We start from the raw sequence: 102,137 nt of genomic DNA, 5'->3' as shown, positions 1-102,137 counted from the left end.
CCGACTGTATTTGTAGGCCATAATTCACATTGTGAAACCCAGCGGTCGATGGATCGAAACCAACCTCTGCTAAATAGTTGTGATTTATAAACTTCATCATTGCATATCAACTGAACTTTTCTGTCAACAGCAAACGTGTCTCGGATCAAAAACACTAGTCAAAATCCTAAATCCCAGTACAACTCGTGCCAAAGGACCAGAAGGAGATTCTCGACCTCTCAGCATTTTCTATATTCAAACCAAACCATAAAAGATCAATCTTTTCGCTTGGGATTGTGCTGCATTACAACTTTTTTCTACAAACTAGGTAAGTTTTTTTTACTCCCCCAGTCTGGTTCTCTACATACATAGAAATGGTTTGCTAGAAAATTGCCCGACTGTATTTGTAGGCCATAATTCACATTGTGAAACCCAGCGGTCGATGGATCGAAACCAACCTCTGCTAAATAGTTGTGATTTATAAACTTCATCATTGCATATCAACTGAACTTTTCTGTCAACAGCAAACGTGTCTCGGATCAAAAACACTAGTCAAAATCCTAAATCCCAGTACAACTCGTGCCAAAGGACCAGAAGGAGATTCGCGACCTCTCAGCATTTTCTATATTCAAACCAAACCATAAAAGGTCAATCTTTTTGCTTGGGATTGTGCTGCATTACAACTTTTTTCTACAAACTAGGTAAGTTTTTTTTACTCCCCCAGTCTGGTTCTCTACATACATAGAAATGGTTTGCTAGAAAATTGCCCGACTGTATTTGTAGGCCATAATTCACATTGTGAACTCCGTAGATGTTCTTCAAATATGGGAGAAAGGAATCTGTACTTAAAAAAAAAAAAAAAAAAAAAAAAAAAAGCACTCAATGGCACATTTGACTATAAGTAAACTGTGACATGGTGTGGTGTGAAACTGATAATGGCGTTCGTCGGGCATGGGGGATTAGCTCAAGTGGTAGAGCGCTCGCTTAGCATGCGAGAGGTAGCGGGATCGATGCCCGCATTCTCCAATACAATCTTTGGATTCCTTTTTCAGTTGGCCGAGTGAATTGTTTTTGCCACCTGCTCGTGGCACACACGTCCAAACCTTGAAGACTTTCAACAATGGCTAAATCAAGCCTTCGATAGCTCAGCTGGTAGAGCGGAGGACTGTAGATCTAAATTAGCAATCCTTAGGTCGCTGGTTCAATTCCGGCTCGAAGGAAGTTTTGTGTATTCTATCAGATGTTTTCAACCTTCTGGCAAATACCAGACAGCTATGCTCTTTCTGGACATGTAGACAGAAACACAACCGGAAAGTTTTTTCTCCAGTTTGCCTTGTGAATTCAAATCTTAGGCAGCAACAGTGCTTTTACTTTATGGAGATGCTGAGCACCAATGTGAAAACGTCTTCAACTGTAGCATGCTACCCAAGCAAAAGGAACCAACGTCCCTGGGTGGACTCGAACCAACAACCTTTCGGTTAACAGCCGAACGCGCTAACCGATTGCGCCACAGAGACACAAACGCCTGCCGAACTTTCGTCTAACAGCCGGACGCACCCACCAGTTTTAACCGGAACCTTAAACAATGGTCAGACACCATTTCCTCTAATGATTTTCAACAATAATATGACACAAGAAAGCAAAAAAAAACAAAGAAACAATTGCAGAACCCCAGGAGTACTCTAGTCGCCAACAAATATGTAATGGCTGAAAATTTACATGTCATCGACCTGAACACAAACAGTCATTAGAATTTTACTCTGTACATCTGTTAACACAAGCAGAGTGGCGCAGCGGAAGCGTGCTGGGCCCATAACCCAGAGGTCGATGGATCGAAACCATCCTCTGCTAAATTGTGCTGCATTGCATCTTTTTCTACAAACTAGCTAAGTTTTTTTTCACTTCCCCATTTTGGTTCTCTATATACAGAGAAATGGTTTGCTAGAAAATTGCTCGACTGTATTTGTAGACCATAATTCACATTGTGAAACCCAGCGGTCAATGGATTGAAACCAACCTCTGCTAAATAGTTGTGTTTTATAAACTTCATCATTGCATATCAACTGAACTTTTCTGTCAACAGCAAACGTGTCTCGGATCAAAAACACTAGTCAAAATCCTAAATCCCAGTACAACTCGTGCCAAAGGACCAGAAGGAGATTCGCGACCTCTCAGCATTTTCTATATTCAAACCAAACCATAAAAGATCAATCTTTTCGCTTGGGATTGTGCTGCATTACAACTTTTTTCTACAAACTAGGTAAGTTTTTTTTCATTCCCCCAGTTTGGTTCTCTATATACAGAGAAATGGTTTACTAGAAAATTGCTCGACTGTATTTGTAGGCCATAATTCACATTGTGAAACCCAGCGGTCGATGGATCGAAACCAACCTCTGCTAAATAGTTGTGTTTTATAAACTTCATCATTGCATATCAACTGAACTTTTCTGTCAACAGCAAACGTGTCTCGGATCAAAAACACTAGTCAAAATCCTAAATCCCAGTACAACTCGTGCCAAAGGACCAGAAGGAGATTCGCGACCTCTCAGCATTTTCTATATTCAAACCAAACCATAAAAGGTCAATCTTTTTGCTTGGGATTGTGCTGCATTACAACTTTTTTCTACAAACTAGGTAAGTTTTTTTTACTCCCCCAGTCTGGTTCTCTACATACATAGAAATGGTTTGCTAGAAAATTGCCCGACTGTATTTGTAGGCCATAATTCACATTGTGAAACCCAGCGGTCGATGGATCGAAACCAACCTCTGCTAAATAGTTGTGATTTATAAACTTCATCATTGCATATCAACTGAACTTTTCTGTCAACAGCAAACGTGTCTCGGATCAAAAACACTAGTCAAAATCCTAAATCCCAGTACAACTCGTGCCAAAGGACCAGAAGGAGATTCGCGACCTCTCAGCATTTTCTATATTCAAACCAAACCATAAAAGGTCAATCTTTTTGCTTGGGATTGTGCTGCATTACAACTTTTTTCTACAAACTAGGTAAGTTTTTTTTACTCCCCCAGTCTGGTTCTCTACATACATAGAAATGGTTTGCTAGAAAATTGCCCGACTGTATTTGTAGGCCATAATTCACATTGTGAACTCCGTAGATGTTCTTCAAATATGGGAGAAAGGAATCTGTACTTAAAAAAAAAAAAAAAAAAAAAAAAAAAAGCACTCAATGGCACATTTGACTATAAGTAAACTGTGACATGGTGTGGTGTGAAACTGATAATGGCGTTCGTCGGGCATGGGGGATTAGCTCAAGTGGTTGAGCGCTCGCTTAGCATGCGAGAGGTAGCGGGATCGATCCCCGCATTCTCCAATACAATCTTTGGATTCCTTTTTCAGTTGGCCGAGTGAATTGTTTTTGCCACCTGCTCGTGGCACACACGTCCAAACCTTGAAGACTTTCAACAATGGCTAAATCAAGCCTTCGATAGCTCAGCTGGTAGAGCGGAGGACTGTAGATCTAAATTAGCAATCCTTAGGTCGCTGGTTCAATTCCGGCTCGAAGGAAGTTTTGTGTATTCTATCAGATGTTTTCAACCTTCTGGCAAATACCAGACAGCTATGCTCTTTCTGGACATGTAGACAGAAACACAACCGGAAAGTTTTTTCTCCAGTTTGCCTTGTGAATTCAAATCTTAGGCAGCAACAGTGCTTTTACTTTATGGAGATGCTGAGCACCAATGTGAAAACGTCTTCAACTGTAGCATGCTACCCAAGCAAAAGGAACCAACGTCCCTGGGTGGACTCGAACCACCAACCTTTCGGTTAACAGCCGAACGCGCTAACCGATTGCGCCACAGAGACACAAACGCCTGCCGAACTTTCGTCTAACAGCCGGACGCACCCACCAGTTTTAACCGGAACCTTAAACAATGGTCAGACACCATTTCCTCTAATGATTTTCAACAATAATATGACACAAGAAAGCAAAAAAAAACAAAGAAACAATTGCAGAACCCCAGGAGTACTCTAGTCGCCAACAAATATGTAATGGCTGAAAATTTACATGTCATCGACATGAACACAAACAGTCATTAGAATTTTACTCTGTACATCTGTTAACACAAGCAGAGTGGCGCAGCGGAAGCGTGCTGGGCCCATAACCCAGAGGTCGATGGATCGAAACCATCCTCTGCTAAATTGTGCTGCATTACAACTTTTTTCTACAAACTAGGTAAGTTTTTTTTCATTCCCCCAGTTTGGTTCTCTATATACAGAGAAATGGTTTACTATAAAATTGCACGACTGTATTTGTAGGCCATAATTCACATTGTGAAACCCAGCGGTCAATGGATTGAAACCAACCTCTTCTAAATAGTTGTGTTTTATAAACTTCATCATTGCATATCAACTGAACTTTTCTGTCAACAGCAAACGTGTCTCGGATCAAAAACACTAGTCAAAATCCTAAATCCCAGTACAACTCGTGCCAAAGGACCAGAAGGAGATTCGCGACCTCTCAGCATTTTCTATATTCAAACCAAACCATAAAAGATCAATCTTTTCGCTTGGGATTGTGCTGCATTACAACTTTTTTCTACAAACTAGGTAAGTTTTTTTTACTCCCCCAGTCTGGTTCTCTACATACATAGAAATGGTTTGCTAGAAAATTGCCCGACTGTATTTGTAGGCCATAATTCACATTGTGAAACCCAGCGGTCGATGGATCGAAACCAACCTCTGCTAAATAGTTGTGATTTATAAACTTCATCATTGCATATCAACTGAACTTTTCTGTCAACAGCAAACGTGTCTCGGATCAAAAACACTAGTCAAAATCCTAAATCCCAGTACAACTCGTGCCAAAGGACCAGAAGGAGATTCTCGACCTCTCAGCATTTTCTATATTCAAACCAAACCATAAAAGATCAATCTTTTCGCTTGGGATTGTGCTGCATTACAACTTTTTTCTACAAACTAGGTAAGTTTTTTTTACTCCCCCAGTCTGGTTCTCTACATACATAGAAATGGTTTGCTAGAAAATTGCCCGACTGTATTTGTAGGCCATAATTCACATTGTGAAACCCAGCGGTCGATGGATCGAAACCAACCTCTGCTAAATAGTTGTGATTTATAAACTTCATCATTGCATATCAACTGAACTTTTCTGTCAACAGCAAACGTGTCTCGGATCAAAAACACTAGTCAAAATCCTAAATCCCAGTACAACTCGTGCCAAAGGACCAGAAGGAGATTCGCGACCTCTCAGCATTTTCTATATTCAAACCAAACCATAAAAGGTCAATCTTTTTGCTTGGGATTGTGCTGCATTACAACTTTTTTCTACAAACTAGGTAAGTTTTTTTTACTCCCCCAGTCTGGTTCTCTACATACATAGAAATGGTTTGCTAGAAAATTGCCCGACTGTATTTGTAGGCCATAATTCACATTGTGAACTCCGTAGATGTTCTTCAAATATGGGAGAAAGGAATCTGTACTTAAAAAAAAAAAAAAAAAAAAAAAAAAAAGCACTCAATGGCACATTTGACTATAAGTAAACTGTGACATGGTGTGGTGTGAAACTGATAATGGCGTTCGTCGGGCATGGGGGATTAGCTCAAGTGGTAGAGCGCTCGCTTAGCATGCGAGAGGTAGCGGGATCGATGCCCGCATTCTCCAATACAATCTTTGGATTCCTTTTTCAGTTGGCCGAGTGAATTGTTTTTGCCACCTGCTCGTGGCACACACGTCCAAACCTTGAAGACTTTCAACAATGGCTAAATCAAGCCTTCGATAGCTCAGCTGGTAGAGCGGAGGACTGTAGATCTAAATTAGCAATCCTTAGGTCGCTGGTTCAATTCCGGCTCGAAGGAAGTTTTGTGTATTCTATCAGATGTTTTCAACCTTCTGGCAAATACCAGACAGCTATGCTCTTTCTGGACATGTAGACAGAAACACAACCGGAAAGTTTTTTCTCCAGTTTGCCTTGTGAATTCAAATCTTAGGCAGCAACAGTGCTTTTACTTTATGGAGATGCTGAGCACCAATGTGAAAACGTCTTCAACTGTAGCATGCTACCCAAGCAAAAGGAACCAACGTCCCTGGGTGGACTCGAACCACCAACCTTTCGGTTAACAGCCGAACGCGCTAACCGATTGCGCCACAGAGACACAAACGCCTGCCGAACTTTCGTCTAACAGCCGGACGCACCCACCAGTTTTAACCGGAACCTTAAACAATGGTCAGACACCATTTCCTCTAATGATTTTCAACAATAATATGACACAAGAAAGCAAAAAAAAACAAAGAAACAATTGCAGAACCCCAGGAGTACTCTAGTCGCCAACAAATATGTAATGGCTGAAAATTTACATGTCATCGACCTGAACACAAACAGTCATTAGAATTTTACTCTGTACATCTGTTAACACAAGCAGAGTGGCGCAGCGGAAGCGTGCTGGGCCCATAACCCAGAGGTCGATGGATCGAAACCATCCTCTGCTAAATTGTGCTGCATTGCATCTTTTTCTACAAACTAGCTAAGTTTTTTTTCACTTCCCCATTTTGGTTCTCTATATACAGAGAAATGGTTTGCTAGAAAATTGCTCGACTGTATTTGTAGACCATAATTCACATTGTGAAACCCAGCGGTCAATGGATTGAAACCAACCTCTGCTAAATAGTTGTGTTTTATAAACTTCATCATTGCATATCAACTGAACTTTTCTGTCAACAGCAAACGTGTCTCGGATCAAAAACACTAGTCAAAATCCTAAATCCCAGTACAACTCGTGCCAAAGGACCAGAAGGAGATTCGCGACCTCTCAGCATTTTCTATATTCAAACCAAACCATAAAAGATCAATCTTTTCGCTTGGGATTGTGCTGCATTACAACTTTTTTCTACAAACTAGGTAAGTTTTTTTTCATTCCCCCAGTTTGGTTCTCTATATACAGAGAAATGGTTTACTAGAAAATTGCTCGACTGTATTTGTAGGCCATAATTCACATTGTGAAACCCAGCGGTCGATGGATCGAAACCAACCTCTGCTAAATAGTTGTGTTTTATAAACTTCATCATTGCATATCAACTGAACTTTTCTGTCAACAGCAAACGTGTCTCGGATCAAAAACACTAGTCAAAATCCTAAATCCCAGTACAACTCGTGCCAAAGGACCAGAAGGAGATTCGCGACCTCTCAGCATTTTCTATATTCAAACCAAACCATAAAAGGTCAATCTTTTTGCTTGGGATTGTGCTGCATTACAACTTTTTTCTACAAACTAGGTAAGTTTTTTTTACTCCCCCAGTCTGGTTCTCTACATACATAGAAATGGTTTGCTAGAAAATTGCCCGACTGTATTTGTAGGCCATAATTCACATTGTGAAACCCAGCGGTCGATGGATCGAAACCAACCTCTGCTAAATAGTTGTGATTTATAAACTTCATCATTGCATATCAACTGAACTTTTCTGTCAACAGCAAACGTGTCTCGGATCAAAAACACTAGTCAAAATCCTAAATCCCAGTACAACTCGTGCCAAAGGACCAGAAGGAGATTCGCGACCTCTCAGCATTTTCTATATTCAAACCAAACCATAAAAGGTCAATCTTTTTGCTTGGGATTGTGCTGCATTACAACTTTTTTCTACAAACTAGGTAAGTTTTTTTTACTCCCCCAGTCTGGTTCTCTACATACATAGAAATGGTTTGCTAGAAAATTGCCCGACTGTATTTGTAGGCCATAATTCACATTGTGAACTCCGTAGATGTTCTTCAAATATGGGAGAAAGGAATCTGTACTTAAAAAAAAAAAAAAAAAAAAAAAAAAAAGCACTCAATGGCACATTTGACTATAAGTAAACTGTGACATGGTGTGGTGTGAAACTGATAATGGCGTTCGTCGGGCATGGGGGATTAGCTCAAGTGGTTGAGCGCTCGCTTAGCATGCGAGAGGTAGCGGGATCGATCCCCGCATTCTCCAATACAATCTTTGGATTCCTTTTTCAGTTGGCCGAGTGAATTGTTTTTGCCACCTGCTCGTGGCACACACGTCCAAACCTTGAAGACTTTCAACAATGGCTAAATCAAGCCTTCGATAGCTCAGCTGGTAGAGCGGAGGACTGTAGATCTAAATTAGCAATCCTTAGGTCGCTGGTTCAATTCCGGCTCGAAGGAAGTTTTGTGTATTCTATCAGATGTTTTCAACCTTCTGGCAAATACCAGACAGCTATGCTCTTTCTGGACATGTAGACAGAAACACAACCGGAAAGTTTTTTCTCCAGTTTGCCTTGTGAATTCAAATCTTAGGCAGCAACAGTGCTTTTACTTTATGGAGATGCTGAGCACCAATGTGAAAACGTCTTCAACTGTAGCATGCTACCCAAGCAAAAGGAACCAACGTCCCTGGGTGGACTCGAACCACCAACCTTTCGGTTAACAGCCGAACGCGCTAACCGATTGCGCCACAGAGACACAAACGCCTGCCGAACTTTCGTCTAACAGCCGGACGCACCCACCAGTTTTAACCGGAACCTTAAACAATGGTCAGACACCATTTCCTCTAATGATTTTCAACAATAATATGACACAAGAAAGCAAAAAAAAACAAAGAAACAATTGCAGAACCCCAGGAGTACTCTAGTCGCCAACAAATATGTAATGGCTGAAAATTTACATGTCATCGACATGAACACAAACAGTCATTAGAATTTTACTCTGTACATCTGTTAACACAAGCAGAGTGGCGCAGCGGAAGCGTGCTGGGCCCATAACCCAGAGGTCGATGGATCGAAACCATCCTCTGCTAAATTGTGCTGCATTACAACTTTTTTCTACAAACTAGGTAAGTTTTTTTTCATTCCCCCAGTTTGGTTCTCTATATACAGAGAAATGGTTTACTATAAAATTGCACGACTGTATTTGTAGGCCATAATTCACATTGTGAAACCCAGCGGTCAATGGATTGAAACCAACCTCTTCTAAATAGTTGTGTTTTATAAACTTCATCATTGCATATCAACTGAACTTTTCTGTCAACAGCAAACGTGTCTCGGATCAAAAACACTAGTCAAAATCCTAAATCCCAGTACAACTCGTGCCAAAGGACCAGAAGGAGATTCGCGACCTCTCAGCATTTTCTATATTCAAACCAAACCATAAAAGATCAATCTTTTCGCTTGGGATTGTGCTGCATTACAACTTTTTTCTACAAACTAGGTAAGTTTTTTTTACTCCCCCAGTCTGGTTCTCTACATACATAGAAATGGTTTGCTAGAAAATTGCCCGACTGTATTTGTAGGCCATAATTCACATTGTGAAACCCAGCGGTCGATGGATCGAAACCAACCTCTGCTAAATAGTTGTGATTTATAAACTTCATCATTGCATATCAACTGAACTTTTCTGTCAACAGCAAACGTGTCTCGGATCAAAAACACTAGTCAAAATCCTAAATCCCAGTACAACTCGTGCCAAAGGACCAGAAGGAGATTCGCGACCTCTCAGCATTTTCTATATTCAAACCAAACCATAAAAGATCAATCTTTTCGCTTGGGATTGTGCTGCATTACAACTTTTTTCTACAAACTAGGTAAGTTTTTTTTACTCCCCCAGTCTGGTTCTCTACATACATAGAAATGGTTTGCTAGAAAATTGCCCGACTGTATTTGTAGGCCATAATTCACATTGTGAAACCCAGCGGTCGATGGATCGAAACCAACCTCTGCTAAATAGTTGTGATTTATAAACTTCATCATTGCATATCAACTGAACTTTTCTGTCAACAGCAAACGTGTCTCGGATCAAAAACACTAGTCAAAATCCTAAATCCCAGTACAACTCGTGCCAAAGGACCAGAAGGAGATTCGCGACCTCTCAGCATTTTCTATATTCAAACCAAACCATAAAAGGTCAATCTTTTTGCTTGGGATTGTGCTGCATTACAACTTTTTTCTACAAACTAGGTAAGTTTTTTTTACTCCCCCAGTCTGGTTCTCTACATACATAGAAATGGTTTTCTAGAAAATTGCCCGACTGTATTTGTAGGCCATAATTCACATTGTGAACTCCGTAGATGTTCTTCAAATATGGGAGAAAGGAATCTGTACTTAAAAAAAAAAAAAAAAAAAAAAAAAAAAAGCACTCAATGGCACATTTGACTATAAGTAAACTGTGACATGGTGTGGTGTGAAACTGATAATGGCGTTCGTCGGGTATGGGGGATTAGCTCAAGTGGTAGAGCGCTCGCTTAGCATGCGAGAGGTAGCGGGATCGATCCCCGCATTCTCCAATACAATCTTTGGATTCCTTTTTCAGTTGGCCGAGTGAATTGTTTTTGCCACCTGCTCGTGGCACACACGTCCAAACCTTGAAGACTTTCAACAATGGCTAAATCAAGCCTTCGATAGCTCAGCTGGTAGAGCGGAGGACTGTAGATCTAAATTAGCAATCCTTAGGTCGCTGGTTCAATTCCGGCTCGAAGGAAGTTTTGTGTATTCTATCAGATGTTTTCAACCTTCTGGCAAATACCAGACAGCTATGCTCTTTCTGGACATGTAGACAGAAACACAACCGGAAAGTTTTTTCTCCAGTTTGCCTTGTGAATTCAAATCTTAGGCAGCAACAGTGCTTTTACTTTATGGAGATGCTGAGCACCAATGTGAAAACGTCTTCAACTGTAGCATGCTACCCAAGCAAAAGGAACCAACGTCCCTGGGTGGACTCGAACCACCAACCTTTCGGTTAACAGCCGAACGCGCTAACCGATTGCGCCACAGAGACACAAACGCCTGCCGAACTTTCGTCTAACAGCCGGACGCACCCACCAGTTTTAACCGGAACCTTAAACAATGGTCAGACACCATTTCCTCTAATGATTTTCAACAATAATATGACACAAGAAAGCAAAAAAAACAAAGAAACAATTGCAGAACCCCAGGAGTACTCTAGTCGCCAACAAATATGTAATGGCTGAAAATTTACATGTCATCGACCTGAACACAAACAGTCATTAGAATTTTACTCTGTACATCTGTTAACACAAGCAGAGTGGCGCAGCGGAAGTGTGCTGGGCCCATAACCCAGAGGTCGATGGATTGAAACCATCCTCTGCTAAATTGTGCTGCATTGCATCTTTTTCTACAAACTAGCTAAGTTTTTTTTCACTTCCCCATTTTGGTTCTCTATATACAGAGAAATGGTTTGCTAGAAAATTGCTCGACTGTATTTGTAGACCATAATTCACATTGTGAAACCCAGCGGTCAATGGATTGAAACCAACCTCTGCTAAATAGTTGTGTTTTATAAACTTCGTCATTGCATATCAACTGAACTTTTCTGTCAACAGCAAACGTGTCTCGGATCAAAAACACTAGTCAAAATCCTAAATCCCAGTACAACTCGTGCCAAAGGACCAGAAGGAGATTCGCGACCTCTCAGCATTTTCTATATTCAAACCAAACCATAAAAGATCAATCTTTTCGCTTGGGATTGTGCTGCATTACAACTTTTTTCTACAAACTAGGTAAGTTTTTTTTCATTCCCCCAGTTTGGTTCTCTATATACAGAGAAATGGTTTACTAGAAAATTGCACGACTGTATTTGTAGGCCATAATTCACATTGTGAAACCCAGCGGTCGATGGATTGAAACCAACCTCTTCTAAATAGTTGTGTTTTATAAACTTCATCATTGCATATCAACTGAACTTTTCTGTCAACAGCAAACGTGTCTCGGATCAAAAACACTAGTCAAAATCCTAAATCCCAGTACAACTCGTGCCAAAGGACCAGAAGGAGATTCGCGACCTCTCAGCATTTTCTATATTCAAACCAAACCATAAAAGATCAATCTTTTCGCTTGGGATTGTGCTGCATTACAACTTTTTTCTACAAACTAGGTAAGTTTTTTTTCATTCCCCCAGTTTGGTTCTCTATATACAGAGAAATGGTTTACTAGAAAATTGCTCGACTGTATTTGTAGGCCATAATTCACATTGTGAAACCCAGCGGTCGATGGATCGAAACCAACCTCTGCTAAATAGTTGTGTTTTATAAACTTCATCATTGCATATCAACTGAACTTTTCTGTCAACAGCAAACGTGTCTCGGATCAAAAACACTAGTCAAAATCCTAAATCCCAGTACAACTCGTGCCAAAGGACCAGAAGGAGATTCGCGACCTCTCAGCATTTTCTATATTCAAACCAAACCATAAAAGGTCAATCTTTTTGCTTGGGATTGTGCTGCATTACAACTTTTTTCTACAAACTAGGTAAGTTTTTTTTACTCCCCCAGTCTGGTTCTCTACATACATAGAAATGGTTTGCTAGAAAATTGCCCGACTGTATTTGTAGGCCATAATTCACATTGTGAAACCCAGCGGTCGATGGATCGAAACCAACCTCTGCTAAATAGTTGTGATTTATAAACTTCATCATTGCATATCAACTGAACTTTTCTGTCAACAGCAAACGTGTCTCGGATCAAAAACACTAGTCAAAATCCTAAATCCCAGTACAACTCGTGCCAAAGGACCAGAAGGAGATTCGCGACCTCTCAGCATTTTCTATATTCAAACCAAACCATAAAAGGTCAATCTTTTTGCTTGGGATTGTGCTGCATTACAACTTTTTTCTACAAACTAGGTAAGTTTTTTTTACTCCCCCAGTCTGGTTCTCTACATACATAGAAATGGTTTGCTAGAAAATTGCCCGACTGTATTTGTAGGCCATAATTCACATTGTGAACTCCGTAGATGTTCTTCAAATATGGGAGAAAGGAATCTGTACTTAAAAAAAAAAAAAAAAAAAAAAAAAAAAGCACTCAATGGCACATTTGACTATAAGTAAACTGTGACATGGTGTGGCGTGAAACTGATAATGGCGTTCGTCGGGCATGGGGGATTATCTCAAGTGGTAGAGCGCTCGCTTAGCATGCGAGAGGTAGCGGGATCGATGCCCGCATTCTCCAATACAATCTTTGGATTCCTTTTTCAGTTGGCCGAGTGAATTGTTTTTGCCACCTGCTCGTGGCACACACGTCCAAACCTTGAAGACTTTCAACAATGGCTAAATCAAGCCTTCGATAGCTCAGCTGGTAGAGCGGAGGACTGTAGATCTAAATTAGCAATCCTTAGGTCGCTGGTTCAATTCCGGCTCGAAGGAAGTTTTGTGTATTCTATCAGATGTTTTCAACCTTCTGGCAAATACCAGACAGCTATGCTCTTTCTGGACATGTAGACAGAAACACAACCGGAAAGTTTTTTCTCCAGTTTGCCTTGTGAATTCAAATCTTAGGCAGCAACAGTGCTTTTACTTTATGGAGATGCTGAGCACCAATGTGAAAACGTCTTCAACTGTAGCATGCTACCCAAGCAAAAGGAACCAACGTCCCTGGGTGGACTCGAACCACCAACCTTTCGGTTAACAGCCGAACGCGCTAACCGATTGCGCCACAGAGACACAAACGCCTGCCGAACTTTCGTCTAACAGCCGGACGCACCCACCAGTTTTAACCGGAACCTTAAACAATGGTCAGACACCATTTCCTCTAATGATTTTCAACAATAATATGACACAAGAAAGCAAAAAAAAACAAAGAAACAATTGCAGAACCCCAGGAGTACTCTAGTCGCCAACAAATATGTAATGGCTGAAAATTTACATGTCATCGACATGAACACAAACAGTCATTAGAATTTTACTCTTTACATCTGTTAACACAAGCAGAGTGGCGCAGCGGAAGCGTGCTGGGCCCATAACCCAGAGGTCGATGGATCAAAACCATCCTCTGCTAAATTGTGCTGCATTACAACTTTTTTCTACAAACTAGGTAAGTTTTTTTTCATTCCCCCAGTTTGGTTCTCTATATACAGAGAAATGGTTTACTAGAAAATTGCACGACTGTATTTGTAGGCCATAATTCACATTGTGAAACCCAGCGGTCAATGGATTGAAACCAACCTCTTCTAAATAGTTGTGTTTTATAAACTTCATCATTGCATATCAACTGAACTTTTCTGTCAACAGCAAACGTGTCTCGGATCAAAAACACTAGTCAAAATCCTAAATCCCAGTACAACTCGTGCCAAAGGACCAGAAGGAGATTCGCGACCTCTCAGCATTTTCTATATTCAAACCAAACCATAAAAGATCAATCTTTTCGCTTGGGATTGTGCTGCATTACAACTTTTTTCTACAAACTAGGTAAGTTTTTTTTACTCCCCCAGTCTGGTTCTCTACATACATAGAAATGGTTTGCTAGAAAATTGCCCGACTGTATTTGTAGGCCATAATTCACATTGTGAAACCCAGCGGTCGATGGATCGAAACCAACCTCTGCTAAATAGTTGTGATTTATAAACTTCATCATTGCATATCAACTGAACTTTTCTGTCAACAGCAAACGTGTCTCGGATCAAAAACACTAGTCAAAATCCTAAATCCCAGTACAACTCGTGCCAAAGGACCAGAAGGAGATTCTCGACCTCTCAGCATTTTCTATATTCAAACCAAACCATAAAAGATCAATCTTTTCGCTTGGGATTGTGCTGCATTACAACTTTTTTCTACAAACTAGGTAAGTTTTTTTTACTCCCCCAGTCTGGTTCTCTACATACATAGAAATGGTTTGCTAGAAAATTGCCCGACTGTATTTGTAGGCCATAATTCACATTGTGAAACCCAGCGGTCGATGGATCGAAACCAACCTCTGCTAAATAGTTGTGATTTATAAACTTCATCATTGCATATCAACTGAACTTTTCTGTCAACAGCAAACGTGTCTCGGATCAAAAACACTAGTCAAAATCCTAAATCCCAGTACAACTCGTGCCAAAGGACCAGAAGGAGATTCGCGACCTCTCAGCATTTTCTATATTCAAACCAAACCATAAAAGGTCAATCTTTTTGCTTGGGATTGTGCTGCATTACAACTTTTTTCTACAAACTAGGTAAGTTTTTTTTACTCCCCCAGTCTGGTTCTCTACATACATAGAAATGGTTTGCTAGAAAATTGCCCGACTGTATTTGTAGGCCATAATTCACATTGTGAACTCCGTAGATGTTCTTCAAATATGGGAGAAAGGAATCTGTACTTAAAAAAAAAAAAAAAAAAAAAAAAAAAAGCACTCAATGGCACATTTGACTATAAGTAAACTGTGACATGGTGTGGTGTGAAACTGATAATGGCGTTCGTCGGGCATGGGGGATTAGCTCAAGTGGTAGAGCGCTCGCTTAGCATGCGAGAGGTAGCGGGATCGATCCCCGCATTCTCCAATACAATCTTTGGATTCCTTTTTCAGTTGGCCGAGTGAATTGTTTTTGCCACCTGCTCGTGGCACACACGTCCAAACCTTGAAGACTTTCAACAATGGCTAAATCAAGCCTTCGATAGCTCAGCTGGTAGAGCGGAGGACTGTAGATCTAAATTAGCAATCCTTAGGTCGCTGGTTCAATTCCGGCTCGAAGGAAGTTTTGTGTATTCTATCAGATGTTTTCAACCTTCTGGCAAATACCAGACAGCTATGCTCTTTCTGGACATGTAGACAGAAACACAACCGGAAAGTTTTTTCTCCAGTTTGCCTTGTGAATTCAAATCTTAGGCAGCAACAGTGCTTTTACTTTATGGAGATGCTGAGCACCAATGTGAAAACGTCTTCAACTGTAGCATGCTACCCAAGCAAAAGGAACCAACGTCCCTGGGTGGACTCGAACCACCAACCTTTCGGTTAACAGCCGAACGCGCTAACCGATTGCGCCACAGAGACACAAACGCCTGCCGAACTTTCGTCTAACAGCCGGACGCACCCACCAGTTTTAACCGGAACCTTAAACAATGGTCAGACACCATTTCCTCTAATGATTTTCAACAATAATATGACACAAGAAAGCAAAAAAAAACAAAGAAACAATTGCAGAACCCCAGGAGTACTCTAGTCGCCAACAAATATGTAATGGCTGAAAATTTACATGTCATCGACATGAACACAAACAGTCATTAGAATTTTACTCTGTACATCTGTTAACACAAGCAGAGTGGCGCAGCGGAAGCGTGCTGGGCCCATAACCCAGAGGTCGATGGATCGAAACCATCCTCTGCTAAATTGTGCTGCATTACAACTTTTTTCTACAAACTAGGTAAGTTTTTTTTCATTCCCCCAGTTTGGTTCTCTATATACAGAGAAATGGTTTACTAGAAAATTGCACGACTGTATTTGTAGGCCATAATTCACATTGTGAAACCCAGCGGTCGATGGATTGAAACCAACCTCTTCTAAATAGTTGTGTTTTATAAACTTCATCATTGCATATCAACTGAACTTTTCTGTCAACAGCAAACGTGTCTCGGATCAAAAACACTAGTCAAAATCCTAAATCCCAGTACAACTCGTGCCAAAGGACCAGAAGGAGATTCGCGACCTCTCAGCATTTTCTATATTCAAACCAAACCATAAAAGATCAATCTTTTCGCTTGGGATTGTGCTGCATTACAACTTTTTTCTACAAACTAGGTAAGTTTTTTTTCATTCCCCCAGTTTGGTTCTCTATATACAGAGAAATGGTTTACTAGAAAATTGCTCGACTGTATTTGTAGGCCATAATTCACATTGTGAAACCCAGCTGTTGATGGATCGAAACCAACCTCTGCTAAATAGTTGTGTTTTATAAACTTCATCATTGCATATCAACTGAACTTTTCTGTCAACAGCAAACGTGTCTCGGATCAAAAACACTAGTCAAAATCCTAAATCCCAGTACAACTCGTGCCAAAGGACCAGAAGGAGATTCGCGACCTCTCAGCATTTTCTATATTCAAACCAAACCATAAAAGGTCAATCTTTTTGCTTGGGATTGTGCTGCATTACAACTTTTTTCTACAAACTAGGTAAGTTTTTTTTACTCCCCCAGTCTGGTTCTCTACATACATAGAAATGGTTTGCTAGAAAATTGCCCGACTGTATTTGTAGGCCATAATTCACATTGTGAAACCCAGCGGTCGATGGATCGAAACCAACCTCTGCTAAATAGTTGTGATTTATAAACTTCATCATTGCATATCAACTGAACTTTTCTGTCAACAGCAAACGTGTCTCGGATCAAAAACACTAGTCAAAATCCTAAATCCCAGTACAACTCGTGCCAAAGGACCAGAAGGAGATTCGCGACCTCTCAGCATTTTCTATATTCAAACCAAACCATAAAAGGTCAATCTTTTTGCTTGGGATTGTGCTGCATTACAACTTTTTTCTACAAACTAGGTAAGTTTTTTTTACTCCCCCAGTCTGGTTCTCTACATACATAGAAATGGTTTGCTAGAAAATTGCCCGACTGTATTTGTAGGCCATAATTCACATTGTGAACTCCGTAGATGTTCTTCAAATATGGGAGAAAGGAATCTGTACTTAAAAAAAAAAAAAAAAAAAAAAAAAAGCACTCAATGGCACATTTGACTATAAGTAAACTGTGACATGGTGTGGCGTGAAACTGATAATGGCGTTCGTCGGGCATGGGGGATTAGCTCAAGTGGTAGAGCGCTCGCTTAGCATGCGAGAGGTAGCGGGATCGATGCCCGCATTCTCCAATACAATCTTTGGATTCCTTTTTCAGTTGGCCGAGTGAATTGTTTTTGCCACCTGCTCGTGGCACACACGTCCAAACCTTGAAGACTTTCAACAATGGCTAAATCAAGCCTTCGATAGCTCAGCTGGTAGAGCGGAGGACTGTAGATCTAAATTAGCAATCCTTAGGTCGCTGGTTCAATTCCGGCTCGAAGGAAGTTTTGTGTATTCTATCAGATGTTTTCAACCTTCTGGCAAATACCAGACAGCTATGCTCTTTCTGGACATGTAGACAGAAACACAACCGGAAAGTTTTTTCTCCAGTTTGCCTTGTGAATTCAAATCTTAGGCAGCAACAGTGCTTTTACTTTATGGAGATGCTGAGCACCAATGTGAAAACGTCTTAAACTGTAGCATGCTACCCAAGCAAAAGGAACCAACGTCCCTGGGTGGACTCGAACCACCAACCTTTCGGTTAACAGCCGAACGCGCTAACCGATTGCGCCACAGAGACACAAACGCCTGCCGAACTTTCGTCTAACAGCCGGACGCACCCACCAGTTTTAACCGGAACCTTAAACAATGGTCAGACACCATTTCCTCTAATGATTTTCAACAATAATATGACACAAGAAAGCAAAAAAAACAAAGAAACAATTGCAGAACCCCAGGAGTACTCTAGTCGCCAACAAATATGTAATGGCTGAAAATTTACATGTCATCGACCTGAACACAAACAGTCATTAGAATTTTACTCTGTACATCTGTTAACACAAGCAGAGTGGCGCAGCGGAAGCGTGCTGGGCCCATAACCCAGAGGTCGATGGATTGAAACCATCCTCTGCTAAATTGTGCTGCATTGCATCTTTTTCTACAAACTAGCTAAGTTTTTTTTCACTTCCCCATTTTGGTTCTCTATATACAGAGAAATGGTTTGCTAGAAAATTGCTCGACTGTATTTGTAGACCATAATTCACATTGTGAAACCCAGCGGTCAATGGATTGAAACCAACCTCTGCTAAATAGTTGTGTTTTATAAACTTCATCATTGCATATCAACTGAACTTTTCTGTCAACAGCAAACGTGTCTCGGATCAAAAACACTAGTCAAAATCCTAAATCCCAGTACAACTCGTGCCAAAGGACCAGAAGGAGATTCGCGACCTCTCAGCATTTTCTATATTCAAACCAAACCATAAAAGATCAATCTTTTCGCTTGGGATTGTGCTGCATTACAACTTTTTTCTACAAACTAGGTAAGTTTTTTTTCATTCCCCCAGTTTGGTTCTCTATATACAGAGAAATGGTTTACTAGAAAATTGCTCGACTGTATTTGTAGGCCATAATTCACATTGTGAAACCCAGCGGTCGATGGATCGAAACCAACCTCTGCTAAATAGTTGTGTTTTATAAACTTCATCATTGCATATCAACTGAACTTTTCTGTCAACAGCAAACGTGTCTCGGATCAAAAACACTAGTCAAAATCCTAAATCCCAGTACAACTCGTGCCAAAGGACCAGAAGGAGATTCGCGACCCCTCAGCATTTTCTATATTCAAACCAAACCATAAAAGGTCAATCTTTTTGCTTGGGATTGTGCTGCATTACAACTTTTTTCTACAAACTAGGTAAGTTTTTTTTACTCCCCCAGTCTGGTTCTCTACATACATAGAAATGGTTTGCTAGAAAATTGCCCGACTGTATTTGTAGGCCATAATTCACATTGTGAAACCCAGCGGTCGATGGATCGAAACCAACCTCTGCTAAATAGTTGTGATTTATAAACTTCATCATTGCATATCAACTGAACTTTTCTGTCAACAGCAAACGTGTCTCGGATCAAAAACACTAGTCAAAATCCTAAATCCCAGTACAACTCGTGCCAAAGGACCAGAAGGAGATTCGCGACCTCTCAGCATTTTCTATATTCAAACCAAACCATAAAAGGTCAATCTTTTTGCTTGGGATTGTGCTGCATTACAACTTTTTTCTACAAACTAGGTAAGTTTTTTTTACTCCCCCAGTCTGGTTCTCTACATACATAGAAATGGTTTGCTAGAAAATTGCCCGACTGTATTTGTAGGCCATAATTCACATTGTGAAACCCAGCGGTCGATGGATCGAAACCAACCTCTGCTAAATAGTTGTGATTTATAAACTTCATCATTGCATATCAACTGAACTTTTCTGTCAACAGCAAACGTGTCTCGGATCAAAAACACTAGTCAAAATCCTAAATCCCAGTACAACTCGTGCCAAAGGACCAGAAGGAGATTCGCGACCTCTCAGCATTTTCTATATTCAAACCAAACCATAAAAGGTCAATCTTTTTGCTTGGGATTGTGCTGCATTACAACTTTTTTCTACAAACTAGGTAAGTTTTTTTTACTCCCCCAGTCTGGTTCTCTACATACATAGAAATGGTTTACTAGAAAATTGCTCGACTGTATTTGTAGGCCATAATTCACATTGTGAAACCCAGCGGTCGATGGATCGAAACCAACCTCTGCTAAATAGTTGTGTTTTATAAACTTCATCATTGCATATCAACTGAACTTTTCTGTCAACAGCAAACGTGTCTCGGATCAAAAACACTAGTCAAAATCCTAAATCCCAGTACAACTCGTGCCAAAGGACCAGAAGGAGATTCGCGACCTCTCAGCATTTTCTATATTCAAACCAAACCATAAAAGGTCAATCTTTTTGCTTGGGATTGTGCTGCATTACAACTTTTTTCTACAAACTAGGTAAGTTTTTTTTACTCCCCCAGTCTGGTTCTCTACATACATAGAAATGGTTTGCTAGAAAATTGCCCGACTGTATTTGTAGGCCATAATTCACATTGTGAAACCCAGCGGTCGATGGATCGAAACCAACCTCTGCTAAATAGTTGTGATTTATAAACTTCATCATTGCATATCAACTGAACTTTTCTGTCAACAGCAAACGTGTCTCGGATCAAAAACACTAGTCAAAATCCTAAATCCCAGTACAACTCGTGCCAAAGGACCAGAAGGAGATTCGCGACCTCTCAGCATTTTCTATATTCAAACCAAACCATAAAAGGTCAATCTTTTTGCTTGGGATTGTGCTGCATTACAACTTTTTTCTACAAACTAGGTAAGTTTTTTTTACTCCCCCAGTCTGGTTCTCTACATACATAGAAATGGTTTGCTAGAAAATTGCCCGACTGTATTTGTAGGCCATAATTCACATTGTGAACTCCGTAGATGTTCTTCAAATATGGGAGAAAGGAATCTGTACTTAAAAAAAAAAAAAAAAAAAAAAAAAAAGCACTCAATGGCACATTTGACTATAAGTAAACTGTGACATGGTGTGGCGTGAAACTGATAATGGCGTTCGTCGGGCATGGGGGATTAGCTCAAGTGGTAGAGCGCTCGCTTAGCATGCGAGAGGTAGCGGGATCGATGCCCGCATTCTCCAATACAATCTTTGGATTCCTTTTTCAGTTGGCCGAGTGAATTGTTTTTGCCACCTGCTCGTGGCACACACGTCCAAACCTTGAAGACTTTCAACAATGGCTAAATCAAGCCTTCGATAGCTCAGCTGGTAGAGCGGAGGACTGTAGATCTAAATTAGCAATCCTTAGGTCGCTGGTTCAATTCCGGCTCGAAGGAAGTTTTGTGTATTCTATCAGATGTTTTCAACCTTCTGGCAAATACCAGACAGCTATGCTCTTTCTGGACATGTAGACAGAAACACAACCGGAAAGTTTTTTCTCCAGTTTGCCTTGTGAATTCAAATCTTAGGCAGCAACAGTGCTTTTACTTTATGGAGATGCTGAGCACCAATGTGAAAACGTCTTCAACTGTAGCATGCTACCCAAGCAAAAGGAACCAACGTCCCTGGGTGGACTCGAACCACCAACCTTTCGGTTAACAGCCGAACGCGCTAACCGATTGCGCCACAGAGACACAAACGCCTGCCGAACTTTCGTCTAACAGCCGGACGCACCCACCAGTTTTAACCGGAACCTTAAACAATGGTCAGACACCATTTCCTCTAATGATTTTCAACAATAATATGACACAAGAAAGCAAAAAAAAACAAAGAAACAATTGCAGAACCCCAGGAGTACTCTAGTCGCTAACAAATATGTAATGGCTGAAAATTTACATGTCATCGACATGAACACAAACAGTCATTAGAATTTTACTCTGTACATCTGTTAACACAAGCAGAGTGGCGCAGCGGAAGCGTGCTGGGCCCATAACCCAGAGGTCGATGGATCAAAACCATCCTCTGCTAAATTGTGCTGCATTACAACTTTTTTCTACAAACTAGGTAAGTTTTTTTTCATTCCCCCAGTTTGGTTCTCTATATACAGAGAAATGGTTTACTAGAAAATTGCACGACTGTATTTGTAGGCCATAATTCACATTGTGAAACCCAGCGGTCAATGGATTGAAACCAACCTCTTCTAAATAGTTGTGTTTTATAAACTTCATCATTGCATATCAACTGAACTTTTCTGTCAACAGCAAACGTGTCTCGGATCAAAAACACTAGTCAAAATCCTAAATCCCAGTACAACTCGTGCCAAAGGACCAGAAGGAGATTCGCGACCTCTCAGCATTTTCTATATTCAAACCAAACCATAAAAGATCAATCTTTTCGCTTGGGATTGTGCTGCATTACAACTTTTTTCTACAAACTAGGTAAGTTTTTTTTCATTCCCCCAGTTTGGTTCTCTATATACAGAGAAATGGTTTACTAGAAAATTGCTCGACTGTATTTGTAGGCCATAATTCACATTGTGAAACCCAGCGGTCGATGGATCGAAACCAACCTCTGCTAAATAGTTGTGTTTTATAAACTTCATCATTGCATATCAACTGAACTTTTCTGTCAACAGCAAAAGTGTCTCGGATCAAAAACACTAGTCAAAATCCTAAATCCCAGTACAACTCGTGCCAAAGGACCAGAAGGAGATTCGCGACCTCTCAGCATTTTCTATATTCAAACCAAACCATAAAAGGTCAATCTTTTTGCTTGGGATTGTGCTGCATTACAACTTTTTTCTACAAACTAGGTAAGTTTTTTTTACTCCCCCAGTCTGGTTCTCTACATACATAGAAATGGTTTGCTAGAAAATTGCCCGACTGTATTTGTAGGCCATAATTCACATTGTGAAACCCAGCGGTCGATGGATCGAAACCAACCTCTGCTAAATAGTTGTGATTTATAAACTTCATCATTGCATATCAACTGAACTTTTCTGTCAACAGCAAACGTGTCTCGGATCAAAAACACTAGTCAAAATCCTAAATCCCAGTACAACTCGTGCCAAAGGACCAGAAGGAGATTCGCGACCTCTCAGCATTTTCTATATTCAAACCAAACCATAAAAGATCAATCTTTTTGCTTGGGATTGTGCTGCATTACAACTTTTTTCTACAAACTAGGTAAGTTTTTTTTCATTCCCCCAGTTTGGTTCTCTATATACAGAGAAATGGTTTACTAGAAAATTGCTCGACTGTATTTGTAGGCCATAATTCACATTGTGAAACCCAGCGGTCGATGGATCGAAACCAACCTCTGCTAAATAGTTGTGTTTTATAAACTTCATCATTGCATATCAACTGAACTTTTCTGTCAACAGCAAACGTGTCTCGGATCAAAAACACTAGTCAAAATCCTAAATCCCAGTACAACTCGTGCCAAAGGACCAGAAGGAGATTCGCGACCTCTCAGCATTTTCTATATTCAAACCAAACCATAAAAGGTCAATCTTTTTGCTTGGGATTGTGCTGCATTACAACTTTTTTCTACAAACTAGGTAAGTTTTTTTTACTCCCCCAGTCTGGTTCTCTACATACATAGAAATGGTTTGCTAGAAAATTGCCCGACTGTATTTGTAGGCCATAATTCACATTGTGAAACCCAGCGGTCGATGGATCGAAACCAACCTCTGCTAAATAGTTGTGATTTATAAACTTCATCATTGCATATCAACTGAACTTTTCTGTCAACAGCAAACGTGTCTCGGATCAAAAACACTAGTCAAAATCCTAAATCCCAGTACAACTCGTGCCAAAGGACCAGAAGGAGATTCGCGACCTCTCAGCATTTTCTATATTCAAACCAAACCATAAAAGGTCAATCTTTTTGCTTGGGATTGTGCTGCATTACAACTTTTTTCTACAAACTAGGTAAGTTTTTTTTACTCCCCCAGTCTGGTTCTCTACATACATAGAAATGGTTTGCTAGAAAATTGCCCGACTGTATTTGTAGGCCATAATTCACATTGTGAACTCCGTAGATGTTCTTCAAATATGGGAGAAAGGAATCTGTACTTAAAAAAAAAAAAAAAAAAAAAAAAAAAAGCACTCAATGGCACATTTGACTATAAGTAAACTGTGACATGGTGTGGCGTGAAACTGATAATGGCGTTCGTCGGGCATGGGGGATTAGCTCAAGTGGTAGAGCGCTCGCTTAGCATGCGAGAGGTAGCGGGATCGATGCCCGCATTCTCCAATACAATCTTTGGATTCCTTTTTCAGTTGGCCGAGTGAATTGTTTTTGCCACCTGCTCGTGGCACACACGTCCAAACCTTGAAGACTTTCAACAATGGCTAAATCAAGCCTTCGATAGCTCAGCTGGTAGAGCGGAGGACTGTAGATCTAAATTAGCAATCCTTAGGTCGCTGGTTCAATTCCGGCTCGAAGGAAGTTTTGTGTATTCTATCAGATGTTTTCAACCTTCTGGCAAATACCAGACAGCTATGCTCTTTCTGGACATGTAGACAGAAACAACCGGAAAGTTTTTTCTCCAGTTTGCCTTGTGAATTCAAATCTTAGGCAGCAACAGTGCTTTTACTTTATGGAGATGCTGAGCACCAATGTGAAAACGTCTTCAACTGTAGCATGCTACCCAAGCAAAAGGAACCAACGTCCCTGGGTGGACTCGAACCACCAACCTTTCGGTTAACAGCCGAACGCGCTAACCGATTGCGCCACAGAGACACAAACGCCTGCCGAACTTTCGTCTAACAGCCGGACGCACCCACCAGTTTTAACCGGAACCTTAAACAATGGTCAGACACCATTTCCTCTAATGATTTTCAACAATAATATGACACAAGAAAGCAAAAAAAAACAAAGAAACAATTGCAGAACCCCAGGAGTACTCTAGTCGCCAACAAATATGTAATGGCTGAAAATTTACATGTCATCGACATGAACACAAACAGTCATTAGAATTTTACTCTGTACATCTGTTAACACAAGCAGAGTGGCGCAGCGGAAGCGTGCTGGGCCCATAACCCAGAGGTCGATGGATCAAAACCATCCTCTGCTAAATTGTGCTGCATTGCATCTTTTTCTACAAACTAGCTAAGTTTTTTTTCACTTCCCCATTTTGGTTCTCTATATACAGAGAAATGGTTTGCTAGAAAATTGCTCGACTGTATTTGTAGACCATAATTCACATTGTGAAACCCAGCGGTCAATGGATTGAAACCAACCTCTGCTAAATAGTTGTGTTTTATAAACTTCATCATTGCATATCAACTGAACTTTTCTGTCAACAGCAAACGTGTCTCGGATCAAAAACACTAGTCAAAATCCTAAATCCCAGTACAACTCGTGCCAAAGGACCAGAAGGAGATTCGCGACCTCTCAGCATTTTCTATATTCAAACCAAACCATAAAAGATCAATCTTTTCGCTTGGGATTGTGCTGCATTACAACTTTTTTCTACAAACTAGGTAAGTTTTTTTTCATTCCCCCAGTTTGGTTCTCTATATACAGAGAAATGGTTTACTAGAAAATTGCTCGACTGTATTTGTAGGCCATAATTCACATTGTGAAACCCAGCGGTCGATGGATCGAAACCAACCTCTGCTAAATAGTTGTGTTTTATAAACTTCATCATTGCATATCAACTGAACTTTTCTGTCAACAGCAAACGTGTCTCGGATCAAAAACACTAGTCAAAATCCTAAATCCCAGTACAACTCGTGCCAAAGGACCAGAAGGAGATTCGCGACCTCTCAGCATTTTCTATATTCAAACCAAACCATAAAAGGTCAATCTTTTTGCTTGGGATTGTGCTGCATTACAACTTTTTTCTACAAACTAGGTAAGTTTTTTTTACTCCCCCAGTCTGGTTCTCTACATACATAGAAATGGTTTGCTAGAAAATTGCCCGACTGTAGTTGTAGGCCATATTTCACATTGTGAAACCCAGCGGTCGATGGATCGAAACCAACCTCTGCTAAATAGTTGTGATTTATAAACTTCATCATTGCATATCAACTGAACTTTTCTGTCAACAGCAAACGTGTCTCGGATCAAAAACACTAGTCAAAATCCTAAATCCCAGTACAACTCGTGCCAAAGGACCAGAAGGAGATTCGCGACCTCTCAGCATTTTCTATATTCAAACCAAACCATAAAAGGTCAATCTTTTTGCTTGGGATTGTGCTGCATTACAACTTTTTTCTACAAACTAGGTAAGTTTTTTTTACTCCCCCAGTCTGGTTCTCTACATACATAGAAATGGTTTGCTATAAAATTGCCCGACTGTATTTGTAGGCCATAATTCACATTGTGAACTCCGTAGATGTTCTTCAAATATGGGAGAAAGGAATCTGTACTTAAAAAAAAAAAAAAAAGCACTCAATGGCACATTTGACTATAAGTAAACTGTGACATGGTGTGGCGTGAAACTGATAATGGCGTTCGTCGGGCATGGGGGATTAGCTCAAGTGGTAGAGCGCTCGCTTAGCATGCGAGAGGTAGCGGGATCGATGCCCGCATTCTCCAATACAATCTTTGGATTCCTTTTTCAGTTGGCCGAGTGAATTGTTTTTGCCACCTGCTCGTGGCACACACGTCCAAACCTTGTAGACTTTCAACAATGGCTAAATCAAGCCTTCGATAGCTCAGCTGGTAGAGCGGAGGACTGTAGATCTAAATTAGCAATCCTTAGGTCGCTGGTTCAATTCCGGCTCGAAGGAAGTTTTGTGTATTCTATCAGATGTTTTCAACCTTCTGGCAAATACCAGACAGCTATGCTCTTTCTGGACATGTAGACAGAAACACAACCGGAAAGTTTTTTCTCCAGTTTGCCTTGTGAATTCAAATCTTAGGCAGCAACAGTGCTTTTACTTTATGGAGATGCTGAGCACCAATGTGAAAACGTCTTCAACTGTAGCATGCTACCCAAGCAAAAGGAACCAACGTCCCTGGGTGGACTCGAACCACCAACCTTTCGGTTAACAGCCGAACGCGCTAACCGATTGCGCCACAGAGACACAAACGCCTGCCGAACTTTCGTCTAACAGCCGGACGCACCCACCAGTTTTAACCGGAACCTTAAACAATGGTCAGACACCATTTCCTCTAATGATTTTCAACAATAATATGACACAAGAAAGCAAAAAAAAACAAAGAAACAATTGCAGAACCCCAGGAGTACTCTAGTCGCTAACAAATATGTAATGGCTGAAAATTTACATGTCATCGACATGAACACAAACAGTCATTAGAATTTTACTCTGTACATCTGTTAACACAAGCAGAGTGGCGCAGCGGAAGCGTGCTGGGCCCATAACCCAGAGGTCGATGGATCAAAACCATCCTCTGCTAAATTGTGCTGCATTACAACTTTTTTCTACAAACTAGGTAAGTTTTTTTTCATTCCCCCAGTTTGGTTCTCTATATACAGAGAAATGGTTTACTAGAAAATTGCACGACTGTATTTGTAGGCCATAATTCACATTGTGAAACCCAGCGGTCAATGGATTGAAACCAACCTCTTCTAAATAGTTGTGTTTTATAAACTTCATCATTGCATATCAACTGAACTTTTCTGTCAACAGCAAACGTGTCTCGGATCAAAAACACTAGTCAAAATCCTAAATCCCAGTACAACTCGTGCCAAAGGACCAGAAGGAGATTCGCGACCTCTCAGCATTTTCTATATTCAAACCAAACCATAAAAGATCAATCTTTTCGCTTGGGATTGTGCTGCATTACAACTTTTTTCTACAAACTAGGTAAGTTTTTTTTCATTCCCCCAGTTTGGTTCTCTATATACAGAGAAATGGTTTACTAGAAAATTGCTCGACTGTATTTGTAGGCCATAATTCACATTGTGAAACCCAGCGGTCGATGGATCGAAACCAACCTCTGCTAAATAGTTGTGTTTTATAAACTTCATCATTGCATATCAACTGAACTTTTCTGTCAACAGCAAACGTGTCTCGGATCAAAAACACTAGTCAAAATCCTAAATCCCAGTACAACTCGTGCCAAAGGACCAGAAGGAGATTCGCGACCTCTCAGCATTTTCTATATTCAAACCAAACCATAAAAGGTCAATCTTTTTGCTTGGGATTGTGCTGCATTACAACTTTTTTCTACAAACTAGGTAAGTTTTTTTTACTCCCCCAGTCTGGTTCTCTACATACATAGAAATGGTTTGCTAGAAAATTGCCCGACTGTATTTGTAGGCCATAATTCACATTGTGAAACCCAGCGGTCGATGGATCGAAACCAACCTCTGCTAAATAGTTGTGATTTATAAACTTCATCATTGCATATCAACTGAACTTTTCTGTCAACAGCAAACGTGTCTCGGATCAAAAACACTAGTCAAAATCCTAAATCCCAGTACAACTCGTGCCAAAGGACCAGAAGGAGATTCGCGACCTCTCAGCATTTTCTATATTCAAACCAAACCATAAAAGATCAATCTTTTTGCTTGGGATTGTGCTGCATTACAACTTTTTTCTACAAACTAGGTAAGTTTTTTTTCATTCCCCCAGTTTGGTTCTCTATATACAGAGAAATGGTTTACTAGAAAATTGCTCGACTGTATTTGTAGGCCATAATTCACATTGTGAAACCCAGCGGTCGATGGATCGAAACCAACCTCTGCTAAATAGTTGTGTTTTATAAACTTCATCATTGCATATCAACTGAACTTTTCTGTCAACAGCAAACGTGTCTCGGATCAAAAACACTAGTCAAAATCCTAAATCCCAGTACAACTCGTGCCAAAGGACCAGAAGGAGATTCGCGACCTCTCAGCATTTTCTATATTCAAACCAAACCATAAAAGGTCAATCTTTTTGCTTGGGATTGTGCTGCATTACAACTTTTTTCTACAAACTAGGTAAGTTTTTTTTACTCCCCCAGTCTGGTTCTCTACATACATAGAAATGGTTTGCTAGAAAATTGCCCGACTGTATTTGTAGGCCATAATTCACATTGTGAAACCCAGCGGTAGATGGATCGAAACCAACCTCTGCTAAATAGTTGTGATTTATAAACTTCATCATTGCATATCAACTGAACTTTTCTGTCAACAGCAAACGTGTCTCGGATCAAAAACACTAGTCAAAATCCTAAATCCCAGTACAACTCGTGCCAAAGGACCAGAAGGAGATTCGCGACCTCTCAGCATTTTCTATATTCAAACCAAACCATAAAAGGTCAATCTTTTTGCTTGGGATTGTGCTGCATTACAACTTTTTTCTACAAACTAGGTAAGTTTTTTTTACTCCCCCAGTCTGGTTCTCTACATACATAGAAATGGTTTGCTAGAAAATTGCCCGACTGTATTTGTAGGCCATAATTCACATTGTGAACTCCGTAGATGTTCTTCAAATATGGGAGAAAGGAATCTGTACTTAAAAAAAAAAAAAAAAAAAGCACTCAATGGCACATTTGACTATAAGTAAACTGTGACATGGTGTGGCGTGAAACTGATAATGGCGTTCGTCGGGCATGGGGGATTAGCTCAAGTGGTAGAGCGCTCGCTTAGCATGCGAGAGGTAGCGCGATCGATGCCCGCATTCTCCAATACAATCTTTGGATTCCTTTTTCAGTTGGCCGAGTGAATTGTTTTTGCCACCTGCTCGTGGCACACACGTCCAAACCTTGAAGACTTTCAACAATGGCTAAATCAAGCCTTCGATAGCTCAGCTGGTAGAGCGGAGGACTGTAGATCTAAATTAGCAATCCTTAGGTCGCTGGTTCAATTCCGGCTCGAAGGAAGTTTTGTGTATTCTATCAGATGTTTTCAACCTTCTGGCAAATACCAGACAGCTATGCTCTTTCTGGACATGTAGACAGAAACACAACCGGAAAGTTTTTTCTCCAGTTTGCCTTGTGAATTCAAATCTTAGGCAGCAACAGTGCTTTTACTTTATGGAGATGCTGAGCACCAATGTGAAAACGTCTTCAACTGTAGCATGCTACCCAAGCAAAAGGAACCAACGTCCCTGGGTGGACTCGAACCAACAACCTTTCGGTTAACAGCCGAACGCGCTAACCGATTGCGCCACAGAGACACAAACGCCTGCCGAACTTTCGTCTAACAGCCGGACGCACCCACCAGTTTTAACCGGAACCTTAAACAATGGTCAGACACCATTTCCTCTAATGATTTTCAACAATAATATGACACAAGAAAGCAAAAAAAAACAAAGAAACAATTGCAGAACCCCAGGAGTACTCTAGTCGCCAACAAATATGTAATGGCTGAAAATTTACATGTCATCGACCTGAACACAAACAGTCATTAGAATTTTACTCTGTACATCTGTTAACACAAGCAGAGTGGCGCAGCGGAAGCGTGCTGGGCCCATAACCCAGAGGTCGATGGATCGAAACCATCCTCTGCTAAATTGTGCTGCATTGCATCTTTTTCTACAAACTAGCTAAGTTTTTTTTCACTTCCCCATTTTGGTTCTCTATATACAGAGAAATGGTTTGCTAGAAAATTGCTCGACTGTATTTGTAGACCATAATTCACATTGTGAAACCCAGCGGTCAATGGATTGAAACCAACCTCTGCTAAATAGTTGTGTTTTATAAACTTCATCATTGCATATCAACTGAACTTTTCTGTCAACAGCAAACGTGTCTCGGATCAAAAACACTAGTCAAAATCCTAAATCCCAGTACAACTCGTGCCAAAGGACCAGAAGGAGATTCGCGACCTCTCAGCATTTTCTATATTCAAACCAAACCATAAAAGATCAATCTTTTCGCTTGGGATTGTGCTGCATTACAACTTTTTTCTACAAACTAGGTAAGTTTTTTTTCATTCCCCCAGTTTGGTTCTCTATATACAGAGAAATGGTTTACTAGAAAATTGCTCGACTGTATTTGTAGGCCATAATTCACATTGTGAAACCCAGCGGTCGATGGATCGAAACCAACCTCTGCTAAATAGTTGTGTTTTATAAACTTCATCATTGCATATCAACTGAACTTTTCTGTCAACAGCAAACGTGTCTCGGATCAAAAACACTAGTCAAAATCCTAAATCCCAGTACAACTCGTGCCAAAGGACCAGAAGGAGATTCGCGACCTCTCAGCATTTTCTATATTCAAACCAAACCATAAAAGGTCAATCTTTTTGCTTGGGATTGTGCTGCATTACAACTTTTTTCTACAAACTAGGTAAGTTTTTTTTACTCCCCCAGTCTGGTTCTCTACATACATAGAAATGGTTTGCTAGAAAATTGCCCGACTGTATTTGTAGGCCATAATTCACATTGTGAAACCCAGCGGTCGATGGATCGAAACCAACCTCTGCTAAATAGTTGTGATTTATAAACTTCATCATTGCATATCAACTGAACTTTTCTGTCAACAGCAAACGTGTCTCGGATCAAAAACACTAGTCAAAATCCTAAATCCCAGTACAACTCGTGCCAAAGGACCAGAAGGAGATTCGCGACCTCTCAGCATTTTCTATATTCAAACCAAACCATAAAAGGTCAATCTTTTTGCTTGGGATTGTGCTGCATTACAACTTTTTTCTACAAACTAGGTAAGTTTTTTTTACTCCCCCAGTCTGGTTCTCTACATACATAGAAATGGTTTGCTAGAAAATTGCCCGACTGTATTTGTAGGCCATAATTCACATTGTGAACTCCGTAGATGTTCTTCAAATATGGGAGAAAGGAATCTGTACTTAAAAAAAAAAAAAAAAGCACTCAATGGCACATTTGACTATAAGTAAACTGTGACATGGTGTGGCGTGAAACTGATAATGGCGTTCGTCGGGCATGGGGGATTAGCTCAAGTGGTAGAGCGCTCGCTTAGCATGCGAGAGGTAGCGGGATCGATGCCCGCATTCTCCAATACAATCTTTGGATTCCTTTTTCAGTTGGCCGAGTGAATTGTTTTTGCCACCTGCTCGTGGCACACACGTCCAAACCTTGAAGACTTTCAACAATGGCTAAATCAAGCCTTCGATAGCTCAGCTGGTAGAGCGGAGGACTGTAGATCTAAATTAGCAATCCTTAGGTCGCTGGTTCAATTCCGGCTCGAAGGAAGTTTTGTGTATTCTATCAGATGTTTTCAACCTTCTGGCAAATACCAGACAGCTATGCTCTTTCTGGACATGTAGACAGAAACAACCGGAAAGTTTTTTCTCCAGTTTGCCTTGTGAATTCAAATCTTAGGCAGCAACAGTGCTTTTACTTTATGGAGATGCTGAGCACCAATGTGAAAACGTCTTCAACTGTAGCATGCTACCCAAGCAAAAGGAACCAACGTCCCTGGGTGGACTCGAACCACCAACCTTTCGGTTAACAGCCGAACGCGCTAACCGATTGCGCCACAGAGACACAAACGCCTGCCGAACTTTCGTCTAACAGCCGGACGCACCCACCAGTTTTAACCGGAACCTTAAACAATGGTCAGACACCATTTCCTCTAATGATTTTCAACAATAATATGACACAAGAAAGCAAAAAAAAACAAAGAAACAATTGCAGAACCCCAGGAGTACTCTAGTCGCCAACAAATATGTAATGGCTGAAAATTTACATGTCATCGACATGAACACAAACAGTCATTAGAATTTTACTCTGTACATCTGTTAACACAAGCAGAGTGGCGCAGCGGAAGCGTGCTGGGCCCATAACCCAGAGGTCGATGGATCAAAACCATCCTCTGCTAAATTGTGCTGCATTGCATCTTTTTCTACAAACTAGCTAAGTTTTTTTTCACTTCCCCATTTTGGTTCTCTATATACAGAGAAATGGTTTGCTAGAAAATTGCTCGACTGTATTTGTAGACCATAATTCACATTGTGAAACCCAGCGGTCAATGGATTGAAACCAACCTCTGCTAAATAGTTGTGTTTTATAAACTTCATCATTGCATATCAACTGAACTTTTCTGTCAACAGCAAACGTGTCTCGGATCAAAAACACTAGTCAAAATCCTAAATCCCAGTACAACTCGTGCCAAAGGACCAGAAGGAGATTCGCGACCTCTCAGCATTTTCTATATTCAAACCAAACCATAAAAGATCAATCTTTTCGCTTGGGATTGTGCTGCATTACAACTTTTTTCTACAAACTAGGTAAGTTTTTTTTCATTCCCCCAGTTTGGTTCTCTATATACAGAGAAATGGTTTACTAGAAAATTGCTCGACTGTATTTGTAGGCCATAATTCACATTGTGAAACCCAGCGGTCGATGGATCGAAACCAACCTCTGCTAAATAGTTGTGTTTTATAAACTTCATCATTGCATATCAACTGAACTTTTCTGTCAACAGCAAACGTGTCTCGGATCAAAAACACTAGTCAAAATCCTAAATCCCAGTACAACTCGTGCCAAAGGACCAGAAGGAGATTCGCGACCTCTCAGCATTTTCTATATTCAAACCAAACCATAAAAGGTCAATCTTTTTGCTTGGGATTGTGCTGCATTACAACTTTTTTCTACAAACTAGGTAAGTTTTTTTTACTCCCCCAGTCTGGTTCTCTACATACATAGAAATGGTTTGCTAGAAAATTGCCCGACTGTAGTTGTAGGCCATATTTCACATTGTGAAACCCAGCGGTCGATGGATCGAAACCAACCTCTGCTAAATAGTTGTGATTTATAAACTTCATCATTGCATATCAACTGAACTTTTCTGTCAACAGCAAACGTGTCTCGGATCAAAAACACTAGTCAAAATCCTAAATCCCAGTACAACTCGTGCCAAAGGACCAGAAGGAGATTCGCGACCTCTCAGCATTTTCTATATTCAAACCAAACCATAAAAGGTCAATCTTTTTGCTTGGGATTGTGCTGCATTACAACTTTTTTCTACAAACTAGGTAAGTTTTTTTTACTCCCCCAGTCTGGTTCTCTACATACATAGAAATGGTTTGCTATAAAATTGCCCGACTGTATTTGTAGGCCATATTTCACATTGTGAAACCCAGCGGTCGATGGATCGAAACCAACCTCTGCTAAATAGTTGTGATTTATAAACTTCATCATTGCATATCAACTGAACTTTTCTGTCAACAGCAAACGTGTCTCGGATCAAAAACACTAGTCAAAATCCTAAATCCCAGTACAACTCGTGCCAAAGGACCAGAAGGAGATTCGCGACCTCTCAGCATTTTCTATATTCAAACCAAACCATAAAAGGTCAATCTTTTTGCTTGGGATTGTGCTGCATTACAACTTTTTTCTACAAACTAGGTAAGTTTTTTTTACTCCCCCAGTCTGGTTCTCTACATACATAGAAATGGTTTGCTATAAAATTGCCCGACTGTATTTGTAGGCCATAATTCACATTGTGAACTCCGTAGATGTTCTTCAAATATGGGAGAAAGGAATCTGTACTTAAAAAAAAAAAAAAAAGCACTCAATGGCACATTTGACTATAAGTAAACTGTGACATGGTGTGGCGTGAAACTGATAATGGCGTTCGTCGGGCATGGGGGATTAGCTCAAGTGGTAGAGCGCTCGCTTAGCATGCGAGAGGTAGCGGGATCGATGCCCGCATTCTCCAATACAATCTTTGGATTCCTTTTTCAGTTGGCCGAGTGAATTGTTTTTGCCACCTGCTCGTGGCACACACGTCCAAACCTTGAAGACTTTCAACAATGGCTAAATCAAGCCTTCGATAGCTCAGCTGGTAGAGCGGAGGACTGTAGATCTAAATTAGCAATCCTTAGGTCGCTGGTTCAATTCCGGCTCGAAGGAAGTTTTGTGTATTCTATCAGATGTTTTCAACCTTCTGGCAAATACCAGACAGCTATGCTCTTTCTGGACATGTAGACAGAAACACAACCGGAAAGTTTTTTCTCCAGTTTGCCTTGTGAATTCAAATCTTAGGCAGCAACAGTGCTTTTACTTTATGGAGATGCTGAGCACCAATGTGAAAACGTCTTCAACTGTAGCATGCTACCCAAGCAAAAGGAACCAACGTCCCTGGGTGGACTCGAACCACCAACCTTTCGGTTAACAGCCAAACGCGCTAACCGATTGCGCCACAGAGACACAAACGCCTGCCGAACTTTCGTCTAACAGCCGGACGCACCCACCAGTTTTAACCGGAACCTTAAACAATGGTCAGACACCATTTCCTCTAATGATTTTAAACAATAATATGACACAAGAAAGCAAAAAAAAACAAAGAAACAATTGCAGAACCCCAGGAGTACTCTAGTCGCCAACAAATATGTAATGGCTGAAAATTTACATGTCATCGACATGAACACAAACAGTCATTAGAATTTTACTCTGTACATCTGTTAACACAAGCAGAGTGGCGCAGCGGAAGCGTGCTGGGCCCATAACCCAGAGGTCGATGGATCAAAACCATCCTCTGCTAAATTGTGCTGCATTACAACTTTTTTCTACAAACTAGGTAAGTTTTTTTTCATTCCCCCAGTTTGGTTCTCTATATACAGAGAAATGGTTTACTAGAAAATTGCACGACTGTATTTGTAGGCCATAATTCACATTGTGAAACCCAGCGGTCAATGGATTGAAAACAACCTCTTCTAAATAGTTGTGTTTTATAAACTTCATCATTGCATATCAACTGAACTTTTCTGTCAACAGCAAACGTGTCTCGGATCAAAAACACTAGTCAAAATCCTAAATCCCAGTACAACTCGTGCCAAAGGACCAGAAGGAGATTCGCGACCTCTCAGCATTTTCTATATTCAAACCAAACCATAAAAGATCAATCTTTTCGCTTGGGATTGTGCTGCATTACAACTTTTTTCTACAAACTAGGTAAGTTTTTTTTCATTCCCCCAGTTTGGTTCTCTATATACAGAGAAATGGTTTACTAGAAAATTGCTCGACTGTATTTGTAGGCCATAATTCACATTGTGAAACCCAGCGGTCGATGGATCGAAACCAACCTCTGCTAAATAGTTGTGTTTTATAAACTTCATCATTGCATATCAACTGAACTTTTCTGTCAACAGCAAACGTGTCTCGGATCAAAAACACTAGTCAAAATCCTAAATCCCAGTACAACTCGTGCCAAAGGACCAGAAGGAGATTCGCGACCTCTCAGCATTTTCTATATTCAAACCAAACCATAAAAGGTCAATCTTTTTGCTTGGGATTGTGCTGCATTACAACTTTTTTCTACAAACTAGGTAAGTTTTTTTTACTCCCCCAGTCTGGTTCTCTACATACATAGAAATGGTTTGCTAGAAAATTGCCCGACTGTATTTGTAGGCCATAATTCACATTGTGAAACCCAGCGGTCGATGGATCGAAACCAACCTCTGCTAAATAGTTGTGATTTATAAACTTCATCATTGCATATCAACTGAACTTTTCTGTCAACAGCAAACGTGTCTCGGATCAAAAAGACTAGTCAAAATCCTAAATCCCAGTACAACTCGTGCCAAAGGACCAGAAGGAGATTCGCGACCTCTCAGCATTTTCTATATTCAAACCAAACCATAAAAGATCAATCTTTTCGCTTGGGATTGTGCTGCATTACAACTTTTTTCTACAAACTAGGTAAGTTTTTTTTCATTCCCCCAGTTTGGTTCTCTATATACAGAGAAATGGTTTACTAGAAAATTGCTCGACTGTATTTGTAGGCCATAATTCACATTGTGAAACCCAGCGGTCGATGGATCGAAACCAACCTCTGCTAAATAGTTGTGTTTTATAAACTTCATCATTGCATATCAACTGAACTTTTCTGTCAACAGCAAACGTGTCTCGGATCAAAAACACTAGTCAAAATCCTAAATCCCAGTACAACTCGTGCCAAAGGACCAGAAGGAGATTCGCGACCTCTCAGCATTTTCTATATTCAAACCAAACCATAAAAGGTCAATCTTTTTGCTTGGGATTGTGCTGCATTACAACTTTTTTCTACAAACTAGGTAAGTTTTTTTTACTCCCCCAGTCTGGTTCTCTACATACATAGAAATGGTTTGCTAGAAAATTGCCCGACTGTATTTGTAGGCCATAATTCACATTGTGAAACCCAGCGGTCGATGGATCGAAACCAACCTCTGCTAAATAGTTGTGATTTATAAACTTCATCATTGCATATCAACTGAACTTTTCTGTCAACAGCAAACGTGTCTCGGATCAAAAACACTAGTCAAAATCCTAAATCCCAGTACAACTCGTGCCAAAGGACCAGAAGGAGATTCGCGACCTCTCAGCATTTTCTATATTCAAACCAAACCATAAAAGGTCAATCTTTTTGCTTGGGATTGTGCTGCATTACAACTTTTTTCTACAAACTAGGTAAGTTTTTTTTACTCCCCCAGTCTGGTTCTCTACATACATAGAAATGGTTTGCTAGAAAATTGCCCGACTGTATTTGTAGGCCATAATTCACATTGTGAACTCCGTAGATGTTCTTCAAATATGGGAGAAAGGAATCTGTACTTAAAAAAAAAAAAAAAAAAAGCACTCAATGGCACATTTGACTATAAGTAAACTGTGACATGGTGTGGCGTGAAACTGATAATGGCGTTCGTCGGGCATGGGGGATTAGCTCAAGTGGTAGAGCGCTCGCTTAGCATGCGAGAGGTAGCGGGATCGATGCCCGCATTCTCCAATACAATCTTTGGATTCCTTTTTCAGTTGGCCGAGTGAATTGTTTTTGCCACCTGCTCGTGGCACACACGTCCAAACCTTGAAGACTTTCAACAATGGCTAAATCAAGCCTTCGATAGCTCAGCTGGTAGAGCGGAGGACTGTAGATCTAAATTAGCAATCCTTAGGTCGCTGGTTCAATTCCGGCTCGAAGGAAGTTTTGTGTATTCTATCAGATGTTTTCAACCTTCTGGCAAATACCAGACAGCTATGCTCTTTCTGGACATGTAGACAGAAACACAACCGGAAAGTTTTTTCTCCAGTTTGCCTTGTGAATTCAAATCTTAGGCAGCAACAGTGCTTTTACTTTATGGAGATGCTGAGCACCAATGTGAAAACGTCTTCAACTGTAGCATGCTACCCAAGCAAAAGGAACCAACATCCCTGGGTGGACTCGAACCACCAACCTTTCGGTTAACAGCCGAACGCGCTAACCGATTGCGCCACAGAGACACAACCGCCTGCCGAACTTTCGTCTAACAGCCGGACGCACCCACCAGTTTTAACCGGAACCTTAAACAATGGTCAGACACCATTTCCTCTAATGATTTTCAACAATAATATGACACAAGAAAGCAAAAAAAAACAAAGAAACAATTGCAGAACCCCAGGAGTACTCTAGTCGCCAACAAATATGTAATGGCTGAAAATTTACATGTCATCGACCTGAACACAAACAGTCATTAGAATTTTACTCTGTACATCTGTTAACACAAGCAGAGTGGCGCAGCGGAAGCGTGCTGGGCCCATAACCCAGAGGTCGATGGATCGAAACCATCCTCTGCTAAATTGTGCTGCATTGCATCTTTTTCTACAAACTAGCTAAGTTTTTTTTCACTTCCCCATTTTGGTTCTCTATATACAGAGAAATGGTTTGCTAGAAAATTGCCCGACTGTATTTGTAGGCCATAATTCACATTGTGAAACCCAGCGGTCGATGGATCGAAACCAACCTCTGCTAAATAGTTGTGATTTATAAACTTCATCATTGCATATCAACTGAACTTTTCTGTCAACAGCAAACGTGTCTCGGATCAAAAACACTAGTCAAAATCCTAAATCCCAGTACAACTCGTGCCAAAGGACCAGAAGGAGATTCGCGACCTCTCAGCATTTTCTATATTCAAACCAAACCATAAAAGGTCAATCTTTTTGCTTGGGATTGTGCTGCATTACAACTTTTTTCTACAAACTAGGTAAGTTTTTTTTACTCCCCCAGTCTGGTTCTCTACATACATAGAAATGGTTTGCTAGAAAATTGCCCGACTGTATTTGTAGGCCATAATTCACATTGTGAACTCCGTAGATGTTCTTCAAATATGGGAGAAAGGAATCTGTACTTAAAAAAAAAAAAAAAAAAAAAAAAAAAAGCACTCAATGGCACATTTGACTATAAGTAAACTGTGACATGGTGTGGCGTGAAACTGATAATGGCGTTCGTCGGGCATGGGGGATTAGCTCAAGTGGTAGAGCGCTCGCTTAGCATGCGAGAGGTAGCGGGATCGATGCCCGCATTCTCCAATACAATCTTTGGATTCCTTTTTCAGTTGGCCGAGTGAATTGTTTTTGCCACCTGCTCGTGGCACACACGTCCAAACCTTGAAGACTTTCAACAATGGCTAAATCAAGCCTTCGATAGCTCAGCTGGTAGAGCGGAGGACTGTAGATCTAAATTAGCAATCCTTAGGTCGCTGGTTCAATTCCGGCTCGAAGGAAGTTTTGTGTATTCTATCAGATGTTTTCAACCTTCTGGCAAATACCAGACAGCTATGCTCTTTCTGGACATGTAGACAGAAACACAACCGGAAAGTTTTTTCTCCAGTTTGCCTTGTGAATTCAAATCTTAGGCAGCAACAGTGCTTTTACTTTATGGAGATGCTGAGCACCAATGTGAAAACGTCTTCAACTGTAGCATGCTACCCAAGCAAAAGGAACCAACGTCCCTGGGTGGACTCGAACCACCAACCTTTCGGTTAACAGCCGAACGCGCTAACCGATTGCGCCACAGAGACACAAACGCATTCCGAACTTTCGTCTAACAGCCGGACGCACCCACCAGTTTTAACCGGAACCTTAAACAATGGTCAGACACCATTTCCTCTAATGATTTTCAACAATAATATGACACAAGAAAGCAAAAAAAAACAAAGAAACAATTGCAGAACCCCAGGAGTACTCTAGTCGCCAACAAATATGTAATGGCTGAAAATTTACATGTCATCGACATGAACACAAACAGTCATTAGAATTTTACTCTGTACATCTGTTAACACAAGCAAAGTGGCGCAGCGGAAGCGTGCTGGGCCCATAACCCAGAGGTCGATGGATCAAAACCATCCTCTGCTAAATTGTGCTGCATTACAACTTTTTTCTACAAACTAGGTAAGTTTTTTTTCATTCCCCCAGTTTGGTTCTCTATATACAGAGAAATGGTTTACTAGAAAATTGCACGACTGTATTTGTAGGCCATAATTCACATTGTGAAACCCAGCGGTCAATGGATTGAAAACAACCTCTTCTAAATAGTTGTGTTTTATAAACTTCATCATTGCATATCAACTGAACTTTTCTGTCAACAGCAAACGTGTCTCGGATCAAAAACACTAGTCAAAATCCTAAATCCCAGTACAACTCGTGCCAAAGGACCAGAAGGAGATTCGCGACCTCTCAGCATTTTCTATATTCAAACCAAACCATAAAAGATCAATCTTTTCGCTTGGGATTGTGCTGCATTACAACTTTTTTCTACAAACTAGGTAAGTTTTTTTTCATTCCCCCAGTTTGGTTCTCTATATACAGAGAAATGGTTTACTAGAAAATTGCTCGACTGTATTTGTAGGCCATAATTCACATTGTGAAACCCAGCGGTCGATGGATCGAAACCAACCTCTGCTAAATAGTTGTGTTTTATAAACTTCATCATTGCATATCAACTGAACTTTTCTGTCAACAGCAAACGTGTCTCGGATCAAAAACACTAGTCAAAATCCTAAATCCCAGTACAACTCGTGCCAAAGGACCAGAAGGAGATTCGCGACCTCTCAGCATTTTCTATATTCAAACCAAACCATAAAAGGTCAATCTTTTTGCTTGGGATTGTGCTGCATTACAACTTTTTTCTACAAACTAGGTAAGTTTTTTTTACTCCCCCAGTCTGGTTCTCTACATACATAGAAATGGTTTGCTAGAAAATTGCCCGACTGTATTTGTAGGCCATAATTCACATTGTGAAACCCAGCGGTCGATGGATCGAAACCAACCTCTGCTAAATAGTTGTGATTTATAAACTTCATCATTGCATATCAACTGAACTTTTCTGTCAACAGCAAACGTGTCTCGGATCAAAAACACTAGTCAAAATCCTAAATCCCAGTACAACTCGTGCCAAAGGACCAGAAGGAGATTCGCGACCTCTCAGCATTTTCTATATTCAAACCAAACCATAAAAGGTCAATCTTTTTGCTTGGGATTGTGCTGCATTACAACTTTTTTCTACAAACTAGGTAAGTTTTTTTTACTCCCCCAGTCTGGTTCTCTACATACATAGAAATGGTTTGCTAGAAAATTGCCCGACTGTATTTGTAGGCCATAATTCACATTGTGAACTCCGTAGATGTTCTTCAAATATGGGAGAAAGGAATCTGTACTTAAAAAAAAAAAAAAAAAAAGCACTCAATGGCACATTTGACTATAAGTAAACTGTGACATGGTGTGGCGTGAAACTGATAATGGCGTTCTTCGGGCATGGGGGATTAGCTCAAGTGGTAGAGCGCTCGCTTAGCATGCGAGAGGTAGCGGGATCGATGCCCGCATTCTCCAATACAATCTTTGGATTCCTTTTTCAGTTGGCCGAGTGAATTGTTTATGCCACCTGCTCGTGGCACACACGTCCAAACCTTGAAGACTTTCAACAATGGCTAAATCAAGCCTTCGATAGCTCAGCTGGTAGAGCGGAGGACTGTAGATCTAAATTAGCAATCCTTAGGTCGCTGGTTCAATTCCGGCTCGAAGGAAGTTTTGTGTATTCTATCAGATGTTTTCAACCTTCTGGCAAATACCAGACAGCTATGCTCTTTCTGGACATGTAGACAGAAACACAACCGGAAAGTTTTTTCTCCAGTTTGCCTTGTGAATTCAAATCTTAGGCAGCAACAGTGCTTTTACTTTATGGAGATGCTGAGCACCAATGTGAAAACGTCTTCAACTGTAGCATGCTACCCAAGCAAAAGGAACCAACGTCCCTGGGTGGACTCGAACCACCAACCTTTCGGTTAACAGCCGAACGCGCTAACCGATTGCGCCACAGAGACACAAACGCCTGCCGAACTTTCGTCTAACAGCCGGACGCACCCACCAGTTTTAACCGGAACCTTAAACAATGGTCAGACACCATTTCCTCTAATGATTTTCAACAATAATATGACACAAGAAAGCAAAAAAAAACAAAGAAACAATTGCAGAACCCCAGGAGTACTCTAGTCGCCAACAAATATGTAATGGCTGAAAATTTACATGTCATCGACATGAACACAAACAGTCATTAGAATTTTACTCTGTACATCTGTTAACACAAGCAAAGTGGCGCAGCGGAAGCGTGCTGGGCCCATAACCCAGAGGTCGATGGATCAAAACCATCCTCTGCTAAATTGTGCTGCATTACAACTTTTTTCTACAAACTAGGTAAGTTTTTTTTCATTCCCCCAGTTTGGTTCTCTATATACAGAGAAATGGTTTACTAGAAAATTGCACGACTGTATTTGTAGGCCATAATTCACATTGTGAAACCCAGCGGTCAATGGATTGAAAACAACCTCTTCTAAATAGTTGTGTTTTATAAACTTCATCATTGCATATCAACTGAACTTTTCTGTCAACAGCAAACGTGTCTCGGATCAAAAACACTAGTCAAAATCCTAAATCCCAGTACAACTCGTGCCAAAGGACCAGAAGGAGATTCGCGACCTCTCAGCATTTTCTATATTCAAACCAAACCATAAAAGATCAATCTTTTCGCTTGGGATTGTGCTGCATTACAACTTTTTTCTACAAACTAGGTAAGTTTTTTTTCATTCCCCCAGTTTGGTTCTCTATATACAGAGAAATGGTTTACTAGAAAATTGCTCGACTGTATTTGTAGGCCATAATTCACATTGTGAAACCCAGCGGTCGATGGATCGAAACCAACCTCTGCTAAATAGTTGTGTTTTATAAACTTCATCATTGCATATCAACTGAACTTTTCTGTCAACAGCAAACGTGTCTCGGATCAAAAACACTAGTCAAAATCCTAAATCCCAGTACAACTCGTGCCAAAGGACCAGAAGGAGATTCGCGACCTCTCAGCATTTTCTATATTCAAACCAAACCATAAAAGGTCAATCTTTTTGCTTGGGATTGTGCTGCATTACAACTTTTTTCTACAAACTAGGTAAGTTTTTTTTACTCCCCCAGTCTGGTTCTCTACATACATAGAAATGGTTTGCTAGAAAATTGCCCGACTGTATTTGTAGGCCATAATTCACATTGTGAAACCCAGCGGTCGATGGATCGAAACCAACCTCTGCTAAATAGTTGTGATTTATAAACTTCATCATTGCATATCAACTGAACTTTTCTGTCAACAGCAAACGTGTCTCGGATCAAAAACACTAGTCAAAATCCTAAATCCCAGTACAACTCGTGCCAAAGGACCAGAAGGAGATTCGCGACCTCTCAGCATTTTCTATATTCAAACCAAACCATAAAAGGTCAATCTTTTTGCTTGGGATTGTGCTGCATTACAACTTTTTTCTACAAACTAGGTAAGTTTTTTTTACTCCCCCAGTCTGGTTCTCTACATACATAGAAATGGTTTGCTAGAAAATTGCCCGACTGTATTTGTAGGCCATAATTCACATTGTGAACTCCGTAGATGTTCTTCAAATATGGGAGAAAGGAATCTGTACTTAAAAAAAAAAAAAAAAAAAGCACTCAATGGCACATTTGACTATAAGTAAACTGTGACATGGTGTGGCGTGAAACTGATAATGGCGTTCGTCGGGCATGGGGGATTAGCTCAAGTGGTAGAGCGCTCGCTTAGCATGCGAGAGGTAGCGGGATCGATGCCCGCATTCTCCAATACAATCTTTGGATTCCTTTTTCAGTTGGCCGAGTGAATTGTTTATGCCACCTGCTCGTGGCACACACGTCCAAACCTTGAAGACTTTCAACAATGGCTAAATCAAGCCTTCGATAGCTCAGCTGGTAGAGCGGAGGACTGTAGATCTAAATTAGCAATCCTTAGGTCGCTGGTTCAATTCCGGCTCGAAGGAAGTTTTGTGTATTCTATCAGATGTTTTCAACCTTCTGGCAAATACCAGACAGCTATGCTCTTTCTGGACATGTAGACAGAAACACAACCGGAAAGTTTTTTCTCCAGTTTGCCTTGTGAATTCAAATCTTAGGCAGCAACAGTGCTTTTACTTTATGGAGATGCTGAGCACCAATGTGAAAACGTCTTCAACTGTAGCATGCTACCCAAGCAAAAGGAACCAACGTCCCTGGGTGGACTCGAACCACCAACCTTTCGGTTAACAGCCGAACGCGCTAACCGATTGCGCCACAGAGACACAAACGCCTGCCGAACTTTCGTCTAACAGCCGGACGCACCCACCAGTTTTAACCGGAACCTTAAACAATGGTCAGACACCATTTCCTCTAATGATTTTCAACAATAATATGACACAAGAAAGCAAAAAAAAACAAAGAAACAATTGCAGAACCCCAGGAGTACTCTAGTCGCCAACAAATATGTAATGGCTGAAAATTTACATGTCATCGACATGAACACAAACAGTCATTAGAATTTTACTCTGTACATCTGTTAACACAAGCAAAGTGGCGCAGCGGAAGCGTGCTGGGCCCATAACCCAGAGGTCGATGGATCAAAACCATCCTCTGCTAAATTGTGCTGCATTACAACTTTTTTCTACAAACTAGGTAAGTTTTTTTTCATTCCCCCAGTTTGGTTCTCTATATACAGAGAAATGGTTTACTAGAAAATTGCACGACTGTATTTGTAGGCCATAATTCACATTGTGAAACCCAGCGGTCAATGGATTGAAAACAACCTCTTCTAAATAGTTGTGTTTTATAAACTTCATCATTGCATATCAACTGAACTTTTCTGTCAACAGCAAACGTGTCTCGGATCAAAAACACTAGTCAAAATCCTAAATCCCAGTACAACTCGTGCCAAAGGACCAGAAGGAGATTCGCGACCTCTCAGCATTTTCTATATTCAAACCAAACCATAAAAGATCAATCTTTTCGCTTGGGATTGTGCTGCATTACAACTTTTTTCTACAAACTAGGTAAGTTTTTTTTCATTCCCCCAGTTTGGTTCTCTATATACAGAGAAATGGTTTACTAGAAAATTGCTCGACTGTATTTGTAGGCCATAATTCACATTGTGAAACCCAGCGGTCGATGGATCGAAACCAACCTCTGCTAAATAGTTGTGTTTTATAAACTTCATCATTGCATATCAACTGAACTTTTCTGTCAACAGCAAACGTGTCTCGGATCAAAAACACTAGTCAAAATCCTAAATCCCAGTACAACTCGTGCCAAAGGACCAGAAGGAGATTCGCGACCTCTCAGCATTTTCTATATTCAAACCAAACCATAAAAGGTCAATCTTTTTGCTTGGGATTGTGCTGCATTACAACTTTTTTCTACAAACTAGGTAAGTTTTTTTTACTCCCCCAGTCTGGTTCTCTACATACATAGAAATGGTTTGCTAGAAAATTGCCCGACTGTATTTGTAGGCCATAATTCACATTGTGAAACCCAGCGGTCGATGGATCGAAACCAACCTCTGCTAAATAGTTGTGATTTATAAACTTCATCATTGCATATCAACTGAACTTTTCTGTCAACAGCAAACGTGTCTCGGATCAAAAACACTAGTCAAAATCCTAAATCCCAGTACAACTCGTGCCAAAGGACCAGAAGGAGATTCGCGACCTCTCAGCATTTTCTATATTCAAACCAAACCATAAAAGGTCAATCTTTTTGCTTGGGATTGTGCTGCATTACAACTTTTTTCTACAAACTAGGTAAGTTTTTTTTACTCCCCCAGTCTGGTTCTCTACATACATAGAAATGGTTTGCTAGAAAATTGCCCGACTGTATTTGTAGGCCATAATTCACATTGTGAACTCCGTAGATGTTCTTCAAATATGGGAGAAAGGAATCTGTACTTAAAAAAAAAAAAAAAAAAAGCACTCAATGGCACATTTGACTATAAGTAAACTGTGACATGGTGTGGCGTGAAACTGATAATGGCGTTCGTCGGGCATGGGGGATTAGCTCAAGTGGTAGAGCGCTCGCTTAGCATGCGAGAGGTAGCGGGATCGATGCCCGCATTCTCCAATACAATCTTTGGATTCCTTTTTCAGTTGGCCGAGTGAATTGTTTATGCCACCTGCTCGTGGCACACACGTCCAAACCTTGAAGACTTTCAACAATGGCTAAATCAAGCCTTCGATAGCTCAGCTGGTAGAGCGGAGGACTGTAGATCTAAATTAGCAATCCTTAGGTCGCTGGTTCAATTCCGGCTCGAAGGAAGTTTTGTGTATTCTATCAGATGTTTTCAACCTTCTGGCAAATACCAGACAGCTATGCTCTTTCTGGACATGTAGACAGAAACACAACCGGAAAGTTTTTTCTCCAGTTTGCCTTGTGAATTCAAATCTTAGGCAGCAACAGTGCTTTTACTTTATGGAGATGCTGAGCACCAATGTGAAAACGTCTTCAACTGTAGCATGCTACCCAAGCAAAAGGAACCAACGTCCCTGGGTGGACTCGAACCACCAACCTTTCGGTTAACAGCCGAACGCGCTAACCGATTGCGCCACAGAGACACAAACGCCTGCCGAACTTTCGTCTAACAGCCGGACGCACCCACCAGTTTTAACCGGAACCTTAAACAATGGTCAGACACCATTTCCTCTAATGATTTTCAACAATAATATGACACAAGAAAGCAAAAAAAAACAAAGAAACAATTGCAGAACCCCAGGAGTACTCTAGTCGCCAACAAATATGTAATGGCTGAAAATTTACATGTCATCGACATGAACACAAACAGTCATTAGAATTTTACTCTGTACATCTGTTAACACAAGCAGAGTGGCGCAGCGGAAGCGTGCTGGGCCCATAACCCAGAGGTCGATGGATCGAAACCATCCTCTGCTAAATTGTGCTGCATTGCATCTTTTTCTACAAACTAGCTAAGTTTTTTTTCACTTCCCCATTTTGGTTCTCTATATACAGAGAAATGGTTTGCTAGAAAATTGCTCGACTGTATTTGTAGACCATAATTCACATTGTGAAACCCAGCGGTCAATGGATTGAAACCAACCTCTGCTAAATAGTTGTGTTTTATAAACTTCATCATTGCATATCAACTGAACTTTTCTGTCAACAGCAAACGTGTCTCGGATCAAAAACACTAGTCAAAATCCTAAATCCCAGTACAACTCGTGCCAAAGGACCAGAAGGAGATTCGCGACCTCTCAGCATTTTCTATATTCAAACCAAACCATAAAAGATCTATCTTTTCGCTTGGGATTGTGCTGCATTACAACTTTTTTCTACAAACTAGGTAAGTTTTTTTTCATTCCCCCAGTTTGGTTCTCTATATACAGAGAAATGGTTTACTAGAAAATTGCTCGACTGTATTTGTAGGCCATAATTCACATTGTGAAACCCAGCGGTTGATGGATCGAAACCAACCTCTGCTAAATAGTTGTGTTTTATAAACTTCATCATTGCATATCAACTGAACTTTTCTGTCAACAGCAAACGTGTCTCGGATCAAAAACACTAGTCAAAATCCTAAATCCCAGTACAACTCGTGCCAAAGGACCAGAAGGAGATTCGCGACCTCTCAGCATTTTCTATATTCAAACCAAACCATAAAAGGTCAATCTTTTTGCTTGGGATTGTGCTGCATTACAACTTTTTTCTACAAACTAGGTAAGTTTTTTTTACTCCCCCAGTCTGGTTCTCTACATACATAGAAATGGTTTGCTAGAAAATTGCCCGACTGTATTTGTAGGCCATAATTCACATTGTGAAACCCAGCGGTCGATGGATCGAAACCAACCTCTGCTAAATAGTTGTGATTTATAAACTTCATCATTGCATATCAACTGAACTTTTCTGTCAACAGCAAACGTGTCTCGGATCAAAAACACTAGTCAAAATCCTAAATCCCAGTACAACTCGTGCCAAAGGACCAGAAGGAGATTCGCGACCTCTCAGCATTTTCTATATTCAAACCAAACCATAAAAGGTCAATCTTTTTGCTTGGGATTGTGCTGCATTACAACTTTTTTCTACAAACTAGGTAAGTTTTTTTTACTCCCCCAGTCTGGTTCTCTACATACGTAGAAATGGTTTGCTAGAAAATTGCTCGACTTTATTTGTAGGCCATAATTCACATTGTGAACTCCGTAGATGTTCTTCAAATATGGGAGAAAGGAATCTGTACTTAAAAAAAAAAAAAAAAAAAAAAAAAAAGCACTCAATGGCACATTTGACTATAAGTAAACTGTGACATGGTGTGGCGTGAAACTGATAATGGCGTTCGTCGGGCATGGGGGATTAGCTCAAGTGGTAGAGCGCTCGCTTAGCATGCGAGAGGTAGCGGGATCTGATGCCCGCATTCTCCAATACAATCTTTGGATTCCTTTTTCAGTTGGCCGAGTGAATTGTTTTTGCCACCTGCTCGTGGCACACACGTCCAAACCTTGAAGACTTTCAACAATGGCTAAATCAAGCCTTCGATAGCTCAGCTGGTAGAGCGGAGGACTGTAGATCTAAATTAGCAATCCTTAGGTCGCTGGTTCAATTCCGGCTCGAAGGAAGTTTTGTGTATTCTATCAGATGTTTTCAACCTTCTGGCAAATACCAGACAGCTATGCTCTTTCTGGACATGTAGACAGAAACACAACCGGAAAGTTTTTTCTCCAGTTTGCCTTGTGAATTCAAATCTTAGGCAGCAACAGTGCTTTTACTTTATGGAGATGCTGAGCACCAATGTGAAAACGTCTTCAACTGTAGCATGCTACCCAAGCAAAAGGAACCAACGTCCCTGGGTGGACTCGAACCACCAACCTTTCGGTTAACAGCCGAACGCGCTAACCGATTGCGCCACAGAGACACAAACGCCTGCCGAACTTTCGTCTAACAGCCGGACGCACCCACCAGTTTTAACCGGAACCTTAAACAATGGTCAGACACCATTTCCTCTAATGATTTTCAACAATAATATGACACAAGAAAGCAAAAAAAAACAAAGAAACAATTGCAGAACCCCAGGAGTACTCTAGTCGCCAACAAATATGTAATGGCTGAAAATTTACATGTCATCGACATGAACACAAACAGTCATTAGAATTTTACTCTGTACATCTGTTAACACAAGCAGAGTGGCGCAGCGGAAGCGTGCTGGGCCCATAACCCAGAGGTCGATGGATCAAAACCATCCTCTGCTAAATTGTGCTGCATTACAACTTTTTTCTACAAACTAGGTAAGTTTTTTTTCATTCCCCCAGTTTGGTTCTCTATATACAGAGAAATGGTTTACTAGAAAATTGCACGACTGTATTTGTAGGCCATAATTCACATTGTGAAACCCAGCGGTCAATGGATTGAAACCAACCTCTTCTAAATAGTTGTGTTTTATAAACTTCATCATTGCATATCAACTGAACTTTTCTGTCAACAGCAAACGTGTCTCGGATCAAAAACACTAGTCAAAATCCTAAATCCCAGTACAACTCGTGCCAAAGGACCAGAAGGAGATTCGCGACCTCTCAGCATTTTCTATATTCAAACCAAACCATAAAAGATCAATCTTTTCGCTTGGGATTGTGCTGCATTACAACTTTTTTCTACAAACTAGGTAAGTTTTTTTTCATTCCCCCAGTTTGGTTCTCTATATACAGAGAAATGGTTTACTAGAAAATTGCTCGACTGTATTTGTAGGCCATAATTCACATTGTGAAACCCAGCGGTCGATGGATCGAAACCAACCTCTGCTAAATAGTTGTGTTTTATAAACTTCATCATTGCATATCAACTGAACTTTTCTGTCAACAGCAAACGTGTCTCGGATCAAAAACACTAGTCAAAATCCTAAATCCCAGTACAACTCGTGCCAAAGGACCAGAAGGAGATTCGCGACCTCTCAGCATTTTCTATATTCAAACCAAACCATAAAAGGTCAATCTTTTTGCTTGGGATTGTGCTGCATTACAACTTTTTTCTACAAACTAGGTAAGTTTTTTTTACTCCCCCAGTCTGGTTCTCTACATACATAGAAATGGTTTGCTAGAAAATTGCCCGACTGTATTTGTAGGCCATAATTCACATTGTGAAACCCAGCGGTCGATGGATCGAAACCAACCTCTGCTAAATAGTTGTGTTTTATAAACTTCATCATTGCATATCAACTGAACTTTTCTGTCAACAGCAAACGTGTCTCGGATTAAAAACACTAGTCAAAATCCTAAATCCCAGTACAACTCGTGCCAAAGGACCAGAAGGAGATTCGCGACCTCTCAGCATTTTCTATATTCAAACCAAACCATAAAAGGTCAATCTTTTTGCTTGGGATTGTGCTGCATTACAACTTTTTTCTACAAACTAGGTAAGTTTTTTTTACTCCCCCAGTCTGGTTCTCTACATACAGAGAAATGGTTTGCTAGAAAATTGCTCGACTGTATTTGTAGACCATAATTCACATTGTGAAACCCAGCGGTCAATGGATTGAAACCAACCTCTGCTAAATAGTTGTGTTTTATAAACTTCATCATTGCATATCAACTGAACTTTTCTGTCAACAGCAAACGTGTCTCGGATCAAAAACACTAGTCAAAATCCTAAATCCCAGTACAACTCGTGCCAAAGGACCAGAAGGAGATTCGCGACCTCTCAGCATTTTCTATATTCAAACCAAACCATAAAAGGTCAATCTTTTTGCTTGGGATTGTGCTGCATTACAACTTTTTTCTACAAACTAGGTAAGTTTTTTTTACTCCCCCAGTCTGGTTCTCTACATACATAGAAATGGTTTGCTAGAAAATTGCCCGACTGTATTTGTAGGCCATAATTCACATTGTGAAACCCAGCGGTTGATGGATCGAAACCAACCTCTGCTAAATAGTTGTGTTTTATAAACTTCATCATTGCATATCAACTGAACTTTTCTGTCAACAGCAAACGTGTCTCGGATCAAAAACACTAGTCAAAATCCTAAATCCCAGTACAACTCGTGCCAAAGGACCAGAAGGAGATTCGCGACCTCTCAGCATTTTCTATATTCAAACCAAACCATAAAAGGTCAATCTTTTTGCTTGGGATTGTGCTGCATTACAACTTTTTTCTACAAACTAGGTAAGTTTTTTTTACTCCCCCAGTCTGGTTCTCTACATACATAGAAATGGTTTGCTAGAAAATTGCCCGACTGTATTTGTAGGCCATAATTCACATTGTGAAACCCAGCGGTCGATGGATCGAAACCAACCTCTGCTAAATAGTTGTGATTTATAAACTTCATCATTGCATATCAACTGAACTTTTCTGTCAACAGCAAACGTGTCTCGGATCAAAAACACTAGTCAAAATCCTAAATCCCAGTACAACACGTGCCAAAGGACCAGAAGGAGATTCGCGACCTCTCAGCATTTTCTATATTCAAACCAAACCATAAAAGGTCAATCTTTTTGCTTGGGATTGTGCTGCATTACAACTTTTTTCTACAAACTAGGTAAGTTTTTTTTACTCCCCCAGTCTGGTTCTCTACATACATAGAAATGGTTTGCTAGAAAATTGCCCGACTGTATTTGTAGGCCATAATTCACATTGTGAACTCCGTAGATGTTCTTCAAATATGGGAGAAAGGAATCTGTACTTAAAAAAAAAAAAAAAAAAGCACTCAATGGCACATTTGACTATAAGTAAACTGTGACATGGTGTGGCGTGAAACTGATAATGGCGTTCGTCGGGCATGGGGGATTAACTCAAGTGGTAGAGCGCTCGCTTAGCATGCGAGAGGTAGCGGGATCGATGCCCGCATTCTCCAATACAATCTTTGGATTCCTTTTTCAGTTGGCCGAGTGAATTGTTTTTGCCACCTGCTCGTGGCACACACGTCCAAACCTTGAAGACTTTCAACAATGGCTAAATCAAGCCTTCGAGTTTTTTTTACTCCCCCAGTCTGGTTCTCTACATACATAGAAATGGTTTGCTAGAAAATTGCCCGACTGTATTTGTAGGCCATAATTCACATTGTGAAACCCAGCGGTCGATGGATCGAAACCAACCTCTGCTAAATAGTTGTGATTTATAAACTTCATCATTGCATATCAACTGAACTTTTCTGTCAACAGCAAACGTGTCTCGGATCAAAAACACTAGTCAAAATCCTAAATCCCAGTACAACTCGTGCCAAAGGACCAGAAGGAGATTCGCGACCTCTCAGCATTTTCTATATTCAAACCAAACCATAAAAGGTCAATCTTTTTGCTTGGGATTGTGCTGCATTACAACTTTTTTCTACAAACTAGGTAAGTTTTTTTTACTCCCCCAGTCTGGTTCTCTACATACGTAGAAATGGTTTGCTAGAAAATTGCTCGACTTTATTTGTAGGCCATAATTCACATTGTGAACTCCGTAGATGTTCTTCAAATATGGGAGAAAGGAATCTGTACTTAAAAAAAAAAAAAAAAAAAAAGCACTCAATGGCACATTTGACTATAAGTAAACTGTGACATGGTGTGGCGTGAAACTGATAATGGCGTTCGTCGGGCATGGGGGATTAGCTCAAGTGGTAGAGCGCTCGCTTAGCATGCGAGAGGTAGCGGGATCTGATGCCCGCATTCTCCAATACAATCTTTGGATTCCTTTTTCAGTTGGCCGAGTGAATTGTTTTTGCCACCTGCTCGTGGCACACACGTCCAAACCTTGAAGACTTTCAACAATGGCTAAATCAAGCCTTCGATAGCTCAGCTGGTAGAGCGGAGGACTGTAGATCTAAATTAGCAATCCTTAGGTCGCTGGTTCAATTCCGGCTCGAAGGAAGTTTTGTGTATTCTATCAGATGTTTTCAACCTTCTGGCAAATACCAGACAGCTATGCTCTTTCTGGACATGTAGACAGAAACACAACCGGAAAGTTTTTTCTCCAGTTTGCCTTGTGAATTCAAATCTTAGGCAGCAACAGTGCTTTTACTTTATGGAGATGCTGAGCACCAATGTGAAAACGTCTTCAACTGTAGCATGCTACCCAAGCAAAAGGAACCAACGTCCCTGGGTGGACTCGAACCACCAACCTTTCGGTTAACAGCCGAACGCGCTAACCGATTGCGCCACAGAGACACAAACGCCTGCCGAACTTTCGTCTAACAGCCGGACGCACCCACCAGTTTTAACCGGAACCTTAAACAATGGTCAGACACCATTTCCTCTAATGATTTTCAACAATAATATGACACAAGAAAGCAAAAAAAAACAAAGAAACAATTGCAGAACCCCAGGAGTACTCTAGTCGCCAACAAATATGTAATGGCTGAAAATTTACATGTCATCGACATGAACACAAACAGTCATTAGAATTTTACTCTGTACATCTGTTAACACAAGCAGAGTGGCGCAGCGGAAGCGTGCTGGGCCCATAACCCAGAGGTCGATGGATCAAAACCATCCTCTGCTAAATTGTGCTGCATTACAACTTTTTTCTACAAACTAGGTAAGTTTTTTTTCATTCCCCCAGTTTGGTTCTCTATATACAGAGAAATGGTTTACTAGAAAATTGCACGACTGTATTTGTAGGCCATAATTCACATTGTGAAACCCAGCGGTCAATGGATTGAAACCAACCTCTTCTAAATAGTTGTGTTTTATAAACTTCATCATTGCATATCAACTGAACTTTTCTGTCAACAGCAAACGTGTCTCGGATCAAAAACACTAGTCAAAATCCTAAATCCCAGTACAACTCGTGCCAAAGGACCAGAAGGAGATTCGCGACCTCTCAGCATTTTCTATATTCAAACCAAACCATAAAAGATCAATCTTTTCGCTTGGGATTGTGCTGCATTACAACTTTTTTCTACAAACTAGGTAAGTTTTTTTTCATTCCCCCAGTTTGGTTCTCTATATACAGAGAAATGGTTTACTAGAAAATTGCTCGACTGTATTTGTAGGCCATAATTCACATTGTGAAACCCAGCGGTCGATGGATCGAAACCAACCTCTGCTAAATAGTTGTGTTTTATAAACTTCATCATTGCATATCAACTGAACTTTTCTGTCAACAGCAAACGTGTCTCGGATCAAAAACACTAGTCAAAATCCTAAATCCCAGTACAACTCGTGCCAAAGGACCAGAAGGAGATTCGCGACCTCTCAGCATTTTCTATATTCAAACCAAACCATAAAAGGTCAATCTTTTTGCTTGGGATTGTGCTGCATTACAACTTTTTTCTACAAACTAGGTAAGTTTTTTTTACTCCCCCAGTCTGGTTCTCTACATACATAGAAATGGTTTGCTAGAAAATTGCCCGACTGTATTTGTAGGCCATAATTCACATTGTGAAACCCAGCGGTCGATGGATCGAAACCAACCTCTGCTAAATAGTTGTGTTTTATAAACTTCATCATTGCATATCAACTGAACTTTTCTGTCAACAGCAAACGTGTCTCGGATCAAAAACACTAGTCAAAATCCTAAATCCCAGTACAACTCGTGCCAAAGGACCAGAAGGAGATTCGCGACCTCTCAGCATTTTCTATATTCAAACCAAACCATAAAAGGTCAATCTTTTTGCTTGGGATTGTGCTGCATTACAACTTTTTTCTACAAACTAGGTAAGTTTTTTTTACTCCCCCAGTCTGGTTCTCTACATACATAGAAATGGTTTGCTAGAAAATTGCCCGACTGTATTTGTAGGCCATAATTCACATTGTGAACTCCGTAGATGTTCTTCAAATATGGGAGAAAGGAATCTGTACTTAAAAAAAAAAAAAAAAAAAGCACTCAATGGCACATTTGACTATAAGTAAACTGTGACATGGTGTGGCGTGAAACTGATAATGGCGTTCGTCGGGCATGGGGGATTAGCTCAAGTGGTAGAGCGCTCGCTTAGCATGCGAGAGGTAGCGGGATCGATGCCCGCATTCTCCAATACAATCTTTGGATTCCTTTTTCAGTTGGCCGAGTGAATTGTTTATGCCACCTGCTCGTGGCACACACGTCCAAACCTTGAAGACTTTCAACAATGGCTAAATCAAGCCTTCGATAGCTCAGCTGGTAGAGCGGAGGACTGTAGATCTAAATTAGCAATCCTTAGGTCGCTGGTTCAATTCCGGCTCGAAGGAAGTTTTGTGTATTCTATCAGATGTTTTCAACCTTCTGGCAAATACCAGACAGCTATGCTCTTTCTGGACATGTAGACAGAAACACAACCGGAAAGTTTTTTCTCCAGTTTGCCTTGTGAATTCAAATCTTAGGCAGCAACAGTGCTTTTACTTTATGGAGATGCTGAGCACCAATGTGAAAACGTCTTCAACTGTAGCATGCTACCCAAGCAAAAGGAACCAACGTCCCTGGGTGGACTCGAACCACCAACCTTTCGGTTAACAGCCGAACGCGCTAACCGATTGCGCCACAGAGACACAAACGCCTGCCGAACTTTCGTCTAACAGCCGGACGCACCCACCAGTTTTAACCGGAACCTTAAACAATGGTCAGACACCATTTCCTCTAATGATTTTCAACAATAATATGACACAAGAAAGCAAAAAAAAACAAAGAAACAATTGCAGAACCCCAGGAGTACTCTAGTCGCCAACAAATATGTAATGGCTGAAAATTTACATGTCATCGACATGAACACAAACAGTCATTAGAATTTTACTCTGTACATCTGTTAACACAAGCAGAGTGGCGCAGCGGAAGCGTGCTGGGCCCATAACCCAGAGGTCGATGGATCGAAACCATCCTCTGCTAAATTGTGCTGCATTGCATCTTTTTCTACAAACTAGCTAAGTTTTTTTTCACTTCCCCATTTTGGTTCTCTATATACAGAGAAATGGTTTGCTAGAAAATTGCTCGACTGTATTTGTAGACCATAATTCACATTGTGAAACCCAGCGGTCAATGGATTGAAACCAACCTCTGCTAAATAGTTGTGTTTTATAAACTTCATCATTGCATATCAACTGAACTTTTCTGTCAACAGCAAACGTGTCTCGGATCAAAAACACTAGTCAAAATCCTAAATCCCAGTACAACTCGTGCCAAAGGACCAGAAGGAGATTCGCGACCTCTCAGCATTTTCTATATTCAAACCAAACCATAAAAGATCAATCTTTTCGCTTGGGATTGTGCTGCATTACAACTTTTTTCTACAAACTAGGTAAGTTTTTTTTCATTCCCCCAGTTTGGTTCTCTATATACAGAGAAATGGTTTACTAGAAAATTGCTCGACTGTATTTGTAGGCCATAATTCACATTGTGAAACCCAGCGGTTGATGGATCGAAACCAACCTCTGCTAAATAGTTGTGTTTTATAAACTTCATCATTGCATATCAACTGAACTTTTCTGTCAACAGCAAACGTGTCTCGGATCAAAAACACTAGTCAAAATCCTAAATCCCAGTACAACTCGTGCCAAAGGACCAGAAGGAGATTCGCGACCTCTCAGCATTTTCTATATTCAAACCAAACCATAAAAGGTCAATCTTTTTGCTTGGGATTGTGCTGCATTACAACTTTTTTCTACAAACTAGGTAAGTTTTTTTTACTCCCCCAGTCTGGTTCTCTACATACATAGAAATGGTTTGCTAGAAAATTGCCCGACTGTATTTGTAGGCCATAATTCACATTGTGAAACCCAGCGGTCGATGGATCGAAACCAACCTCTGCTAAATAGTTGTGATTTATAAACTTCATCATTGCATATCAACTGAACTTTTCTGTCAACAGCAAACGTGTCTCGGATCAAAAACACTAGTCAAAATCCTAAATCCCAGTACAACTCGTGCCAAAGGACCAGAAGGAGATTCGCGACCTCTCAGCATTTTCTATATTCAAACCAAACCATAAAAGGTCAATCTTTTTGCTTGGGATTGTGCTGCATTACAACTTTTTTCTACAAACTAGGTAAGTTTTTTTTACTCCCCCAGTCTGGTTCTCTACATACATAGAAATGGTTTGCTAGAAAATTGCCCGACTGTATTTGTAGGCCATAATTCACATTGTGAACTCCGTAGATGTTCTTCAAATATGGGAGAAAGGAATCTGTACTTAAAAAAAAAAAAAAAAAAGCACTCAATGGCACATTTGACTATAAGTAAACTGTGACATGGTGTGGCGTGAAACTGATAATGGCGTTCGTCGGGCATGGGGGATTAGCTCAAGTGGTAGAGCGCTCGCTTAGCATGCGAGAGGTAGCGGGATCGATGCCCGCATTCTCCAATACAATCTTTGGATTCCTTTTTCAGTTGGCCGAGTGAATTGTTTTTGCCACCTGCTCGTGGCACACACGTCCAAACCTTGAAGACTTTCAACAATGGCTAAATCAAGCCTTCGAGTTTTTTTTACTCCCCCAGTCTGGTTCTCTACATACATAGAAATGGTTTGCTAGAAAATTGCCCGACTGTATTTGTAGGCCATAATTCACATTGTGAAACCCAGCGGTCGATGGATCGAAACCAACCTCTGCTAAATAGTTGTGATTTATAAACTTCATCATTGCATATCAACTGAACTTTTCTGTCAACAGCAAACGTGTCTCGGATCAAAAACACTAGTCAAAATCCTAAATCCCAGTACAACTCGTGCCAAAGGACCAGAAGGAGATTCGCGACCTCTCAGCATTTTCTATATTCAAACCAAACCATAAAAGGTCAATCTTTTTGCTTGGGATTGTGCTGCATTACAACTTTTTTCTACAAACTAGGTAAGTTTTTTTTACTCCCCCAGTCTGGTTCTCTACATACGTAGAAATGGTTTGCTAGAAAATTGCTCGACTTTATTTGTAGGCCATAATTCACATTGTGAACTCCGTAGATGTTCTTCAAATATGGGAGAAAGGAATCTGTACTTAAAAAAAAAAAAAAAAAAAAAGCACTCAATGGCACATTTGACTATAAGTAAACTGTGACATGGTGTGGCGTGAAACTGATAATGGCGTTCGTCGGGCATGGGGGATTAGCTCAAGTGGTAGAGCGCTCGCTTAGCATGCGAGAGGTAGCGGGATCTGATGCCCGCATTCTCCAATACAATCTTTGGATTCCTTTTTCAGTTGGCCGAGTGAATTGTTTTTGCCACCTGCTCGTGGCACACACGTCCAAACCTTGAAGACTTTCAACAATGGCTAAATCAAGCCTTCGATAGCTCAGCTGGTAGAGCGGAGGACTGTAGATCTAAATTAGCAATCCTTAGGTCGCTGGTTCAATTCCGGCTCGAAGGAAGTTTTGTGTATTCTATCAGATGTTTTCAACCTTCTGGCAAATACCAGACAGCTATGCTCTTTCTGGACATGTAGACAGAAACACAACCGGAAAGTTTTTTCTCCAGTTTGCCTTGTGAATTCAAATCTTAGGCAGCAACAGTGCTTTTACTTTATGGAGATGCTGAGCACCAATGTGAAAACGTCTTCAACTGTAGCATGCTACCCAAGCAAAAGGAACCAACGTCCCTGGGTGGACTCGAACCACCAACCTTTCGGTTAACAGCCGAACGCGCTAACCGATTGCGCCACAGAGACACAAACGCCTGCCGAACTTTCGTCTAACAGCCGGACGCACCCACCAGTTTTAACCGGAACCTTAAACAATGGTCAGACACCATTTCCTCTAATGATTTTCAACAATAATATGACACAAGAAAGCAAAAAAAAACAAAGAAACAATTGCAGAACCCCAGGAGTACTCTAGTCGCCAACAAATATGTAATGGCTGAAAATTTACATGTCATCGACATGAACACAAACAGTCATTAGAATTTTACTCTGTACATCTGTTAACACAAGCAGAGTGGCGCAGCGGAAGCGTGCTGGGCCCATAACCCAGAGGTCGATGGATCAAAACCATCCTCTGCTAAATTGTGCTGCATTACAACTTTTTTCTACAAACTAGGTAAGTTTTTTTTCATTCCCCCAGTTTGGTTCTCTATATACAGAGAAATGGTTTACTAGAAAATTGCACGACTGTATTTGTAGGCCATAATTCACATTGTGAAACCCAGCGGTCAATGGATTGAAACCAACCTCTTCTAAATAGTTGTGTTTTATAAACTTCATCATTGCATATCAACTGAACTTTTCTGTCAACAGCAAACGTGTCTCGGATCAAAAACACTAGTCAAAATCCTAAATCCCAGTACAACTCGTGCCAAAGGACCAGAAGGAGATTCGCGACCTCTCAGCATTTTCTATATTCAAACCAAACCATAAAAGATCAATCTTTTCGCTTGGGATTGTGCTGCATTACAACTTTTTTCTACAAACTAGGTAAGTTTTTTTTCATTCCCCCAGTTTGGTTCTCTATATACAGAGAAATGGTTTACTAGAAAATTGCTCGACTGTATTTGTAGGCCATAATTCACATTGTGAAACCCAGCGGTCGATGGATCGAAACCAACCTCTGCTAAATAGTTGTGTTTTATAAACTTCATCATTGCATATCAACTGAACTTTTCTGTCAACAGCAAACGTGTCTCGGATCAAAAACACTAGTCAAAATCCTAAATCCCAGTACAACTCGTGCCAAAGGACCAGAAGGAGATTCGCGACCTCTCAGCATTTTCTATATTCAAACCAAACCATAAAAGGTCAATCTTTTTGCTTGGGATTGTGCTGCATTACAACTTTTTTCTACAAACTAGGTAAGTTTTTTTTACTCCCCCAGTCTGGTTCTCTACATACATAGAAATGGTTTGCTAGAAAATTGCCCGACTGTATTTGTAGGCCATAATTCACATTGTGAAACCCAGCGGTCGATGGATCGAAACCAACCTCTGCTAAATAGTTGTGTTTTATAAACTTCATCATTGCATATCAACTGAACTTTTCTGTCAACAGCAAACGTGTCTCGGATCAAAAACACTAGTCAAAATCCTAAATCCCAGTACAACTCGTGCCAAAGGACCAGAAGGAGATTCGCGACCTCTCAGCATTTTCTATATTCAAACCAAACCATAAAAGGTCAATCTTTTTGCTTGGGATTGTGCTGCATTACAACTTTTTTCTACAAACTAGGTAAGTTTTTTTTACTCCCCCAGTCTGGTTCTCTACATACATAGAAATGGTTTGCTAGAAAATTGCCCGACTGTATTTGTAGGCCATAATTCACATTGTGAAACCCAGCGGTCGATGGATCGAAACCAACCTCTGCTAAATAGTTGTGATTTATAAACTTCATCATTGCATATCAACTGAACTTTTCTGTCAACAGCAAACGTGTCTCGGATCAAAAACACTAGTCAAAATCCTAAATCCCAGTACAACTCGTGCCAAAGGACCAGAAGGAGATTCGCGACCTCTCAGCATTTTCTATATTCAAACCAAACCATAAAAGGTCAATCTTTTTGCTTGGGATTGTGCTGCATTACAACTTTTTTCTACAAACTAGGTAAGTTTTTTTTACTCCCCCAGTCTGGTTCTCTACATACATAGAAATGGTTTGCTAGAAAATTGCCCGACTGTATTTGTAGGCCATAATTCACATTGTGAAACCCAGCGGTCGATGGATCGAAACCAACCTCTGCTAAATAGTTGTGATTTATAAACTTCATCATTGCATATCAACTGAACTTTTCTGTCAACAGCAAACGTGTCTCGGATCAAAAACACTAGTCAAAATCCTAAATCCCAGTACAACTCGTGCCAAAGGACCAGAAGGAGATTCGCGACCTCTCAGCATTTTCTATATTCAAACCAAACCATAAAAGGTCAATCTTTTTGCTTGGGATTGTGCTGCATTACAACTTTTTTCTACAAACTAGGTAAGTTTTTTTTACTCCCCCAGTCTGGTTCTCTACATACATAGAAATGGTTTGCTAGAAAATTGCCCGACTGTATTTGTAGGCCATAATTCACATTGTGAACTCCGTAGATGTTCTTCAAATATGGGAGAAAGGAATCTGTACTTAAAAAAAAAAAAAAAAAAAGCACTCAATGGCACATTTGACTATAAGTAAACTGTGACATGGTGTGGCGTGAAACTGATAATGGCGTTCGTCGGGCATGGGGGATTAGCTCAAGTGGTAGAGCGCTCGCTTAGCATGCGAGAGGTAGCGGGATCGATGCCCGCATTCTCCAATACAATCTTTGGATTCCTTTTTCAGTTGGCCGAGTGAATTGTTTATGCCACCTGCTCGTGGCACACACGTCCAAACCTTGAAGACTTTCAACAATGGCTAAATCAAGCCTTCGATAGCTCAGCTGGTAGAGCGGAGGACTGTAGATCTAAATTAGCAATCCTTAGGTCGCTGGTTCAATTCCGGCTCGAAGGAAGTTTTGTGTATTCTATCAGATGTTTTCAACCTTCTGGCAAATACCAGACAGCTATGCTCTTTCTGGACATGTAGACAGAAACACAACCGGAAAGTTTTTTCTCCAGTTTGCCTTGTGAATTCAAATCTTAGGCAGCAACAGTGCTTTTACTTTATGGAGATGCTGAGCACCAATGTGAAAACGTCTTCAACTGTAGCATGCTACCCAAGCAAAAGGAACCAACGTCCCTGGGTGGACTCGAACCACCAACCTTTCGGTTAACAGCCGAACGCGCTAACCGATTGCGCCACAGAGACACAAACGCCTGCCGAACTTTCGTCTAACAGCCGGACGCACCCACCAGTTTTAACCGGAACCTTAAACAATGGTCAGACACCATTTCCTCTAATGATTTTCAACAATAATATGACACAAGAAAGCAAAAAAAAACAAAGAAACAATTGCAGAACCCCAGGAGTACTCTAGTCGCCAACAAATATGTAATGGCTGAAAATTTACATGTCATCGACATGAACACAAACAGTCATTAGAATTTTACTCTGTACATCTGTTAACACAAGCAGAGTGGCGCAGCGGAAGCGTGCTGGGCCCATAACCCAGAGGTCGATGGATCAAAACCATCCTCTGCTAAATTGTGCTGCATTACAACTTTTTTCTACAAACTAGGTAAGTTTTTTTTCATTCCCCCAGTTTGGTTCTCTATATACAGAGAAATGGTTTACTAGAAAATTGCACGACTGTATTTGTAGGCCATAATTCACATTGTGAAACCCAGCGGTCAATGGATTGAAACCAACCTCTTCTAAATAGTTGTGTTTTATAAACTTCATCATTGCATATCAACTGAACTTTTCTGTCAACAGCAAACGTGTCTCGGATCAAAAACACTAGTCAAAATCCTAAATCCCAGTACAACTCGTGCCAAAGGACCAGAAGGAGATTCGCGACCTCTCAGCATTTTCTATATTCAAACCAAACCATAAAAGATCAATCTTTTCGCTTGGGATTGTGCTGCATTACAACTTTTTTCTACAAACTAGGTAAGTTTTTTTTCATTCCCCCAGTTTGGTTCTCTATATACAGAGAAATGGTTTACTAGAAAATTGCTCGACTGTATTTGTAGGCCATAATTCACATTGTGAAACCCAGCGGTCGATGGATCGAAACCAACCTCTGCTAAATAGTTGTGTTTTATAAACTTCATCATTGCATATCAACTGAACTTTTCTGTCAACAGCAAACGTGTCTCGGATCAAAAACACTAGTCAAAATCCTAAATCCCAGTACAACTCGTGCCAAAGGACCAGAAGGAGATTCGCGACCTCTCAGCATTTTCTATATTCAAACCAAACCATAAAAGGTCAATCTTTTTGCTTGGGATTGTGCTGCATTACAACTTTTTTCTACAAACTAGGTAAGTTTTTTTTACTCCCCCAGTCTGGTTCTCTACATACATAGAAATGGTTTGCTAGAAAATTGCCCGACTGTATTTGTAGGCCATAATTCACATTGTGAAACCCAGCGGTCGATGGATCGAAACCAACCTCTGCTAAATAGTTGTGTTTTATAAACTTCATCATTGCATATCAACTGAACTTTTCTGTCAACAGCAAACGTGTCTCGGATCAAAAACACTAGTCAAAATCCTAAATCCCAGTACAACTCGTGCCAAAGGACCAGAAGGAGATTCGCGACCTCTCAGCATTTTCTATATTCAAACCAAACCATAAAAGGTCAATCTTTTTGCTTGGGATTGTGCTGCATTACAACTTTTTTCTACAAACTAGGTAAGTTTTTTTTACTCCCCCAGTCTGGTTCTCTACATACATAGAAATGGTTTGCTAGAAAATTGCCCGACTGTATTTGTAGGCCATAATTCACATTGTGAAACCCAGCGGTCGATGGATCGAAACCAACCTCTGCTAAATAGTTGTGATTTATAAACTTCATCATTGCATATCAACTGAACTTTTCTGTCAACAGCAAACGTGTCTCGGATCAAAAACACTAGTCAAAATCCTAAATCCCAGTACAACTCGTGCCAAAGGACCAGAAGGAGATTCGCGACCTCTCAGCATTTTCTATATTCAAACCAAACCATAAAAGGTCAATCTTTTTGCTTGGGATTGTGCTGCATTACAACTTTTTTCTACAAACTAGGTAAGTTTTTTTTACTCCCCCAGTCTGGTTCTCTACATACATAGAAATGGTTTGCTAGAAAATTGCCCGACTGTATTTGTAGGCCATAATTCACATTGTGAAACCCAGCGGTCGATGGATCGAAACCAACCTCTGCTAAATAGTTGTGATTTATAAACTTCATCATTGCATATCAACTGAACTTTTCTGTCAACAGCAAATGTGTCTCGGATCAAAAACACTAGTCAAAATCCTAAATCCCAGTACAACTCGTGCCAAAGGACCAGAAGGAGATTCGCGACCTCTCAGCATTTTCTATATTCAAACCAAACCATAAAAGGTCAATCTTTTTGCTTGGGATTGTGCTGCATTACAACTTTTTTCTACAAACTAGGTAAGTTTTTTTTACTCCCCCAGTCTGGTTCTCTACATACATAGAAATGGTTTGCTAGAAAATTGCCCGACTGTATTTGTAGGCCATAATTCACATTGTGAACTCCGTAGATGTTCTTCAAATATGGGAGAAAGGAATCTGTACTTAAAAAAAAAAAAAAAAAAAGCACTCAATGGCACATTTGACTATAAGTAAACTGTGACATGGTGTGGCGTGAAACTGATAATGGCGTTCGTCGGGCATGGGGGATTAGCTCAAGTGGTAGAGCGCTCGCTTAGCATGCGAGAGGTAGCGTGATCGATGCCCGCATTCTCCAATACAATCTTTGGATTCCTTTTTCAGTTGGCCGAGTGAATTGTTTATGCCACCTGCTCGTGGCACACACGTCCAAACCTTGAAGACTTTCAACAATGGCTAAATCAAGCCTTCGATAGCTCAGCTGGTAGAGCGGAGGACTGTAGATCTAAATTAGCAATCCTTAGGTCGCTGGTTCAATTCCGGCTCGAAGGAAGTTTTGTGTATTCTATCAGATGTTTTCAACCTTCTGGCAAATACCAGACAGCTATGCTCTTTCTGGACATGTAGACAGAAACACAACCGGAAAGTTTTTTCTCCAGTTTGCCTTGTGAATTCAAATCTTAGGCAGCAACAGTGCTTTTACTTTATGGAGATGCTGAGCACCAATGTGAAAACGTCTTCAACTGTAGCATGCTACCCAAGCAAAAGGAACCAACGTCCCTGGGTGGACTCGAACCACCAACCTTTCGGTTAACAGCCGAACGCGCTAACCGATTGCGCCACAGAGACACAAACGCCTGCCGAACTTTCGTCTAACAGCCGGACGCACCCACCAGTTTTAACCGGAACCTTAAACAATGGTCAGACACCATTTCCTCTAATGATTTTCAACAATAATATGACACAAGAAAGCAAAAAAAAACAAAGAAACAATTGCAGAACCCCAGGAGTACTCTAGTCGCCAACAAATATGTAATGGCTGAAAATTTACATGTCATCGACATGAACACAAACAGTCATTAGAATTTTACTCTGTACATCTGTTAACACAAGCAGAGTGGCGCAGCGGAAGCGTGCTGGGCCCATAACCCAGAGGTCGATGGATCGAAACCATCCTCTGCTAAATTGTGCTGCATTACAACTTTTTTCTACAAACTAGGTAAGTTTTTTTTCATTCCCCCAGTTTGGTTCTCTATATACAGAGAAATGGTTTACTAGAAAATTGCACGACTGTATTTGTAGGCCATAATTCACATTGTGAAACCCAGCGGTCAATGGATTGAAACCAACCTCTTCTAAATAGTTGTGTTTTATAAACTTCATCATTGCATATCAACTGAACTTTTCTGTCAACAGCAAACGTGTCTCGGATCAAAAACACTAGTCAAAATCCTAAATCCCAGTACAACTCGTGCCAAAGGACCAGAAGGAGATTCGCGACCTCTCAGCATTTTCTATATTCAAACCAAACCATAAAAGATCAATCTTTTCGCTTGGGATTGTGCTGCATTACAACTTTTTTCTACAAACTAGGTAAGTTTTTTTTCATTCCCCCAGTTTGGTTCTCTATATACAGAGAAATGGTTTACTAGAAAATTGCTCGACTGTATTTGTAGGCCATAATTCACATTGTGAAACCCAGCGGTCGATGGATCGAAACCAACCTCTGCTAAATAGTTGTGTTTTATAAACTTCATCATTGCATATCAACTGAACTTTTCTGTCAACAGCAAACGTGTCTCGGATCAAAAACACTAGTCAAAATCCTAAATCCCAGTACAACTCGTGCCAAAGGACCAGAAGGAGATTCGCGACCTCTCAGCATTTTCTATATTCAAACCAAACCATAAAAGGTCAATCTTTTTGCTTGGGATTGTGCTGCATTACAACTTTTTTCTACAAACTAGGTAAGTTTTTTTTACTCCCCCAGTCTGGTTCTCTACATACATAGAAATGGTTTGCTAGAAAATTGCCCGACTGTATTTGTAGGCCATAATTCACATTGTGAAACCCAGCGGTCGATGGATCGAAACCAACCTCTGCTAAATAGTTGTGATTTATAAACTTCATCATTGCATATCAACTGAACTTTTCTGTCAACAGCAAACGTGTCTCGGATCAAAAACACTAGTCAAAATCCTAAATCCCAGTACAACTCGTGCCAAAGGACCAGAAGGAGATTCGCGACCTCTCAGCATTTTCTATATTCAAACCAAACCATAAAAGGTCAATCTTTTTGCTTGGGATTGTGCTGCATTACAACTTTTTTCTACAAACTAGGTAAGTTTTTTTTACTCCCCCAGTCTGGTTCTCTACATACATAGAAATGGTTTGCTATAAAATTGCCCGACTGTATTTGTAGGCCATAATTCACATTGTGAACTCCGTAGATGTTCTTCAAATATGGGAGAAAGGAATCTGTACTTAAAAAAAAAAAAAAAAAAAAAAAAAAAGCACTCAATGGCACATTTGACTATAAGTAAACTGTGACATGGTGTGGCGTGAAACTGATAATGAAGTTCGTCGGGCATGGGGGATTAGCTCAAGTGGTAGCGCGCTCGCTTAGCATGCGAGAGGTAGCGGGATCGATGCCCGCATTCTCCAATACAATCTTTGGATTCCTTTTTCAGTTGGCCGAGTGAATTGTTTTTGCCACCTGCTCGTGGCACACACGTCCAAACCTTGAAGACTTTCAACAATGGCTAAATCAAGCCTTCGATAGCTCAGCTGGTAGAGCGGAGGACTGTAGATCTAAATTAGCAATCCTTAGGTCGCTGGTTCAATTCCGGCTCGAAGGAAGTTTTGTGTATTCTATCAGATGTTTTCAACCTTCTGGCAAATACCAGACAGCTATGCTCTTTCTGGACATGTAGACAGAAACACAACCGGAAAGTTTTTTCTCCAGTTTGCCTTGTGAATTCAAATCTTAGGCAGCAACAGTGCTTTTACTTTATGGAGATGCTGAGCACCAATGTGAAAACGTCTTCAACTGTAGCATGCTACCCAAGCAAAAGGAACCAACGTCCCTGGGTGGACTCGAACCACCAACCTTTCGGTTAACAGCCGAACGCGCTAACCGATTGCGCCACAGAGACACAAACGACTGCCGAACTTTCGTCTAACAGCCGGACGCACCCACCAGTTTTAACCGGAACCTTAAACAATGGTCAGACACCATTTCCTCTAATGATTTTCAACAATAATATGACACAAGAAAGCAAAAAAAAACAAAGAAACAATTGCAGAACCCCAGGAGTACTCTAGTCGCCAACAAATATGTAATGGCTGAAAATTTACATGTCATCGACATGAACACAAACAGTCATTAGAATTTTACTCTGTACATCTGTTAACACAAGCAGAGTGGCGCAGCGGAAGCGTGCTGGGCCCATAACCCAGAGGTCGATGGATCGAAACCATCCTCTGCTAAATTGTGCTGCATTACAACTTTTTTCTACAAACTAGGTAAGTTTTTTTTCATTCCCCCAGTTTGGTTCTCTATATACAGAGAAATGGTTTACTAGAAAATTGCACGACTGTATTTGTAGGCCATAATTCACATTGTGAAACCCAGCGGTCAATGGATTGAAACCAACCTCTTCTAAATAGTTGTGTTTTATAAACTTCATCATTGCATATCAACTGAACTTTTCTGTCAACAGCAAACGTGTCTCGGATCAAAAACACTAGTCAAAATCCTAAATCCCAGTACAACTCGTGCCAAAGGACCAGAAGGAGATTCGCGACCTCTCAGCATTTTCTATATTCAAACCAAACCATAAAAGATCAATCTTTTCGCTTGGGATTGTGCTGCATTACAACTTTTTTCTACAAACTAGGTAAGTTTTTTTTCATTCCCCCAGTTTGGTTCTCTATATACAGAGAAATGGTTTACTAGAAAATTGCTCGACTGTATTTGTAGGCCATAATTCACATTGTGAAACCCAGCGGTCGATGGATCGAAACCAACCTCTGCTAAATAGTTGTGTTTTATAAACTTCATCATTGCATATCAACTGAACTTTTCTGTCAACAGCAAACGTGTCTCGGATCAAAAACACTAGTCAAAATCCTAAATCCCAGTACAACTCGTGCCAAAGGACCAGAAGGAGATTCGCGACCTCTCAGCATTTTCTATATTCAAACCAAACCATAAAAGGTCAATCTTTTTGCTTGGGATTGTGCTGCATTACAACTTTTTTCTACAAACTAGGTAAGTTTTTTTTACTCCCCCAGTCTGGTTCTCTACATACATAGAAATGGTTTGCTAGAAAATTGCCCGACTGTATTTGTAGGCCATAATTCACATTGTGAAACCCAGCGGTCGATGGATCGAAACCAACCTCTGCTAAATAGTTGTGATTTATAAACTTCATCATTGCATATCAACTGAACTTTTCTGTCAACAGCAAACGTGTCTCGGATCAAAAACACTAGTCAAAATCCTAAATCCCAGTACAACTCGTGCCAAAGGACCAGAAGGAGATTCGCGACCTCTCAGCATTTTCTATATTCAAACCAAACCATAAAAGGTCAATCTTTTTGCTTGGGATTGTGCTGCATTACAACTTTTTTCTACAAACTAGGTAAGTTTTTTTTACTCCCCCAGTCTGGTTCTCTACATACATAGAAATGGTTTGCTATAAAATTGCCCGACTGTATTTGTAGGCCATAATTCACATTGTGAACTCCGTAGATGTTCTTCAAATATGGGAGAAAGGAATCTGTACTTAAAAAAAAAAAAAAAAAAAAAAAAAAAGCACTCAATGGCACATTTGACTATAAGTAAACTGTGACATGGTGTGGCGTGAAACTGATAATGAAGTTCGTCGGGCATGGGGGATTAGCTCAAGTGGTAGCGCGCTCGCTTAGCATGCGAGAGGTAGCGGGATCGATGCCCGCATTCTCCAATACAATCTTTGGATTCCTTTTTCAGTTGGCCGAGTGAATTGTTTTTGCCACCTGCTCGTGGCACACACGTCCAAACCTTGAAGACTTTCAACAATGGCTAAATCAAGCCTTCGATAGCTCAGCTGGTAGAGCGGAGGACTGTAGATCTAAATTAGCAATCCTTAGGTCGCTGGTTCAATTCCGGCTCGAAGGAAGTTTTGTGTATTCTATCAGATGTTTTCAACCTTCTGGCAAATACCAGACAGCTATGCTCTTTCTGGACATGTAGACAGAAACACAACCGGAAAGTTTTTTCTCCAGTTTGCCTTGTGAATTCAAATCTTAGGCAGCAACAGTGCTTTTACTTTATGGAGATGCTGAGCACCAATGTGAAAACGTCTTCAACTGTAGCATGCTACCCAAGCAAAAGGAACCAACGTCCCTGGGTGGACTCGAACCACCAACCTTTCGGTTAACAGCCGAACGCGCTAACCGATTGCGCCACAGAGACACAAACGACTGCCGAACTTTCGTCTAACAGCCGGACGCACCCACCAGTTTTAACCGGAACCTTAAACAATGGTCAGACACCATTTCCTCTAATGATTTTCAACAATAATATGACACAAGAAAGCAAAAAAAAACAAAGAAACAATTGCAGAACCCCAGGAGTACTCTAGTCGCCAACAAATATGTAATGGCTGAAAATTTACATGTCATCGACATGAACACAAACAGTCATTAGAATTTTACTCTGTACATCTGTTAACACAAGCAGAGTGGCGCAGCGGAAGCGTGCTGGGCCCATAACCCAGAGGTCGATGGATCGAAACCATCCTCTGCTAAATTGTGCTGCATTACAACTTTTTTCTACAAACTAGGTAAGTTTTTTTTCATTCCCCCAGTTTGGTTCTCTATATACAGAGAAATGGTTTACTAGAAAATTGCACGACTGTATTTGTAGGCCATAATTCACATTGTGAAACCCAGCGGTCAATGGATTGAAACCAACCTCTTCTAAATAGTTGTGTTTTATAAACTTCATCATTGCATATCAACTGAACTTTTCTGTCAACAGCAAACGTGTCTCGGATCAAAAACACTAGTCAAAATCCTAAATCCCAGTACAACTCGTGCCAAAGGACCAGAAGGAGATTCGCGACCTCTCAGCATTTTCTATATTCAAACCAAACCATAAAAGATCAATCTTTTCGCTTGGGATTGTGCTGCATTACAACTTTTTTCTACAAACTAGGTAAGTTTTTTTTCATTCCCCCAGTTTGGTTCTCTATATACAGAGAAATGGTTTACTAGAAAATTGCTCGACTGTATTTGTAGGCCATAATTCACATTGTGAAACCCAGCGGTCGATGGATCGAAACCAACCTCTGCTAAATAGTTGTGTTTTATAAACTTCATCATTGCATATCAACTGAACTTTTCTGTCAACAGCAAACGTGTCTCGGATCAAAAACACTAGTCAAAATCCTAAATCCCAGTACAACTCGTGCCAAAGGACCAGAAGGAGATTCGCGACCTCTCAGCATTTTCTATATTCAAACCAAACCATAAAAGGTCAATCTTTTTGCTTGGGATTGTGCTGCATTACAACTTTTTTCTACAAACTAGGTAAGTTTTTTTTACTCCCCCAGTCTGGTTCTCTACATACATAGAAATGGTTTGCTAGAAAATTGCCCGACTGTATTTGTAGGCCATAATTCACATTGTGAAACCCAGCGGTCGATGGATCGAAACCAACCTCTGCTAAATAGTTGTGATTTATAAACTTCATCATTGCATATCAACTGAACTTTTCTGTCAACAGCAAACGTGTCTCGGATCAAAAACACTAGTCAAAATCCTAAATCCCAGTACAACTCGTGCCAAAGGACCAGAAGGAGATTCGCGACCTCTCAGCATTTTCTATATTCAAACCAAACCATAAAAGGTCAATCTTTTTGCTTGGGATTGTGCTGCATTACAACTTTTTTCTACAAACTAGGTAAGTTTTTTTTACTCCCCCAGTCTGGTTCTCTACATACATAGAAATGGTTTGCTAGAAAATTGCCCGACTGTATTTGTAGGCCATAATTCACATTGTGAACTCCGTAGATGTTCTTCAAATATGGGAGAAAGGAATCTGTACTTAAAAAAAAAAAAAAAAAAGCACTCAATGGCACATTTGACTATAAGTAAACTGTGACATGGTGTGGCGTGAAACTGATAATGGCGTTCGTCGGGCATGGGGGATTAGCTCAAGTGGTAGAGCGCTCGCTTAGCATGCGAGAGGTAGCGGGATCGATGCCCGCATTCTCCAATCCAATCTTTGGATTCCTTTTTCAGTTGGCCGAGTGAATTGTTTATGCCACCTGCTCGTGGCACACACGTCCAAACCTTGAAGACTTTCAACAATGGCTAAATCAAGCCTTCGATAGCTCAGCTGGTAGAGCGGAGGACTGTAGATCTAAATTAGCAATCCTTAGGTCGCTGGTTCAATTCCGGCTCGAAGGAAGTTTTGTGTATTCTATCAGATGTTTTCAACCTTCTGGCAAATACCAGACAGCTATGCTCTTTCTGGACATGTAGACAGAAACACAACCGGAAAGTTTTTTCTCCAGTTTGCCTTGTGAATTCAAATCTTAGGCAGCAACAGTGCTTTTACTTTATGGAGATGCTGAGCACCAATGTGAAAACGTCTTCAACTGTAGCATGCTACCCAAGCAAAAGGAACCAACGTCCCTGGGTGGACTCGAACCACCAACCTTTCGGTTAACAGCCGAACGCGCTAACCGATTGCGCCACAGAGACACAAACGCCTGCCGAACTTTCGTCTAACAGCCGGACGCACCCACCAGTTTTAACCGGAACCTTAAACAATGGTCAGACACCATTTCCTCTAATGATTTTCAACAATAATATGACACAAGAAAGCAAAAAAAAACAAAGAAACAATTGCAGAACCCCAGGAGTACTCTAGTCGCCAACAAATATGTAATGGCTGAAAATTTACATGTCATCGACATGAACACAAACAGTCATTAGAATTTTACTCTGTACATCTGTTAACACAAGCAGAGTGGCGCAGCGGAAGCGTGCTGGGCCCATAACCCAGAGGTCGATGGATCGAAACCATCCTCTGCTAAATTGTGCTGCATTGCATCTTTTTCTACAAACTAGCTAAGTTTTTTTTCACTTCCCCATTTTGGTTCTCTATATACAGAGAAATGGTTTGCTAGAAAATTGCTCGACTGTATTTGTAGACCATAATTCACATTGTGAAACCCAGCGGTCAATGGATTGAAACCAACCTCTGCTAAATAGTTGTGTTTTATAAACTTCATCATTGCATATCAACTGAACTTTTCTGTCAACAGCAAACGTGTCTCGGATCAAAAACACTAGTCAAAATCCTAAATCCCAGTACAACTCGTGCCAAAGGACCAGAAGGAGATTCGCGACCTCTCAGCATTTTCTATATTCAAACCAAACCATAAAAGATCAATCTTTTCGCTTGGGATTGTGCTGCATTACAACTTTTTTCTACAAACTAGGTAAGTTTTTTTTCATTCCCCCAGTTTGGTTCTCTATATACAGAGAAATGGTTTACTAGAAAATTGCTCGACTGTATTTGTAGGCCATAATTCACATTGTGAAACCCAGCGGTTGATGGATCGAAACCAACCTCTGCTAAATAGTTGTGTTTTATAAACTTCATCATTGCATATCAACTGAACTTTTCTGTCAACAGCAAACGTGTCTCGGATCAAAAACACTAGTCAAAATCCTAAATCCCAGTACAACTCGTGCCAAAGGACCAGAAGGAGATTCGCGACCTCTCAGCATTTTCTATATTCAAACCAAACCATAAAAGGTCAATCTTTTTGCTTGGGATTGTGCTGCATTACAACTTTTTTCTACAAACTAGGTAAGTTTTTTTTACTCCCCCAGTCTGGTTCTCTACATACATAGAAATGGTTTGCTAGAAAATTGCCCGACTGTATTTGTAGGCCATAATTCACATTGTGAAACCCAGCGGTCGATGGATCGAAACCAACCTCTGCTAAATAGTTGTGATTTATAAACTTCATCATTGCATATCAACTGAACTTTTCTGTCAACAGCAAACGTGTCTCGGATCAAAAACACTAGTCAAAATCCTAAATCCCAGTACAACTCGTGCCAAAGGACCAGAAGGAGATTCGCGACCTCTCAGCATTTTCTATATTCAAACCAAACCATAAAAGGTCAATCTTTTTGCTTGGGATTGTGCTGCATTACAACTTTTTTCTACAAACTAGGTAAGTTTTTTTTACTCCCCCAGTCTGGTTCTCTACATACATAGAAATGGTTTGCTAGAAAATTGCCCGACTGTATTTGTAGGCCATAATTCACATTGTGAACTCCGTAGATGTTCTTCAAATATGGGAGAAAGGAATCTGTACTTAAAAAAAAAAAAAAAAAAAAAAAAAAAAGCACTCAATGGCACATTTGACTATAAGTAAACTGTGACATGGTGTGGCGTGAAACTGATAATGGCGTTCGTCGGGCATGGGGGATTAGCTCAAGTGGTAGAGCGCTCGCTTAGCATGCGAGAGGTAGCGGGATCGATGCCCGCATTCTCCAATACAATCTTTGGATTCCTTTTTCAGTTGGCCGAGTGAATTGTTTTTGCCACCTGCTCGTGGCACACACGTCCAAACCTTGAAGACTTTCAACAATGGCTAAATCAAGCCTTCGATAGCTCAGCTGGTAGAGCGGAGGACTGTAGATCTAAATTAGCAATCCTTAGGTCGCTGGTTCAATTCCGGCTCGAAGGAAGTTTTGTGTATTCTATCAGATGTTTTCAACCTTCTGGCAAATACCAGACAGCTATGCTCTTTCTGGACATGTAGACAGAAACACAACCGGAAAGTTTTTTCTCCAGTTTGCCTTGTGAATTCAAATCTTAGGCAGCAACAGTGCTTTTACTTTATGGAGATGCTGAGCACCAATGTGAAAACGTCTTCAACTGTAGCATGCTACCCAAGCAAAAGGAACCAACGTCCCTGGGTGGACTCAAACCACCAACCTTTCGGTTAACAGCCGAACGCGCTAACCGATTGCGCCACAGAGACACAAACGCCTGCCGAACTTTCGTCTAACAGCCGGACGCACCCACCAGTTTTAACCGGAACCTTAAACAATGGTCAGACACCATTTCCTCTAATGATTTTCAACAATAATATGACACAAGAAAGCAAAAAAAAACAAAGAAACAATTGCAGAACCCCAGGAGTACTCTAGTCGCCAACAAATATGTAATGGCTGAAAATTTACATGTCATCGACATGAACACAAACAGTCATTAGAATTTTACTCTGTACATCTGTTAACACAAGCAGAGTGGCGCAGCGGAAGCGTGCTGGGCCCATAACCCAGAGGTCGATGGATCAAAACCATCCTCTGCTAAATTGTGCTGCATTACAACTTTTTTCTACAAACTAGGTAAGTTTTTTTTCATTCCCCCAGTTTGGTTCTCTATATACAGAGAAATGGTTTACTAGAAAATTGCACGACTGTATTTGTAGGCCATAATTCACATTGTGAAACCCAGCGGTCAATGGATTGAAACCAACCTCTTCTAAATAGTTGTGTTTTATAAACTTCATCATTGCATATCAACTGAACTTTTCTGTCAACAGCAAACGTGTCTCGGATCAAAAACACTAGTCAAAATCCTAAATCCCAGTACAACTCGTGCCAAAGGACCAGAAGGAGATTCGCGACCTCTCAGCATTTTCTATATTCAAACCAAACCATAAAAGATCAATCTTTTCGCTTGGGATTGTGCTGCATTACAACTTTTTTCTACAAACTAGGTAAGTTTTTTTTCATTCCCCCAGTTTGGTTCTCTATATACAGAGAAATGGTTTACTAGAAAATTGCTCGACTGTATTTGTAGGCCATAATTCACATTGTGAAACCCAGCGGTCGATGGATCGAAACCAACCTCTGCTAAATAGTTGTGTTTTATAAACTTCATCATTGCATATCAACTGAACTTTTCTGTCAACAGCAAACGTGTCTCGGATCAAAAACACTAGTCAAAATCCTAAATCCCAGTACAACTCGTGCCAAAGGACCAGAAGGAGATTCGCGACCTCTCAGCATTTTCTATATTCAAACCAAACCATAAAAGGTCAATCTTTTTGCTTGGGATTGTGCTGCATTACAACTTTTTTCTACAAACTAGGTAAGTTTTTTTTACTCCCCCAGTCTGGTTCTCTACATACATAGAAATGGTTTGCTAGAAAATTGCCCGACTGTATTTGTAGGCCATAATTCACATTGTGAAACCCAGCGGTCGATGGATCGAAACCAACCTCTGCTAAATAGTTGTGTTTTATAAACTTCATCATTGCATATCAACTGAACTTTTCTGTCAACAGCAAACGTGTCTCGGATCAAAAACACTAGTCAAAATCCTAAATCCCAGTACAACTCGTGCCAAAGGACCAGAAGGAGATTCGTGACCTCTCAGCATTTTCTATATTCAAACCAAACCATAAAAGGTCAATCTTTTTGCTTGGGATTGTGCTGCATTACAACTTTTTTCTACAAACTAGGTAAGTTTTTTTTACTCCCCCAGTCTGGTTCTCTACATACATAGAAATGGTTTGCTAGAAAATTGCCCGACTGTATTTGTAGGCCATAATTCACATTGTGAAACCCAGCGGTCGATGGATCGAAACCAACCTCTGCTAAATAGTTGTGATTTATAAACTTCATCATTGCATATCAACTGAACTTTTCTGTCAACAGCAAACGTGTCTCGGATCAAAAACACTAGTCAAAATCCTAAATCCCAGTACAACTCGTGCCAAAGGACCAGAAGGAGATTCGCGACCTCTCAGCATTTTCTATATTCAAACCAAACCATAAAAGGTCAATCTTTTTGCTTGGGATTGTGCTGCATTACAACTTTTTTCTACAAACTAGGTAAGTTTTTTTTACTCCCCCAGTCTGGTTCTCTACATACATAGAAATGGTTTGCTAGAAAATTGCCCGACTGTATTTGTAGGCCATAATTCACATTGTGAACTCCGTAGATGTTCTTCAAATATGGGAGAAAGGAATCTGTACTTAAAAAAAAAAAAAAAAAAAGCACTCAATGGCACATTTGACTATAAGTAAACTGTGACATGGTGTGGCGTGAAACTGATAATGGCGTTCGTCGGGCATGGGGGATTAGCTCAAGTGGTAGAGCGCTCGCTTAGCATGCGAGAGGTAGCGGGATCGATGCCCGCATTCTCCAATACAATCTTTGGATTCCTTTTTCAGTTGGCCGAGTGAATTGTTTTTGCCACCTGCTCGTGGCACACACGTCCAAACCTTGAAGACTTTCAACAATGGCTAAATCAAGCCTTCGATAGCTCAGCTGGTAGAGCGGAGGACTGTAGATCTAAATTAGCAATCCTTAGGTCGCTGGTTCAATTCCGGCTCGAAGGAAGTTTTGTGTATTCTATCAGATGTTTTCAACCTTCTGGCAAATACCAGACAGCTATGCTCTTTCTGGACATGTAGACAGAAACACAACCGGAAAGTTTTTTCTCCAGTTTGCCTTGTGAATTCAAATCTTAGGCAGCAACAGTGCTTTTACTTTATGGAGATGCTGAGCACCAATGTGAAAACGTCTTCAACTGTAGCATGCTACCCAAGCAAAAGGAACCAACGTCCCTGGGTGGACTCAAACCACCAACCTTTCGGTTAACAGCCGAACGCGCTAACCGATTGCGCCACAGAGACACAAAAGCCTGCCGAACTTTCGTCTAACAGCCGGACGCACCCACCAGTTTTAACCGGAACCTTAAACAATGGTCAGACACCATTTCCTCTAATGATTTTCAACAATAATATGACACAAGAAAGCAAAAAAAAACAAAGAAACAATTGCAGAACCCCAGGAGTACTCTAGTCGCCAACAAATATGTAATGGCTGAAAATTTACATGTCATCGACATGAACACAAACAGTCATTAGAATTTTACTCTGTACATCTGTTAACACAAGCAGAGTGGCGCAGCGGAAGCGTGCTGGGCCCATAACCCAGAGGTCGATGGATCAAAACCATCCTCTGCTAAATTGTGCTGCATTACAACTTTTTTCTACAAACTAGGTAAGTTTTTTTTCATTCCCCCAGTTTGGTTCTCTATATACAGAGAAATGGTTTACTAGAAAATTGCACGACTGTATTTGTAGGCCATAATTCACATTGTGAAACCCAGCGGTCAATGGATTGAAACCAACCTCTTCTAAATAGTTGTGTTTTATAAACTTCATCATTGCATATCAACTGAACTTTTCTGTCAACAGCAAACGTGTCTTGGATCAAAAACACTAGTCAAAATCCTAAATCCCAGTACAACTCGTGCCAAAGGACCAGAAGGAGATTCGCGACCTCTCAGCATTTTCTATATTCAAACCAAACCATAAAAGATCAATCTTTTCGCTTGGGATTGTGCTGCATTACAACTTTTTTCTACAAACTAGGTAAGTTTTTTTTCATTCCCCCAGTTTGGTTCTCTATATACAGAGAAATGGTTTGCTAGAAAATTGCCCGACTGTATTTGTAGGCCATAATTCACATTGTGAAACCCAGCGGTCGATGGATCGAAACCAACCTCTGCTAAATAGTTGTGTTTTATAAACTTCATCATTGCATATCAACTGAACTTTTCTGTCAACAGCAAACGTGTCTCGGATCAAAAACACTAGTCAAAATCCTAAATCCCAGTACAACTCGTGCCAAAGGACCAGAAGGAGATTCGCGACCTCTCAGCATTTTCTATATTCAAACCAAACCATAAAAGGTCAATCTTTTTGCTTGGGATTGTGCTGCATTACAACTTTTTTCTACAAACTAGGTAAGTTTTTTTTACTCCCCCAGTCTGGTTCTCTACATACATAGAAATGGTTTGCTAGAAAATTGCCCGACTGTATTTGTAGGCCATAATTCACATTGTGAAACCCAGCGGTCGATGGATCGAAACCAACCTCTGCTAAATAGTTGTGATTTATAAACTTCATCATTGCATATCAACTGAACTTTTCTGTCAACAGCAAACGTGTCTCGGATCAAAAACACTAGTCAAAATCCTAAATCCCAGTACAACTCGTGCCAAAGGACCAGAAGGAGATTCGCGACCTCTCAGCATTTTCTATATTCAAACCAAACCATAAAAGGTCAATCTTTTTGCTTGGGATTGTGCTGCATTACAACTTTTTTCTACAAACTAGGTAAGTTTTTTTTACTCCCCCAATCTGGTTCTCTACATACATAGAAATGGTTTGCTAGAAAATTGCCCGACTGTATTTGTAGGCCATAATTCACATTGTGAACTCCGTAGATGTTCTTCAAATATGGGAGAAAGGAATCTGTACTTAAAAAAAAAAAAAAAAAAGCACTCAATGGCACATTTGACTATAAGTAAACTGTGACATGGTGTGGCGTGAAACTGATAATGGCGTTCGTCGGGCATGGGGGATTAGCTCAAGTGGTAGAGCGCTCGCTTAGCATGCGAGAGGTAGCGGGATCGATGCCCGCATTCTCCAATCCAATCTTTGGATTCCTTTTTCAGTTGGCCGAGTGAATTGTTTATGCCACCTGCTCGTGGCACACACGTCCAAACCTTGAAGACTTTCAACAATGGCTAAATCAAGCCTTCGATAGCTCAGCTGGTAGAGCGGAGGACTGTAGATCTAAATTAGCAATCCTTAGGTCGCTGGTTCAATTCCGGCTCGAAGGAAGTTTTGTGTATTCTATCAGATGTTTTCAACCTTCTGGCAAATACCAGACAGCTATGCTCTTTCTGGACATGTAGACAGAAACACAACCGGAAAGTTTTTTCTCCAGTTTGCCTTGTGAATTCAAATCTTAGGCAGCAACAGTGCTTTTACTTTATGGAGATGCTGAGCACCAATGTGAAAACGTCTTCAACTGTAGCATGCTACCCAAGCAAAAGGAACCAACGTCCCTGGGTGGACTCGAACCACCAACCTTTCGGTTAACAGCCGAACGCGCTAACCGATTGCGCCACAGAGACACAAACGCCTGCCGAACTTTCGTCTAACAGCCGGACGCACCCACCAGTTTTAACCGGAACCTTAAACAATGGTCAGACACCATTTCCTCTAATGATTTTCAACAATAATATGACACAAGAAAGCAAAAAAAAACAAAGAAACAATTGCAGAACCCCAGGAGTACTCTAGTCGCCAACAAATATGTAATGGCTGAAAATTTACATGTCATCGACATGAACACAAACAGTCATTAGAATTTTACTCTGTACATCTGTTAACACAAGCAGAGTGGCGCAGCGGAAGCGTGCTGGGCCCATAACCCAGAGGTCGATGGATCGAAACCATCCTCTGCTAAATTGTGCTGCATTGCATCTTTTTCTACAAACTAGCTAAGTTTTTTTTCACTTCCCCATTTTGGTTCTCTATATACAGAGAAATGGTTTGCTAGAAAATTGCTCGACTGTATTTGTAGACCATAATTCACATTGTGAAACCCAGCGGTCAATGGATTGAAACCAACCTCTGCTAAATAGTTGTGTTTTATAAACTTCATCATTGCATATCAACTGAACTTTTCTGTCAACAGCAAACGTGTCTCGGATCAAAAACACTAGTCAAAATCCTAAATCCCAGTACAACTCGTGCCAAAGGACCAGAAGGAGATTCGCGACCTCTCAGCATTTTCTATATTCAAACCAAACCATAAAAGATCAATCTTTTCGCTTGGGATTGTGCTGCATTACAACTTTTTTCTACAAACTAGGTAAGTTTTTTTTCATTCCCCCAGTTTGGTTCTCTATATACAGAGAAATGGTTTACTAGAAAATTGCTCGACTGTATTTGTAGGCCATAATTCACATTGTGAAACCCAGCGGTTGATGGATCGAAACCAACCTCTGCTAAATAGTTGTGTTTTATAAACTTCATCATTGCATATCAACTGAACTTTTCTGTCAACAGCAAACGTGTCTCGGATCAAAAACACTAGTCAAAATCCTAAATCCCAGTACAACTCGTGCCAAAGGACCAGAAGGAGATTCGCGACCTCTCAGCATTTTCTATATTCAAACCAAACCATAAAAGGTCAATCTTTTTGCTTGGGATTGTGCTGCATTACAACTTTTTTCTACAAACTAGGTAAGTTTTTTTTACTCCCCCAGTCTGGTTCTCTACATACATAGAAATGGTTTGCTAGAAAATTGCCCGACTGTATTTGTAGGCCATAATTCACATTGTGAAACCCAGCGGTCGATGGATCGAAACCAACCTCTGCTAAATAGTTGTGATTTATAAACTTCATCATTGCATATCAACTGAACTTTTCTGTCAACAGCAAACGTGTCTCGGATCAAAAACACTAGTCAAAATCCTAAATCCCAGTACAACTCGTGCCAAAGGACCAGAAGGAGATTCGCGACCTCTCAGCATTTTCTATATTCAAACCAAACCATAAAAGGTCAATCTTTTTGCTTGGGATTGTGCTGCATTACAACTTTTTTCTACAAACTAGGTAAGTTTTTTTTACTCCCCCAGTCTGGTTCTCTACATACATAGAAATGGTTTGCTAGAAAATTGCCCGACTGTATTTGTAGGCCATAATTCACATTGTGAACTCCGTAGATGTTCTTCAAATATGGGAGAAAGGAATCTGTACTTAAAAAAAAAAAAAAAAAAGCACTCAATGGCACATTTGACTATAAGTAAACTGTGACATGGTGTGGCGTGAAACTGATAATGGCGTTCGTCGGGCATGGGGGAGTAGCTCAAGTGGTAGAGCGCTCGCTTAGCATGCGAGAGGTAGCGGGATCGATGCCCGCATTCTCCAATACAATCTTTGGATTCCTTTTTCAGTTGGCCGAGTGAATTGTTTTTGCCACCTGCTCGTGGCACACACGTCCAAACCTTGAAGACTTTCAACAATGGCTAAATCAAGCCTTCGATAGCTCAGCTGGTAGAGCGGAGGACTGTAGATCTAAATTAGCAATCCTTAGGTCGCTGGTTCAATTCCGGCTCGAAGGAAGTTTTGTGTATTCTATCAGATGTTTTCAACCTTCTGGCAAATACCAGACAGCTATGCTCTTTCTGGACATGTAGACAGAAACACAACCGGAAAGTTTTTTCTCCAGTTTGCCTTGTGAATTCAAATCTTAGGCAGCAACAGTGCTTTTACTTTATGGAGATGCTGAGCACCAATGTGAAAACGTCTTCAACTGTAGCATGCTACCCAAGCAAAAGGAACCAACGTCCCTGGGTGGACTCAAACCACCAACCTTTCGGTTAACAGCCGAACGCGCTAACCGATTGCGCCACAGAGACACAAACGCCTGCCGAACTTTCGTCTAACAGCCGGACGCACCCACCAGTTTTAACCGGAACCTTAAACAATGGTCAGACACCATTTCCTCTAATGATTTTCAACAATAATATGACACAAGAAAGCAAAAAAAAACAAAGAAACAATTGCAGAACCCCAGGAGTACTCTAGTCGCCAACAAATATGTAATGGCTGAAAATTTACATGTCATCGACATGAACACAAACAGTCATTAGAATTTTACTCTGTACATCTGTTAACACAAGCAGAGTGGCGCAGCGGAAGCGTGCTGGGCCCATAACCCAGAGGTCGATGGATCAAAACCATCCTCTGCTAAATTGTGCTGCATTACAACTTTTTTCTACAAACTAGGTAAGTTTTTTTTCATTCCCCCAGTTTGGTTCTCTATATACAGAGAAATGGTTTACTAGAAAATTGCACGACTGTATTTGTAGGCCATAATTCACATTGTGAAACCCAGCGGTCAATGGATTGAAACCAACCTCTTCTAAATAGTTGTGTTTTATAAACTTCATCATTGCATATCAACTGAACTTTTCTGTCAACAGCAAACGTGTCTCGGATCAAAAACACTAGTCAAAATCCTAAATCCCAGTACAACTCGTGCCAAAGGACCAGAAGGAGATTCGCGACCTCTCAGCATTTTCTATATTCAAACCAAACCATAAAAGATCAATCTTTTCGCTTGGGATTGTGCTGCATTACAACTTTTTTCTACAAACTAGGTAAGTTTTTTTTCATTCCCCCAGTTTGGTTCTCTATATACAGAGAAATGGTTTACTAGAAAATTGCTCGACTGTATTTGTAGGCCATAATTCACATTGTGAAACCCAGCGGTCGATGGATCGAAACCAACCTCTGCTAAATAGTTGTGTTTTATAAACTTCATCATTGCATATCAACTGAACTTTTCTGTCAACAGCAAACGTGTCTCGGATCAAAAACACTAGTCAAAATCCTAAATCCCAGTACAACTCGTGCCAAAGGACCAGAAGGAGATTCGCGACCTCTCAGCATTTTCTATATTCAAACCAAACCATAAAAGGTCAATCTTTTTGCTTGGGATTGTGCTGCATTACAACTTTTTTCTACAAACTAGGTAAGTTTTTTTTACTCCCCCAGTCTGGTTCTCTACATACATAGAAATGGTTTGCTAGAAAATTGCCCGACTGTATTTGTAGGCCATAATTCACATTGTGAAACCCAGCGGTCGATGGATCGAAACCAACCTCTGCTAAATAGTTGTGTTTTATAAACTTCATCATTGCATATCAACTGAACTTTTCTGTCAACAGCAAACGTGTCTCGGATCAAAAACACTAGTCAAAATCCTAAATCCCAGTACAACTCGTGCCAAAGGACCAGAAGGAGATTCGTGACCTCTCAGCATTTTCTATATTCAAACCAAACCATAAAAGGTCAATCTTTTTGCTTGGGATTGTGCTGCATTACAACTTTTTTCTACAAACTAGGTAAGTTTTTTTTACTCCCCCAGTCTGGTTCTCTACATACATAGAAATGGTTTGCTAGAAAATTGCCCGACTGTATTTGTAGGCCATAATTCACATTGTGAAACCCAGCGGTCGATGGATCGAAACCAACCTCTGCTAAATAGTTGTGATTTATAAACTTCATCATTGCATATCAACTGAACTTTTCTGTCAACAGCAAACGTGTCTCGGATCAAAAACACTAGTCAAAATCCTAAATCCCAGTACAACTCGTGCCAAAGGACCAGAAGGAGATTCGCGACCTCTCAGCATTTTCTATATTCAAACCAAACCATAAAAGGTCAATCTTTTTGCTTGGGATTGTGCTGCATTACAACTTTTTTCTACAAACTAGGTAAGTTTTTTTTACTCCCCCAGTCTGGTTCTCTACATACATAGAAATGGTTTGCTAGAAAATTGCCCGACTGTATTTGTAGGCCATAATTCACATTGTGAACTCCGTAGATGTTCTTCAAATATGGGAGAAAGGAATCTGTACTTAAAAAAAAAAAAAAAAAAAGCACTCAATGGCACATTTGACTATAAGTAAACTGTGACATGGTGTGGCGTGAAACTGATAATGGCGTTCGTCGGGCATGGGGGATTAGCTCAAGTGGTAGAGCGCTCGCTTAGCATGCGAGAGGTAGCGGGATCGATGCCCGCATTCTCCAATACAATCTTTGGATTCCTTTTTCAGTTGGCCGAGTGAATTGTTTATGCCACCTGCTCGTGGCACACACGTCCAAACCTTGAAGACTTTCAACAATGGCTAAATCAAGCCTTCGATAGCTCAGCTGGTAGAGCGGAGGACTGTAGATCTAAATTAGCAATCCTTAGGTCGCTGGTTCAATTCCGGCTCGAAGGAAGTTTTGTGTATTCTATCAGATGTTTTCAACCTTCTGGCAAATACCAGACAGCTATGCTCTTTCTGGACATGTAGACAGAAACACAACCGGAAAGTTTTTTCTCCAGTTTGCCTTGTGAATTCAAATCTTAGGCAGCAACAGTGCTTTTACTTTATGGAGATGCTGAGCACCAATGTGAAAACGTCTTCAACTGTAGCATGCTACCCAAGCAAAAGGAACCAACGTCCCTGGGTGGACTCGAACCACCAACCTTTCGGTTAACAGCCGAACGCGCTAACCGATTGCGCCACAGAGACACAAACGCCTGCCGAACTTTCGTCTAACAGCCGGACGCACCCACCAGTTTTAACCGGAACCTTAAACAATGGTCAGACACCATTTCCTCTAATGATTTTCAACAATAATATGACACAAGAAAGCAAAAAAAAACAAAGAAACAATTGCAGAACCCCAGGAGTACTCTAGTCGCCAACAAATATGTAATGGCTGAAAATTTACATGTCATCGACATGAACACAAACAGTCATTAGAATTTTACTCTGTACATCTGTTAACACAAGCAGAGTGGCGCAGCGGAAGCGTGCTGGGCCCATAACCCAGAGGTCGATGGATCGAAACCATCCTCTGCTAAATTGTGCTGCATTACAACTTTTTTCTACAAACTAGGTAAGTTTTTTTTCATTCCCGCAGTTTGGTTCTCTATATACAGAGAAATGGTTTACTAGAAAATTGCACGACTGTATTTGTAGGCCATAATTCACATTGTGAAACCCAGCGGTCAATGGATTGAAACCAACCTCTTCTAAATACTTGTGTTTTATAAACTTCATCATTGCATATCAACTGAACTTTTCTGTCAACAGCAAACGTGTCTCGGATCAAAAACACTAGTCAAAATCCTAAATCCCAGTACAACTCGTGCCAAAGGACCAGAAGGAGATTCGCGACCTCTCAGCATTTTCTATATTCAAACCAAACCATAAAAGATCAATCTTTTCGCTTGGGATTGTGCTGCATTACAACTTTTTTCTACAAACTAGGTAAGTTTTTTTTCATTCCCCCAGTTTGGTTCTCTATATACAGAGAAATGGTTTACTAGAAAATTGCTCGACTGTATTTGTAGGCCATAATTCACATTGTGAAACCCAGCGGTCGATGGATCGAAACCAACCTCTGCTAAATAGTTGTGTTTTATAAACTTCATCATTGCATATCAACTGAACTTTTCTGTCAACAGCAAACGTGTCTCGGATCAAAAACACTAGTCAAAATCCTAAATCCCAGTACAACTCGTGCCAAAGGACCAGAAGGAGATTCGCGACCTCTCAGCATTTTCTATATTCAAACCAAACCATAAAAGGTCAATCTTTTTGCTTGGGATTGTGCTGCATTACAACTTTTTTCTACAAACTAGGTAAGTTTTTTTTACTCCCCCAGTCTGGTTCTCTACATACATAGAAATGGTTTGCTAGAAAATTGCCCGACTGTATTTGTAGGCCATAATTCACATTGTGAAACCCAGCGGTCGATGGATCGAAACCAACCTCTGCTAAATAGTTGTGATTTATAAACTTCATCATTGCATATCAACTGAACTTTTCTGTCAACAGCAAACGTGTCTCGGATCAAAAACACTAGGCAAAATCCTAAATCCCAGTACAACTCGTGCCAAAGGACCAGAAGGAGATTCGCGACCTCTCAGCATTTTCTATATTCAAACCAAACCATAAAAGGTCAATCTTTTTGCTTGGGATTGTGCTGCATTACAACTTTTTTCTACAAACTAGGTAAGTTTTTTTTACTCCCCCAGTCTGGTTCTCTACATACGTAGAAATGGTTTGCTAGAAAATTGCTCGACTTTATTTGTAGGCCATAATTCACATTGTGAACTCCGTAGATGTTCTTCAAATATGGGAGAAAGGAATCTGTACTTAAAAAAAAAAAAAAAAAAAAAAAAAAAGCACTCAATGGCACATTTGACTATAAGTAAACTGTGACATGGTGTGGCGTGAAACTGATAATGGCGTTCGTCGGGCATGGGGGATTAGCTCAAGTGGTAGAGCGCTCGCTTAGCATGCGAGAGGTAGCGGGATCTGATGCCCGCATTCTCCAATACAATCTTTGGATTCCTTTTTCAGTTGGCCGAGTGAATTGTTTTTGCCACCTGCTCGTGGCACACACGTCCAAACCTTGAAGACTTTCAACAATGGCTAAATCAAGCCTTCGATAGCTCAGCTGGTAGAGCGGAGGACTGTAGATCTAAATTAGCAATCCTTAGGTCGCTGGTTCAATTCCGGCTCGAAGGAAGTTTTGTGTATTCTATCAGATGTTTTCAACCTTCTGGCAAATACCAGACAGCTATGCTCTTTCTGGACATGTAGACAGAAACACAACCGGAAAGTTTTTTCTCCAGTTTGCCTTGTGAATTCAAATCTTAGGCAGCAACAGTGCTTTTACTTTATGGAGATGCTGAGCACCAATGTGAAAACGTCTTCAACTGTAGCATGCTACCCAAGCAAAAGGAACCAACGTCCCTGGGTGGACTCAAACCACCAACCTTTCGGTTAACAGCCGAACGCGCTAACCGATTGCGCCACAGAGACACAAACGCCTGCCGAACTTTCGTCTAACAGCCGGACGCACCCACCAGTTTTAACCGGAACCTTAAACAATGGTCAGACACCATTTCCTCTAATGATTTTCAACAATAATATGACACAAGAAAGCAAAAAAAAACAAAGAAACAATTGCAGAACCCCAGGAGTACTCTAGTCGCCAACAAATATGTAATGGCTGAAAATTTACATGTCATCGACATGAACACAAACAGTCATTAGAATTTTACTCTGTACATCTGTTAACACAAGCAGAGTGGCGCAGCGGAAGCGTGCTGGGCCCATAACCCAGAGGTCGATGGATCAAAACCATCCTCTGCTAAATTGTGCTGCATTACAACTTTTTTCTACAAACTAGGTAAGTTTTTTTTCATTCCCCCAGTTTGGTTCTCTATATACAGAGAAATGGTTTACTAGAAAATTGCACGACTGTATTTGTAGGCCATAATTCACATTGTGAAACCCAGCGGTCAATGGATTGAAACCAACCTCTTCTAAATACTTGTGTTTTATAAACTTCATCATTGCATATCAACTGAACTTTTCTGTCAACAGCAAACGTGTCTCGGATCAAAAACACTAGTCAAAATCCTAAATCCCAGTACAACTCGTGCCAAAGGACCAGAAGGAGATTCGCGACCTCTCAGCATTTTCTATATTCAAACCAAACCATAAAAGATCAATCTTTTCGCTTGGGATTGTGCTGCATTACAACTTTTTTCTACAAACTAGGTAAGTTTTTTTTCATTCCCCCAGTTTGGTTCTCTATATACAGAGAAATGGTTTACTAGAAAATTGCTCGACTGTATTTGTAGGCCATAATTCACATTGTGAAACCCAGCGGTCGATGGATCGAAACCAACCTCTGCTAAATAGTTGTGTTTTATAAACTTCATCATTGCATATCAACTGAACTTTTCTGTCAACAGCAAACGTGTCTCGGATCAAAAACACTAGTCAAAATCCTAAATCCCAGTACAACTCGTGCCAAAGGACCAGAAGGAGATTCGCGACCTCTCAGCATTTTCTATATTCAAACCAAACCATAAAAGGTCAATCTTTTTGCTTGGGATTGTGCTGCATTACAACTTTTTTCTACAAACTAGGTAAGTTTTTTTTACTCCCCCAGTCTGGTTCTCTACATACATAGAAATGGTTTGCTAGAAAATTGCCCGACTGTATTTGTAGGCCATAATTCACATTGTGAAACCCAGCGGTCGATGGATCGAAACCAACCTCTGCTAAATAGTTGTGTTTTATAAACTTCATCATTGCATATCAACTGAACTTTTCTGTCAACAGCAAACGTGTCTCGGATCAAAAACACTAGTCAAAATCCTAAATCCCAGTACAACTCGTGCCAAAGGACCAGAAGGAGATTCGCGACCTCTCAGCATTTTCTATATTCAAACCAAACCATAAAAGGTCAATCTTTTTGCTTGGGATTGTGCTGCATTACAACTTTTTTCTACAAACTAGGTAAGTTTTTTTTACTCCCCCAGTCTGGTTCTCTACATACATAGAAATGGTTTGCTAGAAAATTGCCCGACTGTATTTGTAGGCCATAATTCACATTGTGAAACCCAGCGGTCGATGGATCGAAACCAACCTCTGCTAAATAGTTGTGATTTATAAACTTCATCATTGCATATCAACTGAACTTTTCTGTCAACAGCAAACGTGTCTCGGATCAAAAACACTAGTCAAAATCCTAAATCCCAGTACAACTCGTGCCAAAGGACCAGAAGGAGATTCGCGACCTCTCAGCATTTTCTATATTCAAACCAAACCATAAAAGGTCAATCTTTTTGCTTGGGATTGTGCTGCATTACAACTTTTTTCTACAAACTAGGTAAGTTTTTTTTACTCCCCCAGTCTGGTTCTCTACATACATAGAAATGGTTTGCTAGAAAATTGCCCGACTGTATTTGTAGGCCATAATTCACATTGTGAACTCCGTAGATGTTCTTCAAATATGGGAGAAAGGAATCTGTACTTAAAAAAAAAAAAAAAAAAAGCACTCAATGGCACATTTGACTATAAGTAAACTGTGACATGGTGTGGCGTGAAACTGATAATGGCGTTCGTCGGGCATGGGGGATTAGCTCAAGTGGTAGAGCGCTCGCTTAGCATGCGAGAGGTAGCGGGATCGATGCCCGCATTCTCCAATACAATCTTTGGATTCCTTTTTCAGTTGGCCGAGTGAATTGTTTATGCCACCTGCTCGTGGCACACACGTCCAAACCTTGAAGACTTTCAACAATGGCTAAATCAAGCCTTCGATAGCTCAGCTGGTAGAGCGGAGGACTGTAGATCTAAATTAGCAATCCTTAGGTCGCTGGTTCAATTCCGGCTCGAAGGAAGTTTTGTGTATTCTATCAGATGTTTTCAACCTTCTGGCAAATACCAGACAGCTATGCTCTTTCTGGACATGTAGACAGAAACACAACCGGAAAGTTTTTTCTCCAGTTTGCCTTGTGAATTCAAATCTTAGGCAGCAACAGTGCTTTTACTTTATGGAGATGCTGAGCACCAATGTGAAAACGTCTTCAACTGTAGCATGCTACCCAAGCAAAAGGAACCAACGTCCCTGGGTGGACTCGAACCACCAACCTTTCGGTTAACAGCCGAACGCGCTAACCGATTGCGCCACAGAGACACAAACGCCTGCCGAACTTTCGTCTAACAGCCGGACGCACCCACCAGTTTTAACCGGAACCTTAAACAATGGTCAGACACCATTTCCTCTAATGATTTTCAACAATAATATGACACAAGAAAGCAAAAAAAAACAAAGAAACAATTGCAGAACCCCAGGAGTACTCTAGTCGCCAACAAATATGTAATGGCTGAAAATTTACATGTCATCGACATGAACACAAACAGTCATTAGAATTTTACTCTGTACATCTGTTAACACAAGCAGAGTGGCGCAGCGGAAGCGTGCTGGGCCCATAACCCAGAGGTCGATGGATCGAAACCATCCTCTGCTAAATTGTGCTGCATTACAACTTTTTTCTACAAACTAGGTAAGTTTTTTTTCATTCCCGCAGTTTGGTTCTCTATATACAGAGAAATGGTTTACTAGAAAATTGCACGACTGTATTTGTAGGCCATAATTCACATTGTGAAACCCAGCGGTCAATGGATTGAAACCAACCTCTTCTAAATACTTGTGTTTTATAAACTTCATCATTGCATATCAACTGAACTTTTCTGTCAACAGCAAACGTGTCTCGGATCAAAAACACTAGTCAAAATCCTAAATCCCAGTACAACTCGTGCCAAAGGACCAGAAGGAGATTCGCGACCTCTCAGCATTTTCTATATTCAAACCAAACCATAAAAGATCAATCTTTTCGCTTGGGATTGTGCTGCATTACAACTTTTTTCTACAAACTAGGTAAGTTTTTTTTCATTCCCCCAGTTTGGTTCTCTATATACAGAGAAATGGTTTACTAGAAAATTGCTCGACTGTATTTGTAGGCCATAATTCACATTGTGAAACCCAGCGGTCGATGAATCGAAACCAACCTCTGCTAAATAGTTGTGTTTTATAAACTTCATCATTGCATATCAACTGAACTTTTCTGTCAACAGCAAACGTGTCTCGGATCAAAAACACTAGTCAAAATCCTAAATCCCAGTACAACTCGTGCCAAAGGACCAGAAGGAGATTCGCGACCTCTCAGCATTTTCTATATTCAAACCAAACCATAAAAGGTCAATCTTTTTGCTTGGGATTGTGCTGCATTACAACTTTTTTCTACAAACTAGGTAAGTTTTTTTTACTCCCCCAGTCTGGTTCTCTACATACATAGAAATGGTTTGCTAGAAAATTGCCCGACTGTATTTGTAGGCCATAATTCACATTGTGAAACCCAGCGGTCGATGGATCGAAACCAACCTCTGCTAAATAGTTGTGATTTATAAACTTCATCATTGCATATCAACTGAACTTTTCTGTCAACAGCAAACGTGTCTCGGATCAAAAACACTAGGCAAAATCCTAAATCCCAGTACAACTCGTGCCAAAGGACCAGAAGGAGATTCGCGACCTCTCAGCATTTTCTATATTCAAACCAAACCATAAAAGGTCAATCTTTTTGCTTGGGATTGTGCTGCATTACAACTTTTTTCTACAAACTAGGTAAGTTTTTTTTACTCCCCCAGTCTGGTTCTCTACATACGTAGAAATGGTTTGCTAGAAAATTGCTCGACTTTATTTGTAGGCCATAATTCACATTGTGAACTCCGTAGATGTTCTTCAAATATGGGAGAAAGGAATCTGTACTTAAAAAAAAAAAAAAAAAAAAAAAAAAAGCACTCAATGGCACATTTGACTATAAGTAAACTGTGACATGGTGTGGCGTGAAACTGATAATGGCGTTCGTCGGGCATGGGGGATTAGCTCAAGTGGTAGAGCGCTCGCTTAGCATGCGAGAGGTAGCGGGATCTGATGCCCGCATTCTCCAATACAATCTTTGGATTCCTTTTTCAGTTGGCCGAGTGAATTGTTTTTGCCACCTGCTCGTGGCACACACGTCCAAACCTTGAAGACTTTCAACAATGGCTAAATCAAGCCTTCGATAGCTCAGCTGGTAGAGCGGAGGACTGTAGATCTAAATTAGCAATCCTTAGGTCGCTGGTTCAATTCCGGCTCGAAGGAAGTTTTGTGTATTCTATCAGATGTTTTCAACCTTCTGGCAAATACCAGACAGCTATGCTCTTTCTGGACATGTAGACAGAAACACAACCGGAAAGTTTTTTCTCCAGTTTGCCTTGTGAATTCAAATCTTAGGCAGCAACAGTGCTTTTACTTTATGGAGATGCTGAGCACCAATGTGAAAACGTCTTCAACTGTAGCATGCTACCCAAGCAAAAGGAACCAACGTCCCTGGGTGGACTCAAACCACCAACCTTTCGGTTAACAGCCGAACGCGCTAACCGATTGCGCCACAGAGACACAAACGCCTGCCGAACTTTCGTCTAACAGCCGGACGCACCCACCAGTTTTAACCGGAACCTTAAACAATGGTCAGACACCATTTCCTCTAATGATTTTCAACAATAATATGACACAAGAAAGCAAAAAAAAACAAAGAAACAATTGCAGAACCCCAGGAGTACTCTAGTCGCCAACAAATATGTAATGGCTGAAAATTTACATGTCATCGACATGAACACAAACAGTCATTAGAATTTTACTCTGTACATCTGTTAACACAAGCAGAGTGGCGCAGCGGAAGCGTGCTGGGCCCATAACCCAGAGGTCGATGGATCAAAACCATCCTCTGCTAAATTGTGCTGCATTACAACTTTTTTCTACAAACTAGGTAAGTTTTTTTTCATTCCCCCAGTTTGGTTCTCTATATACAGAGAAATGGTTTACTAGAAAATTGCACGACTGTATTTGTAGGCCATAATTCACATTGTGAAACCCAGCGGTCAATGGATTGAAACCAACCTCTTCTAAATAGTTGTGTTTTATAAACTTCATCATTGCATATCAACTGAACTTTTCTGTCAACAGCAAACGTGTCTCGGATCAAAAACACTAGTCAAAATCCTAAATCCCAGTACAACTCGTGCCAAAGGACCAGAAGGAGATTCGCGACCTCTCAGCATTTTCTATATTCAAACCAAACCATAAAAGATCAATCTTTTCGCTTGGGATTGTGCTGCATTACAACTTTTTTCTACAAACTAGGTAAGTTTTTTTTCATTCCCCCAGTTTGGTTCTCTATATACAGAGAAATGGTTTACTAGAAAATTGCTCGACTGTATTTGTAGGCCATAATTCACATTGTGAAACCCAGCGGTCGATGGATCGAAACCAACCTCTGCTAAATAGTTGTGTTTTATAAACTTCATCATTGCATATCAACTGAACTTTTCTGTCAACAGCAAACGTGTCTCGGATCAAAAACACTAGTCAAAATCCTAAATCCCAGTACAACTCGTGCCAAAGGACCAGAAGGAGATTCGCGACCTCTCAGCATTTTCTATATTCAAACCAAACCATAAAAGGTCAATCTTTTTGCTTGGGATTGTGCTGCATTACAACTTTTTTCTACAAACTAGGTAAGTTTTTTTTACTCCCCCAGTCTGGTTCTCTACATACATAGAAATGGTTTGCTAGAAAATTGCCCGACTGTATTTGTAGGCCATAATTCACATTGTGAAACCCAGCGGTCGATGGATCGAAACCAACCTCTGCTAAATAGTTGTGTTTTATAAACTTCATCATTGCATATCAACTGAACTTTTCTGTCAACAGCAAACGTGTCTCGGATCAAAAACACTAGTCAAAATCCTAAATCCCAGTACAACTCGTGCCAAAGGACCAGAAGGAGATTCGCGACCTCTCAGCATTTTCTATATTCAAACCAAACCATAAAAGGTCAATCTTTTTGCTTGGGATTGTGCTGCATTACAACTTTTTTCTACAAACTAGGTAAGTTTTTTTTACTCCCCCAGTCTGGTTCTCTACATACATAGAAATGGTTTGCTAGAAAATTGCCCGACTGTATTTGTAGGCCATAATTCACATTGTGAAACCCAGCGGTCGATGGATCGAAACCAACCTCTGCTAAATAGTTGTGATTTATAAACTTCATCATTGCATATCAACTGAACTTTTCTGTCAACAGCAAACGTGTCTCGGATCAAAAACACTAGTCAAAATCCTAAATCCCAGTACAACTCGTGCCAAAGGACCAGAAGGAGATTCGCGACCTCTCAGCATTTTCTATATTCAAACCAAACCATAAAAGGTCAATCTTTTTGCTTGGGATTGTGCTGCATTACAACTTTTTTCTACAAACTAGGTAAGTTTTTTTTACTCCCCCAGTCTGGTTCTCTACATACATAGAAATGGTTTGCTAGAAAATTGCCCGACTGTATTTGTAGGCCATAATTCACATTGTGAACTCCGTAGATGTTCTTCAAATATGGGAGAAAGGAATCTGTACTTAAAAAAAAAAAAAAAAAAAGCACTCAATGGCACATTTGACTATAAGTAAACTGTGACATGGTGTGGCGTGAAACTGATAATGGCGTTTGTCGGGCATGGGGGATTAGCTCAAGTGGTAGAGCGCTCGCTTAGCATGCGAGAGGTAGCGGGATCGATGCCCCCATTCTCCAATACAATCTTTGGATTCCTTTTTCAGTTGGCCGAGTGAATTGTTTATGCCACCTGCTCGTGGCACACACGTCCAAACCTTGAAGACTTTCAACAATGGCTAAATCAAGCCTTCGATAGCTCAGCTGGTAGAGCGGAGGACTGTAGATCTAAATTAGCAATCCTTAGGTCGCTGGTTCAATTCCGGCTCGAAGGAAGTTTTGTGTATTCTATCAGATGTTTTCAACCTTCTGGCAAATACCAGACAGCTATGCTCTTTCTGGACATGTAGACAGAAACACAACCGGAAAGTTTTTTCTCCAGTTTGCCTTGTGAATTCAAATCTTAGGCAGCAACAGTGCTTTTACTTTATGGAGATGCTGAGCACCAATGTGAAAACGTCTTCAACTGTAGCATGCTACCCAAGCAAAAGGAACCAACGTCCCTGGGTGGACTCAAACCACCAACCTTTCGGTTAACAGCCGAACGCGCTAACCGATTGCGCCACAGAGACACAAACGCCTGCCGAACTTTCGTCTAACAGCCGGACGCACCCACCAGTTTTAACCGGAACCTTAAACAATGGTCAGACACCATTTCCTCTAATGATTTTCAACAATAATATGACACAAGAAAGCAAAAAAAAACAAAGAAACAATTGCAGAACCCCAGGAGTACTCTAGTCGCCAACAAATATGTAATGGCTGAAAATTTACATGTCATCGACATGAACACAAACAGTCATTAGAATTTTACTCTGTACATCTGTTAACACAAGCAGAGTGGCGCAGCGGAAGCGTGCTGGGCCCATAACCCAGAGGTCGATGGATCAAAACCATCCTCTGCTAAATTGTGCTGCATTACAACTTTTTTCTACAAACTAGGTAAGTTTTTTTTCATTCCCCCAGTTTGGTTCTCTATATACAGAGAAATGGTTTACTAGAAAATTGCACGACTGTATTTGTAGGCCATAATTCACATTGTGAAACCCAGCGGTCAATGGATTGAAACCAACCTCTTCTAAATAGTTGTGTTTTATAAACTTCATCATTGCATATCAACTGAACTTTTCTGTCAACAGCAAACGTGTCTCGGATCAAAAACACTAGTCAAAATCCTAAATCCCAGTACAACTCGTGCCAAAGGACCAGAAGGAGATTCGCGACCTCTCAGCATTTTCTATATTCAAACCAAACCATAAAAGATCAATCTTTTCGCTTGGGATTGTGCTGCATTACAACTTTTTTCTACAAACTAGGTAAGTTTTTTTTCATTCCCCCAGTTTGGTTCTCTATATACAGAGAAATGGTTTACTAGAAAATTGCTCGACTGTATTTGTAGGCCATAATTCACATTGTGAAACCCAGCGGTCGATGGATCGAAACCAACCTCTGCTAAATAGTTGTGTTTTATAAACTTCATCATTGCATATCAACTGAACTTTTCTGTCAACAGCAAACGTGTCTCGGATCAAAAACACTAGTCAAAATCCTAAATCCCAGTACAACTCGTGCCAAAGGACCAGAAGGAGATTCGCGACCTCTCAGCATTTTCTATATTCAAACCAAACCATAAAAGGTCAATCTTTTTGCTTGGGATTGTGCTGCATTACAACTTTTTTCTACAAACTAGGTAAGTTTTTTTTACTCCCCCAGTCTGGTTCTCTACATACATAGAAATGGTTTGCTAGAAAATTGCCCGACTGTATTTGTAGGCCATAATTCACATTGTGAAACCCAGCGGTCGATGGATCGAAACCAACCTCTGCTAAATAGTTGTGTTTTATAAACTTCATCATTGCATATCAACTGAACTTTTCTGTCAACAGCAAACGTGTCTCGGATCAAAAACACTAGTCAAAATCCTAAATCCCAGTACAACTCGTGCCAAAGGACCAGAAGGAGATTCGCGACCTCTCAGCATTTTCTATATTCAAACCAAACCATAAAAGGTCAATCTTTTTGCTTGGGATTGTGCTGCATTACAACTTTTTTCTACAAACTAGGTAAGTTTTTTTTACTCCCCCAGTCTGGTTCTCTACATACATAGAAATGGTTTGCTAGAAAATTGCCCGACTGTATTTGTAGGCCATAATTCACATTGTGAAACCCAGCGGTCGATGGATCGAAACCAACCTCTGCTAAATAGTTGTGATTTATAAACTTCATCATTGCATATCAACTGAACTTTTCTGTCAACAGCAAACGTGTCTCGGATCAAAAACACTAGTCAAAATCCTAAATCCCAGTACAACTCGTGCCAAAGGACCAGAAGGAGATTCGCGACCTCTCAGCATTTTCTATATTCAAACCAAACCATAAAAGGTCAATCTTTTTGCTTGGGATTGTGCTGCATTACAACTTTTTTCTACAAACTAGGTAAGTTTTTTTTACTCCCCCAGTCTGGTTCTCTACATACATAGAAATGGTTTGCTAGAAAATTGCCCGACTGTATTTGTAGGCCATAATTCACATTGTGAACTCCGTAGATGTTCTTCAAATATGGGAGAAAGGAATCTGTACTTAAAAAAAAAAAAAAAAAAAGCACTCAATGGCACATTTGACTATAAGTAAACTGTGACATGGTGTGGCGTGAAACTGATAATGGCGTTTGTCGGGCATGGGGGATTAGCTCAAGTGGTAGAGCGCTCGCTTAGCATGCGAGAGGTAGCGGGATCGATGCCCCCATTCTCCAATACAATCTTTGGATTCCTTTTTCAGTTGGCCGAGTGAATTGTTTATGCCACCTGCTCGTGGCACACACGTCCAAACCTTGAAGACTTTCAACAATGGCTAAATCAAGCCTTCGATAGCTCAGCTGGTAGAGCGGAGGACTGTAGATCTAAATTAGCAATCCTTAGGTCGCTGGTTCAATTCCGGCTCGAAGGAAGTTTTGTGTATTCTATCAGATGTTTTCAACCTTCTGGCAAATACCAGACAGCTATGCTCTTTCTGGACATGTAGACAGAAACACAACCGGAAAGTTTTTTCTCCAGTTTGCCTTGTGAATTCAAATCTTAGGCAGCAACAGTGCTTTTACTTTATGGAGATGCTGAGCACCAATGTGAAAACGTCTTCAACTGTAGCATGCTACCCAAGCAAAAGGAACCAACGTCCCTGGGTGGACTCGAACCACCAACCTTTCGGTTAACAGCCGAACGCGCTAACCGATTGCGCCACAGAGACACAAACACCTGCCGAACTTTCGTCTAACAGCCGGACGCACCCACCAGTTTTAACCGGAACCTTAAACAATGGTCAGACACCATTTCCTCTAATGATTTTCAACAATAATATGACACAAGAAAGCAAAAAAAAACAAAGAAACAATTGCAGAACCCCAGGAGTACTCTAGTCGCCAACAAATATGTAATGGCTGAAAATTTACATGTCATCGACATGAACACAAACAGTCATTAGAATTTTACTCTGTACATCTGTTAGCACAAGCAGAGTGGCGCAGCGGAAGCGTGCTGGGCCCATAACCCAGAGGTCGATGGATCGAAACCATCCTCTGCTAAATTGTGCTGCATTACAACTTTTTTCTACAAACTAGGTAAGTTTTTTTTCATTCCCCCAGTTTGGTTCTCTATATACAGAGAAATGGTTTACTAGAAAATTGCACGACTGTATTTGTAGGCCATAATTCACATTGTGAAACCCAGCGGTCAATGGATTGAAACCAACCTCTTCTAAATAGTTGTGTTTTATAAACTTCATCATTGCATATCAACTGAACTTTTCTGTCAACAGCAAACGTGTCTCGGATCAAAAACACTAGTCAAAATCCTAAATCCCAGTACAACTCGTGCCAAAGGACCAGAAGGAGATTCGCGACCTCTCAGCATTTTCTATATTCAAACCAAACCATAAAAGATCAATCTTTTCGCTTGGGATTGTGCTGCATTACAACTTTTTTCTACAAACTAGGTAAGTTTTTTTTCATTCCCCCAGTTTGGTTCTCTATATACAGAGAAATGGTTTACTAGAAAATTGCTCGACTGTATTTGTAGGCCATAATTCACATTGTGAAACCCAGCGGTCGATGGATCGAAACCAACCTCTGCTAAATAGTTGTGTTTTATAAACTTCATCATTGCATATCAACTGAACTTTTCTGTCAACAGCAAACGTGTCTCGGATCAAAAACACTAGTCAAAATCCTAAATCCCAGTACAACTCGTGCCAAAGGACCAGAAGGAGATTCGCGACCTCTCAGCATTTTCTATATTCAAACCAAACCATAAAAGGTCAATCTTTTTGCTTGGGATTGTGCTGCATTACAACTTTTTTCTACAAACTAGGTAAGTTTTTTTTACTCCCCCAGTCTGGTTCTCTACATACATAGAAATGGTTTGCTAGAAAATTGCCCGACTGTATTTGTAGGCCATAATTCACATTGTGAAACCCAGCGGTCGATGGATCGAAACCAACCTCTGCTAAATAGTTGTGATTTATAAACTTCATCATTGCATATCAACTGAACTTTTCTGTCAACAGCAAACGTGTCTCGGATCAAAAACACTAGTCAAAATCCTAAATCCCAGTACAACTCGTGCCAAAGGACCAGAAGGAGATTCGCGACCTCTCAGCATTTTCTATATTCAAACCAAACCATAAAAGGTCAATCTTTTTGCTTGGGATTGTGCTGCATTACAACTTTTTTCTACAAACTAGGTAAGTTTTTTTTACTCCCCCAGTCTGGTTCTCTACATACATAGAAATGGTTTGCTAGAAAATTGCCCGACTGTATTTGTAGGCCATAATTCACATTGTGAAACCCAGCGGTCGATGGATCGAAACCAACCTCTGCTAAATAGTTGTGATTTATAAACTTCATCATTGCATATCAACTGAACTTTTCTGTCAACAGCAAACGTGTCTCGGATCAAAAACACTAGTCAAAATCCTAAATCCCAGTACAACTCGTGCCAAAGGACCAGAAGGAGATTCGCGACCTCTCAGCATTTTCTATATTCAAACCAAACCATAAAAGGTCAATCTTTTTGCTTGGGATTGTGCTGCATTACAACTTTTTTCTACAAACTAGGTAAGTTTTTTTTACTCCCCCAGTCTGGTTCTCTACATACATAGAAATGGTTTGCTAGAAAATTGCCCGACTGTATTTGTAGGCCATAATTCACATTGTGAACTCCGTAGATGTTCTTCAAATATGGGAGAAAGGAATCTGTACTTAAAAAAAAAAAAAAAAAAAGCACTCAATGGCACATTTGACTATAAGTAAACTGTGACATGGTGTGGCGTGAAACTGATAATGGCGTTCGTCGGGCATGGGGGATTAGCTCAAGTGGTAGAGCGCTCGCTTAGCATGCGAGAGGTAGCGGGATCGATGCCCGCATTCTCCAATACAATCTTTGGATTCCTTTTTCAGTTGGCCGAGTGAATTGTTTATGCCACCTGCTCGTGGCACACACGTCCAAACCTTGAAGACTTTCAACAATGGCTAAATCAAGCCTTCGATAGCTCAGCTGGTAGAGCGGAGGACTGTAGATCTAAATTAGCAATCCTTAGGTCGCTGGTTCAATTCCGGCTCGAAGGAAGTTTTGTGTATTCTATCAGATGTTTTCAACCTTCTGGCAAATACCAGACAGCTATGCTCTTTCTGGACATGTAGACAGAAACACAACCGGAAAGTTTTTTCTCCAGTTTGCCTTGTGAATTCAAATCTTAGGCAGCAACAGTGCTTTTACTTTATGGAGATGCTGAGCACCAATGTGAAAACGTCTTCAACTGTAGCATGCTACCCAAGCAAAAGGAACCAACGTCCCTGGGTGGACTCGAACCACCAACCTTTCGGTTAACAGCCGAACGCGCTAACCGATTGCGCCACAGAGACACAAACGCCTGCCGAACTTTCGTCTAACAGCCGGACGCACCCACCAGTTTTAACCGGAACCTTAAACAATGGTCAGACACCATTTCCTCTAATGATTTTCAACAATAATATGACACAAGAAAGCAAAAAAAAACAAAGAAACAATTGCAGAACCCCAGGAGTACTCTAGTCGCCAACAAATATGTAATGGCTGAAAATTTACATGTCATCGACATGAACACAAACAGTCATTAGAATTTTACTCTGTAAATCTGTTAACACAAGCAGAGTGGCGCAGCGGAAGCGTGCTGGGCCCATAACCCAGAGGTCGATGGATCGAAACCATCCTCTGCTAAATTGTGCTGCATTACAACTTTTTTCTACAAACTAGGTAAGTTTTTTTTCATTCCCCCAGTTTGGTTCTCTATATACAGAGAAATGGTTTACTAGAAAATTGCACGACTGTATTTGTAGGCCATAATTCACATTGTGAAACCCAGCGGTCAATGGATTGAAACCAACCTCTTCTAAATAGTTGTGTTTTATAAACTTCATCATTGCATATCAACTGAACTTTTCTGTCAACAGCAAACGTGTCTCGGATCAAAAACACTAGTCAAAATCCTAAATCCCAGTACAACTCGTGCCAAAGGACCAGAAGGAGATTCGCGACCTCTCAGCATTTTCTATATTCAAACCAAACCATAAAAGATCAATCTTTTCGCTTGGGATTGTGCTGCATTACAACTTTTTTCTACAAACTAGGTAAGTTTTTTTTCATTCCCCCAGTTTGGTTCTCTATATACAGAGAAATGGTTTACTAGAAAATTGCTCGACTGTATTTGTAGGCCATAATTCACATTGTGAAACCCAGCGGTCGATGGATCGAAACCAACCTCTGCTAAATAGTTGTGTTTTATAAACTTCATCATTGCATATCAACTGAACTTTTCTGTCAACAGCAAACGTGTCTCGGATCAAAAACACTAGTCAAAATCCTAAATCCCAGTACAACTCGTGCCAAAGGACCAGAAGGAGATTCGCGACCTCTCAGCATTTTCTATATTCAAACCAAACCATAAAAGGTCAATCTTTTTGCTTGGGATTGTGCTGCATTACAACTTTTTTCTACAAACTAGGTAAGTTTTTTTTACTCCCCCAGTCTGGTTCTCTACATACATAGAAATGGTTTGCTAGAAAATTGCCCGACTGTATTTGTAGGCCATAATTCACATTGTGAAACCCAGCGGTCGATGGATCGAAACCAACCTCTGCTAAATAGTTGTGATTTATAAACTTCATCATTGCATATCAACTGAACTTTTCTGTCAACAGCAAACGTGTCTCGGATCAAAAACACTAGTCAAAATCCTAAATCCCAGTACAACTCGTGCCAAAGGACCAGAAGGAGATTCGCGACCTCTCAGCATTTTCTATATTCAAACCAAACCATAAAAGGTCAATCTTTTTGCTTGGGATTGTGCTGCATTACAACTTTTTTCTACAAACTAGGTAAGTTTTTTTTACTCCCCCAGTCTGGTTCTCTACATACATAGAAATGGTTTGCTAGAAAATTGCCCGACTGTATTTGTAGGCCATAATTCACATTGTGAAACCCAGCGGTCGATGGATCGAAACCAACCTCTGCTAAATAGTTGTGATTTATAAACTTCATCATTGCATATCAACTGAACTTTTCTGTCAACAGTCAAAATCCTAAATCCCAGTACAACTCGTGCCAAAGGACCAGAAGGAGATTCGCGACCTCTCAGCATTTTCTATATTCAAACCAAACCATAAAAGGTCAATCTTTTTGCTTGGGATTGTGCTGCATTACAACTTTTTTCTACAAACTAGGTAAGTTTTTTTTACTCCCCCAGTCTGGTTCTCTACATACATAGAAATGGCTTGCTAGAAAATTGCCCGACTGTATTTGTAGGCCATAATTCACATTGTGAAACCCAGCGGTCGATGGATCGAAACCAACCTCTGCTAAATAGTTGTGATTTATAAACTTCATCATTGCATATCAACTGAACTTTTCTGTCAACAGCAAACGTGTCTCGGATCAAAAACACTAGTCAAAATCCTAAATCCCAGTACAACTCGTGCCAAAGGACCAGAAGGAGATTCGCGACCTCTCAGCATTTTCTATATTCAAACCAAACCATAAAAGGTCAATCTTTTTGCTTGGGATTGTGCTGCATTACAACTTTTTTCTACAAACTAGGTAAGTTTTTTTTACTCCCCCAGTCTGGTTCTCTACATACATAGAAATGGTTTGCTAGAAAATTGCCCGACTGTATTTGTAGGCCATAATTCACATTGTGAACTCCGTAGATGTTCTTCAAATATGGGAGAAAGGAATCTGTACTTAAAAAAAAAAAAAAAAAAAGCACTCAATGGCACATTTGACTATAAGTAAACTGTGACATGGTGTGGCGTGAAACTGATAATGGCGTTCGTCGGGCATGGGGGATTAGCTCAAGTGGTAGAGCGCTCGCTTAGCATGCGAGAGGTAGCGGGATCGATGCCCGCATTCTCCAATACAATCTTTGGATTCCTTTTTCAGTTGGCCGAGTGAATTGTTTATGCCACCTGCTCGTGGCACACACGTCCAAACCTTGAAGACTTTCAACAATGGCTAAATCAAGCCTTCGATAGCTCAGCTGGTAGAGCGGAGGACTGTAGATCTAAATTAGCAATCCTTAGGTCGCTGGTTCAATTCCGGCTCGAAGGAAGTTTTGTGTATTCTATCAGATGTTTTCAACCTTCTGGCAAATACCAGACAGCTATGCTCTTTCTGGACATGTAGACAGAAACACAACCGGAAAGTTTTTTCTCCAGTTTGCCTTGTGAATTCAAATCTTAGGCAGCAACAGTGCTTTTACTTTATGGAGATGCTGAGCACCAATGTGAAAACGTCTTCAACTGTAGCATGCTACCCAAGCAAAAGGAACCAACGTCCCTGGGTGGACTCAAACCACCAACCTTTCGGTTAACAGCCGAACGCGCTAACCGATTGCGCCACAGAGACACAAACGCCTGCCGAACTTTCGTCTAACAGCCGGACGCACCCACCAGTTTTAACCGGAACCTTAAACAATGGTCAGACACCATTTCCTCTAATGATTTTCAACAATAATATGACACAAGAAAGCAAAAAAAAACAAAGAAACAATTGCAGAACCCCAGGAGTACTCTAGTCGCCAACAAATATGTAATGGCTGAAAATTTACATGTCATCGACATGAACACAAACAGTCATTAGAATTTTACTCTGTACATCTGTTAGCACAAGCAGAGTGGCGCAGCGGAAGCGTGCTGGGCCCATAACCCAGAGGTCGATGGATCGAAACCATCCTCTGCTAAATTGTGCTGCATTACAACTTTTTTCTACAAACTAGGTAAGTTTTTT

The 102,137-nt window shown here is 40.5% G+C and overlaps 33 non-coding genes across 33 annotated transcripts; 4 read left to right on the top strand and 29 right to left on the bottom strand.

The window, feature by feature from the left end:
• The first annotated feature begins 3,238 nt into the window (after positions 1-3,238).
• Positions 3,239-3,311, top strand: TRNAA-AGC (transfer RNA alanine (anticodon AGC)). Its single transcript has one exon. It is a non-coding gene; the product is annotated as a tRNA-Ala (tRNA).
• Positions 3,312-3,728: 417 nt separating this feature from the next.
• On the bottom strand, positions 3,729-3,802 carry TRNAN-GUU (transfer RNA asparagine (anticodon GUU)). Its single transcript has one exon. It is a non-coding gene; the product is annotated as a tRNA-Asn (tRNA).
• Positions 3,803-6,034: 2,232 nt separating this feature from the next.
• On the bottom strand, positions 6,035-6,108 carry TRNAN-GUU (transfer RNA asparagine (anticodon GUU)). The gene has a single exon. It is a non-coding gene; the product is annotated as a tRNA-Asn (tRNA).
• Positions 6,109-7,850: 1,742 nt separating this feature from the next.
• On the top strand, positions 7,851-7,923 carry TRNAA-AGC (transfer RNA alanine (anticodon AGC)). Its single transcript has one exon. It is a non-coding gene; the product is annotated as a tRNA-Ala (tRNA).
• Positions 7,924-8,340: 417 nt separating this feature from the next.
• On the bottom strand, positions 8,341-8,414 carry TRNAN-GUU (transfer RNA asparagine (anticodon GUU)). The gene has a single exon. It is a non-coding gene; the product is annotated as a tRNA-Asn (tRNA).
• A 1,743-nt stretch (positions 8,415-10,157) lies between these two features.
• TRNAA-AGC (transfer RNA alanine (anticodon AGC)) lies at positions 10,158-10,230 on the top strand. Its single transcript has one exon. It is a non-coding gene; the product is annotated as a tRNA-Ala (tRNA).
• Positions 10,231-10,647: 417 nt separating this feature from the next.
• TRNAN-GUU (transfer RNA asparagine (anticodon GUU)) lies at positions 10,648-10,721 on the bottom strand. Its single transcript has one exon. It is a non-coding gene; the product is annotated as a tRNA-Asn (tRNA).
• Positions 10,722-13,326: 2,605 nt separating this feature from the next.
• TRNAN-GUU (transfer RNA asparagine (anticodon GUU)) lies at positions 13,327-13,400 on the bottom strand. The gene has a single exon. It is a non-coding gene; the product is annotated as a tRNA-Asn (tRNA).
• Positions 13,401-15,142: 1,742 nt separating this feature from the next.
• TRNAA-AGC (transfer RNA alanine (anticodon AGC)) lies at positions 15,143-15,215 on the top strand. The gene has a single exon. It is a non-coding gene; the product is annotated as a tRNA-Ala (tRNA).
• Positions 15,216-15,632: 417 nt separating this feature from the next.
• TRNAN-GUU (transfer RNA asparagine (anticodon GUU)) lies at positions 15,633-15,706 on the bottom strand. Its single transcript has one exon. It is a non-coding gene; the product is annotated as a tRNA-Asn (tRNA).
• Positions 15,707-17,937: 2,231 nt separating this feature from the next.
• TRNAN-GUU (transfer RNA asparagine (anticodon GUU)) lies at positions 17,938-18,011 on the bottom strand. The gene has a single exon. It is a non-coding gene; the product is annotated as a tRNA-Asn (tRNA).
• Positions 18,012-21,360: 3,349 nt separating this feature from the next.
• TRNAN-GUU (transfer RNA asparagine (anticodon GUU)) lies at positions 21,361-21,434 on the bottom strand. The gene has a single exon. It is a non-coding gene; the product is annotated as a tRNA-Asn (tRNA).
• A 2,978-nt stretch (positions 21,435-24,412) lies between these two features.
• Positions 24,413-24,486, bottom strand: TRNAN-GUU (transfer RNA asparagine (anticodon GUU)). The gene has a single exon. It is a non-coding gene; the product is annotated as a tRNA-Asn (tRNA).
• Positions 24,487-26,706: 2,220 nt separating this feature from the next.
• On the bottom strand, positions 26,707-26,780 carry TRNAN-GUU (transfer RNA asparagine (anticodon GUU)). Its single transcript has one exon. It is a non-coding gene; the product is annotated as a tRNA-Asn (tRNA).
• A 5,263-nt stretch (positions 26,781-32,043) lies between these two features.
• TRNAN-GUU (transfer RNA asparagine (anticodon GUU)) lies at positions 32,044-32,117 on the bottom strand. The gene has a single exon. It is a non-coding gene; the product is annotated as a tRNA-Asn (tRNA).
• A 7,197-nt stretch (positions 32,118-39,314) lies between these two features.
• On the bottom strand, positions 39,315-39,388 carry TRNAN-GUU (transfer RNA asparagine (anticodon GUU)). The gene has a single exon. It is a non-coding gene; the product is annotated as a tRNA-Asn (tRNA).
• Positions 39,389-41,612: 2,224 nt separating this feature from the next.
• TRNAN-GUU (transfer RNA asparagine (anticodon GUU)) lies at positions 41,613-41,686 on the bottom strand. Its single transcript has one exon. It is a non-coding gene; the product is annotated as a tRNA-Asn (tRNA).
• Positions 41,687-43,910: 2,224 nt separating this feature from the next.
• On the bottom strand, positions 43,911-43,984 carry TRNAN-GUU (transfer RNA asparagine (anticodon GUU)). The gene has a single exon. It is a non-coding gene; the product is annotated as a tRNA-Asn (tRNA).
• Positions 43,985-46,208: 2,224 nt separating this feature from the next.
• TRNAN-GUU (transfer RNA asparagine (anticodon GUU)) lies at positions 46,209-46,282 on the bottom strand. The gene has a single exon. It is a non-coding gene; the product is annotated as a tRNA-Asn (tRNA).
• Positions 46,283-48,514: 2,232 nt separating this feature from the next.
• TRNAN-GUU (transfer RNA asparagine (anticodon GUU)) lies at positions 48,515-48,588 on the bottom strand. Its single transcript has one exon. It is a non-coding gene; the product is annotated as a tRNA-Asn (tRNA).
• A 4,145-nt stretch (positions 48,589-52,733) lies between these two features.
• TRNAN-GUU (transfer RNA asparagine (anticodon GUU)) lies at positions 52,734-52,807 on the bottom strand. Its single transcript has one exon. It is a non-coding gene; the product is annotated as a tRNA-Asn (tRNA).
• A 2,224-nt stretch (positions 52,808-55,031) lies between these two features.
• Positions 55,032-55,105, bottom strand: TRNAN-GUU (transfer RNA asparagine (anticodon GUU)). Its single transcript has one exon. It is a non-coding gene; the product is annotated as a tRNA-Asn (tRNA).
• Positions 55,106-58,130: 3,025 nt separating this feature from the next.
• On the bottom strand, positions 58,131-58,204 carry TRNAN-GUU (transfer RNA asparagine (anticodon GUU)). Its single transcript has one exon. It is a non-coding gene; the product is annotated as a tRNA-Asn (tRNA).
• Positions 58,205-61,174: 2,970 nt separating this feature from the next.
• On the bottom strand, positions 61,175-61,248 carry TRNAN-GUU (transfer RNA asparagine (anticodon GUU)). The gene has a single exon. It is a non-coding gene; the product is annotated as a tRNA-Asn (tRNA).
• Positions 61,249-64,218: 2,970 nt separating this feature from the next.
• TRNAN-GUU (transfer RNA asparagine (anticodon GUU)) lies at positions 64,219-64,292 on the bottom strand. Its single transcript has one exon. It is a non-coding gene; the product is annotated as a tRNA-Asn (tRNA).
• Positions 64,293-66,524: 2,232 nt separating this feature from the next.
• Positions 66,525-66,598, bottom strand: TRNAN-GUU (transfer RNA asparagine (anticodon GUU)). Its single transcript has one exon. It is a non-coding gene; the product is annotated as a tRNA-Asn (tRNA).
• A 2,232-nt stretch (positions 66,599-68,830) lies between these two features.
• On the bottom strand, positions 68,831-68,904 carry TRNAN-GUU (transfer RNA asparagine (anticodon GUU)). Its single transcript has one exon. It is a non-coding gene; the product is annotated as a tRNA-Asn (tRNA).
• A 2,223-nt stretch (positions 68,905-71,127) lies between these two features.
• Positions 71,128-71,201, bottom strand: TRNAN-GUU (transfer RNA asparagine (anticodon GUU)). The gene has a single exon. It is a non-coding gene; the product is annotated as a tRNA-Asn (tRNA).
• A 7,200-nt stretch (positions 71,202-78,401) lies between these two features.
• Positions 78,402-78,475, bottom strand: TRNAN-GUU (transfer RNA asparagine (anticodon GUU)). Its single transcript has one exon. It is a non-coding gene; the product is annotated as a tRNA-Asn (tRNA).
• A 4,893-nt stretch (positions 78,476-83,368) lies between these two features.
• On the bottom strand, positions 83,369-83,442 carry TRNAN-GUU (transfer RNA asparagine (anticodon GUU)). Its single transcript has one exon. It is a non-coding gene; the product is annotated as a tRNA-Asn (tRNA).
• A 4,904-nt stretch (positions 83,443-88,346) lies between these two features.
• On the bottom strand, positions 88,347-88,420 carry TRNAN-GUU (transfer RNA asparagine (anticodon GUU)). Its single transcript has one exon. It is a non-coding gene; the product is annotated as a tRNA-Asn (tRNA).
• Positions 88,421-95,995: 7,575 nt separating this feature from the next.
• On the bottom strand, positions 95,996-96,069 carry TRNAN-GUU (transfer RNA asparagine (anticodon GUU)). Its single transcript has one exon. It is a non-coding gene; the product is annotated as a tRNA-Asn (tRNA).
• Positions 96,070-98,666: 2,597 nt separating this feature from the next.
• Positions 98,667-98,740, bottom strand: TRNAN-GUU (transfer RNA asparagine (anticodon GUU)). Its single transcript has one exon. It is a non-coding gene; the product is annotated as a tRNA-Asn (tRNA).
• Between the last annotated feature and the right edge of the window lie 3,397 nt (positions 98,741-102,137).

The sequence above is a fragment of the Dendrobates tinctorius genome, unplaced genomic scaffold, assembly GCF_039654945.1.
Source record: "Dendrobates tinctorius isolate UK_male_01 unplaced genomic scaffold, ASM3965494v1 ptg000251l, whole genome shotgun sequence".
Classification (NCBI taxonomy): Eukaryota; Metazoa; Chordata; class Amphibia; order Anura; family Dendrobatidae; genus Dendrobates; species Dendrobates tinctorius.
The sequence above is the reverse complement of the archived record's forward strand: the minus strand, read 5'-3'. Positions and strand labels throughout refer to the sequence as shown.